This window comes from Ochotona princeps, chromosome 8, assembly GCF_030435755.1.
Source record: "Ochotona princeps isolate mOchPri1 chromosome 8, mOchPri1.hap1, whole genome shotgun sequence".
Taxonomy (NCBI): Eukaryota; Metazoa; Chordata; class Mammalia; order Lagomorpha; family Ochotonidae; genus Ochotona; species Ochotona princeps.
Window position 1 is genome coordinate 79,002,448 of NC_080839.1, and position 143,812 is coordinate 79,146,259.

The window sequence follows — 143,812 nt, forward strand, 5'->3', positions numbered from 1 at the left end:
AGCAGCTGCATAGATGAGCTCTTCCAGTGGCACAAACCAATCGTGGTTCTGCATGACTGTAAGAGCCTGCGCCAGCATCACAGTCATGCCCTGATCAGTTAGCTTCACTTCCACAGGACCGTGCAAACTATCAGATGCATCAAGTGAGGGTTCCCCAAAGACACGAAATGGGAATAAGAGCTTAATGACACGTACACATGTCTGCGAGTTAGCTATGTCGAGAAAGTGGGACACAGACTGAACACATGTTACAATGAAGAGTGCAAACACGATTTGCCTGTTGGGCGAAGAGTGGATAGACTATGAAGAGACTCTGGGAATAACCACAGGACCCAGGAGGCTGGCTGCTCACTCCCTGAGGGACCCAAGAGCCAACACTGCCCGAGGCCCTGCAGGCTTCTCTCAGGAAACAGAATTTGTTTTGTGATTTGGCTGTATTTTAAGTCTCAGAATTCTCTTCTGTGTTTCTAAGCATAATTTTACTTCCCCGATGATCTAGGTCAATGCTGGAACAGATGGCAGCTGGCATTTCCAAACTGCAACTTGGAAGGAGTCAAGAGGAAGACACACAATGTCCTAAACTGAAAAACCTTCAACATACAGGAAGCTTGCTTTGAAAACAGCAGCCGATGAAATAGCTGTGGATCCCTTGTTTTAAAGAGAAGTTGTTCAAGTTCAGGCGGACGATTCACCAATGTTTACATATTTAACTTTTGCTACTCGAGCCTGTTACCTGGAAAAGTACAGGACACGGGGAAGGAGCAAGGGAAGGATACAATTATCGGGCTAACTTTAGCGGCTCACTCTGACTTAGTGTAGCTCAGTGTTACCCAGCTGGGAAGGTTATTTCCTGGCTATATTTTGGAACTTGTCTTTTTTATTTTATTTTTAATGTGCATGATACACAATGAAATCATACTGTTTGTACTCTTTACATTATTTTACTAGGTTTTTAGATCAGTATGTAAAAGGCAGATTTTACTGAGCGACGGGAGAGACAGAGAGAGCAGGTCTTCCATCCTGCTAGTGATTCTCCAAATGGCTGCAGTGCCAGAGCTGAGCTGACCTGGACTCGGAGTCAGGGTTTCTTCCAGATCTCTCACATGGATGAGGAAGCCTCAGCACCTGGAGCATCTTCTGCTACTTTTCCAGCTCGTAAGCAGACACTTGGATTGAAAATGTAGCAGCCAGGATACAAACTGGCACCGCGATGGGATGCTGCCTCTGTGGGGTAGAGGAGTAGCCTGCTGTGCCACCACACCATCCTCTCCATTATACTCCTAATATTATTATTTGTTATACATTCCTTAATTACTAAGATCACAAATGATGATCTCCTTTAGTTTAAGAAACACTTCCATGATCATCCTCATACATCGCTGTTTTGGCGCGTCATCATTTCCTGTTGATAAATCCTTAGAAACAGATCTGCGCAACATTCTTTGAACTTCTATTGCATTCTATCTGGAGGTTAAGCCGTGTGTTTTAGGAAAAGCAGCGCCTGAGTATGCCAAACCTCTCTTGCTCTCTTCTGCATTGTGTATTTTTATTCTGTTTAATCATTGTCTCTCACTGTGGCCTAATTTAGCCCACTCTTCAAGCTATATCTGATACTTAGAAAACACAGCAAAAAAAAAAACCTGACGGTGTTTGGATTTTATGCTAGACATTTTAAGCAATGCTTTAAGAAGCATTTACTCACGGAGTTTCTCTCTGCTTTCTGCCTCTTCTCCCCTTTGTACGCTCAGTATCTACTTCACAAAGAACACAAAGCATGAAGTACACGAAGTGCAGGTTTCCTGACTATCTCCCACCCTTACAGGGGTGGGGCAGGCTCAGTGTCAGAGTCCCCAGCATTCAAGAACTCCCAGAAAAGGACTCCCACATCTCCTGAACAGCACATGTCACAGGTGTACAAATGCAATGGCACTCTCTCCGGCTGCCTGCTCATCCTTCCATCTGGAATGGTGGCCTGGTTTTTTTCTCATATTAATTAGCCTTAGAAATCTCATTGTTGGTGCTCTCTATGAAGTCACACATTTTCCAGCAACTAAATTAGACAGCCAGGATTTTCTGAAGTTACAGAAAGAATGTAACAAAGTGACACCCATATTGGCTGGGTCCAGGAAACAGCACCTGCAGGAGAGAGCATCAGAGTGAAACTGGAGAATGAATGAGAGCAGTGTGATCCAGGAGAGTCATCCACAGAGAGGATGGTCGCCAGTCTTCCAGGCTATGGGAAGCAATATTAGAACGGCAGCAGGCAGACATGCAGCGGTGCAGGGAAAGGCGTGGTAGAACACGAAGGATGCTTATTGCCCTGCCCACTCCAGAGGGCAGGTCTGGTCCTTCTCAGCTACTTCTCTTGCCATTTTCAAAAGGAAAGGCAAAAAGTCCTTGGGTATTGTTAGACATTAGGTGCTGGTTCTATGAGGAACTGAATTTTGTGCCACTATGGACAAAATGCAAGCGAGAAGAAGAGGCACATGGATCAAAGCAGGGAACACACGGGCTGAGGTGGCCCAGCCTCGGGGTACAGCCTGGCGTGGGTTGCTGGGGGTGTGCCTGTGGCTGTGTGCTCCACCTGCTCCCTGATGCACTCACAGCCATCTCCATCTTCACGCTGTGGTAGCCCTGTGCGCTTTACCTCCGCACACAGCAGGTGAACGGCGGACGCTCCAAACCAGACTGGTGGGCTTCATGGAACCAGACCAAGGCCTGTCTGTGATTGACAGAACGGAGCTTTAATTGTTCCACCCACATGCTCACACTGGCCCTGTCCTCTTTCCCAAATACTGCCGGGCACTGAGAGGTAAATCAAGCAGAGAGGGGACTAGAATAAAGAGGAACAGGACTCCTTGGAATGAGAGCTGCCCCAAGCCAGAGGGCTCATCTTGAGCTCTTTCTGCACTGTTCTAGCAACTATCCCCTGTGACAGTCACAGCAAAACACTGCTGTTTGACTCGAGGAAGGACTTGGGCTGGCCTTGCTCCTTGGCCAGCATCTAGCTCTAGGGCTGGGTGGGGTCCCCTCCGTGATTCTGTCCAGGCAGCATTGTTTGGCATCTTCCTGCTGGACCACAAGTCTCAGTCTACTCATGAGGCTAGCCTGCACAGGACAGCTGCAGACGCTGCACCCTGGAGTCAAGGATGAACTCTCTGAACCTAGCCCAAGAGCCAAGCAATGTACTGGGATCATTTCAGCAACACGGCCTTCTTGAATCTGGTGCTTCCAATTTCAGAGAGAAGTGCTCAGCCTTGGCCAAGCAGTGACGACACCTTAGTTTAATATCAAAAATGACCTGAGGAAACTGAGGGAGTAGGATCAGGGTCCTGAGGTGCCGAAGAAGCAACCACCTGGCCTCAGGAAGTATCCCTGGCCACTCCTGGTTCATCTGACTGTGGACTTGGGGAACCCACCAGCAAAAGCTGACACTTGCCCATGGGACACCTTTCCTGCTTCCCACGTCCTTAGCAGGCACTGAGAAGGAGGGTCAACATACTTTTTACATTGGTGGGACCAGGCATCTGTTGGGTCACAGAGCTCAGGAAAGGAAGCACTGTTAACACTCAACATCCCAGAATTTCTCCAGTCATAACACACTTCAGGCGTAAGTGGACACAAGGTGTCACCCACCTTATCTGCCAGTAACACGAATTACTATGCCATAGAGGTAGGTATAAAATCTCTGACTTCTCATTTATGGTTCAAACAGTTGTACCTTTAAAGGAACAAGAAAAGAATAAAAGAGTTGGGTACACCTGTGAATCAAGTAGCCTCTGCACAGACAGGGCAAGCACTTGGTGTTTCAGCTGTGCTCACATCACGACCCTCAATCCTGTGTAACACATAGGGCGGTGTGACCGTGCTCACATCATGACCCTTAGTCCTGAGTAACGCCCAGGATGGTGTGACTGTGCTCACTTGAAGACCCTCAGTCCTGCGTAGCACCCAGGCAGCGTGACTGTGCCCACTGTTTAATGCTAGCAGTTTCATCCGCACCTGATGGGGCTGCGAGAGAAGCAGAAGTTAGGGAGCAACAGGTTTGCCTGTGGTTCCCCTTCTCACCACCCGACTGTCCCTGGGTGCTTCATGCAGCCTTGTGAGTCCCGGCACAGCGTCCTCAGGAGATCTGCTTCGGTAGGGCCAATCATCGGCTGGTGGCTTGGCTGCATGCCTTGGTTCCCTTGGGTGCTGTGGTATGGAAGACAGCCCAGAATCCTAGCTCTGCTGAGTCCCTCCTCGGGGAGGGCAGTGCCACTGGCCTGTAGAGCAGAACTGCCCACAATGGGGAAATCGTCAGCTGTCGCCCAGGACCAATCCCATTGCCCCTTTTCCACAGGGGCTCCGAGACGTGGGCTCACCATGGCGAAACACACTGCTGGTTTCCAGGCTTTATGAGGCTTTACATTCATTTTGGAATCTCTGTTGCCAAGTTTGCATCTCACATGGGGCCTTTCTCTCCTTCGGGTAAAATATCTGCAAGCTGGCCGCAGCCTGGAAGCAGCAGGGTTTTGTGCTACAACAGAGACACCTGCTGTTGAGGACAAGGCTGGTGATTGCACAGAGAACCCTCCGCAGGCCAAGACTGTGCTCAGACTCCCAACATCTGGAGGGGAATCAGGACTGTGGCACTGAACAAGCGAAAATCAGACGAGAGGCCAGGGACAGGAAAAAGAAAAGGGAACAAAATGATTACCGAGCTGAAAAACAAAGATGTCAAAGGCCCTCCCACACAGCACAGAGCAGCCAGGTCCAGACCGACGCCCAGGAACGGGGCCCTTTCCACTGGGACTCCCCATAATCTCAGCCGGCACCTCACTGTCTTCACCAGACCCAAGGCCAGACTTCTTAACGGGAAGTGTGAGAAGAGAACCCTGGTCGCTTTCACACAGCCCACAGAGGACAAGGCAGGTGCTGGCCGGCTGTGCCCTACAGTGGGAGGAAGTGCACTGGGGCAGCGGGCTCACCTGGGCTCACTGTCCGTCGCCCCTCTACCGGCTTTAGGACCCTACAAGTTGTACCAGCCCCAACACACAACACAGATGGCACAGGTTATGACAACATTGATGAGTAATTTCCACTTGCATTGCATCTTGGAAAAACAGCCTATCGTTGTCATTTTAGTTTACCTGAACTTTACCAGATGTAGAATTTCAGGTTTCTATGATGGATCCGACCGTGCAGCTCACTAATGCAAATTTAAACAGATAAATTTAAAGTTACCTGCTTTGTGATCTAGTTACATAAATATGTTTCTTCTTTTAAAAAAATATTTTATTTATTTGAAAGGCAGAGTTATAGACAGAGCAAGAGACAGAGAGAGAGGAGAGAATCTTTTATCTGTTCGTTCACAATGGCCGCAATGCCTGGAGCCGGGAGCTTCACCGGGAGCTTCACCCGGAGCTCCCATGTGGGTGCATGGACCCAAGTACGTGGCCCATTCTCCACTGCTTTCCCAGGTGCACTTGCAGGGAACTGGATCAGAAGTGAAGTGGCCAGGACTCAAGTTGGCACCCATATAGGATGCCAGAGTTGCAAGTGGTGGCTTAACCCATGATTCCACAACACTGGCCACCATAAATATTTTCAAGATTATTTTCAGGTTCCAAAACTAATTTGCACCTTTCTAGAAGCTCAGCTTTGATTTCAGTGTCAGTCTCGCTCCTCCTCAGGTATCCTTCCAATGAACATCCCAAGAATGCCAGCTTGGTGGTAGGATTGGGGGTTCTGGCCTTGATGGGCCATCCCTGTGGCTCTGAGCTCCACCTCTCTGAGCCATTAGCCCAGATGGAAACAAATCATGAGTTTCCGAACCCATGAGAACATTTATTAAGCCCTATCTGCATACATAAAAACACCATGTAGAAATCTTGACTGGAACTTGATCAAGCTAGGCCTCCACTTTCTCCCAAGGCAGACGTGTGAACCCCTGAGCAACCTGCTACTACACACCCCCAGGGCAGGGCGCCCCGTACAGACATCCTGGGTGTCCACTCAGGAATCCATGGGCACTGGAGCCCTGCTGCCCACAGCTAGCTGCAGAACGCCTGGTCTGCATCCTGTCTCTATGTTCAGCATGACTTGGCCACCAACAGGCTTTATGGATACCGTGAGAATCAAAGACAGCACCCCATCCTCAAAAGTGTCCATCATGGCAAGCACTGTCCACCTCCCAGAACAGGATCGACAGAAGCCCATCATCTCCTTCGCTCCTCACACCAGTTCCTCATGACACCACCTCAGTCTGGTCTCCTCACAGCCAGGCACAATTGCTCCGAGCTCTGCAATCGTAAAGTCAGCCCTTGTGTTCCTGTCCTAGAGGCACAGCTTTGGCCTTGGGCAGATTGCTGTTAGTGCGGCGTTAGTAATAAAATGGTGCAGCTGCCCAGCAACAGCTGGGCAGAGAGCAGGTTGTATCTGCAGGCCAGATCCCTCCAAGGTATTTCTGCTCTTCCTGGCCACCTGACCCCTCTGCCCCAGGTGTGGGGCCTTCATCAGTACCAGTTGGAACTTCTGAGAAACACAGTTGCATCCACATGGCACCTGGATGGGGACATCACAGAGGGACTGGATTTTCATTTTCCTTGCTCGTTCATTTTCATCTCATTGATTTCCCCCTTATCACTTTGCACATTTGCCTTGTTGTTGGCATCTGGGATGAAGGCTGTAACACAAACACCGAAAGACCAAATCTAGATGGGAAAAAAAAAGGAGCAAAATATTCCCATTTCAGATGGAGGAGCAGATGGGGCTTTTGGCACTTCAGAGGATTAAAATTGACCCACAGCGCCATGCCGGGGGAAGACAGACTGTCGCCACCGATGAAGAGGCAGTACAGAGATGCTCACCCTGCACACACTCTGCAGCATTTTGGAAATCTCTCTACAGAGTAGAAATGAGAGGAAAGCATCAGACTCACTCTGAAGCTCCTGGAAGCTGAAAGCACAGCCTTGGGTGCAGCCTCTCCCACACGCCTTCCCCCACTCCCAGCACACTGTCCCACCCATGCGGTCTCACCCCGTATGCCCCTGGGAGACGGGAATATGGCCATCTGCCCGGCACCCCCATCACTACGGTATGAAACAGGACACTTGTCAGTGACTACCTGGGCCTTGGCACCTCAGAGGTATTCCACGAATTTCATTCCCTTTCCTTTTGAGCACAAGCCGAGATGGAAACTTTTACTGTAGCACTGTTTCTCAGCTAGTGAAGATGAGGGCCTCATGGGCAGCTCTGACCTTCCCTAGCTGACAGTTACAAAGCAGGTTCCATCTGCACACAGGAAAAGTGCCCTCAGCACTTGAGATCAAGTGCCTTTTTTTAAAACAGGTTTTGAGCTTGCCTGCAAATCTTTGAAATACGGGAGTATGGGAAAACCTTTAATCACAGATCTTGAAACTGTCCTCCTGCTCAGACATTAAAATGTGCTTCAAATCTCTATGTACTTTCAGCTATTCTAAGCACTGAATTTGTTTGGTCTGAATTGTCTACTTTAATGGTATTTTAAAAGGTGTTCCAAAGAAACCAAGCTCCTTGTGCATGCTAGTAAAAATTGGGACAAAACCAAGATTAACTGGATTAATGAGAGGATTGCTTTATTTCTAAAATGCTTTAAATCAAAGAAATGAAATACAATGAGCAATTTATGAATAAAAATATATTATCAGGAAAGTTGTGAACGCAAAAGTGGAAGGAAGGGAAGCAGAGAGGAGAAGCAAGGTTGTACGAGCGAGCACACTGCGGTGAGCCCAGCCTTGGGGCTGTTAGCCACGCTGATCTCTCCCCTGGGAACTCTGCAGCAAGAGCTCCAGCTCGGAGGAGGCACCGCCCTGGACTGCCGCTCGTCCTGCCCAGCTTGGAGGCACCGCCCTGGACTGCCGCTCGTCTTGCCCAGCTCAGCTGCATGCTCCTCTCCATTTTCCTCCACTGCCCTAAACCTTCATCTGCCACACAGATTTTCCCAGCTGGACTGGCAACGGGACCATCCAAAATCTTAGACATCGTAAGCTCCAGTGCCTGCTGTTGCAGGAGAAGGAAGATGGCTGTGGCCAAAGGTCCTCCCCAGAGCCTCTGGAAACATCCTCACCGACACTGTGACTTCAGAGTTAAGAGAAGGTATGTTTGTTTTGTTGGAAACTCTCCCGTTTGTAGCAGATGTTGTAGCCATAAACATCTGATCAGCTGAACCGCTCAGGTGGGTTTTAAAAACCCACAGCAAACGGCAGCAAGGCAAGACTTCATGAAGACAAGAGAGTCAAGACTTTTGGAGAAGGAACAAGTGTCTGCAAAGGATCAGGGTTCAAATGGACATCACCCTGGTCCAACACAGCCATGACTCACAACACAGCAGTGTCTGCACACTCCCAGGCCATGAGGCATAACGCAGCATGGCGGATTTGGAGCGAAAACAAAATGTTGGGCTTAAAGAAGTTCATTGCTATTAGGAAATCAGCTTCTACACCCGTTCCCAAGACAGTGGGGGAGCAACTCTGGCAAAGAAGTGGGAAACCTGCGGCAAAAGAGGAAGTCCTGAAACTTAGAAAAAGAGGGAAGCCAAATGAACGTAAAGTGAGTTACCAGGAAATGGGCAGAGGGAAGTTCAAGCTCCCGTCAACAGTAGAAGAGGATGGGAGATCACGAAGGACGTGGCAGCCACAGTCACAGCTGCAGCCAGCAGGTGGCCTGGGCCCTGACCACCTCAAGTAGGAGTCCAGCCTCTTCTAGAAAGGGTCACTACAGTGGACATAGGACAAGGTCAGTTTTCATATGAGCAACAAACATGGCATCAAGTCCTTACCATCCACAATGGAAAGTTTTATATGCCTTTTTCCTTAAAAGTGGTTAGTCATATTATTGGGAAAACAGAAGGTGTACAACAAGAAATTTCCAAAAGCATTTTTAAGTAGTTGAAGTAACCTAGGTGGAGATTCACACAGGCTCACAGTTTGCTGAGCCTGATGTCTTCTCTAGTCCACACACACACACACACACCACTAAGATTCTGTGAAAAACCTTAGGTCTGAAGACGGCTTTGCCTGAGTCACTATGCAGTCTTCTGTTTTTGTACCTGTCTGTATTTAGATATTTTCCTATGTATTTCTTTATTTATTTGTTTTATTATTTTATGATGCCGCTTCAGAGGCTCTGGGATTTCCCTCATGTTCTCCCCAAGTCCCCACCCAACCACAGTGATATTAGCTAAATCACTATGTTGTATATTAGTCCTTCATAAGCAGTCATAATCTGCCATTCTGCTGCTTAAGTGTATCCAGACATTGCCGGTATAGACAATGGCAGAGGGTTCAGCATCCTATTGTCAAGATATAGTTAACACTTTCATTGGGAGTCCATCTTTGATTTGGAAGTAGACACGCATGCTGCATTGTGTCTTCACATCTGGATATGATAGTCTATTACACAGTTATTTTATAGCCCATTAAATGAAAAGCCATAAAACATAATCAGTAACAGGAACAAAAATAGAAAAATTACAACAACATGAAGTTACATACCACACATATGAATGACCAATATGTCATTGAAGAAATTGAGAAAATCAAGAAACTTCTCAGACAATGCTACTATACGACCTATGAGTCAGTGAAGAAATTAATAAGAAAAAAATTTTTAAGAAATGAAGATAAAACCAAAAAATATTAAATCCCCTCAGATGCAGCAAAAAATGGTATTGAAAGGACTATTGATCTTGTATTTTGTTGCCTTATATCAGAGAGTCCTGCTGGGATTGACTTATTTCACTAAACATAATGGTCTGTAGTTGGGACCATTTGGTTGCAAACAGTAGAATTTCATTCTTTTGATGGCTGAGTAGTATTCCATGGAGTAGATGTACCACAGTTTGTTTATCTAATCCTCTATGTATTTCTTTGTTAACTTCTCTCCATATTAGTAAAATCTAGTTCAATGTGCCAAATTAAGGCAATAAAACCGACATTTCGAGAGATTAATCTATGTATCAGCGCCTCAGCCCTTAACAGCATAAGGTATGTTCCAGGATCTATGGATCAGATCCCATAAGCATTCGGGAAGAATATCTCATAATATAATAGCACACTCATTTCAACCAACTTCAGTCAGATTGTCAGCACTACTCTTTCTCTTTTGGGTCTCATCAGGCAATTGTCAGCACACAGTAGAGAGGCAGACGGGCAGGGGACCAGGATGGCTGCTAAATGACGGATGGGTAGGTAGAACATGCAGCACCAACCAGCTGGGAAAAGGGCTGCAGACGGCTGTGCTGTTGACCATGCTACTCAGAAAGAGCAGGGTGTGTTCTTCAACTTCACAAGAAGCAATTGCTTATTTTGGGGATTTTCTGCATAATGTTATTGACTGTGGGAAACTGGAATGACAGAGAGCAAAATCACACAAGGCGGGTCCACTGCAGCTCCGTGGCCTAGAACAAGGAAGCCCATACGCTAGCCGAAAGGGAAGTTCTCAATCCACCAGTCCACGTGCCCTCAGTCTTTGTGCCATTCAACAATGATGTATGTTCTTCTTTGTATTAGCTCATGCCCTCCCCATGACCTTCCCCCTTGGGATGGCCAGCCTCATCAGGGGCGTTGAGCAGGCAGCAGACTCGACCGCTGTCTGAGCTGCCCAGATAGGTCCTGAGCTTCCTGGGCTGACTGGAGTTCTTAGCGGGAGCTTCAGTGAGGCTGATCCTGCCCAGCCATTCATGTGGTGCAAGGAAGGAGCTAGTGTGGGTGTCTGGTTACCACGTACTCTTCCCCTCTAGACAGCTGTACTGCCGACTTCCCTTCCAATGTCCCAAGGCTGTGTGCATTACAAGGAGAGAGGTTGGTGGAATCCCAACACACTACCAACAGCACAGCACGGATGGCTACTGTGCCTCAAGCTACCACGCATGGTATCGCATGGCATCATGGAGGGTGCATGTGTGTACAGGGGGCAGAGCGGGCAGGAAGATCTTTGTGCATAACTCACTCCCCACTCTCTACAGAAACAGCCGAGGTCACGGAAGAACACTCTTTCCCTTCCCAGGCCAGCACCCCCATGACCTACAGGACTCCCCCAGCACTGCCTCTTCAGACGGCCACACTGGGACCTGGATTCCTGTTCATGAACCCCTGGGCCACACACTCAGATCCTGTCCAAAGCACAACAGCTCCAGAACAGAAATCACCCCCCAGCAGAATGAGTATAATTACAGCGTACACAAAGAAGGAAAAATACACATTGCCCTACCGTTCCCAGACCCCTCATGGGGACCGCACGTGAGCTGTCACAAGCCAGCAGCCCATGGTCTCCTCTCTCCTCCACTCACTGCCATGCTTCCCAACACCCTCCTCCGTTGATCTGTTGGCTTCCTGCCTCATACCCCACTGTGTCCCTTCCGTGCGTGTGGCTTGCGCCCCTCCCTCACCTCTGCACCCCTTCAGGCTTTGGGGATTTTCCAAATCACACGTGCAAGAGGGTTCAGTATTTATCTGCACCCACTGAAAACAGGTGCCAAGTGAACGGGAAAGGCGGGCCCGCTCTGGCTGTTCAGAGCTGCAACCTTCACATCTGAGTGCTCGCACGGTGGCTGTCCAATGCTGGGGCGCAGAACGGCGTTTCCAGATGAGGCAGTCCGAACGGTTCTGTGGAGGGCGGAGCCTGAGCTGAGTCCAGGCAGAAGGTACATCTGGCACAGTTAGTGCCAGGTTCTGGTCTAGGAAAACTCAGTGCAACCCATGCAGGAGAAAAAGCCATGCATGGCCCACCATTTCACAGAATGGTTCTGGAATGGAAAGTCATGAACTTAGGGTGATGCCTTCTCCTGGGACTTCTCTAGAGGCGAAGGGGCCTGGTAAACTTCATCTTGACCTCTCCAAGGTTTGTCTGCTGTTACTCCGCGCCGAGGGTCTGCTGCCCTGGCTTGCAGTCCTAGGCAGGGTCTGACAAGCCGAGTCGCGTCCAGCACGGTGTATTTTTCCATGCGTTTTTCCTGAAGCCAGGAAGAGAGGAGCTGTGTTTTCCACTCCCATTCACGCCCGCTGCCAAGAAGCAGCCATAAAGGCCCCTCGTGGGGCAGGCTCTGGCCGTAGATCGCACAGTGGCCCAGCTGCAGATGGACGCTGCAGCTGCTCCGGAGAGGGGCTGGGCACCCCACGACACGCGTGCACGCGCTCAATGGGCCGGCTGCCTCATCTCCCCCCCTTCCCGGATTCATGAAGTGGAACAGATAAGACCCACGGTTTCTCCCTGCTTTTTTTCCCCTTAAAGACAACAAACACTTCATCATCCCTCAGCCATCCCACCGCTGCAAGTGTCTGGGAAAGGCACCTGGCACAGCCCACAGTGTCAGGCCCGATGCCACTGCCATGGAGGAACAGGCCCACTCCTCACAGGGGCCCCTGCCTGCTCACTGTGCAAAACTGTCAGGGCTCAAACACTCACTCACTTCACGTGGAAGAGAACCAAGGCTTTGGGAATCCAAGCAGCTTGTCCAAGCCCAACACACAGAAACTCGACATCAACTTCCCAGAAAACACCCTTACTCCTACTGCAAATTCAACCTGGTAAACTCCACCCCCAAAGACAGTGGCCAGTGTGTTCCCTACACAGCCAAAGTCCTCCAGTTCCCTGAGGTCGCCCAGGGGGCAGCAGCTTCAAAGTGCTACCTGGGACAACTGGCTGTTGGATGAAACACATAGTGGCGCTGGGACAAAGGTCAGCAGACAGACTGTTTCTAAGCACAATGGAATCATCTAGAGCCTGAGGCTTGACATCAGATTGGGAGCAGTGATTCAGCAAGAAGCAAGGATTATGAGTAGATGTCAGCTTGGGGAACACACCACCTCAGACTACAGCCTGACGTGATGAGGAGAAAGGTCCTCCCAGTCGCCTGGGGTCTGGGGTGTGTTCTGGGTCATTCTGTATCCCAGGCCCCCTGGATGGGTCATTTCTCTGATGCACACTGAGGGACAAGGGCTTGTTTTAGGGACCTACCTGACTGGGATGAATACCGCTGCTGGTACTCCAGTGTCAGAGGTGGAAGAGGAGGGTTCCTCACCCAGAGCCAAAGGCTGATCCTAGAATTAAGACATTATGAGCAAAGCAAGGTCTCCTGATGCACAAAGCCTGTGCTCCATAGTGTCCACCCCTGCGATCTGTGGGTTCCACAGGACTGCATGTCTACAATACACATCAGGGCTCTGTGCCGGGAATGTGCTAACACACCAAACAGAAAAGGCCTGACCCACGTCTCAGGGCTGGAGCTCAGGGCCATGCACGCAGCTTTCCAGCAAACAGCACCGAGCTGTCAGGAGGGTCTGTGAAGTCATGTTTGCAGCAGACACCATCAGCCAAGGCTGGAGTACGTACATGTGATAGGACTGACCAAGGCAGGGATCTCCACTGATGCCAGCGATGTGAGATGGGTTTTCCTTTGTTTGCACTGGATTGGAGTCACCCAGTAACTGGTTTCTGTTACTAACTAAAGTATGACTTCACTGCAGAGGTCGGCGGTGTCATCCTTGAAGAACCCATGTCCGGCAGAATTCCAAACACAGAATAAACCCCTGCCAATTACTGTTGAATAAATAAATGATGGAATATCTAAAAGTGCTAGTCTCTGTCCCTCAAATTCAAGAGATGCTGCATGGTTCACAGTTGAAGTTCTAAAATTAACACCATAACAATGGCAAGCTATGGGAAAATAAGTAACTCAACGGCTCCAGGAGAAACCTGGCCCCTCTAATCAACACATCTGTTGTTTGCACGGGTTCACAGCAAAATCCGTAGCATGGTGTCATCAGGAGCTGGAAAACACAAAGCAGACACTGGGGCCTGTGTCTCAACCCACGTTTCTGATTTATGCTCTGCATATGGCTTTGTCATTGGCTTGCTCCCAAGCTTCCGGTGTTCAGAAACACTGAACTAGGGGCCAGGCTGCCCAGCCCTAGTCTGAGGAATAGGCCCCTTACTTCCACCCATCTGACCCTAGTCACCTGGGAGACACAGGGCAAGAGAAAGACTGTGGTTCTTAAAGTCATGGAGATACAAATTGCAGCTTCAAGCTCAGGAGGAGCTTCCGGCTCCCCAGGCATCCAGCAGGGCCACCACACAGACTCACTGCATGTGTGCATCCAAGGGCAGGTGGTCAGTTCTAACCATCCAAAGAAGGTCAGGGCAATGGGAGGCCATGGCCAGACCCTCTGCCACGTGTACCTGCCTTCATAATCCAGATGTGAGAGTCCCTGGTGCTGGAAGGCAGCCCTTCCCCAGCAACTCCCACCTGAGTACAGTCACAGTGAATTTCAGGAGACAGCATGCAGACAGGGCAAGCAGACAGTCTCCACTCCATCAGCGTGTCAGGGCTTCTTGCAGGGATGGCCACACCCTGTGTGCAGTCTCACTTAGTCCTGCATTGGCCCCAGCATCCTGCTCTCCGCACTGGGAGAAGCACCTATTCATAAAGGCCAATGAGGTTGTGATCACTCACCAAGATCCCAGAGTGAAATCTTTAAACGGGCTGAGACAACAAATGTTCAGCCAGCTCCCTCCAGGCCTGTAGACACAAGGCTAGGCCAGAGATCAGAGTGCATGTCCCATGTGACAGCCTCCAAAACCCACTAGCTCTCTCCTCACTCTCTTTACCCGTATGATTCATAGTAGAGCAGAAAAAGAACATGTTCTGAAGGAAGCTGGAATGAGGCTGAAAAGGCTCGAGAGGCAGGTCTGGAACAAAAATGCCCCACAAGGGGGAACACAAAAAGAGCAAAGCGGGCAGTAACAAAAGATAGCAATGCACATGTTGCTGAAATGTCAACAAAGTGCTTGCCTGCCACCTGCTGGCCACTTGTGAGTACTGTGTGTTGCCTTCAGCCTCTGTCCATTTCCTTAGCACAACCTTAGCCGATCAATTTCAGGGAATCTCAAACCCCTCCGTCCCCACTCCTGAACTTGAATCTTGAATGCCATCTGCTAACTTCATTCTTCCAGGGGGTCTCTGTTTCATAAAGGAATTTTCAAATGCTTCGCGGAAAATTGTACCATGAAAAACTACAAATGTGCTTCCAAAGTTTCTGCATCAAAGCAGATCCTATCTGCCCCAGACGCAGAAGTTCATTTGTCCATAGAAGCTTCTGGGAGCCACAGTGAGGGGGAAAGGTGGCCAGAGGCCATAACCTCCCCAATCCACTCCTCCTCTAATGGAATCAGGGACCTCAGCTTCAGCAGTGGGCCACAACAGTGGACCTTCTGGGACCCCCCACCGGATGCTCTCATCTCTTCGGCCTTGGGAGAGCCACTCCAAGTTCCAGCTAGGGCAGCAAGGTGAGCAGGACTGGGAGTTGGGTGTTCCTGGGCTTGTCATGAGGACAGATGCCTGGGAAACTTACCCTGGCTTTGAAACAGCTAGAACAAGACACTTCCAATCTACCTTGGAGGTTCTAGAGCCCGTGAGTGTTACAGGGACCAGGCAGACTCGTAATATTGCTGACTGCATTTCCCGAACATCTCCATCCAAGCTTTGTTTACCTTCCCACCCTCCCATTTGCATGGAGGCCAAGGACGGTGCTAGCAGACCTCCAGCACAGTGTCAGATGCTCACATCCCCACAGGGTTGCAAGGCACTGAGACCAGGGCGCTTGTCCTCCTGTCTTCCCCCTCCTTCCCCACGCTTCTTGGCAGGTGCACTACGCTCCTAGCAAGCTCAGCCACTTCGTGTTTTCTCATGCGGCTTTTAGCCTTCCTGTCTGCTAAGCTCTCCCTTCTTCCATCGGCCTGTGCCCTTCAAGCGCCATGCGTCCTCATCTCACAACTATCCCTCCAGGCTCCATCCTTCCATCCTGGGTTAACACTGCCCTCTGCAGGCTGATCGCTCAGCAGGCTGCGGCCTCTATTCCCACATATATGTGTGCCAGGTGTACCCCCAGTTACGCTCCGGCATCTCCAGAAAGAGCTGGTGTGAGCCCAGCCTGCTCACTCAGGCCTTGCCAAGGCTGCTCACACCAGCAACCTTGTCTTACAGCGCTGTTCCAGGGCCCGGGTGGACAGCACAGGTCTTCAGGGCAGCACTGGAGATTAACCACGAAGGCACCGAGTCAGACAGACGGAGGGATGCTGACCCTCCCCACGAGCCGGTGAGCCCTGTTCCCCAAGGCTCCGCAGCTCACTGATAAGACAAGGAGGTTAATCCAATGAAGGAGACTGACCTCTGGTTTTGCAACACTGAACTATTTTGAAATTTGGACAGAAAGCTTTGAGTGCAGAGCACAAAAGGGCAGGGTTGCACCATGCTCACAGCTCCGGTACCGGGCGCCATCACCTCCGTCATCCTCCTCCATGCCACGCGGTCAGCAGCAACTCAGCTCGTGGTATGCCAAGTATCTGCTCCCACAGCACAGTGATCAAGGGCTTTGAATCAGTACTCCACAGCAAATGGGGAGGAGCTGAAAGGAGGAACCCTTCCAGATGGGAGCAGCAATGAGGAGACACAGACACAAACCCCCTCTCTGCTGTCCCAAACCCCAGGGTCTGTAGCATACATGGTGGGATGTCCTCTGGGCCTCTCAGGCACGGTTGTTAACTCTGGGTCACACTGATGCAGGAAAGCCTTGATCTGAAAGGCTCAGTTCCTGCCACAGCCTGGGGAAGAGGGACCAGCTCTCTAGGTCTCAACACCTGTGCCTCTAGCAGAGCGCTCTGCAGAGGTGAGAGAACCAAATAGCACACACAAGAGGAGAGGCGAGGCGTAAGGATGGGAGGGCAAACCAGGAGACGAGAGGGGTCAGGTGTGGGGTGAACAGCAAGACCACTGAACCAGCTACCAACAAGCTCAGGACAGAGTAAGGTAGCTCAGACCACTGGGCAGCCAACATCCCAAGATGAGCCTGGCCTGAGCAGGAAGGGGAAGGTGTGAACTGTTGGGAAGAAGATCTTTCTAATAACATGCCTTTACCTTCAAAATACGAAGTTTGGAATTCACTTGAAAATGCCGATTCTTGCTTGCTCCGATGAACATCAATGCACTGAGCATGCGTTGTCCGTTGAGGGGTTTCGCAGGTGGATGTGCTCCCCACCACCAGGGGACGCTGGACCACGACAGGTCTCAGGCCTTCACCTTCACCGCTGGACATCATCAGGTTGGAAACAGACCACAGCAGTGCACTTTGCAAAGCTCAGTTCTCTGACTTTCACAGCTTACAGCTGAAGCTATGCCTTGTGTCTCCTACCACTCCTTGTTCACGCACCGGAAACTTCATCTCAAGTTCAGACATGACTGGTGTTTAGAGGCGGGGCCTATGGACGCGACTAGGGTTAGGTGAGATGAGGGGGCAGCGTCCCCACAATGGCAGTGGTGGCTTTGCACGCGAGCTAGGGTGGCATGAGCATGTCCCGTGTTCCGATTCACAGAACAATGCCTTGGCTGTGCTCGGACAGCGAGCAGGTCGTGGGCACGTGCTGGCCAGATGCCACGCTGGGCCTTGAGCTTGCCAGCCTCTGAGAATCACACCTTTAAAATGTTCATTTGTTTATTTGAAAGGCAGAGTTACAAGAAGAGACGGAGAAACAGACGGAGATCTTTCATCTGCTGGTTCACTCCCCCTGCAGCCTTGACGCTTACAGCTGGAGTGGTTCAAAGCCTGGGGTTGGGAGCCTCTGCCACATGGGTGCAGGGGTCCAAGGACTTGGGTCACCTTCTGCTGCTTAGCAGGATGCTGAAACAGATGTCACATGCTCATGGGTGGGACTTGAAATAGTGAGGCCCATCAGAAGGGAGATAGGTCGGTAAGGAGTGGCTGTTTGACCAGAGAACCCAGCCTGAGGATCTGTAGGAATATTCAAGAGTCTTTATCTCTGTACCTCCCTTTGCTTGTCTGGAGAATGAAAAGCATGACAGCATATGCCTCATACAATGTTGTAAGGATCACATGAGCTCATGGCCTTGGTATAAGTGGTTAACCAAAGTGGTGCGCCGCAGGCACGGCCGTCACACAAAATCCCACACATTCAGCCCATTTGAGGCAGCAGGCATTGGGCCACTCTGCCTGCCGAAGGTAGCCACGTCAGACTTCAGGCAGACACACCATTATCCAGGGATGACTTTGAATTAAAGAAAAAAACAGTTGCTCACTCCTTAGGGCATTCTGTTTCCTTCTTCCAGCAATATAATATCTGTTCAAGCCTATGACAGATGTGCGTACAGCAGGTGCCCACAGACCACACACTGGTCTACACACAGACACAAACACAACATCCCACCTGTCTTCCAGGCCTCACAGTCAGTTCCTCTGGAGTGACACATGCATTTGTCATCTGGAGTGACCGAGTCCAACAGAGTACAAACATGGCCAAGTGATTCCCCAGCAGTCAAACAACATGAGGTGGTGAGGATGCAGGGACGTCAGGGTGACGGCTGATGTAGAGGTGGAGACAGCTGGATCCCAGCAAGTGACTCCCCCGAACTGGGCAGAGGGACCAGGAAAGGGCCCCGGTGGCAACAGAGCTCCTGCCAGAACTCAAAGTTGCCCAGCATCAGGGGCATGGACAGGGTGTATGATAAACAGGCAAAGTTTGTACCCCAACACCAGACCATCAACCTTGATTCTCTGTTCTTCCATAAAATATAAATGTCACTCAACATTCATCTTTACACTACTCAGATGTTTGAACTCCCCGTTTTTGGCTTCATCATGTTTAGAGCGCAGCATAGGCAAACCACTTCTTGGGCATGACACATGCAATGGAAATTATTGAGAAGCTTTCCCTTGTTCTGCAAAAAAAGAAATATTCAATGATAATCACTAAAACAGGGTTAAGAATGACTTTAATCAATTTTGTCACGGTAATACCATTGCAATGGACTTTCGTAGTGGAGGAGGAATCCTGGGTCAATTCTAAATGCATCATGGGTATGTGGAAACCAATAGCCAAGGTCCACAGTGGCCGTGAGGAAATGGAAAAACATTACAGGTGTTAGTAGGGATATCAGATAAAGCAATCGAAGTGAATGTTGGGTGAAGGCAGACTGGGGGGGGGCGTGGGATCCCTGGGAATTATGGACAAGGAACTCAAGCAATCAGTGAGTCTTAAAGATGCCAAGGAGCAGGGTTCCTGCTGGGTTTTGTTTGTTTTTGTTTTTTAGTTAAGTAGGACTTTATCAGAAAATATCCACTTGATAGGAGAAGGTCTGACCAGTTCAATCGTGTATTAGGATTATGTGGTAGGGGGCATTTGCCAGATGTTGCCAGAAATCAGACATTTAATGAGGGAAGATCTCTATGGAGTTAAATTAAAAAGAGCTTTCAATTGACTGGGATGATACTCTGCTAGCTCTGTCTTCAGACCAGAGAGGATATACCTAAGAAGCCGTTGAACTTGACTGGACAATAAGATGCTGGACTCTATGTTTGGTATACGCTTGCAATGGGGGAATCTCAACTGAACTTGAGCTGTGGTTATGCAACAAGGTGGAGGAATCCACCATGGTGGGAGGGTTTGGGGAGGGGTGGGAGAACCCAAGTATCTATGTAACTGTGTCACATAATACAATGTAATTAATGAAGTTAAATAATAAATAATTAAAGAAAAACAAAACAAAACAAAACAAAACAACAACAAAAAAAAGAGCAGTAGTTAGAAACCCAGTTGGTGAGTTCCGAGGGCAGCCATTCAAGAAGAGCCCTTGACGCTAGACTTGAAGGTTCTCTACCCAGAACGTACCGTGTTGAGCTGTTTAGCTTCATCTGGCAGGGTTTGGAAAAGGGCAGTTCAAACTTTTCTAAGCTGGAACGGTGGGCAGAGTTCTGACCCGAGAGGCTGGAGACTGTGGCCAGATGTTAAGGGAAAGCAGAGTAGCTCAGGATCCCATCCAGTCCATTGTTGAGTGACAACGGCTGAAGACCAATAGACCAGCGAGTCGAGTTAGAATTCAACAACATGTGAGCTCTGGGTTTCTTCTGCAACAGTCCTCCTTCTAACTGAGGACAAAATTGCAAGGTTGACTTGTTTGCAAATATGTTCAGCCTTGCTAAATATGGCCTGTTTATTTACCTAAGTGTGGTATGAATAGTCTTATGTGTGTGGGATCTTGTGGAATTTGCTTAGCGGGAACTGTCTCATAGGCAATCTGAGGTCAGATTTTAACAGACTCAGGAGACTAGGAAAATGAGCCAGAAACTTACCATCAGATTTCGCCTCCAATATCTACAGGTTTGGATAAATTCCTCTCTTCTCGCTGTCCTCAAAATACTCGGCACTTCCTGGGCCTTCTAGGAAGTGCAAGTCTGACCCACATTGAAGAGACTCTGGCTGGGGAACAGTGCATGCCAGGCACCAGGAGGGTGCTCTCCAAGCAGCAGAATCTGGCTCCATAAAGTCACTGAATTTCGTCCCATGTTCTGGGCATATCTGAAAATCTGACATTCCAGTCAAAGTCTTGGTAACATGAGGGACCACAAATTGAAAGATAAGTTTATTTTGGCCTATTTTTTACATCCACGTATAATTTTTCCCTAAGACACATTTTTCCATGAAGCTTTGGAAGGCTCCTTATGCTACCTCCAACTCCAGTTGTGTTCTGTTACCCACCATGGCAGTTTCTGCAGAGCTTGGTATCTAAGTAGCCCTGCTGTGCTGCTCAGCCTCCCAGAATGGCCAAAGCAGCCAGCTTGGTGGCTTGGAGGATGGCTGAGAAGATGTAGACATAGTGAGAGCTGAGTGACAATTATGTACAGGTGTTGAACTCTTTGGGTTCTTCAGTGGGCATATGGTCTTCAAAATCAAAATCCAATATTGATACCCCTTTTCTGGCAGCCACTTACCCATGGGCCCATGAATTAAGACACAGAAATAGAAGAACCACCAACATTCCTAGTCACTCTCACATTTTCCTCCTGCTCCCATGACTTTACTCCCTACTGTGCAAGAGGTCTTAGTTCAAGAAGTAAGAATGCTTCTAAGAGGAGATTCAACAATGGCTCGGGTGAACCAGAAGCAAAGTGGGGAGCCACGCTATATTGGCTGGGGTGACTGATGCAGACAACCAGGAGAAGCTGCGTCTCTGAGCACACCACAGTTTGCCTTTGTCCATCCTCCTGTCCAATCAGCAACAGATCTGCCCTGACCCTTGCCTGTGCGGCCATGTGCTCACTGTCGCCATGGAGATCCCGCTTGCCTGGACTCTGCTGGGGCCCTGGACATCACCATAAGGAGCCCCTCCCCTTTCCTCAGTGTCACCCAGCAGCTCACCTGCTCCCACGGCCTCACGTCACCTCCTCCTCCACGCAGAAAGTCCTCTCTTGCTGAGGGCCTTGCTCAGCACCTCCCCGACCTTCCGACCTGCTCTCTCATTGCCATCATTTCAGTGCATGTGAGGCAATTCCCTCTGAATCAGTTTTACCTGTCTGGGACCACTCTGTTCCTTTTGTGCTTCTTCATTCAGACCTCTTTAAAGCATATCCCTGCCTCTTATTCTCTGGCTTCCATCTTTCTCTTCCACGAGGCCCAATTTGTCCAGCTCCACAGCCATTCCTTCTTACCCTGGATGGCTGCCCCTTTATAAAGGCCTGACATTGGGCAGTCAACTCCTGCTAACCTGTGGAGTGTGCTCCTGACTCCTCATTTTGGCCTGGCATTTTCTCTTCTCTCTTAAATAAATAAAATGGACATTTTTTAAAGTAATGAACGGATGTAATTCTAGGCCTCAGAATTGTCCTAAGCCATAACTCCAAGAGTGGCTGGGCTGACAGTCAGTCAATGCAAACCAAGGAGGCCGGCACCAGAGCTGTCTTCTGCAGCCAGCTGTGTGGTGAGGGGATGGCAGCCTGGCCCCTGGAAGGTTGAGTCTCCACGGAAGCCTCTGCTGGCTTGTCCTTCTGTTCATCTTGGAAGACAGAGCTACAGTCCGCCTGGCCGTGCGGCCTGGTGCCTGCTTGCCAGAGCATGTGACTGACTGCTCTCTAAACAGTGAGTCTTCCAGAAAGCATCGCTTGCAGACTATTTCTAAACATCCAGCTGAAGCCTGCAGGGAGAGCTCTGCTGCCACCCAGGCTCGGTGCTGACATCGAAAACCAGACACCGACCTGAACCCCAAAACTGTGCGGGAAAACATTTGTGCTCTGCTTTTCATGAGGCCGCTGGGGGACAGTTCGGCTTTGATGCATGTCTGATGCAGGTGACAGCCACCTTGGTTCATCTGTGGGCAGTTTAGGGCTGCAATGTTGGGGTGACATGGGCCATGATCACAACACATCCCAGGCCATCCACATGTTGCTTTATTTCACTTTTGAGTCGTCCTACTCTTTTAGAAATCCTAATTTCCCAGCTACCAGACACCAGAATAACAAAGTGCTGCATTCGAGCTCCATCTGCTGTCAAGGCAACTGCGTTCCAAAACAGCAGACAGACTGCACACAGGCAATGGCAGTGCAACCCAAACACCAACATGGTGATCTGATCAAACTGTGGAAGGAAATGAGGTAGCAGGGGCGACCGACACTGCTTGGAGCGGCTGGACACGGCCAGGACAGGCTTTCCACAGGATGGGATGTCAGAGTTGGGCCTGTGGTGGAAGGCAAAAAGTCCATATGGGAAAGACAGAGGGTGTGGGCGGGGGAGGAGGTGCTGGTATTCATCTCCAGGCTGGTCAGGGACACACTCCCGATGCAGGAACCTGACATGTACAGCTCAGGAGGCTGCAGGTGTCCACCTAACTATGTGGATTCCCATCAACCATGTGGAGGACCTGGATGGATTCCTAGACGCCTGGCTTAAGCTTAGCTTGGTTCCTCTCCTCTCCTCACCTCTCTCTCTCTCTCTCTTTCTCTCTCTCTCTCTCTCTCTCTATATATATATAGAGAGAGAGAGATCTGCCCCTTACAAATAAAAAGATAAATAAATAAGGCTGCTTAGAATTGAGGATTAGGGACCCAACACAATGGCTAAATGGCTAAAAGTTCACCCTGCAAGCAGTAGGATCTCATATGGGTGCTGGTTCATGTCCCTGGCAGCTCCACCTCATATCCAGCTCCCTGCTTGTGGCCTGGGAAAACAAAGCAGGGTGGCCCAAGAAGTGGCCGTGAGACCCTGCATGCTGGTTGGAGACCTGGAAGAAGCTCCTGGCTTAAGACTGGCTCAGCACTGGCCATTGTCGCCATTAGGGAAGTGAACTGGTGGATGTAACATTTTTTCTCTGCCTCTCCTTCGCTCTGTAAATCCAATCTGTTTTTACCATAAAAAGGATTTTTTTTTAATTGAGGATTATGTGATGCTTGCAAAGCACCAGGCTCCCACTGAAACACAATATCCATCACCATTTTCATTTCCCCCTGACCATTCAGTCCTGAGTCCCAGGGATGTGTCTTCCAGAAAGCTTCTGGAAATCTGAGCAAACCCCTGGTCTTCCACCTCTTTCTCCATGCTGTGTCCACTGACAAACCTCTGTATAACATTCATCCAGGCGATTTCTACAAGAAAATTGACCATATTTCTCATAATCTGCATCTGCCCATTCTAAGCAATTATAATTCCAGGGAGTATCTAAACTTTATCCAAACTGATGGATGAGAGCATTTCAGAATGCCACGACAGTTAAGAGCAAAAAGCTCTTGACACCAGTCTGCCTGCAATGAGTGGAACCTCTCTCATCCTCATAAAACTGGGGCTGGTGTGGTGGCGCAGCGTGCGTGAAGCTGCAGTCTGCAACACCAGCGTCCGCCACTGGAGCACAAATCCATGGCTGTTCCACTTCTGATGTAACTTCCTGCGGACACACCTGGGAACTCAGCTGAAGATGACCCAGCTGGGGGGCCCGTGCCACCTGTGTGAGCAAGAGCCCCAGATGGAGTTTCAGGATCGTGGTCTCCCTCTGACCCAACCAATTGGAGGAATGAATGACTCAACAGAAGATCTCTCCACCTCTCTCTCTCTCTCAAAATGTACCTTTCAATTTTTTCTTTAACAAATAAGGTCAAATAGCAGCTCCCTGTCCCATTATCCTCATGTCGTTCAAAGAAGTGGTCAGGATGGTGTTATTTTTACACTATGGCAAATTTGAGAACCAGAGAAAACATTCGTCCAAGTTCATCTGTGGTGAGTGGATGGTGAACACACCTCTGACTTTGAGAACACTGATTTTCTGTCTCTGTGACACCCTGCCAAGCAGATACTCACATTCGCCAGGTGAAAGTCCTTCCTCGCGATGCTGTCCCAAGCAGCCGCAGGGTGTCCATTCGGCCTGTGTTTCTTGGCCCTCTGGTCACAGCAGGTGAGACATTAAATAATGTAGAAGCAATTACGAACACGTGTAAGACAACCCCTGTGCCACAGCTGTGATGGGGAGCAGTGCACAAAGGTAGCACACGGGAGAGCCTCTGATCTGCCACTCATAACGCTGTAATCTCTCTCCCAGATGTCTCCTGATAACTTGAGGAAGGAGGGAGTTCCCCAGGTCAGACCCTGGGAACCAGGGCCAGAGTCAGGTGTCAGCTTTAAGGATGAGGTGCAATGGCCACCCCCACACAGGAGGGGGCGCTTGAAAGCTGCAACAGGAAAGAGGAGCTGGAAGGGAGAGGGGGCCAGAGCTGTGCCTAGGGTTAAATCAGGCCACCTACCAAGCCAGCATCCCAAATGGCACCGATTTGAGTCCCAGCTGCTCCACTTCTGATCTAGGTCCCCAGTAATGTTCTTCAAAAAGCACAGCAGATATGGGAGATCTGAATGGAGGGCCTGGCCCAGCTATAGCCATTCAGGAAGTAACCCAGCAAACAGAAGATATCACTCAGTTTTTCACACTCTCTGTAACCCTGCATTTCAAATAAATAAATAAATCATGAAGGCAACAAAGACCCAGGCTATAAGCAGCTCCTCAGGTTGTGGGCCACATGCCTGGCCACATGAACGTGGGGGACACAGATCGAGCCACATGGGAAAAAAGTGCTGAGACACTGGGCAGGGGTGTGGACGGGAGAAGTGGGATGGTTACTGGGCGGGGGCACACAGGGGACACAGTCACAGCAAGTGCGTGGGTGGGGCGAAGTGGAGCAAGCACAGGTTGGCAGAGAGGCGGCTTCCAAAGGCCTCCCCCAGGCAGCAAGCCCAAGAGGAAATAATGAGAGCAGCAGCCTGAGACTCCCGCTTCGCGGGTGGGGAAGGCCAAGTGCTCCCAGCTTCCTAAGAGAATGGAGCCATGAACCCGAACACTCAGTTTCTCAGTTTCTACAGATGCTCAATGGAGCAGTGAGCAAGGCTGGGAAGGATAGGACGGTTCCAGCATCTTTTGCTTTGTGACTGGGGTCGTGTAGACTCAGGAAAGACACTCCCTAGGTCTGAGCCAGTCAGGGAGAGTGCGTGTTTGCCTGTATTTGAGCAGAGGCCCAGATCATATCAGCAAAGAAGCATCAAAATCCCACGGAAGGTTCCAGAGAGCCATCCCAGGGTGCGACTGATACTTGATATTGGTCATTAGATTGTTCTAGTAGATTCTGTTCACTGGAGAATGGACCTGGAATTTCCAGTTTAGTCCACGGGAATCAACTCAGCATTGTAGGGGTGAGTGAAGCTTGGATTGAGACATTTGAGCGTGGAAAAGTAGACTCAATGGCACTTGCTAGGGTATCAGTTTCACCTGCACATTAGTCTGGACGGGTCAGCTTGGGACAGCCCTGCTGAAGGATTCGCTGCTGAGAGTAGTGGAGCGGTAGCTCAAGGCTGCCTCAGAGGAATGGAAGAAAGGAGGGGTCGTATCCAACTTGAGATATGGAGCCCAAAGAAAGACAACGGAGGAGTAATGTTTTGGATGCAGGAATAACTTGAAGAATTTCTGAGAGCCCGCCAAGCACAGACATTGCCTTCACTAGAGGGTGGAGGCTGGGAAACAAAATTAAGACTTCGGAAGTTCATCCTTGAATAATTGCATCATCTAATAAATGAAAAATACAAGACAAAGCATCAAAAAGGCTGAGAAAATGTTACCAGAGACATGGGAAGGAATCAGAGAGAATGAACACAGGCAAACAAAGGAAGAAATACCAGCCATGGCAAAGCCAGTGCAGGGCACAGGGATAAGGAGGGTAGGCACCAGGGGACTGCGGTGCCAGAGCTGTCGCTGGCAACCTCAGCAGGAGCTACAGATGTAGGATGGATGAAGCAGCAGGTGTAGTGAATGAATTCAGCTGGTGAGCATGGATGAAAACCAACCTAGATAAGCAGGACACCAACTGTGTCACTTAAAAGTGAGCTGGAGGCCAGCAGCATGGAACCCTCTGCACTCTACAACAAAGTCCCTAGACTGAGTCATTCACAAAGAACAGAGGTTTTTTGTTTGTTTGTTTGTTTTCTCTCGCAGTTCTGGGTACTGGGAAGTGCAGCTCTCTCCCACCTTCACCAATCACCTCTCAGTACACAGCCCCAGGTCATAGGTTCCAACAACAGAGATCTCCCATTTGCAATGTCTGGGGGCTTACCTGGGGCTAAAGCTAGGACGGAGCAGCTCCTTCTGGGTCTTCCACACTGGTGGCAGACTCAACCTCTTCAGCCATCACCGCTGCCTTCCAGGGAGCCCATTGGCAGGAAGCTGCAACTGAAAACGGAGTCCAGAACCTGGCAGAGGTTGCAGGTGCCCCAGTGCTGACTTGGTCAAACCAGTGTCCCTCCAACAAGAGTTTGCAACAAGAGCATCACAGAGAGTGTTTGGTCTTAGAAAACTAGTTCGGGGTCACGAGCTTGGAGGCCACACTGTCTCCACCCACGTGATCCTTTCTGCCCATCTGTGATGCTCACTTACCACCTCCCAGAACCTGAGAGGGGGTGCTATTCCATTGTTGCACAACCACTCCCCCCACAAGCCTACATACAGGCTGATGGTAGGGAGGGGCTCACTCTCTTGACCACATCCATCATTCCAGCACTCTGGCTCTTGGCCTCCGCAGCACCTGCTGGCTCTCTGGCTTCCTGCGGACAGACTCTGAGGACAGGAAGCCCCTGAGCATGGCTTCTGTATTCTTCACCCTCTGTTCACCACTTGGGCAAGAGAGTAAAGATGTTAATGCTACGTTGTTTTGTATTTCTAATTTGTATACTTTCAAAAGTTCTGAGAGAGGTGAGACCTAGCCATAATGGAATGTGGACAGAGGAGCCAGGAAGAGGTGAATGTTTGTAGCTTTGTAAGTGTGTTCAGGTTGGTCACTGCATGTCTCAGAATAATTTACATTGCTGGGGAAGCTGGAACAGAGGTCTTCGGTTTAACAGATGGATTTCATGGTAATGACCATTTGTTCCTCTCAGAGTTTTGATTCAGACTGGGTTGCCATATGGACTTCTCATTTGAGAATTTCTAGCAGGCCCTGTTATGACCAACCTTGCTTAATAAAGTCTCCTTAATACACCCTAGACTTGTCTGGCATGATCTCGCTTGCACCCCACAAGAGAAAAATAACTTCTAGAGTAGCAGGGTGGGAGGGGCAGGCAGAGGAGACAGAAGGACATGCCTGAAAGCCATAGGTGCATTTGTGGGAGATTAAAGAAGACCCAAGCCAAGGCTGGATGGAAAATGAGCCTGTGGCTCTGTGGTGGATCTTGACTCCTAAGGGCTTCCAGGGTACAAGCTGCAGAGGCCACCTGGCGCGAGTGCAGCTCCAGCTGGGAGAAGGGGAGCACAGGCTACTGCCCGCCGCTGGCACTCCTGGTGCTGGGACTGCCTGCCATGCTCGCTGCTCCGCACTTCTGGGCACTATGCATTTTTTCTGCAGGTGCCTTTGCTTGTATTTGCAGAACGGAAGCTTGCTTTATGGTGACTTTCCTTCTTTGTCCCTGCTCAGGGTCTGCAGCTCCTAACTGCTGTTTGCAACAACTCCGGGTTTAGTTATCATCTGCATATTTCATTAACATGCCAATTACTCCTTTGTCATTAATGAAAACTTTAAAGAATTATTTAACACTCATTGTGCACCAACAATGTATTAGGAACTGAAGGAAAGAGAAAAGAAATTCTCTGGAGCTCCTTGGAGAGTGTAGTTGAGGCTCTGTCCCAGGGTCCCTTGATGATGCCAGGAAGGGCATTGGTCGGCACTGCTCACACTGAGTGGCATCAGTGGAAGCAAGGGAAGGCTCCTACCATCTGACTTCACAGTGACTGCTCTGCCACTGATGGGCAAGTCACACCCAGCCTGCTCATGTCATTCCTAGACTTCAACCACATGGATCGTGACTGATCAACTCGCTCAAGCTATAGACATTAACTGGGCATCAACTTCTCTGGGGACGTCACCTGATCACAACTGCTCCTCTTTCTCCCTCTTCCTCCAAGGCCAACCTCTGACAGCCCAGCCCAGTCCTGGTCAGCCCTCAGGACCCGGCCTGGATAGTTATTTAATTGTGCACCTGGAGCCTTCTAAGAGATGCCCTCTGACCCCTACTCACCACAGTAACACCTACATTACATCAAGTACCATGAGGATGGGGCTGGCAAACTGTGGCACTTCCAACCAGGGTTCTGCATAGCATGTGTTACCACTAGCCAGAGGCATCCCACTGAACAGGTGACCTTTCCATGGTGTGCCCTGCCAACAGACTGTCAACAGGGTCACCCCAGCTCCTGTGCTGACATCAGACAGTGTGGAATATGACTTTGAGGGCCATTTTTCTTAGGGGGCTTTGCTATCACAGGAACAGTTTGGAGGTCCCTGGGAGGAGGCCAATTGCCCTCACCAGCCAGCTGCCCTGTGGCTGCCTCTCACAGCCCCTCTGCTGGGAGGCACCTGTAGCGCCAGAATCTTCCCCTCGTGTTGGATGGCTTTGACTCTCTTACCCCATTCTGCTCAAGGCAGTGGGACTGGCCCTTACTGACTCTGACTCTTCAGTGATGCAATGAATGTCCCATTCTGCCTCCACCTGACTGGAAGAAGGCCTGAACTGAATGCCCATGCAGGCACAGCGTTTGTCCCAAAGGGCCCTCTGGTTGGAGAGAGGGCGGCTACAGGATGGGAAAAGCATGCAACAGCAGGTGCTTCTGAGAATAAGCATCTTGTCAGGATCCCAAACCATCCCAGGACAGAAAGGAGCCACCACACAGATCAGTGGGGGTGAGTTAGGAAGCAGCATCAGGAAGACAGATAGGAAACAGGCTCCTCACTCCACTGAGCTGCTGACCATGGGTGCTGCCGGTAGCAAGTAGGCAGCTCAGAGCCAGTTGACTTGCAGAGAGTGGGCCTTCATCACATCTAAGACAAATAGCCATTTTTTCCACATTTGCCCTGTGGTTCTGTTACAGCAGCCTGAAGGGAATAATATGTCCCTCCCCATACTGGCCTTGTAATGAAGGCCAAGTTCCTGACCTTTGCACCTGCTGCCACTCCTAGTCTACATGCGTGAGGAACCCTCTGACCACACCTGCCAGTCTGACCAAACCACTCACTCGTCTGGATTGGCCTGTTCCCTCGGATGTCTGGCTGGTTCGTGTACTGCTGATGCCTGCTTGTCTGCAATGCCCAGCTCATGGTCAGCCTCCCTGACCTTCGGGCCTGACTGCTACGTCTGTGTTCCCCACGCCTGCTGCACACCTTATTAGGACAATACTCGAGGTGATCTATCTCCTTGCACACTCTGAGACCTCTGAGACCAGGCCGGTTGTGTCTACAGCAACCACAGGGCCCCGTCAACCCTGCGCTCCCCTACTCTGCACAGTAGGGTACAGACTGTGGGGGTTTAACTGAAACACTGGACAAGCAGCTCACGGCCTGTTTCCACCTTTAGTTTCCTGTTGATGAATATTTATCCTTCTGTGAAGCTTAGACAAGGCCAGTGAAAATGCAAGAATTCCATCAGTTATTGTGACCATTTCTCCTAGAGTACCCACCTCCATTTCTCCCCAAAGAGAACGGATGATTATGGCCTTTCTGATGCTCCTCCCAGGGGAGTGTAGCCTGCAAGGTGCCTATCCCACGTGGACCTGCTCTCCTGTGCAGCGTTGAGGGGTAGCATAATGATAAGGAGCTGAGATGGCTGAGCCCAGCAATCTGTAGGATTTTGGCAACTGAGGGTTAAGAACTCGCCCGACAGCTGCTTTCCTATTGACACAAAGATACGTACCCCACTCTCCCTTCATCCTTCAGGACAATGGTGAGAAAAGCATCCGCAACACACTGAGCCAAGCCGCTTTTACAAAAGTCACCTGTATTCCAGCCAAAATATCTTGAAAAAGACACCCCCTTCTGAAGGGTGAGGAGGTGGGCCACAGAAAACACAATACATGTAAAATATGTATTGGAATTACATCAGGGTTCCCAAGTACAAAACACAGCATGAAAAGGCATCCAGACAGCTCGTGTATACATCACAGTGTTCGTGGCACATCACGTACTGATGCCGCAGAAACACAAAGTGCCTTGTGTTTGCTCGACCATCACTTGTCACATCCATAATGCATCCACGTGCATGAGTCATCCATGTGGAGTTGATGCAAGACTGAAATTCACCCACGCTCACGTGAGCTGAGGAGGACAGGAAGGTCAGGCATGTGGCACAGAGCAGCCCCTCACGGGAGGCCCTGGAATCGTGGAAGGCGACTGCACACATCGGAGGCGGGGAGACCTCGGGGCGTGAGCCCCAAGAGGGCAAGCTTGGCAGGTCAGGAAGCATCAGCGGATGTGTTGAACGCAGCTCTCTTCATTTTGCTGCTTTCCATGGGGTTTGGGTAAATGCTAAGAAGTAGACAAGCTTTGGTATTTTTAATAGACCTTCCTGCAATGTTAGATCTGTGAAACGCTGCTCCATTGGCGACTCTATTGTCATTTACAGATATGCGTGTATACATAGGTTTGTCTATGCAGAGGAAAATCTAAGAAATGTAAAAAAGTCCACCCCAATTCTTTCCAACCCCTGACTGCTAAAGATACATTTCTTCTTCTAATATGTTAGAAAACTTTTGAATTTTGTAACCTAAGGAAGAAAGATAAATTCATCTTCCTGTCTCGTCTGACAGTCATGCCCTGGGCCCTGTGTACGAGTCAGGAATTGAGCTGGCTGCTAAACTGCTTTTACAGAACCATCTAAAAAACAGCAGGTTTTCTCCTTTAGAAAGATGCCCGGAGAGGCAGGTACCCATTAAGCAGTTCGCAGGGACTTCTGGGGGTGGAGGAGGAACTGGCCTGCAACTGAGGACTTTGTGCGTGCTCATTGTAAAGCCCACCTCTGCTACATGGACATGTCCAGGGACCCCACCTCTTGGGGTCCACAGCAGAGCCCAATGCAGGGATCACACAGCCAGCACAGCCTCCCCACACACCTCAGAGGACCTGCCTGTCCAGGACGCTCCCAGGAGGACAGCCATGGCCTGGCCCCACCCCCAGGGCAGAGGCCTCTGCAGGAGGAACAGTGTGCGTCCACAGAGCTAGTGAAAGCTCTGCCACTGTTTGCTGAAGACAAACTGCTGTGTAGCAGGAACACTTGTCCGCTGCCTGCAGAGCGCCCGGCTTGGACGGCAGAGGAGCAGTGAAGTTCAAATCCAGGGCCATCTCCTCCATGGAGACTTGGCATCAAGTGTGTGTGAGACTGCACCACTCACGTCAGCGAGTCTGGCTTCCTCGCTCAAAGATAGGAGTCACGGGGGAGGGAAACATGAGCTCTCGTTTTATTACTAAAGCGGACCGAGGCGTGCTTGCGACAAAGGCTCCAAGCAGGAAGGTGCTAATCTGATTGTCCCTGGCTGGCCCCACAAGCTCTGGTCACTACAAGGAGCAAACCACACGCTTACAAAATACAGGGCAGCTGAAGGCACAAGGATGTTTGGGGCTACAGATGTACGTGATGGGAAACAGCTCGCAGAGGGAAGGCCATCCTGTCCTCCTAAGAAAAATGGGGTGTGAACCGTCGCCCCGATGATGCTGCCTTTCCGAAGGCCCTGGTTTCCCCACCCCTCAAAGCAAGGGCACCACGGATACTACACCAGGCAGGAAGGACTAGGAACAGCCTCAGGTCTGCCAACCTGGACTGGCACTTCAGAGGGCCCGGGCAACGGCTGATCCACACAAGCTGGCCACTGACTCAGTTCTCACTCCTCTTCCAGAGCAGCCATTGTATCTCCCACCATGTCTCCCACGACAGAGACCCACCACCAGGGCATCAGGCCAGGAAGACGGTCCCAGCAGGCTCTCCGTTCCTGAACTTACACAGGGCAGTTGTCAAACAGTTCTGAACACAGCTCGGACACCAGCTGAACTGGTCACAGGAAAGCATCAACACTCGCAGTGAGGAGGGGTGCACCGCCGTTTCCTCTCACCTGTTCAAGGTCAAGGAGGGTGTGTAGGATCTAGCCCAGGTAGAAGTCAAAACACAAAATAACCTGTGCTTGCTGTGAACAAAATAACGGCCAGAAGCGAATTCTGTTCCTGGCTGGCTCCGTAGGATGCTGCATAAATCTTAAAATTCCACCTAATCAATCAGAAGCACTTGCCTTTTGTGCCTCCAAAGCATGAGTGACTTTGCAAGTTTGCTCCATACTTTCTCTGCTTTGCATCAAGGTCAGTGGATGGAGAAATATGCACCTGCTTCCTAACTGGCACACCCTGCTGCCATGGAAACCATCACCTACAGCCCTACAGCGATCAATGGCAGAATCTTCACATCCAAATGGAGGTAAAGGGTAAGTTAGTTCATTTCCAGCACGGACAAACATGGTTGTCAGCAACAGGACCTGCAGCTGTGTAAGATGTGCTCGTGTCAAAGTAATGAGAAAGCATAAGGCTCCAAGCAGCTCCTCCACAGCCCCGGGACTTGCAGCCGCTGCCAGGAAGCCCTATCGTGGAGGCAATTGGCTTGATTTTCTTCTGTCTTCTTAGAGCTTGGGGCTGGAGAAAGCACTTCAGTTCCACAGAGAACAATGCCCTAGAAAAACATTTGGTTTGGAGATATTGGAAGGGGCGTGCTGCTACCTGGGTGAGAAGAGGGGGGACCCCCGAGCCGAGCCGAATCACCCGAAAGAGGAGATAGCACGGGCTGATCTAAGGGGACAGTCCTTCAAACCCATCGGCACCATCAAGCAACACAACTACACGGAAACCACAATCTGACAGCGCATAGCTCACGGCTCTTGAAAAGCTGTCACGGCCAGCTTCCAGCGAACCGCATAAGGCCTCCTCAACCTCCTGAAAGTGACTGTGCCAGAAAAGTCACTGAATTTTAACTTCTGAGAATGCACATTTCAAGAAAGGCCTAGGATGGTTTATATGCACCTCATTGATATTCACTACTCAGTTGGAAAGGAAAAATGCCTTCTAAAAAGGATTTTACTAAATGCCATTAGTAATTATAATAATAAAAAAGTTGTCATAAACAGAGTGCTTCTCTCATGCCGGAAGAATCAGACTGTGTCTGAAGAGAAGCGAAACCTTCCAAGACTTCTTCTCGCAACGATACAGCGCCTTCTCAAAGCTAAGGAGGAGACGGGTAAGTGTTTGTTCAAGGACTCTCAGGCCCCACCAATGTCCCCAGGTTCTTGCTACAGAGGAAACCCGATCCGCCTGTTTCCCGCAGCCCCCACAACACCAGGTCTGCAGAGACCAACTGTGGGGACCTGCCCTCCCCACACCTGCCTTGTCTTCCCCACGGTGAGGTTCCGACACAAGTCACCCAGCCCAACCCTGTGAAGCTCAATGGGGCACATAAGGCAAGAGAGATGTTTAGTGAGAAGGGGGCGGCGGGACGGGGAGGGCCGCGCTTCCTGGAGGTGGGGTCTTGTCCAGCAATGTGTCTTCCTCTAGGTGGGTAACGGGTCGTCGTCGCCTTTACTACACTTGCACTTGCAGCAAAGTACAAAAGGAGTGGCCAGGAGCAGGAAAGGGGAGGCCACCAAGAGCAGGAGGCCGAATCCAGCAAAAATGCCCACGACCTGCAGGAGACAAGGGAGCAGAGGTAAGGAGGCTGGGCTTGTGTGTCCCACAACTAACAAGTAAGCCAGTCACCACCATCCAGCATCCACCCATCAATCACTCAAGCCATCCATCTAACCATAATTCTGTTTAACCATCATCCATCCATCCATCCGTCCATCAATCACCCATCGACCATCCATCTGTCCAGTGACCCATGAAGCCATCGTCCGCGCATCCTTTCATTCGTCTGTCCGTCCGTCCATCCATCCATCTAGCCAGCATCCACCCAGCCACCCGTTTATCCATCCATCCATGCAGAAATCATTCCAGCCACCTGTCTAGCCATCTATGCACTCCTATGTCTATCCATCAAGAATCCATTCATCTACTCATCATCTACACATCCACCCAACCATCCATCCACTCACCCAAACACCCAGAGTCATCACCCACATGTCCACCCATTCACCTATGCGTTCAACAAACCGTCCCTCTGATGCAGCTATCCACACCTCCTCATCCATCTTTAGCTTCTTCCCTCCGTTCTTAACCCTCCCTCCCTTCTATCCCCTTCTTCCTTTTCATCCCTTTGCCCTTTCCATATAAGCCCTAAGCATGCATCCACACGGACATCTAATAAGCCAATAAGATTCCAACGAGCCAGACACTCTAGAATGAGTTGCAAATACAATTTATATTTATACGAGATGCTGATCTTTATAGCGCACCCCATACAGCGGACAGAGACCAAGAACTCAATCAACTCACAGGTAAACGTTTTCTAGAAACCACCCTTGGAGTCCTGGCATAAAAGGAGCCCAGGTGACAAGCAAGTTGGTTAGGGGAGGTGGTGGCTTCCAGTGGGAGATGGCTGGAGGGGGTAGGACACATGAAGGGTTCCCAGATGTAGGCACACTAAGATACATCAGAGGATGACCTGACGGTTGTCATTCCTGGAGTTGAAAGCTGAACACTCTTGTGCATTGTGACTTCTGTCTTAAAACATAGTTACCATTACACGAGCAGACATTAAAAGAAAAAATCCTCAAAGGTAGAACTTTGTCATCTAAATGATCAAATTTTAGCTTTCTGGTCCCTCAGTGGTAACTGCTCCCAAAAGTGGAAAGCCAAGAACAAAACGTGGAGTTTGACCGCCACCTAGTGTTCACAGTGATGGGCACGTGAATGTACTTGGCACCTGAATCTAACTCTTCTTTATCTCAGGTACAAAGGAGATTAAAAAACAAAACAAAGGAATTCCGAGAGCCATTCTGACTCTAAAACACACTGCTATGCTAATGCATTACAGATATGTAAAACAAGGGAAACCCCCGACTTGGATTTCTCCCGAACGGCCCCCGCCCTGCTCCACAACACTTGTCCGCATTTATAATTCTGACTGCCTTTGACAGATTGCATTTACTGATCATATTGTGCTAATATTGTAAATATGTATTCGCTGCCCTGTGTGCTAACTCACTGAGGTCCACACAGGCATCATGAAATCCATGCAACTAAGATCTGAGCCCACATGAGACATGCAGGACAGCCTGCTTCTCTGGAAGGCGGCTGAGAATTCCCATCCTGAGAACGCAACCTCAGATCTAGAGGGAGCCAGACAACGACATGCCCGCGACGTTGGCCAGATGATCATGTCCTCCTTCACGTTTCATTGTTTTCCCAGTCTCCTGTTTGGAACACTTTTTGACACACTGGGTTGTCCAACCCATGGCCAATTGATGCTGGGCAGATATTGAGAGCACATTAAGCAAATGAGATAGGAAACAAATATATGTCAGAACTGACTAACTCAGCAAGTAGTCAGGCACTGGGCTGACTGGAGACAGGCATCCTAGAGACAGGAAACGGTTCAAGGCTCCTGGGAGAGTCACACATCAGAGGGACAGTGTCCTGGCAAACCCTGAGATCACAGAACATGCCATGCACGGCACAGTGGATGAAGCCACTGCTTGCAAAACAGATGTCCCATAAGGGTACCGGTTTATGCCCCAGATGCTCCGCTTCTAATCCAGCTTCCTGCCAATGGTCTGGAAAAAGCAGAAGATAGCCCAAGTGTTTTGGCCCCTGCCACCCATGCAGAAGACCAGGAAGATGCCCTTGACTTCAGCCTGGCCTGCACCAGCTGTTGCCGCCAACTGGAAAGTGATCCAGCAGATGGAAGACTCTTTCTCTGTGTCTGTTCCTCCTCTGTCTTTGGTTTTCAAATCTTAAAAGCAAAAGAACAGCCTGACCCCACCTGCATTTCTCACACACTACTCTGTAGAAGAGCAGGACATATTCTGCCAATCATAGGTCTCCCACACAGCACAGTGACTCTCATATTTTATAAAAGGACTTATTTCTTTGAAAGGCAGAATTACAGCGAGAGGGAGACCCATTGCTTCACTCTCCATGGCCACAGCAGCCATGGCGGGGTTAGGAACTCTATCCTTGTCTCCCACATGGAGGGCAGGGATCCAAGCAGGCGGGCTGTGCTTGCTGCTTGCCCAGGTGCATTAGCTGAGTGCTGGACTGGAAGGGGAGCAGCTGGAACTGTAGGCAGTGAAGCAGCAGATTCCGTCTCATGAGCGTGCAGCATTGGTTCAGTGAGCAGGACGGGTAATGTTCTGGGTATTTTCCGGGGATTTCTCTCCCATACTATGCTCAAGGGCTTAGGAAAGAAAGCCCAGCACAAAGCAGAGCTGTGGGAAGGTGGTGACTGTGTGAGCCAGTGAAATCTTGCCATCTGCCAATGGCCCAAGCAAATGCAGAACAAGCAATGATCCAGGATGATTTTATCATTCCAGAGAAGCTATTTCTGGGGCCCATATGTCCAAGACATACAGAGCTGGGCATCCTCATGTCAGCTCTGTGCACACATCCCACTGAGTTCCATGAATGCCCTTCATCATTGCATGCAGCTTCCAGGACATAAGCTCTTCCATAAGGTGGCCCCTGCCCTTGTACCTGGCCTTGGGGAACGCTCATTGCACGTGTGAGTCAGCTGGCTCTCCTAACTGCCTTTGTTCAGCCAAGAACACGCTCTTCCCTCCATCACAGGTGCAGGGAACACCAGCGAGAGCCCATGCGGGCAGCAGCCCCCCTTCTCCAATGCATCCTAAACAGGTGGATTTTCTTGAGTGAGAAGACAGCAGCCCTCCCAAGTCTCCACCATGGAGCCAAGTGTTGACACAAGGCAGGCTTGGTCCTTTGTGCCATGGTTCTTGCAGCTGATGTGTAAGGGGCAGAGGAGCACAGAGCCACAGGCTACAGAGCTTCCCACCTGTGAGTTCATGGCTGGAGACACAGTGGACCTCGGCACTCGCCCAGCATCGCACCTGCACACACCATCCTAGCTGTTGCAGCAGGAGACCTTGCTGTCACTGAGGACAACACAAAGGTATAAAAATCCATCTGGCAGTGCAGCACAGGGAGTTAAGCCACAATCTGCAACACAGACACCCCACCTGGGCAATGGTTTTTGTACCAGCTAATCCACTTCCAATGCTACTCCCTGCTATTGATCCTGGGAGAGTAGCAGAGGATGGCCCAAATGCTTGGGCCTCCGCCACCCATGTGAGAGACCTGGAAGCAGATCAGGATCCTGGCTTTGGATGGCAGCAACCTGGGGAGTGAAGCGCCAGTGGGAGATCCTTGCTGTCTCTGTAGCTTTCAAATACAAAACAAAATCACAGAAAACCTTCACACAAGGCAGACCCAGCTTTCTGTTCATGATGTGAACTCTTACTGGAAAGGGTCACTTGACAAAGGCACCAGGTAGAATGTACCTAGCGTGTCATGCCATTACTTCTATAAGTCATCAAGCAACCCACAATAGCCTTCCCCCAAATCTCGAGTGACCTCACCAAGCTTCAGACCTCCAGACTGGAAAAATTAGGGAGCAGGAACCCTGGAAAAGCATCGAAGAATACCATGTGATTGTGAGGATCTGAGCTGCAGACGCTCAGCACACAGTCCTGAGGGAGACGGACAGCACATGAACTCTGGCCAGATGCCCACGTGGTTGGCAGGGACCCAGCCAGTGCAGATCACCACTGCCTGCCAGGGTCTGCAGTCGCAGGGCGCTGGAGTAAGTGGCTGCACTGAGCGGCATCTCCACTAAACAAGTCACACACCTGTACCCCAGGGGTGTACTGAGTATCGTGGCGAGGTTCTGAGTGAGAGAAGTTGCTTAGAAAGCCCAACTCTGGAGGAAGTTAGCCACGGAGCAACCTGTGCAAGGTGCGGCTCACCTGCCCTGTGTGTGCAGTGAACCCAGCTGCAGACCTCAGCAATCAGAGGATGGGGATAACATGAAAGCAGGAATGAGGTCACAGACACACCTGTGTGTCACTCCTTGGGTGTCACCCTGTGGATGGCTGGAGGAGGTGGCCTGGGCCAAACCCTCAGCGACAAGTGGACAGTGGATGGGTAGGATATGATGGAAAAGAGCAGGTGAAGTGAGGAGAGGCACACGTGGGGCAGGTCTGGGATGTCACCCACAGACGGGAGGCTCCTGCCCGTGCAGAGACAGGAATGAGGCTGAAAGAGCGAGGCCAGACGGCAGGCAACCTGCTCTCACGAGGAGAGGTCACAAGGCAACTGTGCTGTTCTAAAAGCTTCTGTTGCTCCCTAGTGCCGTCCAGAAGTCTGCATCTTGACTCTGTCCACTCTGTCCTCTGCCAGCCACATCCCTAGAGACTCCCACTTAGCTCCCTGGCTCACGTCCTCGCCTATGCCCCGATGCCTTCTCCACTTCCAGCATGCCCTGCTCACTTCATCCTGCTGCTCCGATACCTCCCAGGGCCTTCCTCCCTTCTCAGCCTGCCTCACAATCTCACACAGCCCTGCATGCTTTGGTCACCAGCTGCATCCGGGAGTGCATGGGGAGCAACTGGTGGCAGGAGGGCCATGAGGACCCAGAACACCGGCAGGGAGGAACCTGCCAAGCAGTGCCTGGATGGACCCATTTCTGAGAGGCAGACGGAGGGTCAGGAAGAGTCAAGGGCCTGGAGGCAGGGTCGGCCATGGAGCCAACACAGTGCCTCCAGCTCCTCCTCTCCCACCTGCTTCACACCCAAATGAGAACATGCAGCCACCATCATATGTCACACATGACAGTGTGACAGTGTGTGGCTTAACAGCGAAGACACGCCTACTGGATGACTTGGCCGCATCCTAAGGAACCGTCTCCGTGTGTAGGAAGCACCACCGCCTGCAGGTGGCGCTGCACACCAGCCACAGGAGGCAGCAGGCTCTGGAAGAATACCTTTGGGTACCAGGAGAGAAAAGGTGCCCCTGGCGACGCTGATGCTAAGAGTGGGATCGGTACACGTGAGAGGGTCTGCCAAGGCTCAGGATGTGAACAGGTTGCAGTGGAGAACAGACACACACAGAGATGGGCACCTACAGGTGAAGACCTGGTGGGGGTGGTGGGGGGAGCATGAGGCTGGGGTCTCAGTGCTGAGTCCTGGAGGGAATCTGGCCCACAATTAGGCCCAGGAGCCCAGAGCTTCGTCCATTAACACCCCTAGACTGCAGCAAGCTCTGTAAACGTTCAACAAAGAGCTCTTTGCAAAGAAGCTGATGAGAGATAATGAGGCTGCTTTGCTGCCTAAAGAGCACTGGATAAACACAAAGCTAAACTGTGAGTCACAGGGCCCTTACCACTCTGCCCAAAACCATGTCAGGGTCCCAGAGCAGCAGTCTGCAGGAGAGAGGGGAAGGAATGGCTGGACAGGAGTGGGGAGGGAATGCCTGCACAGAGAGGGTCTCACCATGCACAGCCCCTGGTGGGCCTGACTGGCACAACCTGCAGGGCCAGAAGGACCCCAGTTAACGCTGGCCTCCAGGGTGCCAGGGGGCTGGCTAAAACTGGAGCGCGCAAGAACCACCCACTGAGGACTGAACAGGGAAGTCTACACAGGGTGGGGCCGGCCACTGCACAGCATCCTGGGGTGCCAGGGTGGGGCCTGCCACTGCACAGCATCCTGGGGTGTCTACACAGGGTGAGCCTGCCAGTGCACAGCATCCTGGGGTGTCTACACAGGGTGGGGCCTGCCAGTGCACAGCATCCTGGGGTGTCTACACAGGGTGAGCCTGCCAGTGCACAGCATCCTGGGGTGTCTACACAGGGTGGGGCCTGCCAGTGTACAGCATCCCTCCCCTGATGTACAGTTGGGATACTACTTAGGAAAGGCACAGCTAGGTGGTCGTTGGTGACTCCACTGAGCTACCTGCCACCATGACAGCTTCACCTGGTCCTGCAGATTGAGCTACACACATGGTCAGGGCTACTTCATTGCCAGGCCTAAATGATGGCGGCATCGGAGACCACTTGGCTGCCAGGCCCCTGAACAGGGACTCCACAGTTCACCCAGGCACCCATACTGGGGTATGTGGAAGAAACGCAGCTGTGGTCTCCCTTTGTGGCCTGGCCACTGCTGAGGGCATGCGGTTCTCCAAGTCTGAGGTTGGGGGACCAAGCCCACCCACCTCAGAGGCTCCAGAGGGAAACCCTTGACTCACTTGGTGCCCTCCACTCTGCCCAGAAGAGACAGCAAACATCTCATAGCAGCCTACCACCCATCTGTCCTACTCTGTCCTACTCTGTCTACAGCACCCCCTGTTTGGGGGTCCAAGGCCCACCCTGGCACCAGCTCAGTCCTGCCTTGGGTGTGCCCACAGCAGCTCCCTGACTCAGGTACCACCTCCCAGGGGCTGCTGCAAACACTCCAGCTGTCACACCCTGCTCCAGCCGCAGCTGGGTCACCACCTCTGTGAAAAGAATGTCAGCTCCCCAAGGGAGGGACGCGCATTTCACTCCCCGGTGTGGACACCCCAGAGCAGACTATGCAGGTGTTGTAACTCAGGGCTCACTCCAGTTCCTCGTTGAGCTCCCCATCCCCAACATGCCACCCTCGGCTGCCGGAAAGACAGCTCTCACAAGGAATCAATTGCAGCTGGACCACAGCAGAGGCCTTGAAAGCATGCACCCGAAGTCAGCTCTTCTGCCTCCATCATGCGTGCTCAAGGTGGTCGTACATACTCCAGCTTTGGGCCCATAGGAACAACTGCAGAACAGCAGCTACCCCAGCCAACTCAGCCCATCCACCCAGCACCTGAGCACCTGGCAAGCCTTCGGAACCTGCACATAGCCATGCACATTCTCTCTCTCGGGGGCAAGGCCCCGTTTGCCCACCTACCTGGGTCCGATGCCAGATCACAGAGGCGCGTGAATGGCCCAGCTTGTTGCGGCAGGGTCCCTTGTCGTAATGGATCAGGAGGAAGTCGTCCTGGGGACGGGGTGTGTGTGGAGAGAGGAAGCAGCCATGAGTGGGGTATTGCTGTTGGGAAGGACCACCAGAACCAGGTCCTGGTGACTAGAGACACGGAAGGCAGCTTGGTGCTCAGGACAGCAGTCCCCAGGGCCTCCAATTGCTCTCCATGGAGCAGCCCACAGCACAGCTGGCTTGGGGAGCCAGGAGGCTTTGGGGGGCAGAATTCAGGCTTCAGCTCCAAGAAGCGCCTCCTCAGCCAAAGGGGCCAGCTCTGCAGCTCACAGAGGGCATGCCTCCTGCGTACATAGGGCTGGGGGGACGGTTTGCACAAGATCTGGGTGCTCACTTACACAGACGTTAAGTCCCAAGTTAGCAACGCGCACAGGCTGTGGGCGTCACTCAGGTGCAGAGTGAGCCTGCTGGAAGCCTTTTATGTCACCCTAGAAAGGCAGCTCCAGGAGAGTCCATCTGGACACATGCTGACTGCCCCTGGCTCTCACAGGAACCTCCCTCTGCAACGCCCCACCCTCACAGAGGCAGCCAAGTGCCCCATGATGCTGCTCTTTCTTAGCCAATCCCCTGTGAGGGGTGAAAAGCCGACCACTAGAGCCACCAGGCCTGCATATTGGAATCACCTGAGCCCCCAGTGATGTGCAGAACACCACGTGGCTGGGATCCTTGGAATCTGCTTGCGAAGCACAGGTCCTGGTGCTGGAGGCCAGAGTACCCAGTCTGGGACCCACACCTGCAGGACCGGTACTGGGTTCACTTTCCAGCATTTGTCCCTGCTCGGCCATGAGTAACCTCATCTCCTTCTTGCTCACATTCGTATCTTTGGGAGCTCTGGGTCAGCATGGTCTTTCCCTCACCCAGCTGAGCAGATTCCAGTCATGTGACCCTCAGCTGTCCCTATGCCTGGACCAGGGCCTGGCTGCCTCCCCTGGCTATAGGTGGACTCACATCCACTGCAAGTGGCCCTCCTCACAGCCATGTCTGGATAGCATCTGCATTGTTTATTTACTATTTATTTATTGCCAGGAATAAGTCAGATCCCTCAAGATGAAGAACTTGTGCCCTTACCCAACCACAGTGGATGCAAGATGAGAGTTGACATAGGGTGCACCGATCGTATTGCCTGACAGGCATTCTAACATGGCTTTCTACGCATAAAGTAGTCCTGATGACTGCAGGGCAATCAGTGAAGCCCCTGGGTGTGACAGTCCCGGAGGTGCCGAGAAGCTGGCTCTGTGTCCACAGCAGGCACACTGCCCTTTCTACTGTTCAATCATGAAACTTCCTGAAAGGGAAGCAGCGGTGCCTGCCACCAGAGGCACAACTGGGGAGATGCTCAGAGAAAGAGACTGAACACACTCCCTGCAGCTTCCAGCTTCCTGCCAAATGCTGACCGGAGGCAGCAGGTGGCCCCTGGAGTCTGAGAGAGCAGAGGCTGGCCCCCCATTCCTGCCTGCGTGAGAAGCCGATGGAGCTATGAAATGGCAGGTCAAGCTGCCGCCTACAAGGCAGGCATCCCATAGGGCAGCCGATTTCAGATCTGGCTGTTCCACTTCGGACCCAATACCCTGCAAATACACCTGGGCAAAGTGGTGACAGATAAGCCAATAGCTTGGCCTCTGTACCCACACCCACGTGGGAGACCTGGAAGACGCTCTGGGTTCCTGGACTTGACCTAGCATAGCCCTCTTTCTCTGTAACTAAAAAAAAAAAAAAAAAATCAGCATATTTTTTTTTTTTTTCCTTTTTAAGGGAAGCATGAAACAATTGCTGCCACTCACAGGAATGCCACACATGTTAAACAAAGAGGCATGTGGAGCTGGCCGGGCAGTGCTGGACTGCCACGATGCTCTCACTCTGAGATCATTCCTATCCTATCCCTTGAAAGCTGCACAACCCCCGCCCCCTCCGTGGGAAGCTGCCAGTGCTGAGAACTGGAGATGGCTCCCTATGCAGCAGGGCCACAGCCAGAAGGAAACACAGAACCTCTAACTGCCCGGGGCTATGCGTGCAGCAGCCTGTGCCTCAGGGCCTCCAAGCAGGAAGGGAAAGCTAGTGGCGCCTCCTGCTGGGTGCAGACCCTCGGGGGCCAGGCACTTTGTATTTCCACCCTCACCTCCCAACAGCCCTGCAGCACAGGGCTCCCAGTGCACTGGCAATACTGCCACACTGCCACACAGCACAGGCCGACCAACGGTTTCCTGCCCTGCAGACAATGTGGGTGTTGCCACGCCTGGAAGCTGTCTCACACCTGGCCAGCTCCAGGCTCTGTTTGCCTGCGCTATTGCCCTAACAGACCCTTGCTGGGAAAAAGCCTCCATTGAAGGCGGCATGAGCGGGGCATGACGTGGGACCTCCACAGGGCCTGACGGGCAGCCCCTCTGATGCAGACCCTGGGTACTTCAATAAGAAAAGGAGACCAGAGCTCACGTCTTCTGCCATGTGGGGAGACGGTGAGAAAGCAGCCTCCAAAACCCAGTAAGGAACCCTCACCCTACCCAGATATCCCCAGTCTGAAGAGCCTTCAGGCAAAAATAGCTGTGGCTGAAGCCACACAGTCTAGATCATTTCTTACCATGGCCTAAGCTGACCAAGACAGAGTTTCTGAACAGGCCTTTAACACCCACACTGAATCCCAAGCCTGGGCCAGGCTCCCTGCCTGAGCTAAGGCCCTCTGGCAGCACTGCACGCTGTAAGCCAGCACACTCAGCAACAGCGATCGCAGGTAACAGTGTCCTTTCTCCACGGAGCTCTGTTCTCAGAGCTCAGCACAGCTGAGGGCAGCAGGGTGGGAGGGGGCGGTACTCACGTCCAGGGACTCCAGGCAGTACCAGCAGAAGGCATGCTTGCAATTCTTGCACATCATCTGAGCACACCCTTCATCACGCTCGATGTAGACTTTGCACTTGGGGCAGCGCTTGATGGATGCGTCATCCTCTCCCAGCTTGAACGAGGCACTGTGGGAGACGGCACGTGAGGTTTGCGTCCGGTTAGGGTGGGGGTGTTGCTGCACCCTGCAGTGTGGCCACATGGCATGCATGCGCGCACTTGATGGTCGGGACTGAGGCTTTTGATTATTAAGTGAAATAAAATGAAGAAACAGGAACTCCAGAAAAACAGTCTAAAGCCTGGGAATCAGTCTTTCCGATTTAGGAAAAAACAGCAAAGTCAGCATCTATCTGAATGCATACATGTACAGACACACCAAAGAAAACATGGCAAAGGCAGACATCGAGTGTCTGGGTACAAATACTGTGTCAGTATCCAATGTGCTTTGCTATCATTGGAAAAATATCTGTTACAGACATGTAGACACAGACACACACAAACATACCCCACACACGCCCATTGTTTGCTTAGACAGACATAACTGCTTTTTGTCTAAACAAACTGCTTTTCTAAGAAGTCTGATGCGGTTGGTTCCATGGAGGTCTTGTCAATCAGGGACAAGTGCTGGTCACAAACAGGCTGTGTGAGTGTCTCCGAACTGCTCCACGTGAGCCTGGGGAAGCTGAGGCCTCGGAGCACAAGCAGCAGCTGCCTTGTGCACAGCTCGCAGCAGGAGACAGCAAGGACCTGGGGCAGCCACACAAGGAGGCCCAACTGGGGAAGCATGCCCATCACTTGTGACTCGAGACACAGTGACAGGACCTGCCAGGGTATCAGGCCAGCTGGGGAGAAACAGTATCCCCACTCAGGAGGGCTCTATTAGTTCAGCCAACCACACAGACCCTAACAGAACCAAAAGAAATCAGCTACACACATAACAGAACCAAGGGAAACCAACTACACCGCACCTAACAGGACCAAGACAAACACCTCCTGCTGAGGTATGGGAGGGATCCACTCAGCTGAGCAAGGATTGGCACTGAGTGTGTTCTGGCTGCACTCTCTCCACAAGCATCATGGAGAGTAAGATATAAATACAGTTTCCCTTTGGGGTAGGCCACTTGATGATGAGCTGTGAACCTTCTTTATGGGCAAGTTCCTGGGCTGTCCTGGACAAGGCTCACGTTTGGGTTGAAGGTGATTCTATCTGGTCTAGGAGTGGAGAACCAGCTCTGGAGGGCATCAGTGGGCCAGAACCACAAGGAGAGGAGCAGCCTCCCGACAGACTCCTTGCTGTGCCACTCACGCACCCCTCAATCTTAATCTCATTTGCCAAACGCACCAAGGAGCCAGCAGCATCGTTCTCTCGGGGGTGTGGTAAGGACTGAAGAGTTCACACAAGTTTGCACGTACCTAGCAAGCACTCAACAAACAGCAGCTGTTATCAACACGGCTATTGAGTGATAATAAAACTGTAGCTCAAAATTTACTCCAATTTGACAAGCCAAGTGGGCTGCACAGAATGGAATGTTCATGAAGAGATGGTGAATCTGCACACGGGCAAGTGCCTGTGTAACCCCGGCCTCCCCTTCAAACACACCCAATCCCACAACCAAGGTTGGTTATGAGTTTTGATCAATAATGTAGTGTTGTGAAAGCCAGGCATGGCATGCTCAAGTGACTCGGAGGCCAAGCGGGACATGAATGCATGAGCAGAGTGTGACCCCTGCAGCACACCGAGGCTGCTCAGGGGAAAGTGCTGAAAATGGAAGTGACTACAATCCGCAGGCTCCGTGTACAAAAATGTGTGCGGTGGCGAGGATGGCTTATAGACACGCTCCGGCATCTGGTTTACTAGGAGCAACTCCAATGCTCAGGGCAGATGGAGTCTGCGGTCTTGGGTCACATCCTCGGGATCCGGCCATTTTTATGTGAATCTTCTGATTTGTCAACTTGCTACAAAATGAGATTTGTGTATTAATTTTCATTGTCGTCGTGGAATAGAAAAACCAATCAACAGACTCTCTAGGGCTCCTCCCCTAAAAGAGGGTTTGACTTACAGAAAGCCTGGCTCGGGCACCTGCATCCCAACAGGCAGAGGTTCTGGCTTCTCCTCACTCCTGGCCTGCGCTGGACACAACACAGGCCATGAACGTGTTTGTGCAATGGGGCTTCTCCCGCCCCGTGTGCCTTCCCCTCCCCCTCCCCCACTGTGGAAACCAAGCCCTACCAATGATTTAAATCCCAGCAAGCAAGGGGCATGCTTCTTCTTCTAACGGACCTAAGTCTGAATAACGTGGTGCTTGCTGATGCTGGAGGAGCAGCGAGGTGGCTCAGCCTGTTAACAGGTGACCAGGGACACAGGGTGGCCAGGGCTGCAATCCACACACAATTTCCACAGGAACACAGAGGGAGGAGGCAACCACCCTGCTCTGGGGACTGGATGTTTGAGAGGGGATGCAGGCTCTGTGCTGCAGGGCGGGAGGAGGCAGGGGGCATGGTAGGAGAGTGGCAGGGAGAAAAGTGCACATGGGAATGGACAAGGGGGGCTGGCAGGGGTGCCGAGGGCCCCGGGGCCGAGCAGCCGGTGCAAGGAAAGCAAAGCAGGGAGAAGTTGGGAAGATGGCTGGACGGGTGAGGACAGCCATGGGAACTGGGCTCCAAACCCTGGGTGAGCCACACGCTGTGACCCCGCAGATGCTATGAGGCAGGGTCTCAGCTCGCAGCAATGTTTCACGGGCCCACTGATCAACGTCCAAGCCCACAGAACGATGCCACAGTGTCCACCGGGCCAACAGTTCAGCCATACGGCTACTCAGGAGGGGGGGAAACACAGAGTGTCTCCACAGCCTTCCCGGCACACAAGGAAATCCAGCGAGACGCAACCCCAGCCTCCAGAAGATGCAATCCTGTTTCGGACAACATCCCTGGAGTTTAGATCCTGGCCCCCCACTCTCATTCCTGTGTCTGTAACTCTCTTTTGGATCCCCTCAACACAGTGGGGTCATGGAAAAAAACTGGTATCTGAGACTTAAAATCCTACACAGCAGATACTATACACAGTGTACTGATGAATACACAGCACAGTGTGCTCTTACCGACATACACCTGTGTTCTTCCAGCTATGGACTGCACACATGTGTGCTTCCCCAGCACGGTCAGTTCTAATGAAACTCAACAGAGTGTGTGCTGGGGATCATCTAGCCACAGCCGTGTCGCCCACGCTTTGGGAAGGAAGCACTCCTGCTTCTCCCAGGCCCTGCCTGCAGCCCGTACCCTCTGCAGCAACCACCTACCTGCTCTCTCCAGGGAGGAAGGTGATGGGCATGGTCTCTGGACAGCCTTGGCCAGGGTGCCAGCGGGCTTTGCAGGCTGAGCAGAACTCCATGTCGCAGGCCTTGCACTGAACGAGCTGGGGGGTCTGCAGGCCCAGGTCCTGGAGCTGGCACACAGCCTGGCAGGTAGACGCTGGGCACCATGTACGACACGGGTCAAACAGCACCTCTGGCACAGGGAGGAAAAGAGACACATCAAAGCCCGGAGGCCACAAGGGTTTGGGGTTCGACACGGGTCCCCTGGCACCTTCCTTGAGACCCCTACCAGAAAGGAGTCCTTTGAGAGAGTGCAGTCAGACATGGCAGCACATCACAGCAGTGGTCACACCTGACGGGCTGTCACAGCAGTGTATTCAAACACGACTGCTATCACCCGTGTCACCTGCCGCAGGGGGGCTGGGGTAACTCCATGTGGGTCCTGCCTTCTGCATACATGGCTCAGCTTGCTATAGAAGCCACAAAGCAGACATGCAGCCCCGGAAAGGAATGCTGAGCAGAGCTCAGTAACTGTCTCCAGAGGCCGCCCTGGCCAACTCCTGGCCCACCCACCTACTCCTCGCTCTCTTCTAGCTTTGTAGAGAAAACTAATCAACCAGCTCTCCAGCAGGAGGAACAGGAAGACAAGAGCAGCATGCAGGAGCCACAGAGCTCGGCTCCTGACCTCGTCCATCAGCGGCTCCCACTGGAATGCAGGCAGCTGTGTCCAGTGAGACCCGTTAGCTCCTGTCAGCAGACAGCCTCCACGTCAGCTTTTCTAGGAATGCTCCTTGCTGTCAGATCCCAGGAAGTGGCTTTTCAGGAAAGTCACTGTTGCCTGCCAGGCATAGGGACAGTGGCCCCAGGCAGTTTTTCTTCCTTTAAGAGCAGTCTCCTCGCAGTCCATTGGACACCACCATCCAGCCCCCAAACTCCTCACTCCTCCTCCTGGCTGAATCACGTCCTCTACCCCAGCTAGCCTCTCAGCCACACAGCCCTGTGCCTCCTATGAAGGTGCTGGGGGAGGGGGTCACACCCTGCCCAGGGCCCAGGCTCCACAGGATGCTGACAGTCAAGGTACTGACCAACACACACACGCAGAAGACACCTCAGCTGAGAGCAGAGCTGGACCACATCACTGGCCTCTGACCCTCCCAGCCTGCCCTGCATCCCCTGTGTTCCCTGCCCCCGTGTGGGCTCCCAGGGCCTTGACACAGAGAGGGGCCCATGTCTCCCCAAGCTCCTGCCAGGCCCACACTCAGTCGGAGCTAACTGCTACTTGCGATTACACTCCTTTGTCATGAAAGGCCCCACTAGATCATGGACTGGAGCCAAATGGAGCCCTGGGCAGGGTTTCCATGGTAACAACTTCCATTTAGTGATTTGCATCTTCATGGAGCCAGGGCATGGCTGGACGCTGTGTGTCCCCAGGAGACAGCCTACAGTCTTTGCCGGCAGGGTGAAGGGCAGCAGCCTGAGGCCTCCAGGGCCCTACACACCCTGGGTACAGGCCAGCCTCCTGACTTCCACTCTGCTTCCTATTCTCACCTGCCTTGCCCTGCTGCACTCTGCACCTTGTCCATATCGGACCCAGCGAGTGAGAAATCCCAGAGCAGGCGAGAGGTGCCAGCTTTTCTCCTCCTAGAGTCTCTGTGTTCAGGACACAGTATCCTTAGCACACGCAGGCTGGGTGAGAACCCCGCATACCTGGCATATCCACCACCTTGTACCCATCTGGATGCATGGGGGATTTCCCACAGGGCGAACCAGTCTTAACTCCATTCTCCCAAAGGCCATACACTAGATATGCGGACCCCATTAGCTGACCACTTCCACTAAACAGGCGCTGTGAGAGGCAGATTTCACATCCAGAATCAAGCACCTGGCCACCTCCACTCATGTTCTGACTGGCTGGTGGTGCTGTCCTGGTGGTGGCCTTGGATGCTGGGTGTGACCCCGTGACCCTGCTGACGGTCAGGGGGCCCAGTTGCAGCCAGGCCTGATGCTGACAGATACCCATCGGCACATGACTTAATCCCTCTAACTGGACTTTCCTCTGCAAAAAACACAAAAACCACACAAGACCAGACGGCACCTGACACCTTTCACCAGGCCTTCTTACAGCACAAGATACAGAACTGCGTAAACCATGCCGTGCCTGTGGGTTGCCTGGGTTTGCAGATCACGTAACACTTGTCGCCTGCCTGGGGGAGTGAACGAGGAGGCCAGGGCATGCAGCCATAGTGGTGCATGTCACTTTTCTCCGAAAGCCAGTTCCCACCCCCAGATGGCCAGGGACCCTGGCTGGAGAAATGGAAATAATCAAACTAAACCCAAGGTTTTTAGGCTAAGGAGATACCCCAAGACTGAGTGGGGATGTGTGGGTCACAGGAAGGCAGCTGAGACTTTGTGGTCATGGAACATCTTCAGGAAACCACTGACCAAGCTCCCCCCAGAGCGTCCTCCACTGACTGAAAGCCAAGGGTATTTCAGGGCAGAAAAAACCTTCCTTCTGATCACATGCCCCAAGCTCGCCCAAGGACCCGGCTCCAACCCTCAGCTGTAACCAAGCTTGAAAGCTCTCACATTTCACATAGGCGGGTCTTTGTGGGATTCAGTCTGAGTCATTTTTTAAAACTTTCAACTTAATATTAGGAAAACATTTTAGAGTGGCATTAGCCTGAGTTTTTTTTTTTTTAAGCAAGCCAAGTCGGCTTCACTTTTAGGCAAAAGAAGAGAAAGAGTGACTTTTTGCCTGAGCCAAAGTATGAAGCAGGAGCAACAGTTAGAAGTCCTGGGAGGGAGGGAGGTGAGCTGGCTGAACTGTTGGAGTGAACTCCAATGCCACAGAGTTCTTGCGCTGCTCATTGCTGTGTAAGATCCGCCCTGGGAGGCATTTTCTAAAGAGCCTGAAAGACTGAGGAACCTGAACAGATCTACTGCCCTGCTCCGGCCACACGCACCTCTGCCCTCAAGCTGCCCGAAGCCAGCGACCCAGGTTGGCCAAGGGAACACAGGCCTGAAAGCACACTTCAGGACAGCCCAAGCCCTCTTCCCCGGCTTGATGACACTTCTAAAGTTGGACCTGCTCAATTTTCTCTCAAGGCTGGCATTGTGCAGTGCGGCACAAGAGGCTATGCCATGACCTGAGACACCCTATCCCACATCAGAAGACAGGTCAGCGTCTTAGCTACTCTGCTTCCGATCCAGCTCCCTGCTAACGCCCTGGGAGACAGCAGAAGGAGGAAGCCCCTGGCTTCCGGCTGCTGCAGCCACCGGGTGCGTGAACCAGCAGTGAAAGACTGCGCCTCTCTCGATCTCTCCCCTCCCCTAATCTTCCTCCTCATTCTGTTGCCTTGCCTTTGAAATAAATAAATCTTCTCTTAAATAAACCTCAAAAGTAAATATGGTAGTATTTAGTTCAACAAGTAAACAAACGAACCCACCCGCATACAGCGACTCTAGGGTTTGGATCCTGCCTGTGGTCACTCCCATGCCCGCTTGCAGTTATCAGGTGCCTTGGTCACCCAGGGGGCAAGGCAGCAGTGAATTCCTGATGCAGGTGACAACCTGGGCAGCAGTCCAGAGAGAGCGGAGCAGGCGTCACTGCGATGTACGGTGTGGGCATCCGGGACCTCGCTGACCTGGTCCACGTGACAGACGGACCGGGGATCCGGGGCCCTGCTGACCCGGTCCTCACACTGACTTCTGCAAAAGCAGTGTCACAGGCTAGCCAGCCTGCTGTTCGGTTGGTGAGCTTGAGGCTCAGGATACACTATAATGTGAGAACAAGGCCACGTGCAGCCCATACCCTCTTACTTCAAATACCATTTTAAGATCCTAGGCACTGAAGAGGGCAAAGGTCACAGCCCCCCGCCAAACACCTTGGTGCACCACCCTGAAAAATCTCATTCCCCCCCACTGGGTGCCCACTCGCACCTGATCCCCTCCCTCATTCCTCCAGGAGGGATGGAAGGGGTGGTCTCTGTCCACATCAGGCCCGTGCCCAGCCAGGAAGGGTGTGGAGGGCCCAGTGGGAGGGGCGGCAGGGTAAGGATGCCACTGGAACACAGGGAAGTCAGTCAGTCTTCCTCACCATGAGTGGCAGACGCTGACAGCTCAGCTCGCCTCACAGGACTGCTGAGACAGTCCACTGCTGGGCCAGCTGCAGCCCGGGCAGCAGACTGCCAGCTCTGACCATCACTGGGGGGTCGGGAAGCTAGCCCCACACTCCACCTCCGGGCTTCCTTCCAGCCTTCGCGTTTCATGAATTCAGGGCTGGCAAGACTCGGCCCTCTGCTCTCTACCCTTAGTCCTGCTGAAGAATTTGCCCCACTGAGAGTTCCGTCTCTTTAAACCACCCCAAAGGTCCCCGAACTTGATAAACAAAATAATAAACAGATAATGTGTCATAAAGTCCTTTTGTCACCAGACAGCTGCCCAGCCATCATGGCCTTCAAACCATGAGCTTCTGAGAATCTGGAATAGCATCGCATTTTGGAAGCTGTTTTCACTCTCACTGCCTTTGCGTCACTTCTAGCAAATGACCTGCAGTTGTGATTCCCAAAAGAACCGCTCCACAGTTATCTACATTCTGCTACAAGGAATCATTAAATGGCCAAGTATACTTGGCACTTACCTCTTTCAAACTGTAGCTTTTTGTATCTTTGCATAATTTCAGCCGCAACCATGCATTCAATCTAAGAGGAAAAAGTACAAGCCAGGGGTGTAACAAGCTGAGGGTCGGAGTGCCACACAGAGGTCCCAAAACCGTGGTGGTCAAGCACAGCCAACCAGCACACAGGGTAAACCAGCCCTCGCCCAGGCACACGCAGCACAGCCAACCAGCACACAGGGTAAACCAGCCCTCGCCCAGGCACACGCAGCACAGCCAACCAGCACACAGGGTAAACCAGCCCTCGCCCAGGCACACGCAGCACAGCCAACCAGCACACAGGGTAAACCAGCCCTCGCCCAGGCACACGCAGCACAGCCAACCAGCACACAGGTTAAACCAGCCCTCGCCCAGGCACACGCAGCACAGCCAACCAGCACACAGGTTAAACCAGCTCTCGCCCAGGCACACGCAGCACACCAACACACAGGGTAAACACAGCCCTCGCCCAGGGACACATAGCACAGCTACACACAGTAAACCCAGCCCTCGCCCAGGCACACACAGATCAGTAGGCATGGAGCAAACCAGACGTACATGCAGCATAACACACATGGAACACGCCTGCCTCATTCCTGCGTACACACACAGCACACCAGCACACAGACAGCAAGCCCAGCCCGTTCCCGCACACGCACCTCATTCTCCTGCAGGCGGCCCTGCTTGGGGCAGGCAGCATCTGGGCAGCTGATTGCAGTTTCTAACCCTTCTTTGATCAAGAGCTCCACATACTGTTTCAGGCACTGAAAGAAAACCAGAGACATCCATGAACTGTCAGGCACGTGCAGTTCTAGTGAAGCCCTCCCGGGTCATGCATGGTCTACGGCAACAATCAACCAGCAGGACCAGAGGCAGCTAGTTCCCAGAGTCAGGCTGAGTTAGATCCCTGCACACAACCTTGGCAAACCCAAGAGCCATCACTCCAACAGCAGGAAGAAAGGCAGCGAAGGACGCTGGGACGTAAAATCTGAGACACTGGACACTGTGCAAGGTCTCCAGCACCCACTGCTACACTTAATCCTTCTTACAAGAGGCTCCATCCTCCAGACAGGAAAATTGACCAACTAACCTGAGCCTGTTTGGCTACAACTCCCTGGCTGTGCACACTGCGGACTCGGGAGTCCACCATGCTCTTCCTCCTTGACACTTCAGCAGCCTCCCCTTGCTGAGTGACAAAAGGTCAAACACAGAGGGACTCACATGACCTCTCTCAAGGCCACGTCAACTTGTCTTCCAAAACCTACTAGGACAAGTCTAAGGTTTCCCCGAAATGTTCTTTGTAAACAACATGTGAAGGGAAAAAAATATCTCAGCCATCTCCAGGCAGGTTCACTACCAAGGGTGACTAGAGACAGAAACTTGAATGGGCTGAGGCCAGAACCTGGAGGAGCACGGGAAACTGGGCCATACAGGGAGGGATAAACTCAGCAAGCAGCCCAAGACACCTGCAACACGTCCCAAGTCAGTCAGAATGTGTAAGCACAGTCCCAGCAAAACACCGTGAAGCCCTGTGACATTTCATCCAGAAAGGCCCGTAGGTTATGTGTTGCTAACCTGCCGCCTCCTCCCAAAATTGCAGAATACATCCCTTTAAAAGCATGAAGGGGGCTGTGCTGAGCGTAGGGACTGGAACTGACAGACAAGCGCAATCCAGCGGTTTCAATGCTTGGGATACCTCTGCTTCTCTCTCTGCCAGCCACTTCCTCCTTGCAGTGGAGCTGGGAGGATCATATGCAGGGGAAAGGAGAACGGCTGAGAACACACAGAAAACAGCAGACGGCTGAAACATCAATCTGACCTAAGTAGGTAATTGTTCCCATCCATAAAGGAGTCTAGATAGCAAAATCTTGAACAGACAGAAATGAAGCCAAAAATCATAGCCATGGACCAGTTTCCTAAAGAACAGAATAGCAAGCATGAACAATGGTGAAGGCAGCACTTGGCATGGGGTCCAGCCTGCAGCCTGGTGATGGGTCCAGGCTGTGACAGCTGCAGACACCCTGCATGTCAGTCACACAGCACAGCCGCCAGCCACGTCTATGTCCCGGGTGTGAGTGGGACAGAGTCCGGGCTGCCTGTCTCTGTGGGGTGTCCAAAGAGGCCAACATAATGGCCTTTGTTAAGGTGACATGGAAGACAAGGAGGGGGACAGATCACTTACACTGAGCTTGCTGACCTGTCATGGGGATGCCCCTGGGGGTCAACGGTGGGGAAGTGCTGACACCATCACTTGCATACAGCACCAGAGACATGCAATGTCCCACTCAGGGCAGCATCACCTGAGCAGGTGATTTGGAGCCAAACAGATGCCGCTGGTCCCGTGGTCATTGGCCACATGGCAGCCAGCCGACAAGTCTGGACCATGGCTACATCTTGAAGGAGCACACCTTGTTGGGCCCTGGGGCACAAGGAGGCACTGAGAGATGCTCCCATGCAGTCTAGTCCACAGCACCAGCCAGGGTCCAGTGTGTCCTGCACCCATGTCCTGCCCTGCCACCCATCTGTGTGTTGCACTTCTCACCACCACAACAAACCCTTAGCAGCAAGATCGTCATGTCACCTTCAATGATCCAGTCTGTCTCTGCAGAGTCACTGGAGGACGAGGGTGTCTGTGTCCTAAACCAGTACATCCCAAGAACTCTGCCATGCAGAGCCATCTGTCACGGCACAAGGTCATTCTGTCTCAGCAGCAAGATGCTACCCTTGGACCTGGTACGAGTCACACCCCCCCAGGGAGGGTGGGGCATCAGGGTTCAGAGTTCGCATATGGCAGCAAGTAGTTGTCACGTAGGGCTGGAGTCCACCCGAGAGTGAGCACGCTCTGCATCTGGAGTCATGTGTTTGTATTTTGCAGAAGGATCCTGGGCTGGCAATATCAGTGTGTTTACTACACTATAAAAGACAGTGATGCAAGTGCCTGGCCCTGCCTTCATCCCAAACAAGCCCAGACGCTTTCCAGACATAAACTGGGTCGTGACTCACACGCTTCAGTCTAAAAGCAAAAAGATGTTTTGAAATGAGCACTCTCACAGAGGCACAGACATTGCCAGAGACCAGCAGCACTGATTATCACATGAACAACACTTCGTTCGCAATCAAACGCCTTCTAAGCCCCTGACCCACCTGAGTCCAGGAAATGTGTGCTGAAATGGTTTGAGGTGACATCCCTCCTGCTTTGTGAACGATGCAGGGAAAACCAGGCCAAGCCCTTTCCTCTGTAAACGGAGGTCTCAGAACTCAAACCCACCTGTGCCTGATACTGAAGTGTTCGCGGTTTTTCTGACTATTGGAATTTTCATTTCCTGCTTCTCCTGCAAGCAATTGCATGAGTATGTCTGGCTACTCCTATTCCTCCCAATAGAACAAACAACCGTATGGACTTTAAATGAGTGGGGCATATTTAATCGACAGGTCTGCCGGGCCCAGAGGCAAAGGTGGCTCCTGACCTCAGGCACCTGGTCCTGGATTGTGCCCAATATTCCGAGGGGTCTAGGGGTCTAAGGGTCCACTTTGGGGTGCAGGAAGGGGACCAGCCAAGCTGGGTCAGGGAAGGCTTCCCAGCAGAGAGTCCTCAGCCAGGGAAACTGCATTCCAGGAAACGTGGCATGGAGCACACAAAGGGAAGGAGGAGATCGGTGGCGAGAGCCACAGACCATCTCAGGCATTTCATTTTCCACTGCAGCTTCCAGTGCCTTGACCACCAAGAGCAGGCAGCTCTGCGGACTCGCTAATCCCCATCCCCCGTGGCAGCGGCATTCCCATGAGGAGAAGCGGGTGGACCCTAACAGCAGGAGCAGAGGCCCAGAAACTACACCCAAAGGTGCCCACATCCCAGCTTTGGCTCAGCAGGAACCTGACTCACACCTAAGCACTGGGACCCCAAACATCAGTGTTTAAGGGGTAAGGGACTAGGACTGCCCACTGCACTGGCCAGTCCCTGACCCAGCCGTGTGGCACTGACTGGAGATAGAGCCTGACGGGCAAATTATGTCTCCAGGCAGCGATGCCCCACAAGTTGTGGCACTCCGCATTCAGGGAACACCAATAATCAACAATCTATTCTACAAGAAAGCTCTTTATCTAGGACTCATCCTTCTGTTCCCCATAGCTAGCACAGAGCTGGCCAACGAGTCACTGCTGGACAGACTCACGGTGTTGATGGATGGACAGACACGGATCAGACACCTGACAGCAGCTGCCTCTCTGTGCCTCAGCAGGAGAGCCGGGCACTCGAGACCCAGGGTGGGCTAACTACAAGCCGCTCCTGCAAGGCTGCCTGCTGGGTGAACTTGGTCTCTGACCAGCAAGGAGGCAGGGTGAGCCTCGCCCTGCAGAGCTGCAGTAAGGGCAGCTGAGGCCTTAGGAGTGCAACTCCACAGGAATTCCATGAGGGACCCTTGCTCGAGACTGTAGGGAAAGCACTTCACTCACAAACCCAGGAGTCTGAGATCTGGAAGTCACTTTTGTAAAAGTATTGGAATAAGAGGCCATCACCTGCAGTGCCAGCATCGCATAAGGACACCAGCTCAAGTCCCAGCTGCTCATTTCTGGTTCCCTGCCAACATGCTGGAAAAGCAGTGGAGCATGTCCCAAGGCCTTGGGCCCCTGCACCCACGTGGGAGACCGGGATGAGGCCCCTGGCTCTTGGCTTCGGTCTGATCCAGCCCTGATTGCAGCCATTTAGCATGTGGGGAGTGAACCAACAGGTGAAACTCTCTCTCTTATTTTTTTAAGATCTCTTGCTCTCTCTCTCATCACTCCCCTTACATTCCTCCCTCTCTCTGACTTTTCAACAGAATAACTCTTTTAAAGAAATCTCAGAATAAAAGAAACTGAGACCTTACAAATCTTACAAATACATCCACATATACTATAGGCTGCTGCCACTCCACAAAGAGCACTGTCCCCTCAACAAAACATGGCTTGTGACTGCCTCCCACGATGGCCTGGCTACAGATCCAGCACAGGGTGGGACGGGGGTGGGATGGCCGATCAGTCCTAGGTGCACACTCGGCTCTGATCCCTCACTGTCTTGGACATTTGGCTTGCACTTTCTATAGCTCCCCGCAGGACAAGGATCATAACCCTACTTTCTGGGCGGACTTACTATCCCCACACAAAGCAGAACCTCAACAAATATCTGTCCCTTCCACCACGCACAATAGCTCCTGCCTGCCAAATATACTCCCTTCATGCAGCTCAGTATCCAGGAAAGCCTGTCAGCCTGCAGACCTCCATGTAGGTAAAGAGATACATATTAGGGGAATTCAAGCCTATTTCCACTTGGAGAATTTCTGACTTAGGATGGGCTCATCAGAATGGAACCTGCATGAGCACCTTCCACACCAAATGTCCTCTACCCAGACCTACACCTCCCTGTGGGCAAGGGCCAGGGAGGGCAGCACTGTTACGTTACTGAAACACCCAGGGAACCTGCACAGGCTGTGTTCAAGAGGAGTTGAGAGGACCTGGCTCCATAGCTCAACTGACTCGAGTTAATGGCACTAAGAGGGAAGAAACTTAATCCATTTATGGTATTTAGAAGGGGGGCCTTTGGGGAGTAATAAGATTAGATGTGGTTGGCAGTGGCTCAATTGGCTAAACCTCCTCCTTCAAGTCCCAGGATCCCATATGAGCACCAGTTCCTGTAACAGCTGCTCCACTTCTCATCCAGCTCCCTGCTTGTGGCCTAGGAAAGCAGTGGAGGACGGCCCAAGGCCTTGGGACCCTGCACCAACATAGGAGACCCAGTAGCAGCTCCCTGCTCCTGGTTTTGGATTAGCTCAGCTCTGGCTATTGCGGCCACTTGGGGAGCAAACCAGTGGACAGATCTTCCTCCCTGACTCTGCTTCTGTCAACCTGCCATTCCACTGTGCACAGGGGCGCATGCCCACAGCTGCATGAGGTTCAGGAAACACACATTCACAGTCACTGCACATGACTGAGTCATTTCTCATTAGGCTGTGGCTCACTCTGCACACACGATCCCTTTAACTTGTTCATGAGGCTGACCCTGAGGCACATGAAGCAGATGCAGGAACATCACACAGTAAGCAGGTGGAAAGGCAGGACAATGGAACGCATCTCAACCCAGGTCTGCTGTTCTACCACCCAGCTGGTTCCACATTACTTCAACAGCTAAGGGTTGCCTTTTTCATAGCTATGCATTCTGTGTGATTTCATCTCCTGAAAGTTACATTGTTTTCAGTGACAAAGCTCCATGTTTATCCATTGAAAATCATGATCCAGCCTGTCACTCTTGACCACCAGAAATGGTTCATCTGAGAGAACAGGTGTAATTCTAGCTCCAAGCATACACAAAACAAACCACACATACCTGGGCTTCCAGAGTTAGAGAACTATTTACACACTGTTTCATCTAAGTACTGCCAGAGCAATAAACATTCCCGCTTTCCAGCTAACTAGGGGGCCTATGGCTCAGCGCGGGGACCTTGTGTTCATGAGTACCAGCTGTTCCCATCTGGAACACAAGAACATCATCTCCCATCCTGTTAGCTGTCAGGCTGAGTTCTTTTCAACCACCATCAACAAAACAAGATCAACATTCTAACCTCCAAAGGATGCAAGGACAGTGCAGGGTTTTTGACATGTCCACTTCTGGCTTAACATGTCAGCCACATTAGGCTGTGGGTCCCCAAGGAGTTCCTCAGGCCACTTGACATGTAAAGGCAACACTGACGGACCCAACAGGAATGGACTGCCTTACTTGGACCAAGAGTCAAAGGCCCTTTCTCTGCTCTCAGAACCTGAGCGAAATGGTCAGGCCACGTACTTTTCTCTCTTACGCACACAGACGTTCAGCTTTGTAGTTGGCATTTAAACTTCCAACCCTGTGCCTGGAGCTGTGACTTACGGGTCATGGTACCCACGTCCTATACCAGTGCCAGTTTGAGCCCCAGGTGCTCCACTTTCAATTCAGCTACCTAGTTGTCTTGGAAAGCAGTAGAGGACACTCCTAGAGCACGGATGCTGGAACTCACACAGCAGACAAAGCAGTTCCTGACTCCTGACTTTGTCCTGGCCCAGTCCCACCTGATGCAGCCATGTGGACAAAGAACCAGCACATGCAACATTCTTTCACGTCTTCTCTCTGCAACTTTGCCTTTCAAATGAATAACATAAATTTCTCCTCTCTGTAAACCTACCTTTCAAAACAATCTTTTAAAATGATTAATTTCTGAGTATATTTTTAGGACAGATGTTGCCCTATTTTTTTTTAATCCCTGTGGTTCCAAACCCAAACTGAGGAGCAACAGGGCAGAAAGTAGCCTGCTGAGAGTGACTGCAAGGCCCCAGGAAGAAACTGTTACAAAGTGTTTCCTGCTGAACTCTGAGAAGAATCAGCTTCATCTCCACCATGGAAAATGGGGTGAATTAGGCTGGATAGAGCTGGCACTGCAATGCAGGGACACCTGACTCCAAATGCCACGTCACATCCGGGAGCCCTTCCACCTTGCAATTCTCAAGTGTGGACTTTTTTTTTTTTAGAATGTTTTAAGGATGCGTCTTTTCAGTCTTCTGGAACTTTTTACCTTCCCACATCTGGTCCCAGGAACAGGACCTTTGCAAGGGCTGTGGCCCAGGTCCCCGGATGCTCTCCATCACAGGCCCATGGCTTAGAGCGACCAGAAGCCTGTGGAGAGCGGATGCCACATGACCCAGGAAACTGGCAGGGCACCCTTCCCTCTCGTTGTCTGCCAGCACACAGGTGCTTCCTACTCACCACACTACAGCGAGCTGCAGACAGAAGTGGGGCTATTTTCAACATTTTCATTTGTAATAAATAGTTGTGGGGAAAATTAAAACCCCGCCAGGATCTCTGCTTCTGGGTGTCTGGCCAGGGCCCCCGTGAGAGAAGGGCACTTACTTCCCCTCTTCATACCCAGCAACAGCTTTCCATCTGGGCCAGACCTTCTTGTGGATTTTGACTGCAATTGTCCAGAAGTTCAAACCCCCAAACCACGCCACCACCACCAGCAGCGTCAACCTTGGTAGAAAGGGCAGGAACAAGTGCTTTAAGTGGCAGCGATGAAGCAGGGCCTGGTGGCACCAGGTGGGAGACTGGGTGGGCAGCAGAGGGCACTGCATGGATGGCAGTCCCCAGATGCAGAGCTGTGCGTCTTGTGGAGCACGGAGCCACACTTTCAGGGGAGGGGACAGCAGCAAGCTAATGTCTTCCACTGTCTTCATCACGCCCGAGTTCAGCTGTTTCTTCCCACCATGCCCAGGAGGGCAGCCCCTTTGGCTCCTCAGGACCCTCACCCCCACCCCAGCCTGCTTCCTCTCCCAATAATGCCAAAGCAGTTTCCTTCTCTCGGTCCAGGGTGAAGCTAGTTTCCCGGGGTTGCAATGAGGCACAGTTCTTAGCTGTCAAATTCAATACTGAGACCACATCCCTTGGGTGTGTACGTTTTTACTGATTAGCTATTAAGAGTCCTGCACTAAACCAGGTGCCCTGGGGGACAGGGGACAGAGGGGCCAGAAGTTGTTCAGCCCTGAAGGAAGTCAGACCCTGGTCCAGGAGGGAAATCAGAGCTTGTGGATGGCAGCGCCTGCATGGTTCAGTCTCCTTCCCTCTGCAGGAGAGGAACCAGCATGCACCTGTGCTGTTCCCACGCCCCAGGGGACCACAGGGGGCACAACGATCAGGCAGAGGAACCAGAATGCACCTGTGCTGTTCCCACGCCCCAGGGGACCACAGGGGGCACAACGATCAGGCAGAGCAACCAGCATGCACCTGTGCTGTTCCCAGGCCCCAGGGACCCACAGGGGGCACAACAATCAGGCTGGCACTAGCCGGTGACCAGGATGGACATGCCCAGGGTGCGGGACAGAAGGCCCACGTCAGAGGCAGGCTGCCATCTGGAACTTTGGGAGGTGTACAGGCAGGCAGTCTGTGCAGGGTATACACGCCAGGCAGTTCATGTGGGGTCCGCAGGCTGTTGTTTTATGGTTTGCTTTACTTAAGAGGTGTTATACTTTCCCTTTCTGATACTTTTTTAAAAGCAGCAAGTGTGGTTTTTGAGTCTTCAGATTCACTGAACAAAATGTACGTATTCAAGACGTGCAATTTGATGTTAAGAAAAACGCGTGAATGGTGAAATGGTCACCATGTCCACACTGCCACAACACCCGTCATCACCTCTGTGTGAGGACACCTGTGAGCCGTTGTTCCAGGAAACATGAGACAGCCAACAGTGCATTACAGGGACCGATGACTCCAAACGTCACATCATGCCCAGGAGCCCTGTCCCCCAGTCTGCTGATCAACTGAACCCCCAGGCTATGTACCAGCTCCCTGGAACCCTGCCCCTGTGGGAACTCTGAGCGTGGACGCTGGACCCGCACCTGCCCAGGCCTCTGCTAAGCCCATTCTACTTCTGCTTCAGCGAACTGACTCCCCTCCCACCTTCCCGGACTGGGGAAAAGAGCCAAACCATGCCCTCTCATTTCTCTTATTTCCTTACACAGTTTTATTTTCTGATGGATAAAAATTGGGGTCTGAGTCAGACCCAGCACAGACACTCCCTGAGACAGAGTGTCTGTGGTCATGAGGAATGAAGCATCTGGCCCCACAGGAATGCCGGCTGCCCCTTCAGGAAGCAGACACCGAAGTTCAAGATGCAGCCACTCCGGGTCAGCACTGATTTGGGGGAAGACGTCACCCATAACCCAACATGCTAGCTGGACACACGCGCTGGGGAGGCAGTTACAGAGTAAATGTCTTGCAAGAACACCCATGATGGGAAGCTCCCTGAAGTAGGTCACTGGCCTCTTAGCCGTTGAAGCCGTTTGCTTTTGCACCCCGATCACACTCCAGGAGTCTGCCTGCCTGCCTCGCAGGGGCCTCCCTCCCACAGGTCAGGGACTCCAACACCCAACCCAAGGGGGTCCCAGGGTGAGCTGGGTGTCTCGCCAGGGGACAACCAGGGCCGAGCCATACACGGGCCTCCTCCAGAGAACCAACCAGAGTACAGAAGATGCACTGGCACTGAGCGATGGTTGTCATCTGCTCCACGGGGTACTCCCCCAGGCACAGTTTGCAGGACACCAGCGGGTCGAGAGCCAGGTCCCAGGTGGGCCGGTACCTTGCTGTGGTCATCGCAGAGCAGTCTGAAATGAGAGAAGCGCACAGGGTCAGCCCATCCACCCATGTCCTTCTCCACTCCACATGGGGATCATGCCTCCGGGCCTGGGGCTGCAGCTGGGGGAAGTGGGCCTTCCGAGTTTTAGACATGGGTCTCTGATTTGGTCTGTGGACCCTCCTGAGGGAAACTTTTATACCTACCCTCCAAGGGGAAAACACATACAGCGTTCCTTCCTCAGCTCCACCCTTCCAATACACACTCAGTTGGATGCACCCACCACCGAACACACAACCCAGGGGGACCACACCTGGGCAACTGTAGAGAGCTTTGTCAAAACATTATTGCTTGGGCTAAAAAAGCTGTTTTCTTTGAAAATTTACTGCTTGCTGCTTTCTGATAGGAATAACCTAGGGAAATGACTGAGCTAAGTCCTTCTCACTGGACCTCTGTGCTCTACACGGAACACACCTGCCACCTCCAACACCCTGGCGCTCCCTCAGCCTCCGGAAACAGATCAAGCACCAGCTAGCTGCCTCTTGAGCCAGTTTTCTAGCCTGTAAAAGCTTCAGAAGGCCAAGAGCCTTTTCCAGGCAGGTTCTCTTACGAAGGTAGAGGAACTCCATCAGGGCCTGATGCAGTGGAGCGCCCAGCACACAAGGAAATGACCCTCGCCCACCCACCCAGACTGTTTTCTCACGTCCCAGCCCTGTTACAGCTGGGGCTCCCCTAGCTCACATACATTCTTTGGCTACACAGGTAACCCCTGCTGGGTAAAGCCAGCGAGCTGAGCAGAGACAGGGCAGGTATGAATGCCCAGTTCTGAGTATGGCACCTGGCCCACAGTGCCCACTCAGCCCTTGACTGCTGCTGGCACACACAGCAAATGCTTGCATCTAGCAATATAAGATTGCACACTGAGCCCTGGTATTGGATCTGAACTCCAGGGGCCTGCAACAGGGAGGGTGTGCTTTCCAATTCCAGTGCCGCTTCTCTCTGAGCCGTGACTCCCCAAGTCAGAACTGCGAACAGCTCAGGCAAATGACAGGTAAGACCACCAGCCACGTGAGCACTCACAACTTGCAAGGCAGTCCCCAGATCCAAACTGATAGACATAACGAAACAGGACACACTCAGATGGCAGGAGATATTTTCTTTGCCTGCTAGCTCAAGAGGCCACAAATAAAAATTCTCCTTGTTCCATTTCCTATTTGCATACTCAGCAACAAAAACATATCTTACGGAGGACAGGTGACGATGTGCATGAATGGTTCAGGACCCTGGGCCAGCTCAGGGACACAGACGCTGCACAGCCGCACACTGAGCTCAGGAAGAAGTTAACAGGTAACACAAGGCCGAGTCTGACCATGTAGAACAGGCCTGTGGACAGACGCCATGATGGGGAGTCTGACTGGGAACTGAGGCTTAGTACTGTGGAGAGGCCACATCTCCCAGGGAGCAATGGAGAAGCAAGAAATGGCCCCGTGCCCCTCACCAGTCAGAGGGCAGGGAGCAGCCACGACATGGGCAGGACTCACTCAGTGTCTGGTATGCGATAACTACACCCCAGACCACCTCCATCAGTAAGGACAACGTATAGTCACGGAGCCGGGCTGGCCACAGGGTGTGCATCTGGATGCTGGGGCTGACCGCCCCATCTCACACGGGTGGGATGGTCAGCAGAGAGCCTCAGAGGGCCTGTCACACACAGCAAATGCTCAGGCAAAGTCCTGTCCCCCTCGCCATGCTGGCTGGGTGAGCCACGGATCTACTGGCGGCCTGGGAGAGCAGCTCACAGGGCTGCACGCTCCGTCACTGCCGTCTGCCTCAGCCACTGCTGGCGTTAAGGAGTTGCCACGGTTCTCCTGCTTTAATCTACCCCAGCTGGCTGGGGCTCTCTGAGCCCACGTCTGCCCAGGAGGTGCCACCGAGTTCCCCCAGGGCATCCTGGGGTCAGGGAGAAGGTGTCAGCAGCTCAGAAGGAAGAATGTGCAGAACCCCAAATGCTCACAGCATAGATAAGATGTGGGGCTGCGGAACGGGATCCTGCAGGTGGAAGGGAGGAGCCTGCCACAGTGCTCGGACAGGTGGGAAACCTTCCCAAGCACCCTGGCATGTGCATGGGGCAAGGGCAGGGAACCATCACTCAGGACAAGGGTGAGCAGTGCCGGTGGCCAGCAGCCACCTCCCAGGGCAGCACCGGGTCTGACACAAGCATAGTTCCACTGACACCAAGGAACTCAAATCTCAGTGATTGGGAATTCTTTCAATCCTTCTAGATAACACACGCAAACACCAGGGGCTGAGTACCACTCAGCTCTGCAGGAAACTGGGCTCAGGCCTTGCTGGGGCATTTCCTGCAGACCCCTTCTTGGCACACTGACTCCATGGTGGCATCCAGCATCCACAAGGGCTTGCTGGGAGCTCTGGGCTCATGGGTCATGACCTTGTTTCCTGTGTAATGTCTACCTACTTTAGATCTTGGTGACATTTTTCTCCAGGCCACATGTGCTAATGGCACTTGTGCTGTAAGCAAAAGAGTGTCACTGTCCCCGGCAAGTTTAGCAGCCCTGCCTGACACTGCCAGGCCAGGAGGGAGCTGCCTCCCAGGAGCTAGGGGTGGCTGTTCCCAGGCAGCTGTGGGCTGGAGCCTGGAGCATGGCAGGTGGACCATGGGTGACACGGAACAGGCCCAGGCTCCAGACTGGATCAGGCACCAGGCAGTGGCTTCAGGGTCAAGGGTACTACTCTGGAATCCAAAACTGGGTGCCTGTGCTCATTCTTCATGCAGCTCGCTGGTTTTGGAGCCGTCACTCAACCTCTCTGGACGTCAGCTTCTCCCACTGTGACATCTGCCTGCCATCACCTCAGCCGGGGCTTGTGAAGAACAAGGGAAAGCCACATGCGGACATTAAGGTGCTGGGGTCAAGGAGACAAGCTTGGAAGCCACGGTCCCTATCGGGCTGAAACACCTGGACACCAGTTGCCTCAGGGCAGCTGACAAATAGATGAAGACCAGGACACAAAGCTCAACCAGACGAGTGCAATCAGCCCAGGAGGCTCCAGCCCAGAACACGCTGAAGAATGGCAGAAGCCTGGAGTGGAGCCTCTTCCGCATGGGGATGCCCACAGCCCGCCTTCACTGTGTGGAGTCCCCAGCCCGTCTCCTCGCACGGCATCTGTCGCAGGCAGCTTCCCCACACCTCCCTGCCTCTTCTTGAGACAGTCTTCCTGCCGGCTTCTGAGTGCGGCTTCCTTTCCTGTTTACAGTCTCCAAAATCTGGCACAGTGTGAGGGCTTGCTCCAGCTGACTTCCGTTCTTCCTGAGCCAGGGCTTCCGCTCGACGCCCAGACACTGAGGCTGCCTGACGCCCCGGGTCCCATCAGCCCCCCAGTCCTCGCCCCTTGCTTCCACTGCATGTGCCAGACTGGAATCGGGTCAAATTCCTACCTCCAGCCCCACCACAACAGTCTCCTTCCCCTCTATCGTACACAGTTCCTGGCTTGTGTTTAAAGTCCTGATTCACACGGGAATGCTAACAACGGACACCACACACACACACACACACACCCCTATTGTGCAGCCCACCACAGACTGCTCTACATGCAGGAGGGCCTCCACAAGGCGCCGAGCACTGAGCAGCTGCACGCTCGCATTGGAATTTGCTAAGAGCATCACAATGCACAAAGAGAGAAAAAAAAAAAACAGCCTTTGTTTTCCTGATGGGAATGTCAAGCCATATGAAAACAACCAACTATTTTAAGAACATCTGGTCAATTGTAAGTATTATCCAATTGAGGCAACCGCAAATATTTGTAAGACAAGTTACTTATTAAGCTGGATTGAGGTTATTGTGGGGTGCACTTGGACACAGGAGGTACGGGTACAGGACACAAGATGGTACAGGCCTGCAGGAGAGAACGATTCTGAGGCAGCATTGCGGGGTAGCAAGAGAAGCCTCTGCCTGTGATGTCAGGATTCCACATGGGAGCCGTTTCAAGTCCTGGCTGCTCCATTTCTAACCCAGCTCCCTGCCAATGCACCTGAGAAAACAATGAAAGACGGCCCAGGTGCTTGGATCACTGTGCCTATGTGGGAGATCCTGCAGGGGCTCCAGGCTCCTCATTTTGGCCTGGCCTTGTCATAGCCACTTGGGGAGTGAAGCGGCGGAAAGAGGGTTTCTCTTTCTCGCTCTCTATCACTCTGCCTGTCAGGAATTAAATCATGACGACAACAACAACAACAAAGCACAAAAGAACAGAGTCTGAGGGAACCACCTGGCCTAGTACAGCGGGTTGAATGTGGATATCAGGCCTGGGCCACCCAGCACAGAGCACAAGCACCTTGACCTCCGCGGGACCCTACTCATCCCATCCTCGACCCTTCAAAGCAGAGCAGCAGCTGCCAGCCCTTGTCACCTCCTCCTCAAGCAAGGCCCTGCTCTGCCACATCAGTGTCACAACCACCCTCCCTCATCACTGCTACAAACTCCATGAGCTCTGCATGCCTGACTCCCTGTCCCCGAGTCTGTTGTGTGTGGCCAACCTGTGGCCCCCACAGGGTGCTCCCTAACAGCACGGCAGGATCTTGAGTGCTTTTTAGTGAAGGTTCCTTGGCCCCAAGCCCCACAGGCAGGCCCACCAGGTAGTAGGCAGGAGTACACTCCAGTGAGCTCACGACCAGCTGAGGGCAGCACATAGTTCCAACGCATGTGGAGTGCACAGACAATGGTTCCTAAGAAAGTGTTCCAATAAAAGAAATAGGGCTTCGAGGGCTGGTGTGAAAACCATTCAAGATGAGGCTGGAGCTGTAGGATGAGGAAGTCATCAGAGCCACTGCCATTGATGGGATTTGTCAAAGCAATCAATGTAGGAGGCACTCTGAGCGCCCAGCAGCCATCTACAGCTGAGAAGCTCCAAGCGACGAACTAGTGCGCTTGCTAACCCAAGTGCCCCAGAGTCCACCCCGAGATCAGGAACTGCTGGAAGAACAGAAATCAAGGGAGAAAGATGTCTTTCTCTCTCCTCTGTCTCCTCCCCTCCCGCCTTCCCAGCTCCTAACAGAGGGTCTTTCATTCTGCACACATGGAAAGACGGGCTGGCCAGTGACTTTGAAAGCAACTCCTGGGGTGCCACCACTGCACAGCTCTTGACAAAGAAGGGCCATCACACATACACACATGTACAATGACATGCATCACACACAACCACAGCCACACACACTCACACACATGCACATATTCAAACCACATGCACACAAAGAACCATAATCACACATAAAACCACACAATCTACAACCAGACACACACAAGCACATGTACAACCACACACACATACATGCCATACACAGCTACATGCACCACACACAACTTTAACACATGCACAGACAACCACACGCAACTACATGGATAGACAGAACCAAATATACACACACACCACCACACAAACACATGTACAACCACATGTACACACACAACAGAAATCTGCCATAAACAGCCTTCAAGAAAGGCCCCACGGGTGGAGGGTCAGCTGAGCACACCTGCATAGCTGCCTCTGCGGTCTTGCAGGCCATCTCACTGGGAAGCAGCCTCCCTTTATGGCTGTGAGCACAGGCGTTGCAGCCTTAGACAAGTGGCCACAGCAGCTCTGGAAAGTGTACCTCCCCACAAGCATTGAACCTTGGAGGCATTGGCATCATAGCCCTCCTGACAGAGGCCAGGCAGAGGGCACATTCTGACATGTGTCCAGTTAGGAGATGCAGGGGGAGTCGCAACGGGCCTGTCACTCCGCACACACATACAGAGAAGAGCACCATGTGGGCCAAGCCTCCAGCTCCTGCATGGCAGTGAGGACAGGCTCTTCAGCCCATAGTCCATGCTGGCATCACCGCTCCACTCTGAGCTGTCTAGGAGTCGCCAGGAAGCCCCCAACAGCCCAGTCCAGCACGCCCTGACAATGAACTCAAGGATGGGTTATGATCAAGTCTTGCTGCTGCTGGTGACAGTCCCCAACGCCCGCCCCCAAGCCAGATGAGGACACACAGAGATGAGCCAAAGCCTCCAGGGACCTCCCCAGTGAATGTGCACTCCAGCGGCCTCTGCTCCAGTAACAAGGCCCTTTCCTTCCAGACGCCCATCAGAGATCCGGTGACCAAAGCAACAAGGCTGGGAAAGCAGTATGTTGGGACTTTCTAATGCCTTGATTTGGGATGTGAAGGAGATAATGAGGCAAGGAGGGAGAAGCTGGGTTGAAACAGGTCTCTAATGATTCAAATAGCCTGGCTTGGATGGGTTGGTTTTTGGTGCAGCATTTAATTCATTATTTGGGCCAGCTACACACCACATCTGAGGGCTCACTTCCAATTCTGGCTCTGGATCTAACCTCGGCTTAGGGGTGAGTGAGCCTGCAGCTCTGAGTCTGTCACTCACTGTGCTCTTAGGGACCAGCAGCCTGCCCTGCACCCTGTGGACACTTCTCAGGGAGCTGTCTCCAGATCTCTAGGGACCACGGGGGCTCCTCTGGCCGCTCACTGGAGCTTAGAGACCTTTTCCGTGTGGGAGGGGATGGCATCTCCCCATGAGAGTCAATACACAGCAGTAAAGCCCCATACCTCATCACTACAGGCACACAGCAGGCAGCACAGAACACCTGTGCCCACGGGCTGTGTTTGTGCCCCCCACCTTCCAAGGACTCGTGGCAAGGCCAACCCCCAAGGCCGACCACCACCCCTTCTCCTACATTTACCCACCTCGAATTCCTCCATTACCCCTGATCAGATACTGAGCAGGCTGGCACTAAGTCTGCAGGATGTTCTGAGTCCTATTCGAGTTCTATTCTAGGGGCCAGCACAGCCATCCGGAGCAACACTTAGCAACAATCAAAGCCCTTTTCCTCTGAGCCAGCTGTTTTCAAAGATCTTCCTACTGTAAAAGACAATGGGGTTTCCAACGGAATTGGGGTATCCAATGGAATCTGCATTCATCATTGTGAGGCTGTAGCTTTCGGTTACTGGATAAAGGTCCACCACAAAATTAAAGGAATACTTGAGGCTCCCAGAAACACAGACCAGCTTTCCTACTGCAGCACGCCCTAAACCTTAACAGCAGCTTCATTTCGCACCGTCTCTGCTTTGTTATCACTGGCAGGGAACAGATTTGACAGCAGGGGAAATGAAAACAGAGGAACCAGCTAAGACAACCAACTCCGCAGGGATGAGGAGGGCTCGTCTGCCCCTCCAAAGGCGGAAGTGGAAACATCTGGTAGACTGAAGACAAAGTCCAGCTGCACGAGCTGGAGGACTCCACGTGGGATTTGCTGTAACAAAGAAGGGAGATGGAGCCGAGTGTGCATTCCAGAGGCCAAAAAGATGACCCTGCGCCTTAGGATCATGTGAGTCTCAAGGCTGGGGACACGCAGCATCCCTGGGAGACAGACGTGCGCACAACTTTGCTCATCTGCTTACCTGTGTTGTCAGGATGCACAAAGCATAAATGCAGAGATGCATGGGAGATCATCCTGCAAGCATGCATCAAGAATCACCCTGAGCACACAGGGACAGGGACGGGCAGCTTTCCCTGGCCACCGGGGACTGGCAGTCTAGTGAAGGGACAGAAACAGTCATGGGGGTAGCGAGAGAGACACAGGCCTGGACTCTCAGCGGGTGACTGCAGGGCTTAGGGACCCACGGTTGCTTCCGTGGGGACTTGATGGCATTGATCATGGTGATGGTTCGATGAGAAGCAGGGCCAGTGGCCAGTGGTTCTTGGAAAGAAGCGCCATGAGGACACTGCCAGTGGGAGGCTATGTGTGGGAGAAAGGCCAACGTGAAGCCTTCTGTTCTCCGCAAGCAGGGCTCTGTATGTGAGGGGTCTGGGGTGCTGTTCAGGGCGCACCCACCCCGCAGCTGTGTGCATGTACGTGGCTTCTCTGGCTTCAGTCCCACAACCCCACAGCAGACACACAGAGGGGCATACAGACCCAGCACTCAGGCAATCCCCACCTGAAACCCTCCAGAGGGGTCTCTGAATGCTGGTTGGGCAGAAAGCAGCCCTGGCAGGATGAAAAATAATGAAGTCACAGAGGACAGTTCCTCCCCTCCAGCGAGCACAGGGCCAGCACTGGGAACAGAGGGTCCCCAAGTCCCCACCTTCCGTCAGACACCACCACCCAGCGTCGTGATGTGCATGTGTGAGCAGCTGCCTTCCACTGCGCACTGTGCAGCTCATCCATCAACTCCATGAGACAGAAGTCGCCTGGATGAGCTTCATTGAACAGACTAAGAAAGGTGAAAGGACTCAGGGTTCAACCCAAGTGGCAGACCCAAGGCCGCGTCCTTCTCACGCTTGAAATGCTGGCTCTCTCACGACAGCACTCCCGTCCTCCACACAGTGCCACTGCTCATCCACGCAGACTCAGGAGGCTGCCCTCTGAGAAGCAAGAGCTGTTAAAGCTTTCCCGGCCAGGAAGAGCAGGCTGAGGCTTCAGGTGTGGTGCTGGCAGCAGCACACTATGGCTTGTAGGCTGCAGGGATGAACTCCACTCACAGATCCCGGCACGGTCATTCAACAGCTACTCCCTTCCCTGCGGTGGCCTCAGAGGCCACCTCTCCATCGGAGCAGCTGGGAAAGCAAGCCTGCTGTCTCACTGCAGCCTCCCAGGCTGTCTGCCACAGTCAGTCCCACCAGCACATCCTGAGAGAGGATGGCAGGCTGGAGGCAGCCAACCAGTCCATTTAGAATGGAGGTCTCCCCGGTACCCTCCAACACACAACACACAAGCCATATCAGCTCATGTCCATCACTGAGCAAACAGCCTTGACTGCCCCAGTCCCTCTACTCTCTGATCCCAGCTAAGGACAGCCCCACGCAGGCAAGCTGGCATGAAGAAGACACAGCAGCAGAAGTGGACAGGCGAGAAAGAGCCCCTGTCTGCCCCTCTGCTTCCTGCAGCTAGCATCTGACCCTCACATCCATCCTTTTGTGGAACACGGAGAATTGGAGCACTTACTCAGAATGAGCTCTGACATGGTGGCTGCCACCCATGGGTGCAGAGGAAAGTGAGGCGCACGGTGCACAGCAGCCCCCTGTGTCAGAGCGTCAGGCTCTGTTCACAGCCCAGCCCAGCCCTGGGGGAGCTCAGCAGCGTCAAATCAGCTGATGCAACTTTCCAGGTGGGAATCAGCGGTACAAACTTCCAAGTACTCCTGAGAACTCTCCCGCGAGCACCTGAGAACAGCTTTCCAGGCAGGAAGCCTGTCCACTAGGAATACTGATCACACTTCCAGGCAACAAAACACAGACTTCCAATTCCATGTGTAAGTGTACTTCAGAAGGAAGGACCCCGCAGCCCCACTGCCAACAGGTTTTAAGGGTCAAAGTGGTCGCAAGGACTACTGACCCCTTGGTCACCGGAGCAACAGCATATAGTGACAGCATCAACAGTAAAGGAACTCCCAGAATCCCACCAATGTCTTCCTCATTCATGGGCCACCCCAACCTGTAACACATAAAGCTGGCCAGGGAGTTGCTTCCCGACTTTCCAGAAAGAAGCCCATGGTGGCTTGAGCCCTCTTCCCAATCGTGGCTCTTGCCCTGTATCTAAGACAGGTAGGTGTCCCCACCGACCACACCCCTTTCATCACCCTCTCCCTGGGGACCAGAGAGAAGCATACCCTCCCAGCACTGCCCCAGGCTTCCTGCGGCCCTCTGCGCGTTCACTTCCCTCTTCAACCCAGACTCACAGGCAGGTGCTGAACTTGCTTCTCTCTGTATCCTCTCTCCATTTCCAGGGCAGTCAGTCATCCCCGAGCACTGGGCATGTCACGAATGTCCAAGGTCCTCTCTGACACGGAATGGCTGCCAGATAAGACTGAGCCAGTCCGGTGCACCTGCTCTTGCTGTGCCCGACTCGCCGCAGGCGGGCCTCCACAACACTGTGAGAAGTCACCTGGGACGCTGCCCAGAAACAACGCCCCTGAAGGTCCCTGTGATATCAGTAAGTGGGTATCTAATGTGTTACAGGTGCAAAGCAAATATTTACTGAGTGGATGGCTGGAACTGCTAGGAACAAGGTGTGATTTTCTCGGCAGCAAGATGAAACTGCTCATTAGACTGACGTTCCACAGTGATTTGGACCCAATGAGTTCGTGGCACGATTCTCTAAGCCATCATGTCCAATCACCTGCACTTTGCGGTGGGGCCCTCAGGGGGAAGCCAGCCAGGCCTGCCTTGCAGAGAGCAAAGAGCTCAGGCGGCCAGCCCACTGCCTACCTGAACCAGCTCTGTGATCCCAGGACGTCCTGTGCCCTCTGAACCCTGATTTACCCCCACGAGGAAGCAAAGGCTTGTGATCCCCCTACAAAATCAACTGACATTTTCACAACTGTATCCTGGCCACAGCCTTGGAGGGACCAATACACAAACACAGTGATGCACAAGGAAGCAGTGACCTGGGTGACAGCAGACTATGTCCACCACAGAGCTCAGTGCACTGCGCATCAGGGGACTGGACATGTCTAAATGCTTGGAGCAGTAGCCACAGTTCTGGGCACTCATCTAATATCATAGAACATTATCCGATTAAAAAGCTGTGAACACACAGATGCCAAATCTTAGGAAAGATATATCAGATCAGTAATAGCGGCAAAATGGAAAAGTGTGTGCCAGAATGTTTTGTACCACTAACCTGTGGCTTTGGGATACAGCTCGGGTGGGGACAAAGGGAGTACTGAATTACACACACACACTATGAGGTCTGATGATAACAACGCAACAAGGAAGACACTCAGATGAGGTCATTTTTGCTCAGAAAGAGGGGCACCATTTTTCATCCTGTGACATTATGTCTGTGCACATACCCAAGCCCACACACGATACTGAAATTACTGCAAAGCCTAAAATGCCAAAATGAATAGTAATAAATAATAGCAAAATAATAATAATCAAGGTGAGACTGACCTCAGAGCTAATCTCCTTCCTACATGCTGAGTTCTAGCAATGAAAACTAGAAGAGCAGCAACATTAGTAGAAACTGATTCAGAAACAAGGTTTATAGGAAAAGAATCTCCTAATGCAAGTCACGGACACAGCACCCTGACAGCCTGCACGGGGTGGGGCGCCACCAAGACGCAGCTGGCTGTGTGCTAATGACAAACCCAAGGGTGCACAGGCAGCACCCGGCAGGTCTCTAGCGGGAAACGGTGCAGATGCTGGGGAGTCCAGGTGAGGGAAGAAGCTCCCAACAGGTCCCTTCCAATCCCACTTTCTCCAAGAAGCAGCAAGAAGCCCACAAAATAATCCACCCTACCCAGCTCCAAGTCTCTCCCCTAAAGGCAGAACGGGGAGCTCACAGGAAGCCTCGTGTACTGTAAGGGGGCTGAACGTCCTTTGGAGCAGGTGGTCTCCCGAGACCGACAGCAACACAACACAACTCACCCTCTCTCTACAACTGGGCCCTGCAACCCTGGCTAGCAGGGAGATGGAGAACAGGGGGTGGCCTGGAAGACTACAGTTCACTCTGCTGTCTGTTTCTGCTCAGGCTTCAGGGAAGTGGGTGGGCCCAGAGAGGCTCCAGCTGGATCCGGTTTAGGCTGGGGCCGACTCAGCTGTACTCGCCGAAGAGGCAGCATGCTTCCCAGGAGCCGACGTTCCCAGCCCCTCCGGTCAGGAACCCATGTGCAAGCTCTCCAGGGTGGAAACTTCACTTACCGCAAAAGCGGCAAGACGGGCAGCTGGAACTGATTCTGTAGTCTCTCACAGTACCGAAGTGGGGGAATATCCCAGGCCCCACGGAAGGGCAGAGAAGCACGGGGACCCACGGGGGGATGAGCTGGGTACAGGCACAAAGAGAATGTCAGAGCTCGGGGTATCAGGGTCACCGATGTGGGGGCAGAGCAAACTGCACTGTACGGGGAGTGCACACCGCTCCCCTCGCTGGGAGGACGGGCAGACGGCAGGGATGCAGGAGCAGACAGCCAGGACAAAACGGCTCCTCCTCCCTGACCCCACCTGGAGCACCACTTGCTGCTAAGTCTTCCCAGTGTCTGCCCCAGGCTGCTCCAGACAGGGGTCTGCAATAGCGAGGTGTCTCCAGTTCCGGAGCTGAATACGAGAACCACCACAGGCACCAGACAGGCCAGGTGCGGGAACCCACTCCCTGGACCCTGCCACCCCAACCGAGGCTCATGGGCCACAGTCGGCAGCATAGTGAGTTAGGCAGCGGTTCTCTGGCTGCGGGACTGGAAGGACCTTAGGGATACGCCGCACCTCCCCACAGAGGCCCCACACACCTTCCAGCAAGAAGGCGACATCGCCAGCTGGAGCCCACCCGAGAAGCCACAGCTCTGACAGGGACCTCGGTCCCTGGCTTCCACGAAAGACATGAGCAGCAGTGTCCAGGGCGGATGGCCGGGCGTGTGGGTGCCAGGACTCGTGGCCCCACGCTAGCCTTGGCCGGCCAGAGGGTTGGTCAAGCCCTCTCCTCTCCAGGCCATCCCCATCTGGGGGTCCTGGAGCTGCCAGGGTGATGCTGGCCAGCAAAGGAGGGCCCTTGAGCCCCAAGAGGAATCTTCTCACCATTCTAGAGTTCAAATGCGGGGGAATGAGGTCTAGGCAGGGCCAGTTTCTGTCCTGGGAGGCCAACTTGTCCCGGACCACACTCCTGGTCAGAGGCTGTTTGACTCTTGCATTTCTTCCCGTCACCTTGCCCGTGTGTACCTCCATCACCAAATCACCCCTTTCAACAAGGACCCCAGGCCTGCCTGGTCCTCTCGACCAAGGCCCCACCTCCAAACAAGTTGTCACTGTTAGGCACAAGGGTGTGGGGCTCCGACATATGAATTTGGGGCACGCAGCTCAGCCACAGCAGGGCCCCTGACAGGGTCATACTAAGGGTGACACATGTCCATTGACGCGGCACAATGCAGGGGCTGGAGGGCAGTGGGCATTCTACAGGGACGATAGCAGCTCTTGCACTGACCTGGCAACCCTGCAGGCAGTGTCGCAGCCTGGGACCAGCAGGCAGCAGTCCTGGAGCACAGGGTAACACCATCACCACCCTGCACACCCACCCCAGTAACCAGGACCAGCTGGCATCCCCAAGCAGAGCAGAGCCGGGTTCAGCCTGCGACCCCAGTGGCCTCTCAGAACGGCTTCTGCCCCCTGCCGCAAGCACACAGTAACACACGTGAGAGCAGCTGACAGCTGGACTCGGGGAGTGGCAAGGGCCACACAGAAGACTCAGTGGTGGGGTACACTGTGGGACGTGAAGGAACTCGTGTCAGGAGGCATGGGAAACAAGTGTCTCCCAAATGTCTCACACGGAGGCCTCCCAAGTTCCTGACACCATCAGCAGAGCCCTGGAGCCAAGAGCTTGGACTGGACACTGTTCACGGGGCTGAGCCACTTCCTGGAACCCCTGCATCCCCTGGACCTGCAGCCCACCTCCACTCCCAAGCCAGCTTCTGTCTAATGCACCTGGGACACAGGACATGCTGATCCAAGTTCTCAAGTCCCTTGCACCCATATGGGAGGACCAGGATGGAGCTCCTGGCTCCTGGCTTTAGCCTGGCTCAGCACTGGCTGTTGCAGGCATTTGAACAATGAACCAGAAGACAGAAGTTTCTCTCTCTTTCTCTTTAATAAAGTGAAATGAAATTCAAACAAAGGAAGTAGGGAACTCTGTCTAGGGCAGAAACATGGAAGTCACAGGACAGCAAGGGTCCCTGGGTAGGAGACAGCATGCTATCCTCACTGCAGTAGCACCAACCGAGCAACCCCCATGCAGGCAGAAGCCTCCACAGCTGCCAGGCTCCCCAGGACAGACCGAGGGCTTTACACCAAGCCGAGACACTCAGAGCTGTCCAAGATAGCATGGAAACACTCCACTCCTCCCCTGACCCCTGCTGCACTTCACAAACGCGTGGAGGAGCCTGCAGCGAGCAAGGACTTATCTATCGTCCTCCAGCATCCTTTGTCCAGTGCTGTCTGGGGTCTCTCTGGGGAGACCCACACTGCCCCTCCCCCAAACCAACCCCAGTGCTCAAACCTTTCCAGGTCCTGGCAGACAAGGGGCTTCTGCCCACACAGCTGCTGACTCCAAGCTGTTGTTGGCAGGCAGGTGCGGAGTCACCCAATCCTGGGAAAGCAGCTCCCATGGAGGAATATTCCAGAACGTCTCTGGAAATACCACTTTGGTAACACAGCTGCTTAAGGTCATATTTGTCTCACTATGAAATACATGGGCTGAAAAACGAGTTCAACTCGGGGAGAAGGTTTGGAATGCAGTAGTTATTCCTGCATGGACTCTCTCCAGTACCGAATCGGAGATTTGGGTATTTCTTGGATTTTGTTTAGTTTTTTCCTCATTAAAAAAATGCTCAAAACTAAAATGCACATCCAGTTTAAACACAAAAGCTTGATACACTAGAATTACAGTAAGTGCAGATCGGCAAATGTCTGTTCAGCAAACACAAACGAAAGAGATGCAGATTAAGTATGACAATCTTGCCCTGCGCTTTGTGTAAGTGCTGTGTTTACTGCACAGTTCATCTGGAAAGGATAGAGAAACGCTGAAGGAGGAAGGAGTCCCACAACATCTTCCAGAACTCTCGTTGGTCTATCAGTTCTACACCCACAGGCAAACCCTCTGTGCTGAAATCCACATGATAGGCAAGACTCAGCCAACTTCTCCCGGAAGACACAGTCCCCGCTACCCCATGAAAGCCTGGGTACGCAGACACACACACCCGGACCTGGGCAGATGATGGCACGCTGTCCACTGGAGCATGCCCACCTTCCCGGCAAGGCAGCGGTGAGGCCTGGGGAGGGGTCCTGCAGGGAGCTTGTGCTGCTGTCTCTGAGCACCTTGTCCCTGTGGCCCCTGCCTGCACGCTCCGTGCTCCAAAGGACATGCCCCATTGTCCACAGGGCCCAGGGTGTGCAGTGCCTCCCCTCTGCCTCAGAGCTGCTTTAGTCTCTAAAATACGCTCACCAGGAACCCTTGACCACAACAGGGGAACATGGCCCATGCCAAGCCCAGCGGCCCATTTTCCCCTGGGAACACATGCAGGCAGGACTCCTGCGCATGGGAAAGCCTCCTGGGACGTCGTGGCTTGCCTGTTTCTGCTGAGCTCAAAGCCACATACTCCACAGCTTGGAGCTCAGCCTGCAAGCCGACGTGTCCTCCCATCGATCTTTGCTGTGTTTTGCATTCTTGCAGTCGTTACCTCACTCCTCCTTTCCGGGCCGCTTCTTTAACGCTCTTAGAGATCGGCCTTGGTGCATGTCGCGTGGGCCGGAGGAGAGCAAGGTAAGCACCAAAAGGGACCAGCACTCAGCCCCCCGACACACGCACACAGGCACGTGCACACACATGCTCCTCCTGCCAGAGAGATGGCTTTTGTTGGTACCATGTGCCCCAGGCCTCATTCCAGCTTCAGGTGCCTGGAAGCAGGGAGTGTGTTAAACTCCTTTCACTAGTTCCGCTTCTCCATCTAATGACTGACACACAGAGCACACATGAGTCAGAACTCCCAAGTTTTGCCTCCAGCTATGTCATTAACGGGCTGGGAGACTCAGGCTCACCGACCGAGTCAGGGCGGCCAGGGAGGGGAGCCGGAAGTTCCTTAACCACAGGCCTGCCTGGCCCTCCTCACTTGCACAGCACTTTCCTCCTGTCATTTTTGGACGTGGAGGCTCAAGTCAGTGACAACTAGGCAAACATCACACACTCAGTGACACGGACGGCCGCTGTGGAGGAGGAGGCGTGCAGAAGTTGTTCTGCTCAGGAGAACAGGCCACGGCAGGTCTGCTGTGAGTTGTTGAACGTGGGTGAGCTTAGATGGAGAGTAGGCCCCTGCATTGCCTGGGAACAGGGTCTGGCTCAGCGAAATGGCTGGAAATCCATTTGTCTGCAAAGTGCTCCTACGCATCTCACCCAGGGCAGCTGACCTTGGTCGGTCAGGATGAGGAAACTGCCTCCACACACCAACTTCAGGCATCACCTGTGGCTGGTGGCCCGAGGCCCCCGTGAGCCAACTTCAAGCCTCCACTGTTCCCGGCAGGGCACAGAGAGAAAACATGACCTCATACACCAATGACCTCAGCTTGATGCCTCAGCACAACTTGGTGTCATTCCTTTGCTGTCTTGGGCTGGGGACGGTCACCTTATACCCCCATCTTTGAAAACCACCAGCATAACCACATCATGAACCTGACCCGACATTCTATCCTCCAACAAGACCCCATGGCATGCACGGGAGACCAGAGTGCCCTGACCACTCATTAGCCGAGACCTTTTCTGTCAACGGGCCTGGGTCCAACAATAGGCATGGATGGCATTACCCACCTCAGGAAGTGTCTGGTACCACTGATGAAAAAGGTGCGTACCCAAGCAAAAGAACGTGACCAAGATGTGACTGATGGCCTCCTGCGAGCTGGGAACTTTCCCAGTCTGAGTCAGTTTAACCAAGCATCACCACCAGCAAACGGAGAATGACTGGATCAGGACACTCAGGAACAAAGGTTGAGTGGTGCCACCAAATGTTACACATGTTCAGTAAACAGCATTTTTTAAATTTTAATTTTGATAATCATTACATAGTTCACAAAGGGCCAAGGATTACAGGAAAGTGGGGAAGATCATTGTTTCCACATTTTTTGTGTGTGCATCTGGGGTAAGAAGGGAGCTAAAAGGAGAAGCCCCCCTCAACCTCTCACCCCATCCCAGGGTCCCCGACATGGGGCATGCTCCGAGGGCACTGCTCAAGTGGTTTTGATAGTTCAACAATTCTCAATTCTGCCAATCTCACCATTCCAAGCACAATGAAATCTCTCCAGAATCCACTGGCTGACATAGTCCACCTTAGGGTCCTCTGAACAACAGAGAATTCTAAGCATGGGTCCAACAGCACAGCTGTTGCGACTTCCCAGTACCCAGCAAGGCCTGGCAGCTGCACAGAGGGAAACAGGGCATTCCCAGGGGTCTCACCACGGCTGCTCCGGGCCAGAGGCAGAATCTGCACAGGGTGTTAAGAGATCAGAAGAGTGTTGCCATGTGAACCAGGGAAAAAAGTGTGGGCAGAAAAATCAGAGGGGGATGGAAATTTACAGGCTCCAGGAAGGAAGTGCAGGTCCCTCGAGATGAGTTCTGGCCTTAGGGTACACACCTCTAGTCCCCAGCACATGGACATTTCAGAAGGCTGGTTCAGCGCCCAGGGACCCCACTCAGGGAAGATACTGAGGAAAGGCGTGCGGGGTGAGTCAGTACTTCCTGGAGACAGAGAATGCACACCACAAGGCAGCCCAGTCTCCAACCCTCCCTAGCCACTCTGGTCTGTTCTGGTCTGCCCGCCTCTGCACAGGACCGTTATCATCACAGCCACAGATGACACTGGACCCCAAAACAGCCCCTGTTTTTTGCCTGGAATCAAGCCCTGGCAGGCAACAGGATCCCCCTGTGTTGCAATCAGAGGCAATTAGACCCCCGCGGATGGCTGTGCCATCCAGAGCCAAGACAGAAGAGCATTCATCATTTCTTTCCCAGTAGCAAAAGTGTCACATGATGCTTAAAAAGAAATTACAAGAAAAAACAAAACAACCCATAAATCCACAAACCCAGAAAGACATTCAAAGGAACTGGTTTTCCTGCCCCCACCAGGGCAAGGCTTTTGTTAAAGCTTTTTCCAGTTCTGACGTGTGTGTGCGTGGACACACACACACACACGCACAAGAATGACTGATGACTTCACACAATCACTTCACTGCCTTTCTGCAGCCCTCTCTTCATGCCGAAGGAAGTAAACAAACCACTTGTGATTGTGAATGCAGCAGGTGCTCAGACGCCAGAGAACTGACTGTGCCCATGGCAGCATTCTCACAGCCCCAGCCGCCGGCCTGCGCGCTGGCCACTGACCACAGCTCAGACGGGGACGACCTCGGCATTGTCTGGCATGACCTCTCCTTTCCGCGGGGCCGAGAGCCAGCCAACGTTCCCTGTTCTCCCACACTCTGGAGTCATGACTGCTTTCTCTTGAGGCGGCGGGAGAGTTCTCCAACTGTGTGGTGTGGCCATTGGCACAGCGCACATCTGCACAACACACCCAAGACTGCACTCACTGATCCAAGAGCAGGGGTCAGGAGCCCCAGGCCAGCCCCAGAACAGGTTCTCCCACAGAGCCACAGTGGAGGACCCTCGGAGGCTGGCCTGGCTAGGCTGACTTTGATCAGGGGAGAAAGTGGGGCTGACGCTGCTAGCTGCTCTGCTAACCTCAGAGGTTTGGCTCTGCTGCCAAGGTTCCATCCCCCAGGCAAGAGCTTCCAGGCTGGGCGTCCCTGCCCCCGGCCTGCTCCCAAGTCAGGGAAGGAAGATTTAAGGGCGTCGTTCAGCTAAATGCATAACAGCTTGCTTTTCCTCCTCCCAGTTTTCCGTGGAGTTGTCCAGTGGCCTCCACTACCATCAGGTATCCTCCCTGCAGCTAGAGGCAAGCTGCGTCAGGGCTGGAGGCTCTCAGGGCACCGAGGACGCAGAGGACAGACAGCAGCAGCCATGCAGAATACCCATCCGCTCTGCTGCACACAACCCCAGGAAGCCCGGGGCTCCCAGGCTGCACCTGCTCCTCCAGCAAGCAGTCCCTGCACACGCATGTCATGACCCTGGCTTCTTCTCTATATCAACTTCTCCTTTATCAAAGATGTATGTATTTATTTGAAAGGCAGAGTTACAGAGACAAATACACAGAGATATCTTGTATCCAATGGGTCACAAACAGCCAGGTATAGGCCAGGCCAAAATCACAATTCACCAGTCCCATCCGGTCCATCACTGGACCTTCACAAGTGCATTAGCCGGGAGCTGGAACAGAGACATCACCCAGCACAGGAACCTGACACTGGATTGTCCCCACCCCGCATCAGTGGCTTAGCCTACTGTGCCACAACACCAGTCCTCCCAGTATCTTTTAAAATTTCAAATGTTGATGAGTATTGAACAGATTCAATGTGATTTGCAGACAGAATTCTAAGAACATAATGGCATTCCCTAACTTCTTCAAGAACTATCAATACTCATGCCCATGTGCTATGCTAACTTTTCATTTCCATCCCAACTCTCAGGTCCTCTACTTCCCTTAGATGGTTTCCACCTCCTGGAAGCTGTATGCTTCCAGGGAAAGAGAGAGAGAGAGAACGGGTCAGCTCTCCAGCATGGCAGACTGGCCAGGGAACATCTGATGCCATCTGATTGCCAACCTCACACAGAGCTGAGTTCTGGAGGCCCTTGTTCCAAAGACAGAGCACGCTTGCGAGATTCAATGGGGGCTGGAAAGAGCAGCTGTGCTCTTTGCATCCTGGGCAGTGGGCATGGCAAGAGCAAGCACCACTGAGCCAGGGAGGCTGTGCTTGCTGCACCAGTGTGAGGGGGCAATCTGGGGAGCCTGGGCACTGGAAGAAATCTACATCCATAAACAATGGCCAGGGCCCTGAGCTCCAGGCAGCCCAACCCAGCATATCACACCTACTTCTAACCCAGAGTTGTCTCCTCCACTACCCCTACAGGGTTGTCTCTAGGGCCCCTCACGTTTGCTTTGGTGGTACAGCCGTTGGAGAGGCACAAGCAAACAGAACCAGCCCAGCAAGCAAGGGCGCGTGCACACAGGAACCGCCAGTGAAAGCAGCACGCCCTTCCTGCAGCACGGGCGGAAGGAAGTATGCAAGGGAAAGCAGGAAGGGCCGGTGCTGAAGCAGAGCTGGATGCCACGCTCCCCGCAGCAGCTCCAGCGGGCCTGCAGTGCTGACCGCACCCCATGTCCAACGCGTCAGGTAGCTGCAAGGACTGAGCCACGCACAGCATGTGGCCAAAGCAGAACCTCAACAACCAGAGTTCCCCAAATCACATAGCTCTTTCTCCAGTCAGCACCATGCCAGAGGGCAAGGCCTTCTACACTTCTTCTTAAAGGGAAAAAAAAAGCCACAACTGACATTCCCAAGCAGCGATGGCACACACACACTTGCACCTGTACCCAGGTTCTTTGAAGAAGCAGCCCAGTGGTACTGCGTCTTCTGCACTGTGTCACGTGGGACACCCCCAATGCAGGCTGTGAGGCTCTGGCGTAGCCTCCTGCAGCCGAGCATCCACAGGATCCTGGGTCAGCTGAGGCCCTCGCTCTACACGGCTCTGCTGGGGGGCTGAGGGCAGCAGGTGCAAGCACCCTCCCGCCTGGACCTGCACCAGAGCAGGCCACCAACCCCCCAGGTAACAGCACATGCTGGGCCGGGATGCAGCCTGTGGCTGAGGGAGGCAGAGCAGAGAGTAAGGGGACCCTTAACCGACCACCCTCACTTGGGGACACAGCATATTTGATAGGAAGGAAAGCATTTGGTCCCTCCAGCAGAGTACTCCGCGAACAGCCAGCCTGCATGGGCTGCCAGGACCCCGCAACATTGAACATACAGTTCAATCCTACTGCTGTGGGCAATCACAAAGCATGTTAAAAAGTCTATAACAAAAGAATAAAAAGATAAGTCTGGGGCATGCGTTTGGCCCGGTGAGTTAAGATACAGTGTCCGGCGGCACACCCGAGTCCCTGAGTTCAAGTCCAAGCTCGGGCTCCTGACTCCAGCTTCTTGCTAACATGTATCCTGCAAGGCATCAGTGACGGCGCCAGTGGCCGGGTCCCTGTCGCCCCAACAGAGTTTGACCTCTGTTTCTAGCCACATCTGTGGGGTGAACCGGTGGTGGGAACTCTCTCTGCTTCTCAAATAAAATGTTTCAAGATACGTTTATTTGGATACAAAACAATCTATGCAGCATTTTTATCTCATAACACACATCCTCCACCTTTCTGAAGACCCATTGCAGATAAAGGTCCCCGCCCAGATGGAAGCCCTGTGTTCACACCCGGGACTGAGGACATGTGGGGACAGACACCTGAGCCACAGGGGCCTGGGCCAACCTCGATGTCCTGGGAGAGCCATGGAGGTATCGTCTGTCAGCAAGGACCCTCCAGGACACTAATCACAGCCACATGGCTTTCCAGGGGAGTGGACCCTGAGGCTTCGGTCAAGATGACAGAAGCCACGGTGGAGTCCTATATACTGAGCATGAAGATCAGGGACAGAGGCTGCAATGCAGCCAGACTAACGTGGGGGTGACTGCTGGCATAGGTAACACCCTGGGAAGGACCAGTATCTGCCACGGATCTTCTTCTCAGGGTCCTAGGGATGACAAGGCTGTGGTCATGCAGCCACCCACACCAGGAGCTTTCCATGCAGAGAGTTGTGCAAAATACAATGTTGTTGGGTGATAACCTAAGGAAAGAGCAAGCAAGCCCAGCCTACCCCCAGCACGGGCCAGGATTTGTTCTGCCCAGCCAGCAGCCAGCAAGCAGCCAGCAGCCGTCAGCCAGCCAGCAGCCGTCAGCCAGCCAGCAGCCGTCAGCCAGCAGCCGGGTTAATGGAGCTGCCTTTCTTTCCCTTCAGCAGCCCTTCTCCGGGAGCAGTGCCCACAAGCAGGGACCTGCAGGGCAGACAGCTGGGGATGAGAGGATGGCACTCTAGCTTCAACACTGAGGAAAAGATTGGGCACCTGGTGTCGGTGGCCAACCCTGTGCACACTGCCCCATGCAACCATCTGTCCCTGCCACTTCTGTGTATCCAAGTCCTTGGTCATCCACGTGCCTCCAAGCAGTTTTGTCCTACACGCCTGCTGAGGCCTACCCAGGCAGGGCCATGCCAAGGCAGCCCCTGCTGTAGCCGCAGGAAGAAAGCAGAGAGCCTAAGGCAGGGCTGCCAAACTCGGGACTGTATGGTAGGAGGGGAGTTGGTGAGGGCCCGCAGTTCCTACCAGACAATGCCTGGCTCTCTAAGTTTGGAAAGGTGGTGGGAGGAAGTGAGGACATTTCTCTTGCTTAAAATAAGAGTGTTTGCTCCCAGAATATACCTTCCGGTACTCTCTAGGATCCCAGAAGAAGCCCTCAACCAAAGGTCTGCGGAGTGCAGCATCTATAGGGGTGATCATGACGCCAAATGCAAACACTTGCGGGGGGCCAGCTCGCAAAGAGAGCTGCACAGCTGCCTTGGGAAGGCAGGGGCTGTCAACGCAGGACAGCCACTGCCCATCCAGCCCAGGGCACCTGAGCTGCAAGCACCTGGAGTCCAGGACCACCAAAGCCACAGTGGGCCAAGTTCCCTCTGGGTAACCACAGCACAGATCTGGCACACACCCACCCATGCGTGCAGTCAGCACACACACACACACACACACACACAATGCATATGCCTCATTCAGAGACCTTAACCTCCAAGCAGCTCACCGTCCAAGCAGAAGCGAGGCCCTCTGTGCTGAGCAGAGCTGGGTCACAGCCATGACACCCCGAGCACAGGGCAGAGTACTACATGTCAACAGCAGCAGGCGTGCAGGTCCAAGATGAGGATTTTCAGCCAGCACATTTCACAGGACAAGTTTCCTGTAGGTGGAGGCAATGACCTAGGGGAACCAGAGTGCTGTCTGCTGGGGCGTGGTCTGTGCCCAGTTGGGGTCCCAAGTGGAGCTGGGGCTACAGCTAAGGCCGGGACCCTTAGAAAGGAACCAATGTCCCTGGAGGTCCAGGAAGCCAAGGATGGAGTGTCCCACAGGGCAGGGTCATTTAGTGATTCTCTATGATATCAGGGAGTACACATGCCACTTGAAACTGGCACGGATGAGTAACTTGATCCCCAAATCCAAAGGCTCAAAGAAAGTCAAGGGGAGGGGCTAGACTCGGGGAGGCGATGGGAATTTGATGAGGTCCCGAGAGACCATGGATGGCTTTGTCAGAAGCAGGGCAGCAGCTGGAGCAGGCACACCTGCCCAGCCAAGGGATGCCCCCCACTGTGTTAGAAGGCAACAGAAGGTGTTCAGCAAGTGTCAAAGCCACAGTCCAGAACTGCTCAGCTTCCAGACCAGGAGCCAAGCAGACCACCCATCTCGGGTGACACAGAAACAGAGGAGATTGAGAGGCGGTGATGGTCTGTTGCAGTGCACAGACGCACTGAAAGGCTGCTGCACCCTGCGTGCTAGCCACAACCTCAGGCCCAGCCTTCCAGAAGCCTGTTGCCAAGCAGCAAAAGAGGAAGCCACAAGATGGAAACAGAACATCTGAGCCAGTCCTGAGGGTCAGTGTCCACCTAAGATCAAGAGACCCCGAAGGGAGACCCAGGAGTTCATGAGGTTCTCGGATCACCCTGCAAGCTCCCGAGAGCCTCAGCATTACCATCTGCAATTTGGGCTAAATAAGAACTGCCTGGCTCCTCCCACAAACGCTCAGCTTCAAAAGGCCAAAACTAGAGGACCTTGAAAAGCTCGTAAAAAACCGATTTTAAAAAGCTTGCATTGATGCACCAAAAAAAAAAAAAAACCCTGAAATTCATGCATATTGTTCATCACACACATCTTTTGCAAACTATGTGAAGCTTCTTGACTGCATGGATTTTAAAACTTTTGCAAAAAATAGAACTTGTCTTCTGAAATCCCACGGACTGTTTGGAAGCATCCTCAGTTGAATGGGACCCTGAGGAGGCCCGAGGCAGTGAGCTCCCAGCTCCTCCTGCTGGGAGACCTCCTGGCTGGTTCACCACTCTGCAGCTATCCTAGACACAAGAGGATGCTGGCCAGGTCACCGTTCTCAGAAGCCTTAGAGGAAAATGAGTGACAACTACTGTGCCCCTCGGCGCAGACAAACAGGAACGAGACCAGCCTCCACCGCGTCATGGGGCTATTCCGCAGCCCCCATAAGCTTTAAACTGGTGAAAAGACATTGTCTTAATCCTAAGGCCCCCAGAGGGCTCAGGGCCCTGTCATATTTTTCCAGCTGCCCTCAGAGCCAGGAGCTGTACGGATTTTGTGCTCATTCTGTATTTAACTGGTATTTAAGAGTGCCCATTATAGCTGCAAACACACTGCTTGCTCCCAAATGTGGTTGGAGAGGGGGATGGGGAAAGTGCTCTGGAAATTTACAGCACAGAAATAGCATGCGGTCTGTCTCCTTGAAACCCATCAAGCCCTTTGTGACGAGCAGTGCGAAGTCCAGCAAAGGGCCAGCAGCAACAGAAGACGACAAAGATGGCAGGGCACAGACTCTCCACATCCCTGGGCTGGCCCTGCCGGACAGGCTCCTCCAGCCCAGGGCACACCAGAGGCAACCAGAAGTAAATGCCAGCTGGAGGCCAAGGCAGATACGAAAAGTTAGCCGGCAAACTGAGGACCATGCAAGCCATGTGTGCAGCTAGGTGCCAACCTCAAAGGGAATCCTTGCTTTCGACAGAGGAAATGTCCCAGTCACACCCTGAGCACCTTAGCAAGAAGGTCACCTGCTTGTGGACCTGAGGCCTCAGAGAAATGGACTGTGGTCCATCCATTGGCCAGCCCTGCAACCCCTTGGGCTCCCAGTTATTCCTGGGCTGAAACAAAAGGTGTTCTATGTAATGGGGGTCCAGGGGGCGCTGAGGGCTCTCCAGCATTGACTTAGGGTCATGGTGCCGAGCAATAGTGGGTGTGGCCACAGGTCCAACCTGTGTATCTCCCGGAGCCCAAGCTGATTTAGATTCTCACCGATTTTCAGGGTACTGACCTTTCACGGGCCAAGCTGTGAAGATTGGATCGCTACAGTAGCACATCCACTGTAACTTCTGGAAAACTCCACACTGCAAGATCTCCCTGCTACCCTTTCGATTAGACCTTGGCCAGGTCTGTCTTCAGACGCACAGTTGTTGCATTACCTTCAGAAAACAGTCTTCTTGCCTTACCCCAAGGGTCCAGGACCCCCAGGCCGAGGCTTCATGAACATGTCTGAGAACAGTCCTTTCTGCCCCAGAATTACAGACAAATGAGACAAAATCTGGTTTCCGCTGTTCTGACTCTCAAGGGAGAGGAAGGGCAGAATGCAGAGGGTCACCTTGGTAACAGCTGCCATCTGTGGGAAGCAGCACACAGCCGCAGCACACAGCCGCAGCACACAGCCGCAGCACACAGCCGCAGCACACTTTACTCCACTCTGCCAGACAGCCTGTGGCTCCTTCAGTGAGCACCTGTACAGGGCCACGCACATCCTCCACGCTGTGAGGAGTGTCCCACCTGCTGTGAGCCTCTGAATACTGAACTGGGCTCCAAACCCTAGAAACACAGTAAGATCAGAGTGGACGCACCCACTTGTCACACTGTGGGCCACTCCAAAAGACACTGAACAAGAAAGAAACTCAAGCTCACTCACAACAGACTGAACTTAAAAGTAAGGGGACAGGCATTGTGGTAGACCAGGTCAAGCTGCCACCTGCAATGCTAGCATCCTATATGGGCACCAGTTCAAGTCCTGGCTGCTCTGTTTAGTCCACACGGCAGACGAGGACGGAGAGCCAGGCTCTGGGTCTTGCCACAGGTCAGCTCTGACTGTTGCAGTAACTTGAGGAGTGAACCAATGGGTGGAAGACCTCTCTCCTCTTTTCTTGTCTGTCCCTTTTTTTTCTCTGTGTCATTTCTCTCTCCCCTCTGCCTCTTTGGTGCTCTTTCAAATAAATGAATCACTCTCAGGGAAAACAGAGAAAAATATAAGGAAAACCCCAAGAGACTAGAAGCGATTGCAAGCCGAAGGATAGAGGAAGGTGAATAACAAAACTGCCAGCAGAAGAAAGCCATCCGATGAACCAACTCTAAACTAACAGCACAAGTGGAGAAGCAGCAAGTAAGATGTCAAGGCACACTTCATTAGTTACCTGTGAGAATTCTGAATTTTTATGCATTGGATAGCTTGAAAACAAACAAAAATAGTAACTACTGAAGATGGCAAATGCACCATTCCAGTTGGGAAATTAATTTAACATAGTAAAAATGCAAAAGCAGAAAAAATATAAGGAACCTTCAAATATTCATGCCATTGCATACGATGACATTTCTGAAACACATACACACACACACACACACACACACACACACACACACACACATACATTACACACAGTGTGGCTCCGGTAAACACACAGGGAACCTGAGGAGCCTGGGGACCTGAGGTACTCATCTTCTGAAAACTTCAGAGAATGTTTCTTAAAACTAACAGCTACATAATGAACTCAGCACACTTCACCCAGCTGGTAGAGACAGAGCCATCCTGAACTCCATGTAGAGAAGACTGGCAGCCATAATGAAACCACACTGCAAGTCTGAACACTGAGAGACTTACCAGTAACTCACGCACTGCAAAATACAGAAATGTAAAAACCACCCACAAAGCTAAATAGGACATTATTTAACCAAATCTATGAGATGCTGTTAAAGCAGTATACAAGGGAAAATTCAAGATCTTATATGTGTACTTTAGAAAAAAAAAGTTGGATGGGCACTGAGACACAGCAGGCTGAGCTGCCCCTGGCGACACCTGCATCCCATAGAGCGCCAGTTCGAGCCTGGGATACACTGCTTCTCCTGCTGATGCGTCCTAGCAGGCAGAAGGTGATAACTAAGGAAGGTGCTCGGGAAACCTAGACAACATCCTGGACTCCTGGCTTTGCAGCCATTTACTGGGTGACCAAACATGGAAGCTCTATTGATCGAACAATCCATCGGTCCTCCTATGTCACTTCCTTTCAAGCAGATGGAAACCAACGTTTTAAACAAAATATTAGAGAGCGACAACTGGGCAGTTAGTCGACCAGGAAAGATCCCTGTCCCTCTTGTCATAGCCCCTAGACAGGATGTCAGGCTCTGGCTGCACACTCCAGCCTCCTGTCCCCAAGTCACAGCCCCTAGATGAAATGCCCGACTGTGGCTGCACACTCCAGCCTCCTGTTGAGGCAGACCTTGGGATGCAGCCATGATGGCGACCCACAGGGAGACCTAGAGCACTTATCTAGCTCCCAGCTTTTGTCCCACCCCAGTCTGAGGTAACGCAGAAATTTGTAGAGTGACACTGCAAATGGAAGATCACTTGCTCTGTCTCTCAAGTTCATACGTAAATTATTTAATTAATTAATTAATTAATAAGCAAACAAATATGGTGGGGGCAGTTGGTGTAGCAGCGCATCCGGCTAACCCTCAGCTCTGTGGCCCTGGCATCCCATATCCTGTCTGTTTGACCTTCAGCCCAGCTCCCCGCCACAGCCAAGGAAACCAGGGGCGGATGGCCCCGTTCCTTGGGACTCTGCATTCACATGAGAGGCATGGAAGAAGATCCTGGTTCCTGGCTTTGGATGAACTCAGCTCTGGCCATTGCAGGCATTCAGGGAGTGAACTAAAGAACGAAAGACCTTCTCCGTGTGTGTGTCTGTGCCTCTCTCTCTCTTTAAAAATCTATCTTTCAAATGAAAATAAATAAATCTTTAACAAATGGTTATAAAGATAAAACAACAAAAAGGTTAGAAATTATTGAGCTGTTTTCAGTTTAAGAAGTTGACTATTTTATACCTTGAACAGCAAAACAGAAATAAGTATAATATAAAGTTAATACAGTCAAATAAATTTTTTAAATTGACTTTTAAAAATAATACCTAAGCTACAGGATGGCCATGAAAGAAAAGATAGGTGGCCTCAACTGCATTTGTAATGGAAAATAGAAAAGATTTTAAATCCTGTGACTTATGTTATGATAATAACTTGAAATGTAGCAAATCATAGACCATAAAAATTCAATTTAAGGAACCTGACTTAGAAAGAGGAGTGCAAATAATTTTGTAGGCTATGGAAAAAAAATTGTCCAGAAATATTCCTACAGTGAAATCACAGGGACTCACTTCCAAATTTTCAAAAGCAGATAATTCAAATCATAAAGAAAATCTTGTGGGAAACAGGAAAAAAAAAAAACCTTTCCACTGAAATCAGACAAATGCAGTTAAGAAAGGGAAAACATAAGCCAAACTCTCATGAGTAAAGAAGTAAATATTTAAAACAAAATATGAGTCAACAGAATCCAGATGTGTATCAGATGTGTACTTAACCAAGCTGAATGTGCTATACGAGTTCAAGAGAGTTTAACATTACAATAAGCCTTGAATGCAACCTAACAGTAAGAATCAGTGGGAACTCTGAGATCACACTGATATACACAAGACACTTCTAAAAAAGCCCAACACACATTTATGATTAAAGACAAAGCAGAACAAAAACACAGGACACATTCTTAACCTGAGAAAAGACAGCCAACACCACCCTGAGTTAAATGAGAACAGAGCACATCATGAAAAAATATTCTTTCAATTACATGGTAGCGTAGGTCCACATTCAAGCAAGAAATCAGAACAAAGACATCAACATATGGGAATTGGAAAGATATACACACACTTCCCCTTATTCCCAAGTGACGGTTTACAAACAGAAACTTCAAGACAAAACTCTGGCAAGGCCAAAGCTTCAGTAGAGTGACTAGAGGCAAGGCAACAGACAACCACTGCATCTGCACATCCCAGCAAAGGTGCCATTTCCAATGGCAACAAGAACTGATCCCTGGAAACTAATTCTTCAAATAACAACCATAAACAGAAAACTAGTCAAACAAAAAACAGATCTAGAGACAATTTTAAAACTGCAGCAGAAAAAAATTATAAAGACATACAGCTAGGTAGGAAGCCGACGGTAGGTGAGGAGACAATGACGGGTGCCTGCGGTAGACCACGGTGGGTGGGGAGAGGACGGGTGGGTGGGGAGACAATGGTGGGTGGGGAGATTTACAATACCCCTGGACGTGAAGACTCACTACCATTGAAAACTGTCAAGATTATCAGAAGTTGTTTACTGATGTTGTTACTGTTGGTTTTACACACAAGCTGTACAATTCTACACAAGTACAAGGCCCAAGTATAGTCAGTCGTACATCACTTTATAAAAAAGAAAAAGTGGGAGAACCACAGATAAAGGCTCAGAAGACAGCTGTGGCAAGTAACAGCATGATGCATTCACATAGAAGTGAGTAAATTGCAGAGAAATAGACAAGAATACAGCAGCTAACAGGAATAAATGGAAACTTGACGCATAATAGATCATGCAGTTCACACCAACAAAGGAAAAAACAGACAATGCCAGTCTGAAGCACAGAAAATTTAAGAAACTCAACAATAATAACACCAAAAACCCAGTTAAGAAATGAGCTAAGGAAATGAACATTTTCCAAAAGATGGAATACAAAAGTCCAACAGATACGACGCTTGATGCGCAGATCATCAGGAAACGCAAATAAAAACCACCATGAGATTTCACATCTCCCCAGTGAGAATAACAAAATCAGAAATAACCAATGCTGGTGAGAATGTGGAGAGTCCCCAAACACAGTGTTGGTGGGAAAACTAGCCATCATAGAAGACAGAAAAGAAATTGTTCAGAAATCTGAAAATAGAGCTACCATATGACCCAGCCATTCCACCCTTGGGAATTTACCAAAATGATATGGAATCAATAGCTATCTGTAGACTTATGTTTATTGCACCTCAACTCCAAGTAGGTAAGATACAGAATCCATCCAAGTAACTTTCAACTGGTAGTCAGATTAAGAAACTATGGTGTATATACACATTATTGTAAGCTACTCAGCCATAAACAAAAGAATGAAACCCTGTCTTGCGCAACAAATAGATGCAACTGGAGACCATCATGGTTAATGAATAAGCCAGTCCCCCCAAAATAAGTATCTTTTTTTTCTTTCTGATTTATGATAACTGTTATATCAAGCACAAAAGTATGGATGTAAGTGAAATTCAAATAAAATGGCTAAAATGATCATTTAACCTTACACAGAGCATCATTTTAAAACTTAAATAACATAAAATAAATAATGCAATTTATTACATTGCAAAAAAAAAAAAAAAAAAGAATAGAAATGGGGGCCAGCACCACAACGCAGTGCGTGGGCCTCCGTCTAGAGGGTCAACATTCCATATGGGCACCAGTTACAGTCCTGGCTGTTCGTTTCTATTTTGTTTTGATTTATTTATTTTTATTGGAAAGTCAGATTTACAAAGACAAGGAGAGACAGAGGCAAAGATCCTTCATCTGCTTTTCACTCCCCAAGTGGCCACAATGGCTGGAGCTGAGCCAATCCAAACCAGAAGCTTCCTCAAGGTGCAGGGTTCTAAGGTTTTGGGCCATCCTCCACTGCCTTCCCAGGTCACAAGCAAGGAGCTGGATGGGAAGTGGAACAGCCAGCCCATAGGGGATCCCAGCATGTGCAAGGCAAATATTTAGCCACTGAGCCATCACTGGGTCCAGCTGTTCACTTCTAATCCAGCTCAGTGCTGATACAACTAGAAAGGCAGCAGAAAATGACCCAAGTTCCTGGGCTGCTGCATCCATATGGGAGATCCAGAAGAAGCTCCTGGCTCCTGGAACAGTCCAACACCAACTGCTACGGCCAATTGAGGAGCGACTCAGCAAGATCACTCTTGCTTTGTCTCTCGTTCTCTGTAAATACGCTTTTTAATGAAAACTAAATAAATACATTTTTTTAAAAAAAGCCTGAACTACAAATGTGAAAGGCGGGTATACTCAGAAAATCAGCATTTCAAACTTCTAATCATCAAAGACATTATACAGAAAATGACACATGTTGGTTGGGAGGTAATATTTTTAGCAGATAAAACTAACAACAGTCTTCAGAATACACGAGGAATGTTTTCAAATCAATGAGAAGAAAACACAATCTAACGGAAAATTAGGCCAAAGATACAGTCATTTTACAACAGACCAAACAGATGGTGTGTGAACACATTAAAAGGGTCCTGTCGCTATTAGCACATGAATTCCATTTTGCTATTATTTGGATGATGCCAAGTGTGGGGATAAGCAAGGCACGATTTTTAAAGGAAGCATCTTCAGTGCTGGTGACTATACGAACTGGTCCAAGCACACTAGGGAGTTGCCATGACATCTCGTCAGTATCAACCCTAATTAGCCTTTCGCCACGTCCAGATTCTTCTCCTAGATCCATAATCAAGAAATTAACTTAGATCCCAGGTGTTATGTCTGAGAATGCTAATAGTCCCGTCTCCTGAGAGGAAAGACTGAAAACTACCCAGATAGCATAAAGGAGAATGTAGGAATGACAGTAACATTATCAAACACCAGTTTGTTATTATATATCAGTGAAGAAGCGCAATTACACCGAGAAAGGTGGGTAAATATTCAAAACAGAGCACCTGTTACAACCGGAGGCTTTGAGTGACCTCAGCGAAATTGCTGAGGCAAGAAAGCTCACATGGAGGACAAGTTTACACACTTCAGAGTGTGGGACATTCAAGTTCAAGACTGGGCAATCTCACGGGTTTGAGGCCGATTGAAGGTTAGAGGTGGTGGAGCAGGTTAGAGGAATGACCACATGGCCAGCCAGGAAGCAGAGGAGGTGACTAGGCCCAAACTCCAGCTTTGGCTGCAACAGGCTCAGGAGTGCTGTTTGGAGAGCCAGCCTGGTATCCTCTGGTCTCGTGCTGGGCCCCTTCCTAAACACCCCGTTCTTGGCATGGCACTGCTGTTAATGAGTAACAGAATAGGTGTTCTGTAGGGGGGTTCAGGGTGGGAGTGTTGGATTGGCATGCCCACAACACACACTGGAGTGCCTGGGTCCAAGTCGGGCGCAGGTTCCAGCTCCCTCAGAGGCAGAGGTGCCAAGCTGAGCTGCTGGACTCGGACCCTTCACGCAGAGGTCACTGCAGACATTTGGGGAATGGCCCAGAGGATGGCAGTTCCCTGTTCCCTCTCTCAAATAAACACTACTATGACTGTAATTATATGATTACAAAAAATAGCATAAATATGATGATCCCTAATTCTTAGGAGTGCCTAAAATTAAACTTTTATTTAAAAAGAATGATTTGTCTGATAAATATTATTTATAACAGGATCCAATTCAAGATCAATTTTGTTTTTCATTTTATAGCTATCAACGGCTTATTGACATCAACTACCTTATTGACATCAACAGACTTAAATAAATTATATAAAGCAAACTCAACTTTTCAAATTTTTCTGCACATATGGCAAAAATTATGTCGTAAAAGTTACAGAACAGAGATGAACTTCAGTGGCCAGCTAACAACTGAATCAGCAAGTCTTCCCACAAATAAAAAGTTCAGAAACCACCAGGCATGCACAAGAATTTAATACCAAGACATTCGTCATTCAGATCCCAGTTCTGGGAAGTACATCCCAAGAGCCTTTGAAAGCTTGGTAGGGCCACTGCACCCAGAACTTTCTCTTAGAGGCACCTTGTTCAAGCCAATATTCTAAGGAGTTTGAAAAAAAAAAAAGATTAGCTTGTAATTTTATTAAAACACTCTGCTCGTTGGCCAATGTTACATGCTTATTCGGATCATTCCAGTGATCTGGTGATCAAGGCAATTACCATCAGCAAACCAATCAGCCAAACACACTCACACTCACTTATTTTCAATGTTCATAACTCTTCATATTCAGTGCAAATACATATGCAGTATCACCTATCACAGACATTTATATCTTGTCTATAAAGAGAAATACTATAATATTAGAACAATAAGTAAAGCCCTAGGGTCACTAAATTATACCCCTTAATTCTACAACCAACTATAAGGCTTTGTCATTCAATATACGAAAGCAATGTCAAATGTGGCTGGCACTGAAAGCTGTTTACAAAGCTGTGCACATGGCAGAAGATATGGTCTACACTTTTGTCACCATGGGCGTACATATCTATGGGAACCTGTGGTTAGGGTTCAGAAAAAAATAAATACAGCATTAAAAATAAATACAGCATTAAATACAGCAGTGATGTGGCCAACGTTCTGCTGCCCTCAGGCACACCCATGTCCACACCACCACGCAGCACTTCTATTCTCTCTCCTGTCACTAGCACCCTGGATGTCTGCGTACACAGATGGCTGCTCCCTCCTCACATTGCCAGCAGTTAGGCCAGGTCCCTGCAGGCCCCAGCACTGCTCTGGCCAATGGGTCTCTAAGAGCCCGCACCATGCCACCCAGCAACCACTCCTAGTTGTCTCAACTTGCCCTGTGTGGGCTCACATTCCATAGCCTGGAGCCTATATCCCCTGCCAGTTTAACGTCACTCAATCAGAACCGCACTTCTGAGGCTAGATCCTGCTGGTGCCACCCCATGGGACCTTGCCAAATGCCTGCTGCTCCAGGGCGAGATCTACACAGTCCCGGGAGCACACCAGGGAGGCTTTGTAAGACCCACCTGGGCTAGACTGAGCATCCTACTAGATTTAAGATGTCACAGGACACAGTGTGGAAAGTGCAGACGCTATGACTAATCTGAACAATACCATCGACCACTGCCTCTCCGAATAGCATCTCCAAGCCTCTGTGCTTCTAAAGTGATCGTGCATTTCTGCCCATCAGCAACTCTGACCCTTTGACTGGTCAGAGCAGAGTACCCAGAGCTGGGCTTCCAGCTCCCGGCTAAAAGTGGCCTTAACCCCTCAGGCCATGCCTGAAGCCTGAATCAGAGAATCCAGCAGCTGCACCTCACCAAGCACTAACTGTTCCCAGCACTGAAGGACCACCAAGGATAAGCCCAACACTCTCAGCCAGAGAGTAAAACAAAAGAATGTGTGGGAGAAAAAACAAAGCACAACACAAAACTCTTCAGTTTTAGCAACTCCACTCACAGATGTGTGACTGGGGGTTGGGGGCAGTGGTTTTCAGTCCTCAGACACTATTTCCCTTTATACACCCTGACCCCCTAAAAGTACCCGTGCCGGAGCTGTCTTTCTCTGGCATCTCAGCCTCTTGGACAAGAATCCTTTGTGAACAGGAAGCCGTGTCACAGCTCTCAGATTTTGCTTGAGGTCAGAATCCCAAACAGACCGCCCTGTGGACAGATGGTATGGGGTGGACAATACAAGGTTCTACGTGGTCTTCTAAGGCATTTCCTGCATGCTGGAAGGTGTTCCCCCACACCTAAGGGAATTCCAGCCCTCCCTGGAGCGGGATAGATGACGCTCTTCCCATGGTAAAGCTGAGGTTGAAATTCATGAATGAGACCATGTTGTAATACACCAGCCACACACTCCCTCAGCAGGTGGAAGAATCAGCACTCCCATGCTATGTTCCTGAGCACAGGGACTCGGCTCAGGAAGGCAGCTGTGGGATGGCCCACCCTGAGGGCACAGCGGCCACATGGCCTATGTGGAGCCCAGCACAGTTATCCTACAGACCATGGTAGCTGTGGAACTGGGGTTGGGGGCGGGGGAAGAACAATGGAACCGTGGCTTCCTGCAAATGTTCCAAGTTCCTATCTCCTGATTGGGCAGCTCCCACTGGGATGCCCCAGAGCCTAAGCTCCAAGGCACTGCCCATGCTGGAGCTGCTGACCACCAGCCCTCTGGTCTTTTCCCTGACCAGCTCTTTGGCAGTGACCTCATTCCTCTCCCACACACACTGTCAGCCTGGACACTTTCTCCCTTGGTCCCTCTCATTGGCAAGCACTGGCTCTCCATTCTACCGAAGGCGTCAAGTCCCAGCTCATGCGCCTGGAGAAACACACAGCAACCCAAGCTGCATGGGCTCTGCCCTCTACCAGGCCCTAGCGCCATCACCTGCTTCCTCTTTAACTGGGAAATAATAAACACTCGCCCACAATCTGTCTCCCTCCCTTCCCTCCCTGCCTTCGTGGCAAGATCCAAAGCCCAGCAGCAGGATCCAAGCACCAGGCTTTGGCCCACGCGGTGTCTCCACTCACACTGCATTGTGTGGGATGATTTCCAGTCACCTCCTACTGTCCCCACTCTTCTGACTGTTCCCCTCTAGGACTCCCCGGCTGGCCCAGTCTCTTCTCTGCCTCCCCCTGAAGCTGAACTGACCCAGCATCCCATCTGTGAACTCTTCCCTCTGGGGTTTTAGCTGACCCTTCTCCCCTCCCATGCCAACCACAGGCCAAGATTCCCATGAGGTCCACAACACACATATGCCTGTCAATTATCTGACATGGATATGGCTGCCAGCCTGGCAGCTCCTCTCGGGCATCACACACTCTTTCTGGGTTCAGCCTCATCCTCTGTGTCTGCATCCAGGGCACTCCATCCACAGTCCTGCCATCCAACAGATTTTCTCTTTTTCTCATCCGCCCCAGTCTCTTGATCACAGGATCATGCAGGCACATTCTGCAACTCCACCTGCGTGCCACCACGCCTCACCGCCCGCACCGCACACATCACACTCTCTGCTCAGAATCACAAACAGTGGCCTCGGAGAGGGGATCCTGGACCCTACTCTTACCCCTCGCCTGTACCCTACACACTCTCACACACGCACACACACAGCACACAGGCCCAGATGAACCTAGAGAAATGGGAGGCGGATCCCATTCCTCCTCTGCTTGAAAACCCTGCACTGTGTGAGGACGGCCGACTGAGGATCCCCCAACAGCTGAGTGCTGGACAAACCAGGTTCCAGCACGTTCCTCCCTGCAATCCACTGGGACCCACTAATATGGAAGTTCCTTGCAAGGAGGCACCTGTGTCTTCCCACAAGTCCCGAGTCAGAACAGTGCTGGGCCCAACATAGGCGCTCCCCACCACGCTTTCAGTGAATAAAGCAATAAAACGCTCTAACTGTTCACATTCCTCCTGTCTCCAACATTAGATTTGCAACATCACCCTCACAAACATTAACAAATGGAGAAATCTCTGTAAGTCACTGTGGCAGCTTACATGAGGCTCTGAGGGTGCCATCCTCAAAATGCATTCTAGGGCTGGAACTGTGGGACAAAGGGTTAGGGAAGCCCCAGGCTGGCAGCAATGTGACAGTCCTGCTCTGACTCTGACCCAGCTCCCTGCTAACGCACCCGGGAAGGCAGAGGGTGAAGTCCAAGTCCTTGGGGCCTTGACTCCCATGTGGGGAGACCAGGATGGAACCCCTGGATCCTGCCTTGAGCCTGGTCCAGCCCTGGAGGTTTCAGCCAGTTAGGGAGTAAACTAAAACATGGAATATTTCTTTCTCTCGTATATACTCTGACTCTGGCTCTGCCCTTTGAATAAGTTTGAATCTTTAAACCATTCTTCCAGGGAGACTTGGACAGAAACTGCCTATATGACAAAGGTTAAGAGCTGGGAACAATCCATCCAGTCTGACCTATGGGTTTTCACCACAACGGCTTGAGATTCCACTAAGAAGCGATAATGGAAGTTTGCAAGCCTTCATTTCCCAAGTTCAAGGTTACCCCTGAGAAGTCCACAGTGAGAAGAGGAGCCGTCTTCCAGTTAAGCCCTTTGTTATACAGCTGGCTCCTCCCACTGTCAGGTGGCCATAAGGTCAGGAGGGAGGGAGGCAAGCCCCAGGACCAAGGATCCCTCCAGTCCTGGCAGTCAGGGAATGTACCACACCCAGCAAGGTGCCAGGCACCTGGAAGTGAGAGAAAACACCAGAGGTCAGAGAACAGGGATTGCGGTGGGAAGCCAATGGAACAGGAGTTGTTCCAAGCGCCTGGCTTTCAGAGCTCCCAAAGGGAAGGTCCTTGGCATCATTATCTGAAGTCTCATCCAATTCAATATTTGCCAACAAGAATAAACAGCTCAGAGAAAGACCTGAAGTGCTTCAGGTAAAAGAAAAAAAAAGGTCCAGCATGAAGTGATCAGGCAACTTGACGACCAATACAAACAATTCTCAGATCACAAACCATCCCTGGGTCTCCAACCCAGGTGGCACCTTCTCCCAGTCCCAGTCGTATACAGCTTAGCCCCAGGGAGGCTCTGGCAGGCAGACATTCAAGACCACAGAAGACCCACACATCACACACATGTACACACACTCCTATACAGCACAGTGCATATACACACTCATGCACATACTTAAACATCATACATTACATAGGTACACATCTCACACCAAGAGAACTGAAATGAACCTTCACATTAAGATCTGCACATGAGGGTACACAGCTGTATTATTCTTTGTAGCCCCCAAATGGAGAAGAGCCCTATGTCCATAACTGGTAAACATGGTTTTACAAAATGTGGAAAATCCACACAACAGATGTGTCTGTGAAAAGAACTACTGAGAACTCCGTGTCATAGAACGGGTCAAGCCTGCACGCCGTAGACACCAGTTCCAGCCCCAGATGCCTCGTTTCTGAGCCAGCTCTTGCTAATGGGCTGGGAGAGCAGAAGCTGGCCTAAGCTCTTGGGCCCCTGCCACCCATGTAGGAAATCTGGAAGAAGCTCCTGGCTTTGGTCCATCCCAGTCCTGGCCGCTGTGGTCATTTGCTGGGCTGAACCAGCAGATGGAAGATCTCTCTCGCTCTCTCTCTCCCTCTCTGTAGCTCTGCCTTTCAAACAAATACATAATAATCATAAGAAGGAAGGGCCCTGAGCTGATTCATGCTAAATCACACGAATCAGTGAAGCACTGCACAAAGTGAAAACGGCGTGCAGTGTATGACACTGTCCCCACAGGATGTCCTAGAGAGAAACAGGACTTTCTGGAGGGCACTAATAGCACTCGGGGCAGGCAGTGGTTGCACAACAACGCATATGCCAAAAACAAACATTTAAAATGACAACTGTTATGCTGTGTTAGTGATAGCTCAATGAAACTACCATTTAGATGGATGGGTGTGAGAGGAGAGGAGGGAAGGAAGAAGGGAAGGGAGGGGAAGGGGAGGGAAGGGAGGAGGGGAGAGGGGAGAGGAGACAAGCAAAGGGAGGAGGGGGGAAGGAGAGGTAAGGGAAAGGAAGAGGAAGGGAGGGAAGGGCTGGAAAGTGAAGCAGAAGGAGAAAAAAAAGAAAACTGGGAAAAATGACAGAAGAGCAATCAAGATTGCACGTGACCCTCACAGCTGCTCCGTTTCCTCAAGCACAGCTTTCCCTCCTCAGGCCTGCAACCCCGGTAGCTGAACTCTATTTTTAGGCACTTCTGGTCAGGGAGCAAGGCACAAGCTCAGCGGTCTTCTTGCTTCCCCTCCTGCCTCCGCATGACCATCGCAGCCTCCAAAGCAAGGCCCCAGAGCAGCCCCGCCGGATCCCGGGTGGACGGCAGCACATCCGCCGGAAAGACCCTCAGCGCTCCAGCAGCTGCTCCCTTGCTAGCACAACATGCTTCCTGTGCACACAGCCTGAAAACGCTAGTGACCTCCTTGCAAAGCCCAAGACTGGCTGCTCAAGGCCAAAGCCTTCAGGGATCCAGTAAGCCTCAGCCTAGAGCCCTGACCACACCCACAGACCCACCTGGCCCTGCACACAGACAGCCTCTGGCCTCCAGAAAGCTGCTCCACTGGGTCTTAAGAAGCACCAGTATGCAGAAAACACTGCTCACTTGGCTGCAAATCTATCTTCTGCCTTCACTCAATAGCAAATCAAAATCCTTGAAACAAAACACAGTGTGGTCTCTCTTGCTCTGATTTGGCCACTTTTCCCAGGAGAGAAGAACCTGCAAACAGATTGAGACGCTCCAGCTGGAAGAATGGCTCTCTCAGCAGGTGCACTGGTGGCACAAGCCTTCTCCAACCGCACTGCAGGAGGTTTACAGGGAGAACCTGCCCACACAGCTCCCTGTGCAGGGGTGTGCCCAGAGGATGCTGGCAGCTTCTCCCCCCAGCAGCCCACGCCCACCCTGTGGTTGGTTTGTACCAGAGGACAGGCATGCAGAAGGTGCTGCGGATTCCATGCCACACCACGTATTCTTGTGGTGTGTGGCCTGCAGCTGCGACACCTGCCTCCCAGGGCACAGGTGCTGTCCCTAGTGGCACACACTGCCCTGAGCATGGCATCCAGCAGTCAGCCCCTTTCCTATCTCCCACCCATTCCTGATGAGTGGTTACAGCGCCTGCTTGCGCAGAGCCCCCAGGAGTGTGTGCCTCAAGTTTCAGCAAACACCTGCAGCAGCTCCGCACGCTTCCCTCAGCTTGTTCCTCCACCACCACCTGCTGGGATACCAGCTGGCATGAGACTAGGAAGGTAACAGAGTGCCAGCTGCAAGTTCACACAGTGTCAGACTCTCCACCCCACACGTGACTCTGGGTGACTGGAAATGACTACAACACAACTGACTGTGATATGCTCAGAGATAGGAGGCTAGAAGCTTCCAGAAAGCTCGATTATCCCACTCCTCTCCACGAACAGCAGAAAGTCCAAACTGTCTGGGGTAACCTGAGCAAGTAAGCCTGTTGCAAACACATCTGTCCACGAGACCACTCCCCTCACTGCTCTCACAGGCATGTGGACATCAGTCAATGAGCTGCTGCGTTCTCACTAAGTTATGCCTTGCTAACGAAGGCCCCACAGAACGGTAGAGTGCCAAAAGAGACAAGACTGAGTTAGTCTGGGAAAATCAGAAGCAGATGAAGAAATGAGGTGCCACTGCTTATGTTTATGTTTTCATTTTACCTGAAACACAAGAGAGACAGAAAGAGATGTACCGTACCATCCACTGGTTCACTCCGACAAACGCCTGCAACAGCCCGGGCTGGGCCAGGCACAACGCACGCCACAGCCTCAGAGCCCATTACTGGAGGCTGGTAAGGCGTCAGCAGCGTGAGTGAGGGGGTGGGGCCCGCAGCAGGCACCGGCCCACCATGTCCTCCTCCCCTCCATGCCTACCTCCTAGCCGGAGACCACTGCGGTCAGCCAGGTCTTACTCCAGGACAGAGACCCTGCTGCCCTCCAACACAGGCACAGAAGGGCTCCGTCCCCCAGTAACTCAGTGCCCAGGCCCAGGGTCCCCCATAGCTGCTGCTGAGCCTGCAAATGAGAGCTGCCCAGGAGAGTGTGGCTCTGTGTGGGCTCTGCAAGCCAGGACTGTCCACGTGTGCCACAGCTGATTTCCCCGTGAACAGCGGCCTTGTCCGGCTCAGTGAAGCCCCTTTCTGTGGATGAGCCTCCTGTGCACGCCCAAACACAGGGCCCACTGTCACCCTGCAGGTGGCCCTACCATGCCAGCCAGCTCACTTCTGCACTGGAGCTACGTATCCAGGAACGGCTCCAGGGCAGGTGCATCGGGGCTCCGGTTCTCAGCTGAATCAGTCTGTTTTTTCCAAATTCCTTGTGTGACAAAAAGAAATCTGTCTGATGACTCCTTCCATCCAGATTCTGAGAAGTCACCCACAAACAAGGAGCTGTTCCCAGAGAACCAACAGCTTTCCTCACCTGGAGCTGGATGCCACGTTAAACGGGCGGCAGCTTGCTCCAGCAGCATCTCTGTCACAGAGGGACTCGGGAAGAGTGAGCCACAGGCACAGCCGCTGTGATCACGTGCAAAGCCTCACTGCGCAGCCGACAGCTGAGTGGCGGCAGGCACGTTCACACAGCCCCGTCCAGGAACCCCATGCTGGGCTCAACGCCCCTCACCACCTCCCCGTCTGCCTTCAGCTTTGACGCTTCCACCTGACTGAACCATACAGCCTGAGCCTTTCTCAGGTTCCCTTGTGATTCACTATTTTCTTAAACAAATCTTCCAATAAGATACTGCTTGAGAAATCCCATCAAAATCATTTGTGACATTCCACCCCTCCCTCCAGGACACTTCAATACCCAACACCTATCAATCATCGTGTCACACCCTGGGGATGTCAGAGGCTGACAGCACCCCAAACCCTGAACTCCTGCCTAAGGGGGCGGCTGTCGGTCTGCAGAAAATCATGAACATCCAGCCAAGCAGAGGGGAGCCAGTCAGAAGCTGGAGAGAGGCAACGACACCCAGTAGGCTTACGTCAGGATAGGAGGTCAGGACCTAGAACCACAGAGCAACTCAACCTCATGGTACGACACCTGTCCCTGTCCCAGGCATCAGCAGGAGGATGCAGGAACCCCCAGGCACCAGGTGCCTTCCCATGATCAGGTGGTGCAGCGTTTTCTGAAGTCTGACTCAGGACGATGCAACTGCTAAGCAGGTGAAAAGGAAGGGGCCTGGTGCGGTAGCCTAATGGCCGAAGAGCTCCCCTTGCATGCGCCAGGATCCCATAGGGAAGCCAATGCATGTCCAGGCTGCTCCACTTCCCATCCAGCTCCTTGTTTGTGGCTTGGGAAAGCAGTAGAGGACAGCCCAAAGCCTTGGGATGCTGCACTTGTGTCGTGGCCAGCAGAGCCGGCAACGTGGGCACGGCGAAGGTCCGGGGGTCAGGCGAAGGTCCGGGGGTCCAGCACCGACACAGGGAGACCAGTGATGGTGGGAGAAGTCTCTCTCAAGCCTCTTTATTACCCCTATATATACTCTTTCCCCCCAGCCATTAGGGCCCCACTGAGGCGCCAATGAGCCTGATTAGACCAGGTGCTATAGCTGCAGGCCCAATTCCTGAGTGCTCCACTTAACGAGTGTTAATTAACTCATTAGCCCACACACACCTGTATGAGAAACCCAGAAGAAGCACCTGGTTCCTGGCTTCAGATTAGCTCAGCCACTTGAGCCGCTTGAGTGAAACCCCAGATGCAAGAACTTTCCGTCTCACCTTTCTGTAAATCTGACTTTGCAATAAAAATAAATAAATAATTTTTAAAAATGTGAAAAGGAAGTAAAACCGATGCTGCAATAGGAAGCTAAGATAGAATCACAAAGCAGTGAACACAGCAGAGTCCACAGAACAGATACAACTGACACAAAACAGTTACAAACGTGGTAGGCAGGAGCAGCTGTAATGGAACTGGAATGCTCTAAACATGCAGCTGAAAGATAACAGTCTCATTGCAGGAAGGTAAAACAAGACAGTATCCCACACTGCATTATCTAAGAGAAACTCACTTTAAAGACTCCAGGTAAGCAAAGGTCACCGGTACCGGATCACAGCAAGCTGGGCCAGCTCTGGTCACTTCAGGTGCGACAGGCCTAGGCATTCCACTGAATGCATGAAGAAACATGGTTACAGCCATACGATGGGGTAACACACAGCCATAAGCGAGAATGAAAGATGAGCCTGGGGAGTGTAGTTCAAGCCAGGAACAGAAAGGTAAGTTACTGCGTGTTAAAAAGTTAATGTCACCTGGGGGATGTTGTATAAATGGAAGTAAGGAAATTAACAAAGGTAAGTTACTGCATGCTGAAAAGTGAATGTCACCAGAGGCAGAGTGGAGCAGTGATGACAGCGGGCAGACAGAGGGCAGCTAATGGGTCCAGGGGTGTGGCAGCACAGAAGTCGTGACTTCTAACACACTACGGTGCAGTAGGGTCACTGACAGAGAACAATCAACTACAGTGCTCAAAATCACCGGCAGAGGACCCAAAATATCCCAGCACAAAGAAATGTTACACGACTGAGGTGCTGGACATGTGGCTAATCTGTTCATCGCCCACTGCATACGTGTACTGAAATACCACACTGCATCCCAGAGGTGTGCACAACCACGACTGAATATAACAAATTCTCCAAAGGAAAAAAAAGTCAGGGACCAAGAGGGACATCACCAACAAATGGTCAAAGAAACAATTCCTCAGGAAGAATAAGGAATGCTAAGTAGACACACCTGCACCCCGCACCTGAGCCCCAAATCACAGGAGGAAGAACTGACGGGACTGCAAGCAGGCAGTTCAGCCATTTCAGCTCTGCACGCACCCGAGCAGCTAGCCACCAGCTGGGCCTGCTCCGTCCACAGCGCTCCTTCCAAGCAGAGCACAGTGCACATTCTTCCAGCTCACATGGAACATTCTAGGCCATAAAACATGCTTCAACGCAGAAACAAACAAGAAGCAGAGCACGCAACTGTGCTTGCACATCACAACAAAATTAAATTAGAAATCCCAACGGTACGATGTATGGAAAATGGCCAGACATTAAACAGGGCATCTCAGACAGCACCTCGGCCACGGCCACAGCACTGCAAATGGAAAAGCAGCCCCCAAAAGAGGGAAAGAGGAGAAGGAGGAGTGCATGTGTGTTTGTAGTGGAGGGGGGTTACTTCAGGCAGACTGTTCCATTTCCAGCTGGAATGCCAGAGAATGCCAGGAGCAGCCGCCCCACCCCCACCCTGCGGAGACTCCTCAGCAGGCCCAGCGTCCACTCAGCCAGCGAGGGGTGACCAGTGCAGAGTGTGGGTGCTGCAGGAGCTGTCGCTGGGCTCAGCTGCACCCTCATGGTCTCCCGCACTTGCTAGGGCACCCCCCTGCTCCCCTGCTCCAGGTGTTACCTTGGACTGTGGGTGCAGCACCTGCTGTTGAACTGACCTGGGTGTTGAGGCCTGTGCCACGCTGCTTTGCTGCACTTAACAGTCTCTTCAGGCCCACAAGGGCAGATGGCCACTGAGACACAGGGCTGGTTCGTTCAGATGCGTATTTGCCACATACAGAATAATAAAATGTGTGTTTGAGGGTGCAGAATTTACATTAACCCGAAATAACTTATTCCACCCTGAAATGTGCAGTACTCATCCTGCAGTAGCCAAGGACATTAGTCCCAGAGCCTATGCTGTCTCCAGGTACTGAACTGCAAGGATGCTCAAAGCAAGTGCAGACACCTGCCGCCCTCGGGCTGCATAGGCGCCTCACATCGTCTCTGGCTGAACCGCAACGCTAACGCAGGGTCGGTGTTACGGAAGCAGTCCTGGGATGACCCTGTTCGGGGAATATGGGCCAGGGGAAAGGTCTGTGCATGCTGAGAGCAAACACGATTCGCGTTCCCGGAATACCTGTAATTCATAACAGGTTGAATCCAGGGCTGTAACACAGTAATTGAAGAAAAAAAAATCTAAAAATAGAAAATGAGTCCCAGTGTTTGTGAGTTCTGATCCTTTTCGCCAGCCTCTTTTCTGGGTCTCCTAATCATTTTCTCCATGAAATCCTCCTTCACTTTAATATAATAGAGACGTTTTCCCAAGTCCACAGTCTCCAAAACACTCACCTCACCAGAGAGCGGCACTTCCTTAACCATGCCGAGCTGTTTTCCACTTGGAGCTATCATTTAAAAGCAACACAAACGCCAGGGGCTGCACTTGTGTGTAAGTCATTTGTTTTTCCCTACACTGAGCCAACCCAAGTTCTATTCTTTCCTGCCCACAGCACAGCCCACTTTGGGGGCACTAGAAAATGGCTCTTGCAGTTGGTTCACTCCACGGAAAAAATAATAACGCTACGCTCACTGAGAAAGCCTCATCTTATCTCTCCAAGCATTTATTATCACATAATGGTAGTTACAGTGTAACTAGATTTGTTTCTACAAACAGTATGATGTTGGTAACATGCACAGTCAACACACGGATTCAGCTAACATGAATTCAACCAACCATGAATTAAAAATATTTGGAGAAAAACATGTCATTTCAACTGAAGTCACACAAGCTATGATTATCTAAGTTTCTAGATTATTATTTTGATTTTTTTAAAAAATGTTTTATTTCAAAGGCATGGAGAGAGGGGGAATGTCAGAGAAAGGAGAGACAGACTGAAAGAAGGGAGGGGAGGGGAGGGGAGGGGAGGGGAGAAAGAGGGAGACAGGAAGAGAGACCTTCTACTCAACGGCTCACTCCCCAAATGCCCATGGTTACCACTACTGGGCCAGGCCAAAGCCAGAGCCTGGCAGTCAGTCTAGCCCCCCCACATGAATGGCAGAGAGCCAAGTACCTGAGCCTCCTGGGATACACACTAGCAGGAAGCTAAACTAGAAGCAGAGCAGCCAGGATGTGAGCCTGGGACTCCGATATGGGATGAGAGTGTCCCACGCAGTCACTTAAACCATGTTTTACCAGGCCTGCCCCTGCATATTATCTTTATCAGCAGCTCTGCTAAAGGTGTTTATCACTAGGAATCAGTTTATAGAGGTGAACGGTTTTAAAAACCACCATACAGTGGTATTTCAGAAAAGAGAAAACAGAATCCAGGTAGGATCTAATGGCCTTTATTTTAAAAGACAATGTACTGGGCTAAAAGTTCAGCACTGCAGCTTAGTGGCCCTGGTACTGTGTTGAAGATTCAAACTCAGCAAAGCCCATCCCTCTGCTCCTGCAGCTCAGCAGGTACCCACCCAATCCTCGCATACGGAACAGGTGCACAGCAAGCTCTGAGTCATGGTCTTGCAGGGGAGAGTTGAAAGAGGAGGCCGGACTTCATCCTTGCACCTGCTATTTCCAGGGGCCTCATCTCGCAGCAGGTCAAACCCTGAGCAGCGCTTCAAGCCCCAGTAATTAAACCCACATGTAACCCCCCACGAGCCACAGCATCATGTAACACACATGTTCACATCCATTCTGCTGCTTTTCCATCTCTGGAGTTAACATGTGGTGCCCGGATTAAGCAATGGTCCACTGAGCAAAGCTCAGAGCTAGCTATTACAACCAGGCATGCTGCATCCCAGCAGTAAAGGGAGGCTGCATCCTCCCAGGTCACCCCCTTCATACACCAGACACACACTGGGCACTCGGGTAGCCTGCGATGCCAGCTAGCAAGAAGAGGAGTCAGTTTTTGGTCTGTAGAGAACATTAGGTTGCATCAGAACACGCTGAGACCAGACTGGGGTGCAGCAGCAGTAAGTGATGGGTGGGGGATCCAGCAGGAGAGCCAGGATAATCCAGCCTCAAGGAACAGCAGGCAGCAAAGCAGGCTATTGGAAAACAGGCCAGAGGCAGCCAGTGGTTTTGAAGTAACAGAGCAGTTAAACAAGCAAACATGTAGATCCAAAATGCAACCTTGCCAGGAGGAGGGGAGAGGCAGGAGGGGTCCCTGCTGGCAGAGCTGGCCAGCAGGCGGAAGAGGGGAGGAGATTTCATGTGCTGGACATGCAGACATGGGCTGGGTGCAGACATGGAACAGTGCCGCACAAGCCAGGTCTCAGATGCTGCCACAGTGCCTCCTGGTTCTGGCAGAGCGGGTCAAGCAGGGACACTAGCCTGAAAAGAAACCAGGCTCCTCCAAGTCCCTGCACACCACAACACCTGCACTCAGAGGACGGGAACGTCGAGGCATTTTCTGTACCCTTTCCTTGAGAGAGAGAGAGAGAGAGAGAGAGAGAGAGAGAGAGAGAGAGAGAGAGAAAGAGAGAGAAGAGAGAGAGAGAGAGAGAGAGAGAGAGAGAGAGAGAGAGAGAGAGAGAGAGAGATGCATTCCCTTTTGCTAATAAACTCCACAATCACTCACAATGGCCAGAGCTGGGCCAGGATGAAGTGGGATCCAGGAAGCCAATTAAGGTCTCTGATGTGGATAACAGGGGCTCAGCTAACTCAGCAATCATCTGCTATTTCCCAGGATCTGAAACCGGATCGGGAGGAGAGCCAGGACTTGAATCCAGACACTCCAACGTGGGACATGGGAGTCTTACCTGGTAGGCCAAACGCCTACCCCAACATAAATACATTCTGAATTCTGTGGCATTCACATTATTTAAAGTACAGGGCAATGGATTTATTCACACACTTTATCCCAATGGAGCAAAAATACAATGTCAATATGTAATCCATATAAGACTTGTTTCTGGGGACAGGTGTTTAACATTGCAGTCATAACACCCACATCTCACACCAGTGAGTCCTGGTTCGCGTAACTGGATCCCTGCCACCCCCAGGAGACCTGCATCGAGTCTCTGCTCCTCGGTTAGGGTCCGACCCAGCTTCTGCTATGTCAGATATTTGCAAAGTGAACCAGCACATGGGAGTTCTGGCTTTCTCATAAATAAAATATTTTTTTTAAATGGCTAAGTTCTTTGCATTCTATTTTCCACATCATATCTTTGAAATTCACTTAAATCACAATAAAGAGGAGAACTGGCCAGGGTCCCAGGGATCCAGCTCCTTAGTCAGTCAGGAGCTCCCAGGCTGGACAGCAGGTCCCCAGCACAGTGCTGGCTTCCAGCTGGCTGTGTGCACAGGAAGTCCTGTCCACCCGCTGAAGAAACAGCCCTCACTGCCAGGCTGGCAGGACCCAGCCGGGGACCTCTGCAGTCCCTTGGCAGACACAGCCGAGCGGCTCCTCTGGGGCAAGGCTGGCCTCGCTCCACACGACTGGGTACTGGGAGAAAATAAGGTCACCGTCCAGAAACTGTGGGCCAAAGGAGAGCAAGTCCCTGGAGCATGGGCAGGACCTACAGCCATGTCAGGAGCAACAGGGACAGGTCCTCCTGCAAGGCACCCATGTGTGCACTTCAGAGCACCGCGCAAGACCTGCAGTGTTTGCGCAGCATGAGCAAAACCTCCAGTGACTGTGGGTGTCCCCCTGCTTTACAAGGGGTAGAAGACATAGGCAGGCCATGAGGCCGCTCTGTGCTCTCACTGCTCACATTATGACAGCACAGATGACAAAGACAGCCACTCGTGACTATTACAACATGCACCTGTGGATGTTTCTGGACTCACCTGCCCTTGAAGGGAAAGACGCAGCCCAGCCCAGCACCCAGGGGCTGAGTATCTACTATGTGCAAGTACCAGAAGTTCACCAACTATCAAGCAGGGCTGGGACTTGTCAGCTCTGGCCACACCCCACGCAATGCCACTGTACACAAAGTGGCAGGAGTGTAGAGTGCTACATCAGCCACATGCACACGATCCGGACCCTGTCACATGTGGGAGGTGGGAAGGCATGACGGGCACCATGGCACCAGGCAGTTGCCGACTGCCTGATCTCTCCAATCCTCAAGGGCCAGCTGCTGCCCAGGGCTGCCCGGCAGCTCTCACTTCCTCACCTTGTCTCACCAAGGACTGTCCCCACAGCACAGCCTGAGCCAGTGTCCTCCCTAGAGCTGCCTATTCCAGACAACCCGATTCCTTCCTGATAAAAGGGGGCAGCTGCAGCTGACACCTTCCCCGCCACCTCCCTCACTGCCATAAACACAGATATGACTCCACAGCTCTGCTGGCCACCCTGGGCACAGGGCAACCTGCATGCCAGGCAGAGAAAACTCATGGGGTACAGGAAAAACAAGGCCATGGCTCTCAGTGACATCACAGAGCAGCCATCAGTACCACAGCCACCTGCCTGCACACCTTCCTGCTACTAGGTACCTAGGCCTGGGGACACACACTGACCAACACGGGGGCACACCCCTGTGCTCTAAGGACACACACTGACCAACACGGGGACACATCTGTCTGCTCCAGGGACACACTCTGACCAACACGGGGGCACATCTGTCTGCTCCAGGGACACACTCTGACCAACACGGGGGCACACGCCTGTGCCCTAAGGACACACTCTGACCGACACGGGGGCACACCCCTGTGCTCTAAGGACACACACTGACCGACACAGGGGCACTTGTTACTGGGATTCTATGGGGTGGGTTCTTTACAGGTGAATTTAAAGAAGCTAAGCTCAACAGAGCAGGCCCTGATCCAAAGTGATAGGTGCCTTTTGAAAAGTGACATAGAGACGGGGACGAGAAGGCAGTCACATGAAGACAGCAGCTGCAGTGACACATCCACCTGGACCCTGGACTCAGAACCTGCCACCACTACTACCTAGACTGCTTCCTGTCTGCTTCTGTCCCAGGCGATACAGGAAATCCTACCTCACATCTGTCCATGTCTGGCCATCTCATGGTGCCAAGAGGGCAGCCATCAGGACAAAGCACAGGGGCCAAGCTGGGAAAGGGTGTGGTCACACTGACATAAAGACAGGCTCATGGAGCTGGGAAGGGGTGTAGTCACACTGAAGACAGGCTCATGGAGCGGGGAAGGGGTGTGGTCACACTGAAGACAGGCTCATGGAGCGGGGAAGGGGTGTGGTCACGCTGAAGACAGGCTCATGGAGTGGGGAAGGGGTGTGGTCACTCTGACATGAAGACAGGCTCATGGAGCGGGGAAGGGGTGTGGTCACACTGAAGACAGGCTCATGGAGCTGGGAAGGGGTGTGTTCACACTGAAGACAGGCTCATGGAGCGGGGGAAGGGGTGTGGTCACTCTGACATGAAGACAGGCTCATGGAGCTGGGAAGGGGTGTGTTCACACTGAAGACAGGCTCATGGAGCGGGGAAGGGGTGTGGTAGCTAATGCCTCATTGAGACATAAAGAGGAAGGAAGCGAGGGAGAGGGGTGCTGCTATCTCACCAGTTCTGTCCCTTCGGCACACCGCACTGAGATCCCTAGCTGTCAGGGGAGGAAGAAATGCAGACATCCAGCTCCTGCTCAGCCCCCAGCTTCTCTTCTGGAGCTCCCTGGCCTTCAGGAACTGCACCCCCTCACTTCACTCCACCCACTTGCAAGAGATAATGCAAGAGCCTTCAGGAGAGGATGCCAGGTCCCGCTCTTTGCTGTCAGCTGCTCAGCGAGTAGATTCAGCGGAGACCTCTGCGGGCCTCCCTTGGAGCACCCCCGGATGGGACGCGTGGGTGCACAATGGACACACGCTCCAGGGGAGAATGGGGGCTCCGAGTCAGAGAACGTCTGGAACATGGGGACACCCCTCCGGGCACACTGTGCGGGGCTCCTGCACGTCCCCAGCTCCAGGTGTGAGAGCCACACCAAGCAAGGCCCTGCTGCCTTTTCCACTCTCCCAAGGACAACTCCATCCAGACAAGAACGAGGCAGCCCCACCTCCCACTCCAGCCCCTTATCCTCCTTTCTGTCAGGACTGATTCCTGCTCACCCTGCAATGCCCCTTCTGTTCCAGCTCCTGTATCCTCGACCCCATCCCTCAACTACTCCCTGGAATTCTGGCAAAACATGCCTGGGTGAGCCTCTGCGGTCACCTCAGCACACACCCCAGCGACATCACAGGGACAGGCCCGTCCACCATTCCATGCACATCCCACAGTGCTACCACTGCAGGATGCCCAGAAGGTGAAACCACTGCCCCAATCAGTGGCCCATTCTATCGCAACTGGCTTACATGCTCTGTGCAAAACCAATTCACCTGCTATGGTACCCACTGTGGCACCTCTGGAGTTACCCATCATGGTACCCATATGCCATCACCCTCCCCTGGACCCTCCACCTCACCCACCACAGTGCCCAACATGGCCCTCATCACTATCCACCACAATGCCTACCATTGTATCCCCTGCCATATCAACTACAGCACCCACCCCACAAGCACCACTGTGCCCACCAAGCACTCACCATGCTACCAGGACCCCCAGGCTTCCTCCTCTCATTCTGGGCCACCAGGACTGCAGCTGTGATCCTTCCTCTAACCCCAAACAAACATTCCCACCCAACTCCCCATCAGGGGTGTCCGTTGGCAGAGAAAAACCCGTATCTCTCAGCGGGCTCCCACCAGGCAGGGCATGCAATCTCTTCTCCCACTCGTTCAAGGGCTCACTGTCCGAGATTACACACACATGTCTTGCTCTGGGTTTCTCCATCATGCAGTCAATCGTGTTGAGAATACTCATTCAGGAACAGAACAGGCACCCAGGGGAATACAATGAAGTGCCTACCTTGGCATATCTTACAGCTTAGCAGAGAAAATAAGACAGTTACATAAATCCCTAAAATTAGTGAGTTTCAAATGCAACCAGGAATTGTGAAAAGAAGTTGCTATGGAAGCACCTGGGCGTGAGAAGCACTGTGGCTGAGGAGTGGGGAGGGGACACAAGACCCTGTGAGCACAGGGACTGCCCTGACGCTCTCGGCCGCGCACCTCCACCTCACAGCTGTCAGGCGCTAAGAGCAGACAAGCGCACCTCTGTAGTCTACCCTGGCAGTATTCCAGGGCTCTGGGGAGGAGGCAGCAGGTGCTGGCTTAACAAGAACCATCAGGGTTTTGGCACAGGGCAAGGGGAGAACACCCCCAGGTATGAGCTGATGGCTGCCTGGATGGTAGCTCTGGATGGACAGGGCGAGAGCCCCCGAGTACTCCAGAATGCTCGATCCAGGAAACACAGGGGCCCTAAGAAGCAAAGGGGACGCCAGAGGCCTTGGGATAGACAGGTGAAGGCTAAGGGACACTAGCATGCCAAGAAGACTGTGCAGGACCCCTCCCAGCACCCCACAAGTCAAGCAGAGATAGGGAAGATGGATGCCTTGCTTCCTTTAGGGGTGCAGATCTCACTGGGCAAAGGGGGGCCAGAGGCCAGCGGGGTGCGGAAGCCCAGAGTCCACTCTGCAATGTTAGGGAAGCTGCTATGGATGAGGCAGTCACAGAGGGCAGGCCGAGGTGTGGATACCAGGATTGCACCAGGTGCCCAGGGAACTGCACCCGTGAAGTGGGGGCACCAGGGGCAGCTGAGCCACATCCTAGTTCCATGTGTCTTACATGATGCCTCCCTCCAAGTGACCTTGACACGCAGCCCACCTGTCACCCTGCTGCAAAGAAAAACTCGAAGAACAGCCTCTATGCAATTTGCAAGTATTCCCAGTTACACAAACTGCTAAGGCATGAGCACCTCCCCAGAAGAGACTCAAAGCCCTGTGTGATCAGAAACCCTTCCCACAGAGCTGAGCTCCACCACCCTCAGAGGTAGAATGCTTCCCTTGGCTCCCTTAGTGCCCAGTCAGCCTGCAGGACTGTGTCGGGATGAACAAGCCTCAACCTGCGCCTCTGTGTCAACACCCAAGCTGGCCTGTGACTGAGGGCAGCAGGTAGACACTGGCCAGGGAGAAGGCCAGCAGTCCCTGAGACCACTGGGGACTGGCACACAGCGTGCCCGTATGGTACAGAGGGCAGACATTCTGCACCTTCTTGCACTGCCTTCTCCATGACGAGGAACTGGAGGGAATACAGACAAAGAGGCTCTGGAAGGAAGTAACAGGAACACCAGTGCATCCAGGAGATCTTCCAGAAGATACCAGGAACGAAACAACAGTGCTGTCCTGGGCACCTTGGTACGGACAGCTCCCTGGACAGCCAGCCCCACCTGGATGCAGCAGAGCGCCCCGGAGCTGAAATCCCCGGTGACTTCATGCTGCTGCCCACTGTTCCCACATGGCACTTTGATCTTGCCCCCTCACTGGCCTGGCTAGTTCCGGTGCATCACAGCAGACGCCCCACCTGGGCTGAACAGGTCTCCCTTCCCTGCTCCTACTGGCCCTGTTGCTACGACAACCTGGGGGTGTTTTTGTTTCCGGCTTGGGGCTGAACTGTAGAGTGCTCAAGGTCACGGACCCTGTCACTGTACGCAGGCCTCAGAACTCAGCCAGCCTTCAACACTCACATTTAGGTGACCCTGGATGGGCATCGTCGCCTGTCAGTTGAGGGCAGAGGTGTGCCCCTGTCCGGCGAGGCCAAGTGAAAACCTCATCTACTATAATCCATGCACGGCATGGACGAGCATGCCAGCTGCATGGGAAATGCTTAACGGACTTGAACCAGTCTGTTCTGCTTCCAGGCCCAAAGACACCCGAGATAATTAAACAGGCTGGCAAACCTCTTTACACATCGAGGAACCAACTCTGTTCTGGAACACTGCACCCACCTTGTAAGCCTGCTCCTTAGAGAAAACTTTTCTCCCAGGCCCAGAGAACATTCTGGAAGCACATTCCAATCCAAATTTTAGATCCAGGAAGCTGGAGACTCTTAGCAACACAAACCACTCATCCCAGCTGAGAAAAGCCACTCTTCGTGCTTTTTCTTGCAAAGATTTGCATTCAGCAAGCAGTCCTGCAAAGCTCTGTTCTAAACTATGACTGAAGCAGGGGCGTTTTTATTCCCGGATCAGGGCAAATACCTGGGCCCAAACTTGACTTTATCCTGAAAGAGCTGGTCCACCCAAGGAGGTGAAGAACCCAGCCAAGCTCAAATAGCAGTGCCCTTCAGTGTTGCCAACTAGCAGGCAAGGGAGCAACCCCTTTGATTTAACTTCCTCACCTCATTAAGAAAAGGTACTCATTTATATCAGTAAGGCAGACACAGGGAGAAGGAGGCTGGTCTCAGAAACAATGGCCTCCAACAACACTGCCAGTCGCAGTCAGGTACCTGACCCTCAGCTGCTGGGTTGCACAGGCAAAATGTTCCCCAGGGTGATGCTGAGCCCTCCATCCCATCCCATCCTTGAACCCTGACCCCTGACACCCTTGCAACATGCACACATGCACCCCCAAAAGCTGGGAGATCCTGCCTGCTCACATGCCTGGGAAGCATGCAGGGTTCTAAACCACCCCAGGGAAGCTGAGACCACTCAGACAGTCAGAAATGTTGAAGCCCCAGCTAGAGTGCCAACCTCCATCCCTCTGTGCGCCCTGGGCTCCCGACCCCTCGTCACCAAGCTGGTATCCTCCTGGCCTCAGTGAGGGGCCTATGTGCACACGCATCGGTTCTGTGATTCGCAGGGTCCAAGCAAAGGCTTCCTCCAGCTCCGGAAAGATGGGCTCTGGGGAAGCAGGAATGTGGACAAGGAAGCTGTGGGCCTGGAGTGGGCTAATGAGTTAATTAACACTCATTAAGCGGAGCACTCAGGAATTGGGCCTGCAGCTATAGCACCTGGTCTAATCAGGCTCATTGGCGCCTTAGTGGGGCCCTAATGGCTGGGGGCAAAGAGTATATATAGGGGTAATAAAGAGGCTTGAAAGAGACTTCTCCCACCATCACTGGTCTCCCTGTGTCGGTGCTGGACCCCCGGACCTTCGCCTGACCCCCGGACCTTCGTCTGACCCTCGGACCTTCGCCGTGCCCATGATACCGGCTCTGCTGGCCGCGACATGGGGCCAAGTTTAGAAACACAGTGGAAAAGGCGTGTGCTCAGAGGACCCAGCTTGGCTACGTGGCTCACGGCTCGCAGCTCCTCGCGCCGTGGCTGCCGCTGCACAGGGAACAACGTGTGAGGTCTCCTGACGGCCCAAACCGCAACCAATTCCCAGCAGACACACTATATTCCAGCAGCTCCCGGATGGCGAGCCAGCAAGCCCAGGCCCTGGGTTGCATTTGCAGAACACATGAACCTAGCAGGGTTCCATGCATTTTCAAACTTTGCCTCCCTTGATCACAGCATGCATTCCTGGTTGCATCCATGAGTTCCCCTTCCAGGGATAACCATGCTACTGTCACAGCCTCCTTAAAAACTCCAATTGTGCCGAGTCTGCACATTTCCCATCCCACGTTCTTATAAATGTGCCTCCATACAGTGTAGGCTCTCACCTGAGAGCCTGTGAGATCACACCAGCCCTTCCAAGACACAGGCTGACCCTTCTGAAGTGCAGCCCTGATGCTCACTCTCCTCCAGAGCCATCTCCAGCGCCCTGTGCTGTGGACCAAGCCCAAAGCGCTGGACTGGAACTCAGAGCTCCTGACTTGACCCCATCCGACCTCTGCAGCCGCACTGCCTTTCGTACAAGAGCAGGTAGATGCAGGGCCCCGCAGCTGGGGTGTGCACCCAGCATCCCAGCAGGGCCCCGCAGCTGGGGTATATGCGTACCCAGCATCCCAGCACCTGGCGCGGAGCCCTGGCTCCACCTTCTATCACGCACACCTTGGGAGGAGCAGGCAGGCTTAGGAACCTGGGTGCTGCCCACCAACATCGGAGACCCAGGCTGAGTTCCTGCTCCTGGCTTTGGTTTGAGCCACTCTTGGCCTCTGCGGACATTTGGGGAGTGAACTACCAGAGCTCTCCCTAGTCTCTGCCTCTCAGATAAACAATTGAATTAAGACCGTCACAGGCCACATCACAGCTCAGGTTGTTAAATCTGGGGAGAGTAGTTTGAGAAAACAAACAAGTCTGGGTCTTGTCTCCAGGGGGCAACTCCTGGCAAATCCAGGGTGCATCCTGGTCTGTGCCTACCCCACCTGCTGGCACACAGGGCCCTGCCACCACCTTGAACTACCCCATCCACAAGCCCACCCACATACCTTTTCCCTCCCCCTTCCCCCTCTCAAAAAAACCTACCCTAACCTTTCCACTCCTGTGTCGCCCTCCAGGACCCCTCAGGCATCTACACCACAGCTTTCTATCTGCCGGGTTATTTAGGAAAGCATCTCCTGTGAGCCTTAATTCCGCCACCACCCCCCCCACACACACACACACCCCTGCGGGCGTGTCTTGATGCCATCTCCCAGGCCTCACGTTGGCAAGCCATTCAGTGTAATGCGTTCGGTGCGTTTCTAGCGACCTGGCCGGACCCCGGGCCCCGCCACGGGCAACAGGACCCAAGGGCAACAGGACCTACTCGCAGGAGCTCCCCGGTAGGGCCTTGCCCAAGTCCTCTGTGGAGCCAGCGGTCGACCTCGCGCAACGCAAAGCAGGGACAGCTGCTCAAGGGCCATTTCTTTCCACTCATTGGGAAGGACTGGGATGGAGCCAAAGACAGAATGCAGGAACTTTTGGAGACTATCAGAGCCAGGCGCAGGGGTCGGGGCCGGGGAGCGGAACCCGGGGCGCCTGCAGTGGCGGGAAACCGGGACAGCGGCAGAGGCTTCCTCAAAGGACTGGGCGGCGCCAGCGCCCCTTATCGGGCCCTGGCTGACTGAGGACGCAGGCTGCGCACCGGGCGTGCGGGCAGGGACGCAGGATCCGAGCTCCCGCGTCCCGGCGCGACCGCCCGGCCCCAAGATCGCACGGTTGGCCGCGGGCCTGCTGTCCCCCGGGTCACCGGAGGCACCCGGGACAGGGGATTAAGGCGCGCGCGGTCGGCGAGAGGTTCCAACCCGGCCGGGGCTCTGGGGACGAAGGAGCCATCCCGACCGGGCCACGGACGGCTCAGTCGGGGTTCTCGCCCCAGGGCCCAGCAGCAGCCACCAACCCCGAAGCTCGCCCCACAGGGCCCTCCCCGGGCCGCCCTCCCCGGGCCGCCGCCGGCTTCTGTGATGCCGACACAAAGGGCACGCGCGCGTCACCCTACCTGGTCCCGCGCGGCCGGGGCTCCCTGCTCGGCCGCGGTGCGCGGCTCCGACGGCTCCGCCCGGAGCGAGCTGTGAGGTGCCCGGTGCCCGGTGCCCGCCGCTGCCAGCCCGCGCCCACGCCGCCACAGCCCGCCCGGAGCCGCCCTTTATTCACTCCCCGCCCTCCAGCCGGGGAGAGCGGCGGCGGCGCGAGCGGGGAGCGCGAGCGCGCACAGAGGGCCGGGCGCGCGGGAGGCTCGGCCCCGCTCCGCCCGCCGCGCTGCGCCCCCTGCCGCCCGCCGGCCCCGAGGAGGGCGAGTCCTGGGGGACCCAGGGACCCCAGGAGCGGAGGCCAGGGACGAAAGGGGTGACCCAGCCCCACGGTCACTGCAGGTGCTGGAATGCCCGCGAGTCCTGACTTCCCAGAGCCTCCCTGGGGTCGTACACACCAGGACCTGGCCAGGACCGGGAGCTTTCCTGTGTGGAACCTGGCAAGAAACTTTCCTCCCTCCCCTGGCGGTTCGCAAGCCTGAGGCAGAGCGAGAGAGGTCGACCTGCGCTGGAGTCCCGGGGCAGGCAGAGCAGTTCGCAGTTCTTAAGACCTTTGGGGAAGAAGTTCGAGTTTTTGCTGCTGCCTTTAGTCGCTAGGAGTGACAAGAGTGTGGAATTACCTGTCCCGAGGAGTGCTGAGATGAACGAAGGGCAAGTGGGTACACAGGAGGCTAGTTTTCCATCTCGCATGTATCAGCATAGTTCAGAAAGCCCGTGCCAGCCAGAATTCACTGGTGAGCTTACTGTGATGCAAAAACAGATTTGTACAAACAAGGGGTCTTCAAAAAGATAATGGAAACGCATATTATGAAAAGATGGATTTCAAAAAGTTTTTTATTACAGCCACATAACTTGCGTTTTAATTCGATTTGCCTACAGACTTTTTGACCCACAATAAAATCATCTTCCCTTAAAACGCCAGCTTGCCACTCTGCCTGGTCGGACTTGCAGCTGTGCCTTGTTAGCCAGCTGCCACGAAGTAAGCAACTTCTCTGTATTCGCACCTGCTTATCTAGAAAAGCCAGGGAGCCATTTTAAGTGTCTCCTGGAGCTTTTCGGAGGGACTGAGTAAGCCAACTAGTGAATTAAAAATCCATCCTTAGCCATGATTTGCCCTGTTTTTCCCAAGCATTTGGCAAAATATTTGTAGCTGTTTTGAAACTCTGCATGGCTTGTCTTTCTCTGTTACATCCATGTCTTAAAGAAAAGATTTACATACACATCATATATATATATATGGGGGGGGATCTGCTGGTCTGTACTGAGAAGTTACTTTGGCAAATAACTCCCCTCTTTGGAGATGCAAACCAGCCGGTGCCTTAAGATGCCTCCATTTGTGCCACAGGAGTTGTGGAATCACGCAGCGCTCTCTCCCCCAGCCTCTTGCTGCGGGGAGCAGTTCTGCACGGAGGCCTAAGCTCGTGAGAAGCATGTGTTCTCCCCGCACGCCCACGTAGTCCCAGGCCTTGCCTGTGAACTGGCAAGTCAGCCAATGCTGCAGGTGCGCGGAGAGTAACACTCCCAGCCGTGTTGCTCGGTGAGGCGGCCTGGGCTGAGCAGCTCCAGCTGGGAGCCTGCAGAGAGACCTGGGCTCCAGGAAGTGGCTTGAGCTGCAAAACCAACACTGTGTATCTGAGGCTTGTGACAACGTGCGTGTTCACACCGCACTCTGCTCTCGGGGATGCCATCATGGTTCGGGTGCCGGCAGGGAGAACACCACTGGCAGCAGGTCCGGAAAGGTGGCCTTGCTACGATCTGCTCAGGCCGTCCCTGAGAACTCGGAGCTACTGCCCTACGCGGTTGGTGTCTGCGGAATAGCAGCACCTGCTACACTCGGGCTCAGAGCTCTCTCTGATTCCAGCTCACATTGTTCAGGATGATGATGTTACATTTCGGTGACCCTCCCAGGGCCTTGAGCATAAGAAGCTCCCAATAAACAGTGACTGAGATATCTCCTCTGAGCCATGCCTCTGGACCCCGACTCTAACAGCAAGCTGCCGGAGTGTCTCGAGGTCATTTCCAAGCATCACGACAGCTGTCCATTCCAAGCCCCTGCATGTGTGGTGACTGACCCGCTTCCCCGGAGAGCTGACCTGTCAATCGCATTGGCAGAGATGCCAAGGGTACTGTTGGTGTGTCTAGCAGAATGACTCACAGTTCCATCACCAAGCAAACTTCTCTACTGATTAGCCGTGTGTGACCAGGAAGGTAGGGCAGGGAGCCGGGGCTGCCACCAAGAGCCCAGAGGCTAGGAAAATGGGACCCTGTTCTCAAGTCGGCCTTCGAGGCGCAGAACTGAGGGGTGATGCACACATTCACATCCATGGCTTCAGATAAAAATATAGAAAATGGATTGGGCATCATCTTATCATCACACATTCTGTCAGTGTAAAAATCGCACGTTTTCATTTTGAAAGATGATTTTTAAGTTCCATTTTGACTTTCGAGTTGCAGGAAAGTCAGCGTTGGTGCTCCTCGTGGCTCTCCTTAGGGACATGGGGTGCTGAAGGGCTTCCCTGGGAAGAGAATGTGGGCCGTGACCGCTCTTGTCCTCGGCCCGTCTGGACCACAGGCCATCTCGTGCGGGAAGGCAGGAGGGGCAGGCTACACGGTGCCCGTCTGCCAGGTGTGACTGGCTCAGGCCACATCCCTGCGGTTCTCAGCAGCCCCCTAGGGAATGCTGCCCCATCCTGACCTCTCCCTCGCTTTGCCAAGGAGCCTGCTGTCTTGTTCCACCCTGACTTTTGAACCATATCTTCTTTGGTGGAGAATTCACCTAGGATGGCATGTGACCTTTAAGCAAGTTCAAGCAAAAGGAAGTACAAGCAAAGACACAAATTCATCCTTCCGGTGGTGTAAAGACAGGTTGAACTGTGCCTGCTAAAGTGGTGTATGTTGATGTCCTGACCACCGGTACCCCAGAAAGTGACCTCCTCTGCTTCCAGGAACTGGTCCCTACAGGGTCAGCTCCTGTCCCATTATCCTGCCTAGCAACTAGGCCAAAGGCCACCCGGACGCCCACTCCCAGCCCCCAGCCCTGCTGCCTCCCTTTGCTGCTGTGAGAACCTGTTCCAATACACAGCCCACAGCACAGGCCCAGCTGCCAGAGGAGTTCATCACGCAGAAGCCAGCTCCCAGCAGGATCCCAGCAGGGAGAAGCCTGCCTGTCTCCTGGCAGTTGTTCATCCAGTTTGGTGGAATCAGCAGGCTTGTGGCACCCTTGGTTCAGATCTGAAGGACTAGAATGTAATGTCTGGGCACCAGTGAGCGTGAGAGCAGAGACCCTTTCTGAGCCAGGAAGTTTTATACGACCCCTTAGAGGTTGCATTTGTGTATTGGTGTTCGTTTCTGGGCATTTTCTTGTTATTTTTTATATTTAACTTGTTTGTGTGTTTCCAGCCTTGAGTTAGTAAATCTCCTTAAAATACAGACAGCACATAAAAATGTTCTGTCTCCGTGTGTGCACACACATTCACATACACACGCACATGCAGCCTGGAACGCGACTGGTATTTCAAACCTCGGATCAGCGTCACACCTCCAGTGAAATGCCTGTGGCTCCTCGGCTGCTGACTGCTCTGCCACCCCCATGTCGCTCGCCACAGTCACGTGTGTGCATCCGGCACTGGGCATGACCCCAGACCATGCTGGGCCACAGCACCCCACGTCTTTGCTTTCCCTTCTCCGCCTGGGGATGTATGGGGCTCCAGCTCTGCCTGACTCCCCCTCCCTCCCTCCTCCCATCCCACACTTGCTTGTCAATGCTGGGTTTACTAGGCGGCACTGTGGGAAACATTTCTGTCTCTAGGATCCAAGGGCAAGGCCATGCATGGCCCATCTTCCTCACTGTAGATGCGCAATGAGGCTATCCAGTGGCTAAGAAAAGAGCAGGCATTGTCAAATAAAACAATGGGGAGGTACTGTGGCTCAGCATGTGCGGCTGCCACCTGCACCCCATGTAAGCAATGATTCTCTTCTCAGCTGCTACACTTCTGTTTCAGCTTCCTGCAGACGCACCTGGGAAAATCTTCAATTTTCAGGACACACAGGCTCTTCCAGGATGGTGAGCTCCCCCCGGCTGTGCTAGCATGTCCAGGTTCTCTTTCCTCTCAACTGTCTGAGGTCTCATTTCTGCATCTCTGGGTTTTGTTTTTGAGATTTATTTATTTGCTTATTTGAGAGACAGAGTTACAGAGAAGGAGAAAGGCGAGATTGTCCATGCAGTGGTTCACTCCTCAAATGGCAGTAATGACCCGGGGTCGGAACAGTCTGCAGTTAGGAAGTAAGAGCGTCCCCCAGGACTCCCGTGTGGGTGCAGGGATCCAAGTGCTTGGGCTGCCTTCTGCTGCTTCCCCAGGCCACAAGCAGGGAGCTGGTACGTGAACTGGCGCACTTATGGTATCCCAGCAGTGGCAAGGTGATTTAGGCTTTGCGCCATTGCACTGGACCCTGCTTGCTGCTAAAATGTATTGTTATACTTTCACAGCCGTGGAATTGTACTCCAGGAAGATATTGGGTATCTATCCCTCCCCATGGGTGAGGATGGGGTGTGCCCACAGAGGACGTCAATCCTTAGTGACACGCTGAGATCTGCCCAGCGTCTGGATGGATGCTGCACTCGGTGATGACACAACCTCATGTTTGGTGTTGGCCAGCACTGGGAGCCTCACTTTATCAAAAAAGGATGAGGAAGTGCTGTTTAATCAACATGGCCTGAATGAGGAAAGAACTGGGTATAGGAATCTATTCTGGGTCTTTACAAGGAATCAACAGATTTTCTGAAATGAACAATTGATTTAATTAATGAGTGCGTCAATTTTCAATGAATAACCAATGTCTGGCTCAGTGCAAGAATCGTGCTATACAGGTTGGCAGGTATTAAGTTCTAGTTAGATCAGTATTAGATTGGATCTGGATAAAATTAAGAGTTCTGTGGTCTTACCGCAGAATAGGGTGACTGTAAAGAAATACTGACTGCTTAGAAGGAGCAGTATATTTATCCTGACTGGCTATTTTACATATCATGCATATAACGAAACATCACATCATACCCCTCAAATATGTGGTTTTTACATATCCACTAAATTAGACAATCAAACCAATTCTGATAAAATGACAGTAGCATTAAACTTGAATTCAAAGCCAGCAAACTACAGGGCTCATCCCACCTTCAGAGCTCATTTATCTGGAGAGTGAAATGTTTGTGCAACATGAGAGCCGCAGTGCTCACCGGCTCATCCCTGCTCTGCGTGTCCCGTTGACTGTCACTTGCATGTGTCTGTCTCATTTCTGAAGCCACCAGCCATGGGACTGCCCACACTAGGCTCTTGCTTGTCCAGTTAGAGCTAACATTTTTCAGAAAGCTGAACTCTATGGGGTTATCAAATCTGAACACCATATGTTACATTCCCAAAGCCATGTTTTCTATGAAAAGACTCTGCTGCTATTTCTACTGACTCACAATACCTGTTTTATGTATTTGTTCACAAAATTTTCTTCACCAAACTTTGAGATTCTGAGTTACAAAGCAATGGCACATTTAGATTTTATCCTTAGTCCTTCCTGTAGTATCTGATACATGAGTGGTAGGAAATTTGTGATAATGAGCTGATTATGGACTTATGCCTGTGTTCAGTAAATATTTTGCTCCAAATCACAAATGTCCTCTTTCTTTCTTGTTGTTGTTGTGCTGTTTGTTTGTTTGTTTTGTTTTTAAATCAGGGCTTGACACTGTGTCTGGAGGTGTTTATGGGTTTCCATCCTAAACATCATCTTGGACTGGGAAGAATGGTGTGAACTCTATGTGAACTCACTAGGGTCTGTTGGCAGTTGCCAGGCTCTCATTGCTGTGATTGCGATGTAATTACACCTAACTGAAGCATTCGTCAGGGAGGTGCCTCAGCTCCACCATCCGATCCACGCCCACCTCCACAGTGCTCAGCACCGAGGGCTGGGAGCTGCCCACCCTGATCCACACCCACCTCCACAGTGCTGGGCACCGAGGGCTGGGAGCTGCCCACCCTGTGGGAAAGGACCGGAGTGCATCAGACTGCCTGGACAGGACCCACATTCAGAGTTGGAGAGATGCTTTCTGCTGATGATGTGTAGCTTCTGCATCCTCATCAAGACAAGGACATGCATCCTGCCTCAGACTGCTTGCACGATTAACTCCAGACCTACAGTAACTGATTTTCTGAAGAGACTTGGGACTCTGGGGGCAGAGCAACCCAAAACTGGGCCTCACAGCTGGAAGCACTGGCTTCCACTGGCTTCAAAGCCTGTGACTGTCTTCTGGGCCACTTGGCATCTCTGCTGCTCAGCTGTCCTGTGACTCTAGGGCCCCAAATCTGTACATCTCTCCCCAGCGGAAACCCTAACTCCTCTACTTGGATATTCCCCTATTGGCTAGCATTGCTCTGGGCACTCAACTGGATGCGCACCTAATCACTCCCAGAATTGGTGTCCCAGGTTATCGCAGGTTATCACAGGCAAACAGGTCTGAGCGGGCTAACAGACTCCATCGCTTCACCTGGCCTGCACCTGGAGGGAAAATATGGCTGACACACTGTAACAACAGCATGACAAGGATAGACTGATGCCTAATATGCCCCCAAATTCTTTGGCCTTTACAGGGGATCATGTGAGGATATCCCAGGCTCTGCCATGGCTGGTATGAGTAACATTTAAAGCAGTGGAACCCTCCAGGTGTCACCAGGTAATACCATCCTGGGTAACATTTCCGGCAGCATCACTGGTTTCTAGAAGGTCCAGTCAAGTCCACTCTGTGGAAACGGGCTGGGAGCCAGGTAGATGGACCTTCAAATGAGACCTGTGGCCACTGGAGGGACACATCTGTGGCCTGTGCTGGCCAGGGCAGCCTGAGCCAATAGTACAGGGCAGTTCAACTCCAGCAGCCTCTGGAAGGCTTCCTGGCAAAAGGGAGGCCTGGCTTGGGAGGCGTGCCGTGTTGTGCTGTAAAGGTGGGATGTGGATTAGGGTGTGGGTATCAGACCCTGCCTGGCTGGAGCTACACTGCCCTTGTGTCTCGGCACCCCACCTACCTCCCTACCCGTCTTGGGCCTTCTTGAGTTCTTAGGCCACTTCCTTAGCAGGCACCTGCTGTTTCTTGTGTAGACTGTGGGACTCTCCTGGCTGTGTCTGAGCCAGTGAAGCACTTCCAGTCCTGCCAGAAGGACCCTGTGGTCTCAGGGCTGATGGGGCCTGGGGCAGCTGCTCTCATCCATGTCCTTGACTGCTGGCCAGATCCCACAGTGGCCCAAGGAGGCCCAGGTGTCGTCCTCACTGCCTGTCCACAGGAGTTAGGTTCTTATGACATCATCGGATGACTGGCTACTGCATCCCCAAGAGACTGACATCATTTGAGGCTCATCTCCACTCAGTCCGACTGGTAAGTGGACTTATTAATTATTGATAACCATATTGATTTATAAAGTGTATTTGCTTTTAGCAGCCACAGCGTGTAGAAGCGTACAATTACTTTAAACACATATCAAGGACATACATCATTACATCGTGACACTGAGACTGAACATGGTGTAAAAAATATTTTAATATTTTTAGAGTTGTTAGGGTACATTAGGCCATCACTAAAGAACACCAGACATGCAACAGAAATGTATATTTCCTAAAAATTAAATCTTGCCTACACACAGCCAAGACAACTTGTCTCTGAGGAACCACAGCTTAGGAAACAGAATCCCTGCAAGACACGGAGAGTTACGGCCAAGGACAGCAGTGCTGCTGCATTGTTGGGTTCTACTGATGGATAATCCACCCGGGACCCAGACGGAGGCAACACACGAGCAGTCCAGTATCAGCTTACGCATTAATTAGAAGCACCACAAAATAGTTTGCTTTAACTTTTCAATTTCTTCAGCTTACTCATTCTGTTTTACCAGTAAAGGGATTACAGTCCACAAATGAGCATTCATATTCAAAATTGAAAAAAGCAAAGCAAAACATTACATAATCTGAACTTATTTTATGGTAATGCTCAAAGTCCCCATTTTGCCCTTTTAAGGAAAAGGGGCGTTGGAATACTTTTAATCTATAAAAATTTGCAGATGCTAGCATTACATAAGAAAAAGAAGTTAATAGTTGTCAAAATAGCTCATGAAGTGCAGCTTTGTCTGATCTCACACTTCTTAATGGAAACAAAAGTGTAGTGTCCCTCAAATACAGGAAATGAACGTGGGTTTCAGGTCCCGCTTTGTTCTCATTTATTGATCGGACCCTTAGTGCCAGCCAGGCAAGGCCTCTGCCCTCACACACGCCTGCCTTGCTTTGTGGCACTTGCTCTCTTGCAGAGTGATGAGCAGCAGATGGCACAGGTGTCTGCCGTTCACACTGGCACATGCAGGCATCACAGTTCACACGCAAGAAAACACCTTCAGACGCACGTTTCTCTTAACAAAAAGTGAACCAGATGCCACGCACAGGGTAACGTGCCCTATGTTGGACATGGCACAGACACACTTCGTTGAACTAGGGTGTCTTAAAAATGGAAGGATGTCTCAGGAAAAAAAAAAATCACGTAGGCACACACACTCCGCAAAACCTTTCAGTCACAATCTGGTTTGCAAGGCGACGCGAACGCGCCCTCTCCTGGCAGGCGCTCAGGTTGCAGGGAATAAAAGTTCCTTCCCCGCCAGTGGAAACAGTAACTTCTTTTTTTTTTTTTTTTAAGATTTATTTCATTTTTATTACAAAGTCAGATATACTGAGAGGAGGAGAGAGAGGAAGTGGAGCTGCCGGGATTAGAACCAGCAGCCATATGGGATCAAGGCGAGGACCTTAGCCACTAGGCCATGCTGCCAAGCCCGAAACAGTAACTTTCTAAGTCCTGTGAACCTGGAGCTCTCACAGGGAGGCCAGCTTGTTGGTAGTCACTGAGCAGCGGTTTGGAGAAGCCCAGCTGGACCGGCTTGTGTGGCCTGATGAGTCCTCTGACGCTGCAAGGTGCCCTGTCAGGAAGGCACCACGCGGTAGCTGCGGCGACAACGGCACCTGACAACGGTGAACTTCTGGCTAAAACGCTGGAGACGGCCACGGCAGTAGGGGAGCGAGGGAAGGAGGCTTCCAAGCAGCAGATTCAGAGCAAAGCTGTAACATTTCCAGGCGGGAACACTGCCATCTTCATCCTTAACAGAGAGCAACTGACTCCATCAAAGGAGACAAACATGGGCCGGGGGAGAGAAGCAGTGCGAGATAAAGAGGCCCGAGTCGGGGCAGGCGTCGCTCAAAACCCAAATCCGAAGCCTGTTTTTTGGAAGGGGGTTTGCTGTCTCTTTCCCCCTCTCTCCCTTTAGTAAATGAAGCTGAGAACAGCCTCGGCCATCGTGGTGATGGGCATGTCCGCCAACTCCCAGGGCTGGAGGGTGGTGTAGCAATTGGTTTCAGATGTGGAGAAAGTGAGCCGTCAGTCCCCCAGGGCCGCGTGCCCGCAGGGAACCCAGGCCTTGCCCAGTTTCAGCTCTACCACTCCAGCTGCAGGTCTGCCTTGCTCCACACGTATTTGCCTCCTCGCTTCAGAAACATATTTTCATCAAATCCGCTGAACTTGATGGCTTCGTGTACTCCGACGTCCAGGATGGACTTGGAAGGGTCCTTCCGTCCATTCTGACAGTTCAGGAAGCGCATCTGGAACATGCACAGTGCAGCGGCTGTTATTCCTGCGGTATTTCCCCGGGTCCCCATCCAAAGCACATTGTGATAGGCTGCACAGGTAAGGACATCTACTGAGAGTGGTGGGCAGGAGCCTGACTCCTGGGACGGCAGCCCCGCGCTCACAGGAGGGAGGAGGCTGCTGGAGAACACACAGCAGGTGGTGCAAGCCAGGGCAGAGAACTGCGCACTGGCTGCAGGAGGCTCGTGTGTCCTCAAGCGACAGGCGTGTGACAGGCGTGTGACAGGCGTGGAACCCTGGGCTGCAGCAGGAGCTCTTTGAGAGGGAATAGGAGTGGAAAAGTGAGCTGTTATGGAGTGTGTGTGTGTGTGTGTGTGTGTGACTGCAAGAGGACGCTCTGCGGAAGCAAATGGCTCGGTACTGTCTGAGCTTGGACAGTCACCGGATCCTTTTCCGCCGGGGAGAGGGAATGAAGCAGCCGGCAGCTCTCACAGAATCTTCCTTTTTGTTCCCTTCTAATCGTGTCTATGCATTTCCTCCTCCCCAGTGCAGTCCAGCATTGAATCTACGACTTGTTTCTTAAAAAGCAGTTCTTGGGATGCAATTATTTGTCCTGTTAGTAATGCGTAGATGTTGTTTCCCTTGGGAGGCAGTGGAGGTGGACATGATATCAATAGTGGTCGCAGAGGGACGATACGCCCTCCCTACCCACTACCTAGTTTTATCAGCCTGGCCCAGCTGCCAGCGCCTGATTATTTAGGATAATGTGATGCATGGTTCCACCCCGGCAAAGCAACCTGGAGAAGCCCCAGAATAAGGGAGGCCTATGCCAGACATGTCGTATCTGGCTCAAGGAGGCGTGTTTAAATGCATGGCTACCTGGATGACATCACATGAGCCTGGGTTTAGGCCTGTGCCTGTTGGTAGGCCGTGTGCAGAGCCTGGCAAGGTGATGCCACGGCCTGTTTGTGCTAATAAGAAGGACTGCCTGGAAAGCTATGAGTGCCAGTCCAGGGGCACTCTAATGAGATGACGCTCATCAGAACTCAACCCTAGCATCATTGCTTAATGAGCTGTGTGGGGTCACTCCACGGCTCATCGGCAATACTCACGTATTCATCCAGAATGAGGTAGGAGTCTTTCATCTGCAAGGAAACATTAAATACAAGGTTAGTGTCCCCGACTGTGCCTCCGGGCTCGGGTTCCTGTACATGACCCACCCGAGGATGGACTCTGTGTGTGCAGACTCCAGCAGATTCCAGCAGAGCCAACATCCCTGCCACACACTTGGGGGTCAAGTTCTCCGATTCATAGTTGGAATTTATGGGATGATGTTGAACTAAGCATGAACAACAAAACACCCTGATGGGGGCAGGAAAGTTTTAAAAGAAGAGGGCAAGGGCAGGCTCCATGTCCACCTGTTTGCTATGTTTTAGTCAATGTTTTAAAACTATCTTAGGTATATGGTTAATGGGATATCAAAGAAAACACAATGACCGGATGAGTGTTGGTCCCCGTTGAGTCATTCTGCTCATCTCAAGTCCCACACCTGCTTCCTGAGCCACGTTTGGTTATCTCACTGCATGCCCGGGGAAACTGAGCAATGCCCTTCCCGTGTGTGTTTGTTTTGTACATCAGAATTAAAATTATAAATAACTTTGCATATTAGTTTTCTTATGTGTCTAATACGTGGTTGTGAGGACGAACCCTTGTCGCTTCATACTCCTTGAAATATGCTAATCGGTGGAAGTGTCAGCCTGTGAACTTGCATGGTCACCTGTCCCTGTATGCTGTGTTTTAGGCTGCCTTTAGTGCTATTACTCTCAGTCCTGCAATCCCAAAGCTTTCCTTGCGACTCATTGCTAATTCCCAGTGGAGGCCAGCAGACACTGGCTCCAACGCCCAAGTGCCTGCCATGAGAGCAGAGACCAGTGGAGTCTGTGGCTCCTGGACTCAGCCCGAGTGGACGGGACTGCTCTTGGCCTTGGAGGAGCGGAGCGGTGGATGCACTGTGTCCTTTCTCTTGGTCACTCTGTCTTTCAGATTCTTACATCAATAAGTTTAAAACACAGTAATAACACCATAAGGTAGACTTTCTCATGGAACTATGTGGTCATTTACAAGTTGTTGTTATAATTTAGCAATTAATTTTCTATGAAAGCTGTAGTGCCTTACTACCCATCAAACAATGTAAAATTGCCTCTGTTACTGTGTCTTCATGCTTCTTATTTTAATTTTTATCTCTTTGGATGCTGGTAATATCAAATAAGTTTAAAATACTTATTCACTATTTGTTTTTCTTCTACAAATGATCTACTTATGTTTATTCCTGATTTCCTTTGTTGCTAATAGATCCTCATTGACATAGTAAACTTTTTATGAAAAGTATCTTATTTGGTGTAATTGAGTATATTATATCATGGTAAAGTATTCTAATTTTTAAGTTTATGATGTATGCAATGTATATTTTAAATTTTTACATTCTAAAACATAGCATTGATCATTTAAAATTTTATGTTACATCTTCATTTATGTAAGGGGTTCCTTTGCTGTGTCAGGAACAAGTAACCTTTTCCCTTATTCTCTGAGAGTTCATTGATTATCAACTCTGACTCTCATAGTACCTGGATCTTCTCTGCCATGGTCAACATTGTTTGGTCTGTCTATGCAATTCATCCTAACATCCATGTCTGATTATACTTGAAAATTAAGAGTTGGTGAAAGGAAGGTTTTTTTACAGCCTATTTAACTTTAAAATTAGCAGTAGAGATCATCTAAATAAACAAAGTGATAATGTTATTCCATTCCAATTATTCTATATTTAGACATTGCATCAGGTATGTGACTTATCAAGGTAAAGCCTTTGTGAGCTGCACCCAGAGATTACACAAAGCAGGATCTATAAAATCACGCGTTCTCCAAGGGGCCATTGCAGCCTTTTGTGGAGAGACAGACCGAGGCTCACGGAGCGCCCCGTGCTGCCAGGTGACCGGCAGCAGCCTGGGAACAGGCCTGCACTGCTGGGCGCTGGCAGGTGACCGGGTGCAGCCTGGGTCCGGGCCTGCGCTGCTCCCACCTCTCGTCACCACTGGGCAGAGCCCTGGGGCGAGACTTCCTCTTTAAAGTCCAACTAAGGTGTGATGGTGCGCAAAATGATGTTTGGGTTTTACAACCTTCTGGTTTGATTCCGGCACCAAACAGGACACTTCTTTGTGACGCTCCAGGAATCCTTCAAACTCTTCATCACTAATGACAAATCTCGCTGCTTCTCTTAAGGCGTCTTCTCCGGAATTCTCACCCTCAATCAGGAGACACTGAAAGACCTGAAGGCACAGTGTTGTCTTGGAAGGAGCCGCCATTTCTCATCCCCTACACCTGTCTCCACCCCAGACGTACTCCCCACCTCCCCCATCGTCCCTCCCTGCTCCCGCCACCCCAAGCAAGGAAGACCCTGGGAGCCAGGAGCATCCAGTTAGAATCATGCTGGGGAAGTGGAAAAATAGCCCTGGACTTTTGGAACGTGCTGTTGAAAACGCAGTCCTAAAATACAGACTTCCAAATACTGCTGTGTACTGTAATTGACCTATCTTAAAATTTAATATTTAAAGACTATGAAATATGTTTTGTTGAAGAAAATGTATAACACATATCAAATATATATCATTTGTAAGCCAAAAAGCATGGAAAAAAATCAATGTTTTGTCATTTCTGTTGATTTTTAGTAAAAAAAAGTTTCTAGGGCTCGGCAGCGTGGCCTAGTGGCTAAGGTCCTCGCCTTGATCCCATATGGCCGCTGGTTCTAATCCCGGCAGCTCCACTTCCTCTCTATCTCTCCTCTCAGCATATCTGACTTTGTAATAAAAATAAAATAAATCTTTAAAAAAAAAAGTTTCTAGAGTATGTATGTTTTTCACTTAACACGTAACAGTAGTTTTCCAGAGCCACGGATATTCTTTTTCCACCGTCTTGTAGGAAAATAAAGCTATGCCAGTGCGTGTGTATGCGACTGCAGGCAGTCTGTGACTTGATCAAGACGAGCAGGAGTCTGAGTTCACAGACATGCTGCTGCTGGAGGCTGAGATCAAAGTGCGGCAATGCCCTGTGAGTGGGCGCCAGCCCAAGCCGGAGGCGGAGGCCTGCAGAGGACAGTCCAAGGTCACAGGGCTGTGTACTCTACGATAGTCTTGAGACTCTCACATACTGGCTTCTGTGTTTGGGTCACAGTGCTGCTTTCTGCTCACCAAGGGCTGGCTGGTTAGGACCAACAGGGACAAAGCTGTCAACATGTGTGCAGCATCAACTCCTGTAATTTGACTCCCAAGCATTCCACTAAAAGCCGGAGGCAGCCAGCTTCTGGGTTGACCTCCTTCTTCAGAGAAGGGGGCCTCCCTCTGACCACTGTGTCTGTAGTCATTATCTTGTGTCTGTCTGGTTTTTTAGTTTCTCAATTGCAGGTCATCCCTTCTAGAACTCTTTTTGTGCTGTGCTGGGAGTGGTATACACTGTATTACTCCTCTATGACCAATTCATTAACCCAAAGCAAAACTGAGGGAAGCCCAGCCATTTGTCCCGAAGACACTAAATGACAGCCAACCCAAGACAGAACCCATGCAGGGCCCAGATCCAAAGGGACTTTATGGGAAGGCATATTTGGCATAGAATTTAGTGATGTCATCTTCTAAACTACTCTGAGGTCATTTTCATGAGCTTAGAAATAATGTTGAGACTTCATGGATTTGGAAATGGCCCTATCTGCAGTGAGCCAGAGAAGCGGAAGCAGAGAGGAGCCGAAGGACTGGGGAAAAGCAGGAGGAGATGAAAGCAACCAGAGCCGTGAGAGGCAGGACCCCCACCAGAGAGGGGAGGCCACAGGGCGGTGAGGGAGACAGTGCGGCAGCAGCAGCAGCAGCAGCATGAGGCCCAGGCAGGCAGCCCAGGGTGAGGGCCCAGGGTGAGGGCTCAGACCTTGTAGCTGAGCCCCTGGCCGTGCTCTCTGCCTCAGAACTGACAAGAGCCCCTGCTTGTGGTTTCATGGAAGAAATGCTGTCCTGCACATTTTCTGGCTCAAACCCGTCAGATGCAATCCCGCAGGCTTACCTTCCAGCGGACAGGGTTCAGTGCTTTGATCTGTTCGTTCATGTCCTCATCCACGTTGAAGCGGTTGATCACTGAGTTGATTTTGAAGGCCACCCTGTACTCCTTGCACCAGGCTCTCAGCTTCTGCAGGTTTTCCACGTGGTTCTTCTTCCCTTGACCACGGCCAATGAGGACATTGACCTGCTCGTCAAAGCTGTCGCAGGAAATGGCAAGGATGTCCAAATATTCACCTGAGGAGACCAAGCAAGTTATTGTGAGCAGTTGTATCCCAGGGCTGCCCCCTTGGGTCACTCAGATGACCCCAGGACCACCCCCTAGGGCCACTGAGATGACTTGTTTTCATTTTTTAAGAAGACATGTTCCTCATGGTTCCAAAAGCTACTGAGGTGTGGGTCATACTTGGTACTGGGATGAAATGATCTTGACAGCATTTTCACATGCTGAGATGTTGAAGACATGTGTAATAAACCTTTTTACATTTTTTAAAGGCTTATTTATTCTTTATTGGGAAGTCAGATATACAGAGGGGCGGAGAAACAGAGAGGAAAGATCTTCAGTCTCATGATTCACTCCCCAAGTAGCCACAAAGGCTGAAGCTGATCTGATCTGAAGCCCGGAGTCTTGAGCCTCTTCTGGGTCTCCCACGCGGGTGCAGAGTGCCAAGGCTTGGGCCGTTCTCAACTGCTTTCCCAGGCCACAAGCAGGGAGCTGGATGGGAAGTGGGGCTGCTGGGGCACAAACCGGCGCCCATATGAGATTCTGACATGTTCAAGGCAAGGACTTAAGCTGCTAGGCTACTGTACCTGGTTCATAATGAACCTTTTAAGGAAAATAAGTAGCTGGACTCCATGCTTGGTATATGTTTGCAAGGAAAGAATCTTGATTGAATTTGAACTGTAATACTAGATCAAGGTGGAGGAATCCACCAGGGGGGAGGAGAGGGGGAGAGGTGGGGGATTCCCAGAGCCTATGAAACTGTCACATAATGCAAAATAATTAATAAAAATATATATAAAAAATAAAGTATAAGAAAAACAAACAAAAAATCCTGTTTATTATGCATATGAGTACTTGCTAATATATTTAAAGGAATTAAAAACATTATTCTTGAGTACAAACTATGTAACTTCTCAGGTAGAAAGACATGAGGATCCTTCAAAAGATTCATGGAAAACCAGATTAAACAAACAGACAAACAAACAAACAAACTTTTGGGCAGCCTGGCACAGTAGCCTAGCAGCTAAAGTCCTTGCCTTGCACGTGCTTTGCAGGATCCCATATGGGCGCTGGTTTATGTTGCAGCAGCCCCGCTTCCCATCCAGCTCCCTGCTTGTGGTTGGAAAGCAGTCGAGGGTGACCCAAAGCCTTGGGACCCTGCACTCGTGTGGGACACCTGGAGGAAGTTCCTGGCTCCTGGCTTTGAATCTGCACAGCTCTGATCAATATGTCCCCTTGGGGAGTGAATCATTAGTCAGAAGATCTTTCTTCTCTGTCTCTCCTCCTCTCCGTATATCTGACTTCCCAATAAAAATAAAATAAATCTCAAAAAAAAAAAAAAAAAAAACTTCGTGGTGCAAAACATTATTGATATCTATCCATGGCTTGTTTGTAAGATGCATGTTCATGGGTTTTTGGAAGTTTTCTTCTCTTGGGAGTCTTCTAGCCATTCTTATGAGTGATTCTGGATTCGCTTCTCTTTCCCCCAACGTACAGAGCCAGTTCTTCCACAGAAAACATACAGCATCTCTCTACGTCGCTAAGTTTCCCCCAGCACTCCTACTCCTTTCAATCACCATGTCAATATTTACAGAGTGCTGTGTGAGGCAGAGCTCTCTGGGGTGCTGAGAACCCCGGAGCATCAGCATCCCTTCCCCGGGCAGCGGCTGGGAGAGCTGTGATAGTGTTCCTGCGGGAGGCCTGTGTTTGCTGTGTGCCCCTGATACCAGCTCTGCTACATCAGCTCTGCCTCCCTAGCTCGCTTAGTGTACTTCTCATCTTCGTGCAATCCCTTTGGCTCTCACCAGCAGGCATTCTCTACGGCCAAGTTTACCTTGCAATGGATTAAGTTTGACTTTTCCAAGTTATTATGATTTTCAGGAGTCAATTGTTTTTTTCCTTTGAAAAATTATGGATCTAGGAGAAGCAAGATGGCACAAAAGGGTAAGGACACATTCAAAGAGACAGAGAAACCTTAGCCAGGGTGAAGCAGAGAGGGCACATTCCAGGAAATACAAGAGGACAGACTGATGACAGACGGGGCACCTGGACACTGATGGACACAGGAAAGCAGCAGAGACAGCAGTGTGCTGTTCCAGTGACGGGATACCCCAGTGCCATTCAGCAAGCAGCGATCTGAGCTCCACCAGCAACTGGAACTCCACCAACATCCAGGCAGAAAGGGGAGTTCAACAGGAACTCAGGAGGTGAACCCAGGCAAAGAACTGCCCATCCTGCTCACCTGTTTGCCTTGACCAGGAGCAGAGACAGAGCAGTAGATCCCAAACAGGCAGTGCAGGAACAGGGTGGGTTTCACTGCCCAGACCCCTAGTAGAGCTGAGTCAAGGGCCATCTTATGTAGTGAGGTAAAGGCTTTGGGGCAGGACTGCACATGAACTAAGCTGGACATGACCTCATTTCTGGATCAGTGAATTGCAACAACGTGGCATCCTACAGGTTCCACCAAAAATATGTCTGGGTAGCAGATTAAGAACTCCATGAGAGGAACATCAGGCATCATTTTTTACAGTGTGGCAAAGGCTTTGAGACTGCAGAGACAACAGTGAGCTGCACACAGCTGAGTTAGGGGTGAACTCACTGGTCCCATATCAAAAATAATACTGACTGTGGCAACTTCCGACACAAAATAGGTCCATGTGGCCCTCAGATCAGACCTAACGGCCAAAAATTCCGTCAGGATCAGCACTACTGACAACCTAGCTGTACAGGACACCTGGTGTGTCCCTAATCCTGTGAACTTTGAATCGGAAGTGGAACAAAGGTTATATGGACAACAGTGCAGCCTCAGTAGAGGATCACAGGCGATGGAGAGAGGTGAGCCAGTAGCTAGGGCTACGGAGACCATGGTGAGAGTCTTAAATAAGAGCGCAGATCTGAAACTCACTGGAGGCAGTGGCACAAGTGACTGCAAGAAACTGTGTACCAACCACAGTAAGTAAAGTTGAATTGCAGATCTGTGAGTGACATAGTTTAGAAAACTGTCCTAAAGAGAAAAATCTGCTGACCAGAAGTACAGTGACCAAGAGCAGAGCGAGAGACAAAGGCACAGTGAATTTTACTGAAGACTCCCCTGTAAAGGAGCAAAAACCTCAGAGTTAACTGAGGAATACATTGAGAAAATGGGGGATTACAGAATTCAAAACACTTGCTATAAAGCTTCTTATCAACAATGAGAAGCACACGCAGGAATTTGAACAATATATCGCCCAGGAAATGACAACACTACAACAAAATCAGGCCAACTTATTGGAAATGAAGGATGCTATAGAGCAAAATAAAAATTCTGTAGAAAGTCTTAATCATAGAATGAAGGAGGTAGAAGAAAGAATCTCAGAATTGGAAGAGATGTCTTGTCACCATGGACAACCAATTGAAAAGCTGGAAGCAGAGCTGGGGCAAGCTAAAAACGTATGCAAGAATTAAAAGACATTATTAAAAGGCCAAATATAAAAGCTATGGGAGTTCCAGAAGGTACAGAAAGAGAAGCTGGGTTTACAAATGTATTTAATAGAATAGTAAAGGAAAATTTCCCTAGTCTGGAGAAAGAATTGGGAAACAACATCCAGGAGGTACACAGAACTCCCAACAGGCTTGACCAAAAGCAATCTTCACCACAACACATGATTATCTAGCTCTCTTAATTTGAGCATAAGGAAAAGATCCTTAAATGTGCTCATGAAAAAAGAAATTGACTTATAGACTCACAGCTGACCGCTCACAGGAAACTCTACAAGCCAGAAGAGAATGGAGTGACACATTTCAGATTCTAAAAGCAAAAAGTTATCAGTCCAGCATAATGTATCCAGCAAAAGTTTGTCTTACTTATGAAAATGAAATAAATTTGTTTCTACAGTAAAGAGAAGTTAGAAGAATATGCCTCTTCCAAACCTGCCCTACAAATGATATTCAATGATGTTCTCTTGACAGAGAACAGGAATAGAACTCACCAAAACCAAAGTTAAATGTGAAGAACATGGTAAAATAACAACAGAAGAATAAATCAATGAACAACCCATTGCTAAAATGATAGGACTAAATTACTACCCATTTATATTAATTCTGAATGCAAATGGCTTAAATTCATCAATCAAAAGGCACAGATTGGTAGATTGGATTTTAAAAAATCCATCTATTTGTTGCCTATAAACAGGAGATACATCTCACCAACAAAGATTAGCAGAAGCTACATCTTATGGATTTTGATATTTTTGTTTATAGCTTCATTTCTCAAAACACTCTTTCTCACTAAATTCTTCACTGACTCATAGGTCATACAGTAGCATTATTTTCTTAAAGCTGAATCCTGATTTTCTTTTTCATTTCTTCAATGACACATGAGTCATTCAGTAGCATGTTACTTAACTTCATGGTGTTGTTAATTTCTTCTTTCTTCCAATTGTTGATTTGGTTTGTGGCTTTTCATCTGGGGGAATGTATAGTGATTGTTTAGTGGAGACTGTCATGTCTAGATGTGAGGATACGGTGCAGTATGCATCTCTACTTCTGAGTTAAGGATGGACTCCCAGTTGGATGTGTCTTGACAATGGGATGCTGGGTTCTCTGCCACTGTCCATGCCCGCAATGATGGACTTATGAATGTTATGAGGAACTATACTGTTGCAATGATATGGGGGAATTCAGTGGGGGGTGGGATTTGAGAAGGGGATAGGGGAAATCCCAGGGCCTATGGAACTGTATCATAAAATAATAATAATGAAAATGAAAAAAAATATGGATCTAAGAGTTCCAAAAACTTCTTTAACTGTTCTCAAAGTTCACAGCTAGGGTAATTTTAGTTCCTGTCCACAGAGCATCTAACACAAATGAGTTTCTGAATAATGCAATAGATTGATACTTACAACAACTCAGAATATTGTAAAAATTGAATTCATATAGATTTCTAGTGGCACATCCTATTGGGAAGAAGTTTCTAACTGAATACAGGGTCTCTTCCAAATTCCCTCAAATCAAAACTGAATCATAGGAACCCTTTACATTAAAACGACAAATAGTTGATGTCCAACTGAATCTCTAGCCAAGATTATCTTTCCTGTTTGTCTGACCCTACTGTCCTTCGGTGACATCCCCACTTGTTGTTCTCAGCCTGTAGTCAGAGCTCTTGTGAGGAAAAGATCTGTGTACCTGCTGCTAGCATCTTTGCAGGATAGCCTGGGGTCATGATCAGATCTTGGCCAACTCCTGCATGTACGGGTCCCTGTTGTGGTGTGTGCCGGAGTCTGGAGCTGGACTCATCCAGACCTGATCATCCAGGATGATTTAGCAAGATTTGTGATGCACTTTGCAAGGCAGGTATCCGATGACTACAACTGGACTTACCTAGTGACTGGCTCTGTACAGAAGCTCAGATGCCAAAAACCAAAGGGACACCCCACAGAAAGATATCCCAAGCATGTCCCTGCAGGTTCCTGCTACACGAAGCTCAGCCTGTGTGGCAGGTGGCGCTTCGTGTCCTTAGTGCCTTCACAGTGATGAGGGGTTGAGTCTCAGCCACTGCCCAATGAGTTACTAAGCCCTGGGCAGTGATGGTGCCTCTGAACAGCTCTCTTCAACAGAGGTGGGCAATTGAGCAATGGGGACTATATGGGCATTCGTCGACACTGCATTTTTCCTCAAAGCAAACCCCGAATACTTCAAACTCATTGCAATTGGAAGATGTCACATAGAATGTCCACTGGATTGGATCATCTGAGGACCTGACAGATCCCACCTGGGACACACACTGGCCTTCCAGTGGGCCTGTCTTTTGTCAGCCCCCTTATGCTGCCCGAGTCGTTCATCCACTTCCACACTCACTTTCTGACCTCATTGGCCATCCGAGGCTCTGAGCTGTTCAATGTAGCATCTGCCTGCGTCAAGTGCTCCAGCCACAGCTGAGTACACAGAGCCTGACTCAGGAAGGGAGCATTACCCAGGCACACACTCAGAAAATCCTCCTGCTGGCATCTGGCCACATCATCTCTAAGCCTCCTCTGCTTGTCTCTCTGCTTTGAGCTTGTAGAGCTCACATTTAAAGCCTTCCCCTGTGGCATGGGCTGGCAGCTCACTGGACCTGGATTATCTGTTGCTTTGAGCTCTTCCTGATCCACTTTCCCCTCACCTGGCACACAGTGCTCCTCACGTTTCCATTTGTGCACAGTTGGTGAGCTCACCAATCAAGGCTATTTTGCTAACCCCCAGCATATCACAAATGCTCGCTTCTGTTTGGTGGACTCTGACAGGTGACACAAAGTGTCCAAGAGTTGGATACTGCCCCCTGAGATGGCAGCAGCCAGGACATGCCACGCAGGTGCAATTCAACTCTAAGAGATCTCGGCCACCTTAGGAAATAGTGGTTCATAGCCCTGAATACACAACGGACTCCTAGGAACCGCCCATCCCAAATTGAACAATCACACACCTCGAAGTCCTGATACTACAGATAATTCATTCAAGATTTGTCCAATACACAAACTCTCTTCACCAGAGGCTAAGCTTGGACCCTCAGTTTCAACCCTTGACAAGTTGAAGTGTACAGGGATTCAGGCTTGCAGATGGGGTCTGTTGGCTTGTTTATGTGGCGTTCTCTGAACTCACACGGCCATGGAGACATGCACAGCTTCTAAGGACACCAGGAGGAGCATGACTTTTTCTTCCCTTCCAGTTGCCCAGCAAGTCTGGACTCAGTCCCCAAGAGGAAAGAAATTGAGAAACTGCCAGTAGCAGCAGCAGTCAGGGGAGTGGCTTGCCGGGAAGCTCACCATAATCCTTGAACCACCGCTCACGGATCAGGCTTCCGTTGCTGACGATGCTCACGCTCTGCAGCTGCAGCTCTGCCTTGCAGAATCTCACCAGCTCACCCAGGTACCTGCCCCGGTCATGGATAAAGGGCTCCCCACCTGAGAAGTTGATCTTCTCCATCCCTGGAGGGGCGAAATTGGAGGGATCAAACGTGAGTCTCCACTCATCAAACACCCCCTGTGATGCTCAGTTTCTCAGTGTAATCAATCAGTCATTCAGTCAGTCAACCTATAAGACTGTCTATCCTCCGGGCCCCAACCTTCGACCCCAGCAGCAAGTACTCTGTGAGGATAAGCCTGCTGGCACAGAAGATACTACTAGGAGAAAAAAAGCAAAACACTTGGGGATGCTGTGTGTCGTTTGTAACACAAAAGGACAGCCTTCCAAGAACACCAAAGGCACAAGGAGCAGACCCAGTGACTTGCAAATGGGACACCCCCTCCCCCGCCTGGGAACGCAGTGATCGGAAATGTTGAAGGCTGCGCTGAGCTGGCCTAGGGCCTTGCTGGCAGCAAGTGAGTCCAGAAAGCTGCATGAGTGTGTTAATAAGGAGATGAACCTGGTCTCCGCCCCCTCCCCCCCAGGAAGAGGGTGAGTCTGTGGGGCTTTGCCTGCGAGATAAGCTCTGGGCCACACAGACATGATGAGTCGGCAGGGCAGCTGGACCCCACCAGGGATACCCCGTGAGATTTCATTCCTGTGAAGTGCAGATTCAGGCACAAGTGAAGGTTGTGGGCAGGGTGGCAGGGGGAAGGCAGCTTGCATCGCTGGGCGCTGTTGGTCGCTGCTTGCTTTCTGCTCAGCTTCTGTTGTATGTGAACTCCAGGCAGCTGCACACTGAGGAGCGTGCATGCGTACTGTGCTGTCCCTCGCCGGGGAGGCAGCCATGGTGCCTGCCCGCTGCCAGCTGCAAGCGACGCTGGGAAGCAGGGGGAGGTAAAAGTGGAAGGAAGGATGAATTCGGAGAATTCAGTTGTCACAGGCTGGGTTCTCGAGAAATGCCTGTAGCTTGGCAGTGAGGTCTTGCTCTGGAGGGCCAGGCTAACACGGATGCCAACTAAGAACAGGCACATAATTCAAGATAAAAGACTCATTTATTGGTCTTCTTTCTTTCTTTTTAATTACCCATTTTTCCGAAAATTAGAGCCAGAGAGAGAGAAAAGGGCAGGGAAAGGAGAGAGAATGCAGATGGCTGTAGTGGCCAGAGCTGTACAGGCTGAAGCCAGGAGCCAGGAGCCTCTTCTAGGCCTTTCAGGAGTGTGCAGGGGTCCACTTGGGCCGACTCCCATCTCTGTCCCCAGGCCAGCAGCAGGAAGCTGGATGGGGTGTGGAGTTCTGGGACACCAACTGGCACCCCCATGGGACAGCACTATTGGGTGGCAGTGGCCCTTCTTACTGCACCAGAACACCAGCCCCACTGTTGCTGCTCTTGCCTCACAAGTTTTTCTCTCTCTCTCTTTTTTTATTTCCAACGTTTCTCTTTAACTTTGTCTGGAAAAGGCAAATCCAGTTTTGCTTTGGACAGTCAAAAGGTGGCATAACCTTCCTGAACTGCGCCTTTGCAAATGCTGGAACAGGTGCATGCACTCACCTAGCAGTGTCGGGAGCTGCGGGGGGAGGGGCAAGTCTTGCTGACCCCATGCCAAGCACAGCTCGACCACATGGGAATGGCAGCTCATTGACCTGGAGGAGCTGTCCAGCCCTACTGTTCCCCTCCTCTGCCCATGCCTCTTTCAGAGTCGGGACTCACCTGCTTCCTTGAGCAACAGAAGTCCTCTCTTGGCCTCCTTGAGGGGCAGCACGTAGGACGTCTTGGCTGTATGGAAGCAGAAGCCGCACCGGTAGTTGCACTGGCGAGTGAAGTGGTAGTTGACGCTCAAGGGTATGGTGGGCACTTGGCCGTCCTTATCCTCTGCCTGGGCCTCCCCAGGTCCTTCTCTGATATGCTGCTGCTGTGTGGACCGGGCTCCTGGGAACACAAGTGCTGCCCTCAGCCAGCACAAGAGCCAGGCCAGGCTGCTGCACAGGGAGCCCAGGGACCCCTTGAGCACACTCAATAGCTCCCACGCGGAGACGACAGCCTCGAGCATCTGCATGGTGGCTGCTGTCGCGGTGGCTGCTCTGCACCCAGCCAGACACTCACCTTATATGAGGGCCAGCGTTCCATCCCGGGGAGGGACACACCCCCCTGGTCACCTGTCAGCTGACTTTGAGTTTCAGTTTTCTTCCTCCAGAAAATGAAAGTTGGAACAGTGCCAAGACTGAAGGACTATGACACAGGCCTGCAGCTGGCTTTCTCTGTGAAGTCCTATACAGTGGGATACCATGCAGCCCTACATACCTGATGGGACACTATACTATACACTATATGTACGCAGTGGGGCACTAGTTAATCGTGTGTATATAACCGGATTCTGCATAGTCCTATATACACAATAGGGTACTGTATGATCTTATACACACAACAGGGGGCTATACAGTCTTATCTACACAACCGTCCTGCAGTCATGATGAGTGCTACACAACCCACACGTAAAGAGAACATTTTATTCACAAGAACATAGATGGACCCGGAGGACGTCGTGAAATTTGAGATTAACCTTGCAGAAAACACGAGCAGTGCATGACTTTGCTCATGCGTGTGATGAGAAAAAGGCCAACCCACGGCTGTAGGGAGTGGACAGGAGGCTGCGGGGCTGAGTGGGGCGGGGGTGGGAAGTGTGTGAGTGGAGGGAGCAGGAGCAGACGCAGAGACTCGCAGCACAACACGAAGCGATGATTCCACATCAAGGTGCCTGGAGCTGACGACCCTGTGCTGCTCAGCAGACTGTGAGCAGAGGAACATCCCACTGAGTCTGTCAGGCCCCCTTTCGATGACAGAAGACACAGAGGAAACACATGTCTCAGTTCTTTAAGTGGTCAGCCCAAGGGGTGCACTGTGCTGGTGTTGGCATGCCAGCCATTCCTGCTCTCCTGTCTTTTGAAGCCATTTTTTGTAGACATTTCTCCTTCTTACCGTGCTCCCTACTTGGCAAGAACCACTGGTTCTGATGTTTATGACTCTTAGAAAGTGTTGTTGACTGGCGTCACCTTTTTTCCAGACCTCTTGCGTGAATGGGGGGCTGGTGTTGCATCCCCGGCTTTCCCCAGACTGGCAGAAGCCAGAGCAGTGCTGAAGGCCAAACTTCTGGAACCACAGCCCTCTGCGGTGACTCCCCCGTGCGTGATGCGGAGTAGCTCATCTTCGCTCTCTGGGCCTCCACTTCTTGCCAACCAAGCTGATGACTTCTGTGACTTACGTAAACCGAGTGCTGCCTTAGAGGCTTGGCTAGAGTCCAATGCGTGCTGAGGGCTGGCTCAGATTAGTCTACTAGTCTCCCATTTAGAATGGAAACTGAGATGACTCACTCAGCTTGGAACCTGAAAGAAAATTCTTCAAAACAGTAAGCACAGGTTTAAAGATCAGCAACTTTAATCAGCAACTTTACAGCCCGAGGGTAAAGCCACAGCCTCAGGACTGCTTGGTTAAGTATTTTAAGCCCTTACATCATTGTTTGACTCAACTGGAAAATATTTCCTGTTGGATCACATGTGCTGGAGGAAATACAATCAAGTCATCCACTACAGCACCAGCCAGAGAGTAGCAGCAGCAGAATTTTTATTCCAAGGAAAATGCATTAAGTGCTAAGTCCTAGTTCAACTGATATTGTAGAATTTGGGGTACATTTCTTAACCTGACTGATCTTTTGAGTACATCTAGGAATTACAGATTAGTCACAAAATAGAGTCAAGTCACACACACACACACACACACACACACACCATTGAAAGACCAAGTAGTATAATACTTATTAAGCACTGAACATAATGTCTCCAAGGTGTATAATGTCTACCATATGTTCAGCTTGTGCCAGCCCATGCTCATGCCAGCCAGGGAATAGATTTTCGTTTTTAAAGATTGATCCATTTGGAGCCTGGACAACTTCTCTGGCAGGACACAATCCCTGCAGGTAAGCGCAAGAAACACAACAGGAAACAGCCCAGAACAGGCAATGGAAATTATCCCACTGGCATATACATGGCATGGGTTGGGGGCAGACCAGGCTGAACCTGTTCACATCATCCGCTGGAGAGTCCGAGCACCAGAACAGAGTGTGGGTTGAGCCAGGATTGGTTGTGACACATACCAGTACACATTAAGGAATGCCAAGGTGAGATGAGCTGTACCAGATGTGGTTGCAGCGCCCAGACAGCACATGTGAAAATCGGGGGGAGGAGGCAAAGCCGACAGGGGAAGGTGGGCTGCCCTGCTGGACAACTACTTCCATTGGAAAGCGTGAGTCGGGATGGGGGCAGATCAGACTAGGCAGGGCTATAACACCAGTGGGCCTCATGTGAGCTAGATAA

General features: G+C 51.6%; 2 protein-coding genes across 3 annotated transcripts; both read right to left on the reverse strand.

Annotated features, from left to right (window-relative positions):
* Positions 1-33,617: 33,617 nt before the first annotated feature.
* RNF144A (ring finger protein 144A) lies at positions 33,618-117,633 on the reverse strand. Of its 2 annotated transcripts, none has more exons than XM_058668311.1 (8): positions 117,597-117,633; positions 61,935-62,080; positions 52,585-52,689; positions 51,911-51,971; positions 47,257-47,464; positions 43,941-44,088; positions 41,045-41,134; positions 33,618-33,856 (listed from the first exon to the last, which is right to left on the reverse strand). In XM_058668311.1, the coding sequence occupies exons 2-8, from the start codon at positions 62,067-62,069 to the stop codon at positions 33,725-33,727; spliced, it is 879 nt and encodes a 292-aa protein (XP_058524294.1). In that variant the 5' UTR covers positions 62,070-62,080; positions 117,597-117,633; the 3' UTR covers positions 33,618-33,724. The 2 variants fall into 2 exon arrangements, with proteins under 2 accessions (XP_058524294.1, XP_004582645.1); XM_004582588.2 differs by lacking the exon at positions 117,597-117,633 and adding an exon at positions 72,500-72,520.
* Positions 117,634-127,078: 9,445 nt separating this feature from the next.
* On the reverse strand, positions 127,079-141,541 carry RSAD2 (radical S-adenosyl methionine domain containing 2). The gene is made up of 6 exons (XM_004582828.2): positions 141,156-141,541; positions 139,366-139,527; positions 132,371-132,600; positions 130,447-130,596; positions 128,386-128,418; positions 127,079-127,287 (listed from the first exon to the last, which is right to left on the reverse strand). Exons 1-6 carry the CDS (start codon positions 141,499-141,501, stop codon positions 127,123-127,125), a joined length of 1,086 nt encoding a protein of 361 aa, XP_004582885.2. The 5' UTR covers positions 141,502-141,541; the 3' UTR covers positions 127,079-127,122.
* Between the last annotated feature and the right edge of the window lie 2,271 nt (positions 141,542-143,812).

Bases quoted from the DNA above. Each gene is read 5' to 3' on its own strand.
- RSAD2 (XM_004582828.2), bottom strand. From the start codon at position 141,501: ATGCAGATGCTCGAGGCTGTCGTCTCCGCGTGGGAGCTATTGAGTGTG. The intron at 130,597-132,370 runs GTAAGCCTGCGG...CTGTGCCTTCAG, and splicing joins TGAACCCTGTCCGCTGGAAG to GTCTTTCAGTGTCTCCTGAT. The intron at 128,419-130,446 runs GTTGTAAAACCC...GTTTCCTTGCAG, and splicing joins TGCCGGAATCAAACCAGAAG to ATGAAAGACTCCTACCTCAT.
- RNF144A (XM_058668311.1), bottom strand. From the start codon at position 62,069: ATGACCACAGCAAGGTACCGGCCCACCTGGGACCTGGCTCTCGACCCG. The intron at 52,690-61,934 runs GTTGGTTCTCTG...GTTTTCTTTCAG, and splicing joins AGTGCATCTTCTGTACTCTG to TGCCTGAAACAGTATGTGGA. The intron at 51,972-52,584 runs GTGCGTGTGCGG...TTTTCCTCTTAG, and splicing joins GCCGCCTGCAGGAGAATGAG to ATTGAATGCATGGTTGCGGC.